This window comes from Oncorhynchus mykiss, chromosome 19 (genome assembly GCF_013265735.2).
Source record: "Oncorhynchus mykiss isolate Arlee chromosome 19, USDA_OmykA_1.1, whole genome shotgun sequence".
NCBI lineage: Eukaryota > Metazoa > Chordata > Actinopteri > Salmoniformes > Salmonidae > Oncorhynchus > Oncorhynchus mykiss.
In genome coordinates, this window is record NC_048583.1 from 6,156,359 (window position 1) to 6,300,537 (window position 144,179).

At 43.5% G+C, this 144,179-nt stretch overlaps 4 protein-coding genes, 2 long non-coding RNA genes and 1 pseudogene across 14 annotated transcripts; 3 read left to right on the plus strand and 4 right to left on the minus strand.

Moving 5' to 3' along the window:
• Window positions 1–9,327: 9,327 nt before the first annotated feature.
• Window positions 9,328–12,574, minus strand: LOC110497335 (annotated as a pseudogene).
• Window positions 12,575–13,700: 1,126 nt separating this feature from the next.
• LOC110497340 (dnaJ homolog subfamily B member 14) lies at window positions 13,701–25,079 on the minus strand. Of its 2 annotated transcripts, XM_036954084.1 has the most exons (9): window positions 24,972–25,069; window positions 24,639–24,870; window positions 21,855–22,038; window positions 17,635–17,780; window positions 16,457–16,645; window positions 16,210–16,295; window positions 15,639–15,748; window positions 15,089–15,261; window positions 13,701–14,656 (listed from the first exon to the last, which is right to left on the minus strand). In XM_036954084.1, exons 2-9 carry the CDS (start codon window positions 24,769–24,771, stop codon window positions 14,532–14,534), a joined length of 1,146 nt encoding a protein of 381 aa, XP_036809979.1. In that variant the 5' UTR covers window positions 24,772–24,870; window positions 24,972–25,069; the 3' UTR covers window positions 13,701–14,531. The 2 variants fall into 2 exon arrangements, with proteins under 2 accessions (XP_036809979.1, XP_036809978.1); XM_036954083.1 differs by having other exon boundaries at window positions 24,639–25,079.
• Window positions 25,080–29,919: 4,840 nt separating this feature from the next.
• Window positions 29,920–49,667, minus strand: LOC110497330 (tetratricopeptide repeat protein 39B). Of its 3 annotated transcripts, XM_036954085.1 has the most exons (19): window positions 49,312–49,667; window positions 49,030–49,047; window positions 42,442–42,482; window positions 41,737–41,841; window positions 41,330–41,461; window positions 40,806–40,882; window positions 38,512–38,641; window positions 37,815–37,920; window positions 37,504–37,569; window positions 37,104–37,212; window positions 36,488–36,555; window positions 36,348–36,407; window positions 35,927–36,088; window positions 31,830–31,921; window positions 31,493–31,613; window positions 31,285–31,396; window positions 30,984–31,101; window positions 30,709–30,825; window positions 29,920–30,613 (listed from the first exon to the last, which is right to left on the minus strand). In XM_036954085.1, exons 3-19 carry the CDS (start codon window positions 42,480–42,482, stop codon window positions 30,499–30,501), a joined length of 1,731 nt encoding a protein of 576 aa, XP_036809980.1. In that variant the 5' UTR covers window positions 49,030–49,047; window positions 49,312–49,667; the 3' UTR covers window positions 29,920–30,498. The 3 variants fall into 3 exon arrangements, with proteins under 3 accessions (XP_036809980.1, XP_021429060.2, XP_036809982.1); XM_021573385.2 differs by lacking the exon at window positions 49,312–49,667 and having other exon boundaries at window positions 49,030–49,276; XM_036954087.1 differs by lacking the exons at window positions 41,330–41,461; window positions 49,312–49,667 and having other exon boundaries at window positions 49,030–49,277.
• A 267-nt stretch (window positions 49,668–49,934) lies between these two features.
• On the plus strand, window positions 49,935–65,944 carry LOC110497332 (snRNA-activating protein complex subunit 3). Its single transcript, XM_036954094.1, has 9 exons — window positions 49,935–50,254; window positions 50,533–50,616; window positions 50,751–50,832; window positions 51,216–51,320; window positions 51,559–51,708; window positions 52,693–52,775; window positions 56,395–56,553; window positions 64,695–64,802; window positions 64,935–65,944. Exons 1-9 carry the CDS (start codon window positions 50,025–50,027, stop codon window positions 65,080–65,082), a joined length of 1,149 nt encoding a protein of 382 aa, XP_036809989.1. The 5' UTR covers window positions 49,935–50,024; the 3' UTR covers window positions 65,083–65,944.
• An 18-nt stretch (window positions 65,945–65,962) lies between these two features.
• LOC110497343 (PC4 and SFRS1-interacting protein) lies at window positions 65,963–87,044 on the minus strand. Of its 6 annotated transcripts, none has more exons than XM_036954089.1 (18): window positions 86,890–87,044; window positions 86,140–86,233; window positions 85,516–85,592; window positions 85,201–85,339; window positions 84,161–84,256; window positions 83,597–83,692; window positions 82,700–82,744; window positions 82,143–82,202; window positions 81,684–81,747; window positions 81,363–81,462; window positions 80,714–80,912; window positions 80,183–80,286; window positions 74,607–74,662; window positions 74,437–74,507; window positions 72,423–72,524; window positions 71,451–71,652; window positions 67,258–67,354; window positions 65,963–66,925 (listed from the first exon to the last, which is right to left on the minus strand). In XM_036954089.1, exons 2-18 carry the CDS (start codon window positions 86,209–86,211, stop codon window positions 66,877–66,879), a joined length of 1,629 nt encoding a protein of 542 aa, XP_036809984.1. In that variant the 5' UTR covers window positions 86,212–86,233; window positions 86,890–87,044; the 3' UTR covers window positions 65,963–66,876. The 6 variants fall into 6 exon arrangements, with proteins under 6 accessions (XP_036809984.1, XP_036809985.1, XP_036809987.1 ...); XM_036954090.1 differs by having other exon boundaries at window positions 65,963–66,930; XM_036954088.1 differs by having other exon boundaries at window positions 66,762–66,975.
• Window positions 87,045–129,822: 42,778 nt separating this feature from the next.
• LOC118941431 lies at window positions 129,823–132,058 on the plus strand. Its single transcript, XR_005037642.1, has 2 exons — window positions 129,823–129,919; window positions 130,664–132,058. It is a non-coding gene; the product is annotated as an uncharacterized LOC118941431 (long non-coding RNA).
• Window positions 132,059–135,710: 3,652 nt separating this feature from the next.
• LOC118941432 lies at window positions 135,711–138,103 on the plus strand. Its single transcript, XR_005037643.1, has 3 exons — window positions 135,711–135,839; window positions 136,512–136,609; window positions 137,949–138,103. It is a non-coding gene; the product is annotated as an uncharacterized LOC118941432 (long non-coding RNA).
• Window positions 138,104–144,179: the final 6,076 nt, after the last annotated feature.

The window sequence follows — 144,179 nt, forward strand, 5'->3', positions numbered from 1 at the left end:
AAGAGATGCTGGTGTGCAAAAGAGCAGAAAAGTAAATAAAATAAAAACAGTATGGGGATGAGGTAGGTAGATTGTGTGGGCTATTGACAGATGGACTATGTACAGCTGCAGTGACCGGTTAGCTGCTCAGATAGTTGATGTTTAAAGTTGGTGAGGGAAATAAAAGTCTCCAACTTCAGCCATTTTTGCAATTCGTTCCAGTCACTGGCAGCAGAGAACTGGAAGGAAAGGCGGCCAAATTAGGTGTTGGCTTTGGGGATGATCAGTGAGATATACCTGCTGGAACGTGTGCTACGTGTTATCGTTATCGTGACCAGTGTACTGGGAAAAGGTGGAGCTTTACCTAGCATTGACTTATAGATGACCTGGAGCCAGTGAGTCTGGTGACGAATATGTAGCAAGGGCCAGCCGACTAGAGCATACAGGTCGCAGTGGTGGGTGGTATAAGGTGATTTGGTAACAAAACGGATGTCACTGTGATAGACTGCATCCAGTTTGCTGGGTAGAGTGTTGGAAGCTATTTTGTAGATGACATCGTCGAGGATCGGTAGGATAGTCAGTTTTACTAGGGTAAGTTTGGCGGCGTGAGTGAAGGAGGCTTTGTTGCAAAATAGAAAGCCGATTCTAGATTTGATTTTGGATTGGAGATGTTTAATATGAGTCTGGAAGGAGAGTTTACAGTCTAGCCAGACACCTAGGTATTTATAGTTGTCCACATAGTCTAGGTCGGAACCGTCCAGGGTGGTGATGCTAGTCGGGCGGGCGGGTACGGGCAGCGAATGGTTGAAAAGCATGCATTATGTTTTACTAGCGTTTAAGAGCAGTTGGAGGCCTCGGAAGGAGTATTGTATGGCATTGAAGCTCATTTGGAGGTTAGTTAGCACAGTGTCCAAGGAAGGGCCAGAAGTATACAGACTGGTGTCGTCTGCGTAGAGGTGGATCAGGGATTCACCCGCAGCAAGAGCAAAATCATTGATATATACAGAGAAAAGAGCAGGCCCGAGAATTGAACCCTGTGGCACCCCCATAGACTGGCCAGAGGTCCGGAAAATATGCCCTCCGATTTGACACACTGAACTCTTTCTGCAAAGTAGTTGGTGAACCAGGCGAGGCAGTCATTAGAAAAACCAAGGCTATTGAGTCTGCCGATAAGAATTCGGTGATTGACAGAGTTGAAAGCCTTGGCCAGGTCGATGAAGACAGCTGCACAGTACTGTCTTTTATCGATGACGGTTTTGATATCAGTTAGTACCTTGAGCGTGGCTGAGGTGCACCCGTGACCGGCTCGGAAGCCGGATTGCACAGCGGAGAAGGTATGGTGGGATTCGAAATGGTCAGTGATCTGTTTATTAACTAGGCTTTCGAAGACTTTAGATAGGCAGGGCAGGATAGATATGGGTCTGTAACAGTTTGGGTCTAGGGTGTCACCTCCTTTGAAGAGGGGGATGACCACGGCAGCTTTCCAATCTTTAGTGATCTTGGACGATACGAAAGAGAGGTTGAACAGGCTGGTAATAGGGGTTGCAACAATGGCGGAAGATAGTTTTGGAAAGAGAGGGTCCAGATTGTCTAGCCCAGCTGATTTGTTCTGGTCCAGGTTTTCCAGCTCTTTCAGAACATCTGCTGTCTGGATATGGGTGAAGGAGAAGCTGGGGAGGCTTGGGAGAGTAGCTGCGGGGGGCGGAGCTGTTGGCCGGGGTTGGAGTAGCCAGGGGGAAGGCATAGCCAGCCGTTGAGAAATGATTATTGAAATTTTTGATTATCATAGATTTATCAGTGGAGACCGTGTTACCTAGCCTCAGTGCAGTGGGCAGCTGGGAGGAGGTGCTCTTGTTCTCCATGGACTTTAGTGTCCCCAAAGTTTTGGGAGTTAGAGCTACAGGATGCAAATTTCTGTTTGAAAAAAACAGCCTTTGCTTTCCTGACTGACTGCGTATATTGGTTCCTGACTTCCCTGAACAGTTGCATATCGTGGGGACTATTCGATGCTATGGCAGTCTGCCACAGGATGTTTTTGTGCTGGTCTAGGGCAGTCAGGTCTGGAGTGAACCAAGGGCTATATCTGTTCTTAGTTCTGCATTTTTTGAAGGGGTATGCTTATCTAAGATGGTGAGGAAATTACTTTTAAAGAATGACCAGGTATCCTCGACTGACGGGATGAGGTCAATATCCTTCCAGGATACCTGGGCCAGGTCGATTAGAAAGGCCTGCTCGCAGAAGTGTTATAGGGAGCGTTTGACCGTGATGAGGAGTGGTCGTTTGACCACGGACCCATAGCAGACACAGGTAATGAGGCAGTGATCTCTGAGATCCTGATTGAAAACAGCGGAGGTGTAGGAGACTGCAGGAGTCTCTCTGGCTGTCAATGTAGGGTTTACACCTCATGCACATGACAGAATTAAACAGCAGGGTTGCAGTATTGTCACACTCTGAAAACACGAGCAGATCATGTTACACAGACACACAGAAAATTAATAACAATCAAATGTTATTTGTCATGTATACAGTTTACAGCAGGTATAAAAGGTGCAGTGAAATGCTTGTGTGCTGGTGTACCAGTATAGCTTCCTTCCCTCTCCCATTCCTGGGCTTGAACCAGGGATCCTCTGCACACAACAACAGCCACCCTCGAAGCATCGTTACCCATCGCTCCACAAAAGCCACGGCCCTTGCAGAGCAAGGGGAACAACTGCTTCAAGGTTTCAGAGCGAGTGACGTCTCCCATTGAAACGCTATTAGCGCGTAGTCATTTCACATCGGTTACACTCACCTCCCTTTTGACCTCCTCCTTTTCCGCAGCAACCAGTGACCCGGGTCACGGCACCAATGTAACAGTATAGCTTCCGTCCCTCTCCTCGCCCCACCCTCAAAGCATCATTACCCATCGCTCCACAAAAGCCGCGACCCTTGCAGAGCAACTACTTCAAGGTCTCAGAGCGAGTGACGTCAACGATTGAAACGCAATTAGCACACACCCTGTTAACTAGCCGGCCATTTCACATCGGTTACACTGGCTCCCTCGACATTGCAGTTCTATAATCAATCTTCAATTTATTTTTTTACCTTTATTAAACTAGGCAAGTCAGTTAAGAACAATTTTTTATTTTCAATGACGGCCTAGGAACAGTGGGTTAACTGCCTTGTTCAGGGGCAGAACGACAGATTTTTACCTTGTCAGGTCTGGGAATCGATGTTGCAAGTCCAATGCTCTAACCACTAGACTACCTGCCGCCCCGCCCCGCTACAAGATTGTGGACACATTATTGAATTAACTGTGAGGAATGCTTGACACTGGGAGCATGTCAATACATTAATCAGGGTTGTGTTCATTAGGCACCACACGGAAGAAAACAGACTAACTACCTGGAGTTCTCCATTAAGAAACACTCCTTTTCGTATTCCGTTGTAAAACGTTTTCTGTTGCATGCCCTAATGAACACAATCCAGATGCCATTTTACCTTGGAAACTCTAGACAAGTCCCAACATATTATGTAATCTCCTACAGAAATCTCTCTCCAGGCATTCCTGGAACTCATCGTCACAGTCATCTTTATCACAGTTACAAGTGGCATAGCAACAGTTGTGCTGGTTACAGAACTTGGTCAAGGATGGGTTGTCGATGTCAACTTGTAGAGTAGACAAAAGAGATGAACATTAGATTAATGCTCACGATTGTGCAGCTGTATAACTTTTTGAGGATCTGGGGACCCATGCCAACTCTTCTCAGTCTCCTGAGAGGGAAAAGGCATTGTCGTGCCCTCTTCGCGACTTTCTTGGTGTGTTTGGACCATGATAATTTGTTGGTGATGTGGACACCAAGGAACTTGAAACTCTCGACCGGTTCCACTACAGCCCTGTCGATTTTAATGGGGGTGTGTTCGGCCCTCCTTTTCCTGTAGTCTACGAGGGAGAAGTTGTGGTCCTGGCACCAGACTGCCAGGTCTCTGACTTCCTCCCTATAGGCTGTCTCGTCGTTGTCTGTGATTAGGCCTACCACCGTTGTGTCGTCAGCAAACTTAATGATGTTGTTGAATTCGTGCCTGGCCATGCAGTCGTGGGTGAACAGGGAGTACAGGAGGGGACTAAGCACGCACCCCTGAGGGGACCCCGTGTTGAGGATCAGCATGGCAGATGTGTTGTTGCCTGCCCTTACCACCTGGGGGCGGCCCGTCAGGAAGTCCAGGATCCAGTTGAAGAGGGAGGTGTTTAGTCCCAAGGTCCCCAGATAACATTCCTGTAAAGACTAGTCTTCATTCCCTAAGTTATAGACCTCACCAGAAATGCCATCAGGGGGAATTGTATGATCTTCCCCACCAGCAACATTGTTAGCCTGGTTAAACCAGAATGAATGCTGAACTCACCAGTGAAGTGAAACCATTGACAATGGTGAGCGCAGCATTCAGTATGATTTAACTATGCTACAAGATGGTGGACACACTATTGAATTAACTGTGAGGAATGCTTGAGTCAAGTCCTGCTCTGTGTTCCACACTGGGAGCATGTCAATACATGAATAAGGGTGGTGTTCATTAGGCATCACATGGAAGAAAACAGACTGAAACAGGCAGAAACTACAATAAGAAACACTCATTGTCGTGTTCCGCTGTAAAAAGTTTTCTGTTGCATGCCCTAATAAACACAACCCATGTGCCATCTTACCTTGGACACTCTGGGCCAGTCCCAACATCTTCTGTAATCTCCTACAGATGGTCTCCAAGCATCCCTGGAACTCATCGTCACAGTCGTGTTTATCACGGTTACAGGTGTCATAGCAACGGTGGTGCTGGTTACAGCACTTGGTCAAGGACGGGATGCCGATGTCAAACTGTAGAGTAGACAAAAGAGTTGACCATTAGATCAATGCAATATATAATATGACAGCTCTTACAACATTCCTATAAACAGTAGTCTTCATTCTCTACGTTCTTGACCTCATCTGAATCTGGTAATGAATGGTGTGGCTGTTGAACAAGTAGAGGACACTAAATTACTTATACCTTATATTTAAACTGTCATGGTCAAAACATATAGATTCAATGGTTGTAAAGATGGGGAGAGATCTGTCTGTAATAAAGAGATGCTCTGCTTTTTTGACACCACATTCCACAAAGCAAATCCTGCAGGGTCTAGTTTTATCTTGATTATTGTCCAGTCATATGGTCAAGTGCTGCAAATAAATTCCTAGTTAAGCTGCAGCTGGCCCAGAACAGAGAAGTACTTCTTGCTCTTCATTGCATTACTATGCATGCCAGTCTCTCTTGGTTAAGAGTTGAGGAAAGACTGACTGCGTCACTTCTCATTTTTATCAGAAACATTATTGTGTTGGAAATTCCAACTTGTTTGCATAATCAACTTACACACAGCACTGACAAACACACACTTACCCCACCAGACATGCCACCAGGGGTCTTTTCACAGTAACCAGGTCCAGAACAAATTCAAGAAAACGTACAGTATTATACACAGCCTTGAGTGCATGGAACTCCGTTCCATCTTGTATAGAGCATGTGAACAGAAAACCTGGTTTCAAAAAACAAATAAAGCAACACCTCATGGCACAACACCTCTCCCCCATGTGACCTACTTGTTGTGTGTATGCACCGACATGTATGTGTAACTGACAGATGCACACACACTTTACATGTTAATGTTCTTAAATGTATGTAAATTGTAAAGTATTTTGTCTGTAATGTATTTTTCGTTTTGCGTCGGAACCCAGTAAGACTAGATGTCGCCATTGGTGTCAGCTAAAGGGGATCCTAATAAATGTAAAAAGCTCATAAAAATGTCTGGTCCTGAAGAGCCGCAGCTGTAGCTACCTATACACTATAGTGTGTGCAGGCTGGGACAACAGTCTGCACACACTGCGCCCCCCACAGGACTAATAGGGAAGACCACTGCTATAGATCAAAGTCATACATGACATTAGCTCACCTGGAATCCTAACAGGGGCGTCCCACATCCATTGGTAGGGGATGGTCTGTAACCAGGCCGGGCTTGTTACTAGTTTATAACGTTACTAGTTTATAACGTGCAAGGCAACAGCAAAGGTCTTCTGAGTTCTCCCACCTTCTTTTATCTTGTTCAAAGAGTTAACCTGTTCAGAGAGACTACGGACAGTGTTGGGGGTCACCCTGTGCCAGTTTAATGATTACAATCCAAGATACAGTAGAGTGGTGCTTGTCTTTTTTTTGTCTGTGGATCCTAATCACTTTCAACTGTGCTTTTGAGTAAATGGATTATCCACATAGCATAAGCAAAGTAGTTATTACCATGTTTTTTCCCACTACAAACAAGTATTGGTGTGTGTGTGTGTGTGTGTGTGTGTGTGTGTGTGTGTGTGTGTGTGTGTGTGCAGCCTGAGGGAGGGACTTTACCATCAATGCATTCGTAGTGACACATTCCATCATGTCCTCCAAGTAAGTCCAGAACCACGTTGAGATCTTTTTTAATGGTATAGATCTTATTGAGGTACTTGTCAATGTTATGGATTCCATTGCGAATGGCTTTTAAAGTCATTCTTCGGTCCCGTGTTTCAGGTTCAAGTTCCTTACTATATGAAAATACACAGCTCAGAAATCCACAGGAACACAGTAAGCCCACGAGAAAAAACGAAATGCAACTATGAACGTGCACGATGACTGACCGTCCACCTGATGCAAGTGCTAGAAAATAGTTTGCAATTGGTCGACATGTGAATCCCAAAAGTTAAATTATCCTAACATGTAAACCGCTGTGATATATATTTTCAACAGCCAAAAACAATGCATTTTCAGCTGTTCGAAGTTGGTGTACCAAACCGATAGTAAAAGACGCTAAAACTACATTTAAGAACAAGAAGCATAGAAATAGTGCACATAGAATATAGGCTACCGCTTCTTAGATTTGCCTTCAACGAGAATGACAGATATATAACTCACATTTCTATGTGGATTTGATGTGGTCGCCCAAAAAGTTACATATTGTAGCCAACCTCGCCTAGTTGGGCATGCGAAATCAAGTGAGTCTAGTATCAGCGCTTAGTTGTGGTCGAGTTGTCTGGTACGCGGTACCAGAACCAACATTTTGGAGTTGAATTGCGTACCAGCTCCTATATAAAACAAGTAGAATATCACCGGCCCAGATTCATACAGTGAGCCCCAAACAAGTTTGATCAAAGCGGAATGAAAGCGGGTTCGGCATTTATCGATTCTGCTATGTTCAAGTTTATTTGCCACTAGTCTGTGATTCTATGCTTGACAGTAGGCTAGTAGTGTTCGAGAATGTGTGGATTGAAAATGCATCAGTGTGAATGGCATGATGCGTTGTTCCAAATGGCCAAATTAGGGGTTGTAAGGTCATAAAAAGTAATGGAAATGTTTGTTAACATAGTTAATGAAGGCACACTTAAATATTGTTACTCACTTATCAGCCATCATAGGAATGACCCTTCAGTGCATGTCTATGTGTACTGCTTATGTGCCAGTGGGCCGTTGTCCAAGAAGAGAGAGCGCGACATTTCAGCAGCGGATATAAAATAATAACTATTCCAATTCAAAACATAACTTGTAGCAGTTCTCGCTAGTTAACTATAGCCTTTCCAAAGGCACTGCAATTAACTTCCTGTGCGAATTGAGGTTATTCTGAGGGCAAAAATGTTTTTTTTTACACTCAGTGTATATAGATGTCTAATTAGATAGCATTCTGAAGTTACCTTATCCATATTGTCCCTAATTCATTGAATGAATCTCGCAAATGGAAAATCGGCCAAAACCCTCCTTCCGCTAATTTCGTTGTGTCTATGTACTGACGTGTGTAACTGATAGATTCGCACACACACACATATTAATGTTTTTAACTTTATGTAAATAGTGTCTGTCTTTTTCGTTATGGGTCTTGGCCAAAACCCTCCCTCTGCTAACTTAGCCAGTGTTTATCATGGCCAAAAAGCTTATTTTTTAAAAGATTACAAACTATTTCTATTTTGTGGCTGTTGAATCTAGTGGAAACCGTTTATCATCCACACAGGGGCTTGAAAACCACTGCACCTGTCAGGGGTGCGTACTGGCAGCAGAGAAGTCAGACGCAGGAGAGCAAACTGTGCTTCCAACGGCTCAGTTTAATAATCAAAACCCACCGGATAAAAAAAACATTTATTTAACTAGGCAAGTCAGTTAAGAACAAATTCTTATTTACAATGATGGCCTAGGAACAGTGAGTTAATTGCCTTGTTCAGGGCCAGAACGACAGATTTTTACATTGTCAGTTTGAGGATTCAATCTAGCAACCTTTCTGTTACTGGCACACACCTCTAACCACTAGGCTACCTACATAAAGTCCTCAGGACATTTGCACTATTAAGCAAGACTGCCTTCTTGTCTTGTGCACCGGAGGTATGGTGTAGTGTACAATCCATACTTCATCTAGATATGTTAGTGCCACTGAATGAATTGAAATGTTCATGGGAGACTGTTACAGAGTAGTGTAAATGCTTTTTTGGGGCTGGATCATATTGTTGTATGTTTTATTTCTGTAATGTATTGATTGTTGCGGCATTTTCGGCCATGTATCCCTTGAAAAAGCGACTCTGGGTCTCAATGTTTTTTTCCTGGTTAAAAAACAGTTAAATAAAATGGTGAACCGCGGGGCATCGGTATGTCCTTTGACGTGAATTGGCAAAAGCACTAAGGGAGGAGGAGTGCCCTTTTCAAGTCAAACAGTAGTCTGTGCCGCTCTGTCAACAAGGTCCGTCATCCAGAAACATACATAGGCCTACATCTCTTTTCCATTCAAAATATGTTTGCATTTTCAAACTAGTTTTCATTGGGAAAGCAGATGCTTTTTTTGTCAAAAGCAATCACTTTTACATGTGAAAACACAGAACCGTACTCTTTACTCCACGTGCTAATTACGTTTTGAGCGGATTTCTCCGTGGGCTTGGAACCGGGCACCTGTCTCACACCCCGGAGGCAGGCCGGTTCCAAAACAAACGCAATCAACTTTCACCCGGTAAAAAAACACGCATTGTCGGGCGCCCGGGCATATTAATTGAACCCCTCAATGTTGCTCATCAACCACAAAATCCTACATGTGCATTGACAGATTCTCGCCGTTTCATCTGTCCACATAAATTAGTCCCCGAGAGATTATAGTCTGGTCTCAATGAAATAGAGTAGGCTGCCTATGCGTGGGAGGAGAATCAAGTGGTAGTCGTCTTTTCAAGAAAATTACATTAAATATGATTAGACTACAGTTTACTAGTGTCTGTAAATAAATGATAATGGAAAGAAGTGGAGGCCGCTCAACCAACGTTAGTCAAGGTGCAATAATACAAATTATTGAAAAGGCGTAACGCGCGGATAGGCTATGGTGAGCGAACCTTTCATTTGCAATAAATATTAATTACCCATTTATTTGTCTCTGCCTGCAAATTATCCTCCTAAAATGTAGGCTATATCCTATATGCAAAACGTAGTTCAAGAGAATGTACAAGTGTCCGCTCTCGCTGCTCATATTCAGTAGCCACACATGCGAAATAAAGCAGTCTACATAGCCAATGCATGGGCGGAGAAGTGTAACAGTATAACTTTAGTCCGTATCCTCGCCGGGCTCGAACCAGGGACCCTCTGCACACATTGACAATTGACACCCACGAAGCATCGTTAAACATCGCTCCACAAAATCCTCGGCCCTTGCGAGTGACGTCACCGATTGAAACGCTATTAGCGCGCACCACCGCTAACTAGCTAGCCATTTCACATCGGTTACAGAAGTGTAACCAAAACAATACACTTACTGGGCAGTATAATGTAGCCATTACCCTCATCACTGTATCATTATGTGCATACATTTGTATTCAATGTCTTCTTACCTTTTATAAACATTTATATTCTCTCTTAATTTATACTTCATATAAATGTGTGGCAGAACAAACAAATGACATACATGACAACAACCACTAAACAACCTTTGCATAGGAGAACAATTCTACAAAATTATCAAATAGCAATTTAAAAACTCAGATCACCCAACGTTCATTCATTGAGAGCACATCCAGGCCCCTTCACAAGGCTTAGCACATTGTTATCAATGGAAACTTCCACAGCTCTATCCCAAGATACAGTATTGATTTCAATGTTTCTCTGGTGGCTTGACTATTCCAGAATCCCCTCTGGGTGGCAACTCATAGATCCCTCTTGACTTCAAATTTGCATATGCAGGAGTCTCTCTGGCTGTCCATGTAAGGTTTACACCCCATGTGCATGACAGCCTCAAACAGCAGGGTCACAGTATTCTCACACGCTGTATAGAGAGAGACATGGAAACACGACTTGATCATTATATACAGACATATGAAACACACAGAAAAATGAATCAATATCAAATGTTATTTGTCACGTGCACAGTTTACAGTAGGTATAAAAGGTGCAGTGAAATGCTTGTGCTAGCTCCCCCAACATTGCAGTACTATAATTAAGCAATATGGCCTGAGGGGGTGTGGTATATGGCCAATATTCCATGGCTAAGGGCTGTTCTTATGCACGACACAACACAGCCGTGGTATATTGGCCATACACCAACAAAAAAACAAGGTGACTTATTGCTATTATAAACTGGTTACCAACTTAATAGGTGCAGTAAAAATACACATTTTTTCATACCCATTGTATGGGGTTCTGGTTTGTATGATATACCACGGCTTTCAGCCAATCAGCATTCAGGACTTGAACCACCCGTTTTCTGTTGCATGCCCTAATATGGATATAGACCTCACCCTAAGTTATAGACCTCACCAGAAATGCCATCAGGGGGAGTTGTATGATCTTCCGCACCAGCAAGATTGTTAGACTGGTTAAACCTGACTGAATGCTGAACTCACCAGTGAAGTGAAACAATTGACAATGGTGAGCGCAGCATTCAGTATGATTTAACCAGGCTACAAGATGGTGGACACATTATTGAATTAACTGTGAGAAATGCTTGAGTCAAGTCCTGCTCTGTGTTCAACACTGGGAGCATATCAATACATGAATCAGCATGGTGTTCAATAGGCAACACATGGGAGAAAACAGAAAGAAACAGGATGGAAGAAAACAGACTGAAACAGGCAGAAACTACAATAAGAAACACATTGTCGTGTTCCGTTGTAAAACGGTTTCTGTTGCATGCCCTAATAAACACAACCCATGTGCCATCTTACCTTGGACACTCTGGGCCAGTCCCAACATCTTCTGTAATCTCCTACAGATGGTCTCCAGGCATTCCTGGAACTCATCGTCACAGTCGTGTTTATCACGGTTACAGGTGTCATAGCAACGGTCGTGCTGGTTACAGCACTTGGTCAAGGACGGGATGCCGATGTCAAACTGTAGAGTAGACAAAAGAGATGACCATTAGATCAATGCAATATATAATATGACAGGTGTAATAACATTCCTATAAACAATGGTCGCCGTACAGGGGAGCCGCCCTACTATGGCTGACCCTGTAAAACAACACATTCCACTGCACATATGTGTGACAATAAAATAAAATACATTTTGTGTGTGTGTGTGTGGGGGGGGGGTCTTCATTTATAGTCCTGAAGAGCCGCAGCTATAGCAATACACTATAGTGTGTGCAGGCGTCACTGTCTGAAACACAGGTCTCTGCTAATCATAAAAAAACATGAGTTGCTAAACCAGGTGGGTTAGTGCTGGACTGGGAAAACAGTCTGCACACACTGCACCCCCCCACAGGACTAATAGGGAAGACCACTGCTATAGATCAAAGTCATACATGACACTAGCTCACCTGGAATCCGAACAGGGGTGACCCACATCCATTGGGTGGGTTTGGTTTGTAACCAGGCCGGGGTTCTGGTTTGTAACCTGCAAGGAAAGAGCAAAGGTAGAGAGGTGTTCAGTGTTCTTCTTTAATCTTGTTGAGAGAGACGACCTGTTCAGAGAAACTACAGTGTGTGTTGGGGGTGGCACTGTACCAGTTTAATGGTTTACAACTCAAGATAGCTACAGTGGTGCTTATCTGCTTTGTTTGTGAAACATAATCACTTTCAACTGAGCTTTTTAATAAATGGCCTGTCTGCATAATAAGCAAAGTAGTTATGGCCATGTTTTTATTTCCATTACCAACAAGTACTGACTGTGTGTGTGGCCTGAGAGACCTTACCATCGCTGCATTCATAGTGACACAGTCCATCTTGTCCTCCAAATAAGTCCAGAGCAACGTTGAGGTATTTGTCAATGTTATGGATCCCATTGCGAATGGTTTTTAAAGTCATCCGCCAGTCCGGTGTTTCAGGTTCCTTACTACATGACACACAGCTCAGAAATCCATAGAAAGATAGTAAGCCAACGAGAAAACCCGGGATACAACTGTTATGATGCATGATGACAGCACCGGTGCTAGAAAATAGTTGCAATTGGTCGGCATGTGAATCCAAAGTTAAATGACTGCACCAAACGTCGGTAAAACAAATAATTTCACACTTTCCCAAATGTTACACTATTGGTCCTATTCGATGTCAACAAATCGCCTGTCATGCAATTCTCTTTCCGGATGTGGGATTAGTCACGTGACAGCAATAAGCCTATCAGTGCCAATATACATGGCACTTACAGTACACGTGGTCACTCAACGCCCACAGATGTTCGAAGTTCATGCATGCCACGAACAAACGTATATTCATGACCGATTTGATGATTTTTACTGAGACATTGTCTTGCTTTCTGTTTTAAGGCAATATTAATCAGTGTAGTACTTCAGTATTTTTTATTTAAGTAGTGTTTTTTTTGTGGGGGGGGGGGGGGGTATCTGTACTTTACCATTCATATTTTTGCCAACATTTACTTTACTTTTCTAAAGAAAATAATGTACTTTTTACTCCATACATTTTCCGTGACACCCAAAAGTACTTACATTTTGACAGGAAACTGGTCTAATTCACACAAATCAAGAGAACATCCCTACTGCTTCTGTTCTGGCAGACTCACTAAACACAAATGCTTCCTTTGAAAATGGTCTGTGTGCCCAGTTATGTCAATTTAAAAAAGGCAAGAAAAGTCTGTCTGGTTTGCTTAATACACAGCATTTGAAGTGGTTTATACTATTACTACCCAAGTACATTTTAGCAGTTCCATTTAGTTTTGATACATTTAAAACCATTTAACACCAAATACTTAGTATTTTACTGGGTGACTTACCTTAATAGAAAATTACAAAAGTATCTTTCCTTTTACTCAAGTATGACAATAGAGTACTTTTCCCACCACTGATATTAATCAATACAAGTGATAATCACTGTAGGCCTATAACCAATGTATTTTTCAGAAACACCACCACAATTCTCATGGACTTCCAGGAGAAACAGCAAAGTCTCCTTTCTAGTAGACTTGTTCAGTTGCATTTCAGTTTTAAGAATCACACTACCAACCTGTTTGGGTACCAAGCTGGAGCATGTAGCCATACAAATCCACATCAACACATCTTTTACAAGCCTCATGAATATGGTGAGGCCATATTAGGTTGAGAACAAGGCTTCCTGCAAAACGAAAGTGAGACTGTATACAAACTACTAGAGTAACGGATCTGTATGCCAGGGAGAATAGGCCTACAGTCTGAGTAGTATGAACACATTTTAAAAGGGTGTTTAACCTGCCCTTCCATCTGCTTCATACACACAATTGCACATGCTCTTGTGCTGGAAACAAATCAAAACTGCTTCTGGTAATAATTTATTGTTTATTCAAATGATTAATCGAGCAATGAAGAAAAACCTTGTTTTTCTACTTAAATAACTCCATAAATTTTCAAACATTCAAAATGAAAAATATACAATTGATGAAGATTATGGTTCCAACTTCACATTTTTTCCCAGGCCAAAAAAAGTTCAAGTGAGACAGTGGTCATTTCTTCATCTGCGGAATGAACTTCAAGGTCCATGTAACTCCACACAAGGTTCCACTGTGGGTTCCACTGTGGTAGCTAGGAAGCATTCTCTGGGTTCCTCACAATACTAGCACTGCTAATGTATGGACTGGAAGGAGGGCAGCATCTCCAGATGAGCCTAAAAATCTTGTTTAAGTCAAGCAGGTGAAGTAGTTATCTAGAGTGAAGAAGATTGTGATTTGCTTGTTACAGCAGAATGCTTGGCGCTTCAATACTCGAGGCACCAGCACAATGCCTTCTGCTTTTCCAGTCAGTGTTCATTTCCAGAGTGGGTTCTTATTTCCAGAAAACACAAAAAGACAAGCAAAGATAGAAGAGAAAGAAGTTGTGGTTCTCAAGTGTTTTGGGAGGTTGGTCTATTCTTCAGTTGGTTCATTGAGATGCAGCAAGGCAGTTCCCAGGAAGGAGGGGGTGGTGAGGAGGATGGAAAGATGGGTACTGGGGGAGGGATGGGGACAACTTATAACGTCAACGGTAAGGCTAATTATTTTTATTTTCCTCCTTTCAATCTCCATGGTTTTTCCTTAAAAAAACACATTTACATATATCTATTCATATATCTCTTCTAAAAGCGTCCTGTGGGAGCCTGCGGCGTCAGGCGGGCTCAGCCCCCCCTGAACAGGTCATTTAGTCTGTCCAGCTCCTTGCAGTTATCCATGGTCATCAGCTCAGCCTTCTTACGCAGGCGGTCGTCCCTGTAGACCTTAGCAGCATACAGCAAGTCTGTTTCTGAGAGAGAAGGGGGAGATGTCAATATCAACCATGTCACACTAAGCTACGTCGAGGGAATGCTTTCGTCACAAAATAGAAGGAAATGAATGCGTGTTTTGTACGAGTAACTTGTATTGCTTTACATGGGGCTAATTTGATTGAAGTCCTCACTGTAATTATACCCTGCAGGGGCTGCGTGCTACACCACTGCTTATAACTATAAGAAATCTGTGTCAAATCAATTATATCCAGGTCAGAGCTTCAGCTAGGCATTTGGTCTTCTAACTTGCTAGGTACGTGGCTAGATTACAGCAGAGACATTTAATCTCCTCCTGGATCAAGATCCCTGTTGCCTAAATTGTTTTAATACTTATGGTAGTACCTGGTATGGTACAGAAACAGTATGAACATCTGGATACCGCCCAACTAAGAGGCATGATGGACACCTACTCGTCTGCCTCTCCTTCCAGCAGTTGTTTCTGACATTAGACACGTAGTCCTCCTCCACGTTCTTCTCAATCTTCTGCAGATTGGAGCCCTTGTACTCTGTCTTGAAGTCTCTGTTGACGTAGTAATCCACATGCAGGTTCTCCGTCTGCCGTTTCACCGTCTGCCCCGTGGACCTGGAGAGGACAGAGGACAGGCATCAGGTTACAGACGGCTGTTCTGAGAACAGCGAGATGTATAGCTTTTTATACCAGGTGAAGAGATGAGGCAATGGGAATGATCAAACGCACACAATAAATGCATCAGTACTTTACTGGTAGGTGTGTCCGTTACTTACACCAACCATGTCACCATTTGACAGTATTTTTCAGCACCGAGCATGTGGAGCAGGGGTACAGAATAAAAGGCCTGGGCCGTGTTCAGGTGGGAGAAAACGTTTGGAAACGGAGTGGTACCACTTAAATACATGTGTCCAATATGAACACAACCTTTTAAGTACTGTGATCCACACTGAGCACGACCCCAGCGTGAGTGTGTGTGTGTGTACACGTACGGTCTGGAGTAGAGGCTGTAGGGGGGGGTAGACACCATCAGTTGGCTCAAGATGGACACCAGGATCAGTACAACGATGGGTATCAGCTGGATAAACATGGAGAACCCTCCCTGGAAAACAGATTACAGAAATCACTAAGCAGACACTATTTTGTCCTGCAGCTCAGTTGGTAGAGCATGGCACTTGTGACGGCAGGATAGTGGGTTTGATTCCCAGGATCACCCATAACGTAAAATGTATGCACGCATGACTAAGCCGCTTGGGATAAGAGTCAGCTAAATGGCATATTACTATTTAATATTTTAAGACGTGTACTGTCCTGTTCGTGACTTTGCATGTTTCCCTGCTTTACTATGTAGCACACGGAAATTAACTAGAGCTCATCCCAGTCAAGGCTGGAACGGTTGTGTCCTTCACTAAAACAGAGCCTGCAATATGCTGCCGAGACTCCCATAGCTTGTAGAGGGGGGTCTGCTATGGAAGTCTGACCTGAAGTTACCCCAGACTCACTAGGTATTATATTGACAGTCACAGTATACATCTGGCAGTGTAGATGCCAGACATTACATACCTCTCCCCTCTCCTCTGCTCTCTCCCGTCTTTGGTCCGTCTGCTGGCTGTATCGCGCCCGGCCGTTGGTGAACGTGTGGGCAGCCGCTGCGGAGAGGAGGTACCCTGTTAGTGACTCGGCAAAGACTTGCAATACAATACTCATTTAATAAACATTCATGTTTGAGCAAGACAATTGTATTTAATTGATGTAATGAATTAAGACTTGTTTATTAAACATTGAGACAAACTCTGCAAGTGTCTCTTACAAGAGGGGAATCCTCCTCCGAAGAACATGTTGAAGAGGTCCTCGGGAGTGATGTCGGCCTCGAAGCCCCGGTGGAAGTCAAACCCTTGGCTGTGGGCGTGGCCAGGACTGGTCGGCTCCTCCGCCCCCGTGAGGTCATACTGCTTTCTCTTGTCTGGGTTGCTAAGCACGGCGTACGCGTTGCCGATCTCTGTTAGAACCACAACACACGTGGTCAATAAGTGCCACATTAAGTCAGCGAAAAAGTAGACATTGGCTCGGATCCGATGCCCCATTTAACACTGATCTGCAAACTTCACGTCGGGGGGTGCAGACGTAGATACTCTGCCAGTACTCAAGCTATTCCAATTCAATTAATGTCAGGTCAAATTTAGGCTGCTAACAATGCTGTAGGAGCTCACTTGTTCCAGACCCGGTCCGATCAGTGAGGGAAGCAGAAGAAGTCATTTTTGAAAGCTACTTTATTAACCAGAGCTGAGTGAGAGAGACCCTTCTAGCAGGCGGGAGGGAGAGACAGCAACCAACCAAGCTGACTGGCACTATAGTAGACTAATAGCTGCCATAGCATGATTACTTATCATCAATATGATTGCGTAGTGCCCGTCTTAACTGCATCAAACCGGGAAAAGCTAGTTAAGGTAGGCTGAGGCTGCAGTGCAGCATACGCTTCCTGATCCTACAGTTACAAACAATTCTATTCAGATAAGTAGCAGCCTGCCTACCTATTGGTTCTTGTAGACTATTCTTCTCCTTTAACTCCGTCATTTTAATTCCATCTTCCATTGATTAGATCTCTCCTAACTTTTGCCACACACGGAGTAAGGCAAAATGGCTGTAGCCCATTGCCACTTTGATGACTAATGATTGGCCAACAACCTACACCCGCCACTCGTGAAAACAAGAGCAGCAGCATAAATTATACAATTTCTCTCCCTCTACTGCAGCAGTTGCGTTCGGATTTGTACCTTCCGGACAAGTCGGTTAAATTTACACATACCCGAGACCTGTGTCAATCATAACAGATCCAACCCAGACCTGTGACATTAGAATTCTGGTTCCGGACTCGCCCGGGTCCCGAAATCGGGTACAGGTGGATCCGTGAAGACCTGTAGCCTACATTACAGCCAAATAAATGTGATTGGCACCGAACACAAAAACAATGCATGAGAAACTTCTTACTTTTGAAGGCCTCTGTAGCTCCGGGGGCTTGGTTTTTGTCTGGGTGGAACTTGAGTGCTAGTTTCCTGTAGGCTTTCTTCAGCTCCTCCTCATTGGCCTCCTTGCTGGTGCCCAGGACTTCATAGTAGTCCTTACACCGCTTTATCCTTTAAGAAGAGAGATGACAGTGAGTGATTCATCAGGGCTATGTTACACATGTCCAGGAAACAGATATAGACCAAGTTTATTACAATGCAGTGGATCTGATTAATCAAGAGGGCTGTAGCACAGATCACATTTGGCCCAAAAGCAATACAAAAAACCTCTAATGGATATTTCTTGCTTCAAGAACTAGTATTTGGAAAGTATCTAGGTTGTGCCTTTACATTTAGAGAAAATCAACATCCAAGTAAAGAATTTTCACTTCTGATCTGTTTCGCAAGTGTTCCTGGAAGTTTCGCAATGTTGCGCCTCTGGGTTTAGAAAACTGTGCTCCTGGAGTACCATTTGAAACCACAAGAGGGCAAATCAACATTGGTGGCAGAACAGAGCAGGAGAGTTCAAACGCAATACACAGTCGATTGCATGACCTGCAGAAGAGAGATTGCCTCCAGTCTCCAAGGAGAACCACCTGAGATACTTGCCAGACTGTTACATTAACATTCAATTAGAATAATCAAATATATGCTGATGTCACTGTGTACCTTTCAATTGGAGGTTAAACCCTACACTGCATGTAGGCCTGTTTTAACAAAACATACAGGTTAGTCTCTAAACAAACACAGCATCTTTAGTAAAACATACCGTCTTACGCTCTTTACAATGGGACTAGATGTTGGTCAGGCCTACCAAGCACTATGTGAGTGTTGCCATAACGAGATGTGTCACAGCTCTCTTTTGTCTCACTCTCTCAGTCCCTCTCCCTTCCCCTCTCACTGGCCTTATGGGCACCTTGCCGAGTCTGAGGTTCCCATAGGGGTAGTATGGTGTGTAGAACACTGCAGTGTCCTCATTGAGCAGTTGATTAACGGCCCACACACACACCAATGGCACAAAGCCGACCACAACAAGCCACCCAAACAGCTCTGCCATGAGACTCGCATACAAATACACAGACAACCCGTCTGCTGTCATTAGCTCAGCAAACACTGCAAATATTCCACAGGCTTCAACTTCAAACCCAACTCCAAAATGTTGAGCTGAGTAAGTGTTTCAACAGCAGCCTTCTCTACATAAAAAGTGTGTTATTGGCTGGCTCATAGTACAGTAGAGAAGTTTAACCCCTCTGAGTACACCACACTGGACTGGGGGATTATGAGTGATCCTGTAGGTCAACTGCAGGGTTAATTAACGAACCATAAAGATGCTAGAGAAAACAAAACATGGAGCCCAATAGAACCATCTAACTACCGTCAGACGACCTCGCTAGGGGAAGGTGGAGGCCTAGGCTACACTCGGCCCATTATTAGCAACACTTCTGTTCACCAGGGACATCAGTCGCTCAGAGCTCCCAGTCCCAGCCACCTACCCTGGCCTATGGGGACAGCAATGATGAAACAGTGACACAGAAAGAGAGGTGTTTAACAAGAACTATCAAGGGAGATCATTCTAGAACACCCCTCCCTCCACGGTTGGTATGATTCAGGGTCCAACAACAATCAGTGGCCAAAGACCCATACTAGCTAACATACTATTTAGCACGTACCGTTCAGTAAAAAGTGTGCAGTGTGATACAACACAGTAGCAGCTACTGATTGGCCGAGTGGGTGGGGCTGCATGCGGGTCGATTTTTCCCCCCAAATTCAACAGAAAATAATCGCATTAACCAACCTGATAATAGCCAATTTGATTCATTTCTCTAATCAGGAATGGAGTTATAGTCTCTCTATAACCAGCCTCAGTAGGCCTATCACATTCAACCTATACTGCAGCAGACCATATAGCCCAGTGGTGTATAACTCATTCCATTTATAGCCTAGTGTCTGCTGTTTTTTCTTCTTCTGGTGAATTAAGACCTGGACAACCAGGTGAGGGGAGTTCCTTACTAATCAGTGACAATTAATCAAGTACAAGGGAGAAGAGAAAACCCAGTCACTCGGCCCTCCATGGAATGAGTTTGACATATGTTATCGCCATCTCTCATTTAAAAAGGACTGAAGACAGAAACCGATCATTTAGTTCAATTTCAAAATATATATTAGTGAAATCAAAGTGCTGTAGCATATATAAATTAAATCAAATGGTGTAGTACACACAAGAACTCGAAATGTTCAAATCAAAAGACTATTGAACAGAAGAAAAAAGTCAGGTGAATGGCAAATTCAGAACCGCTGGACAGTAGCATAAAGCACTGATCATTGGGAACAAGATCAGAATGACTGCTAAGGCTTGATCCCTAAATGAAATAGTTTGTTTTGTAGGCTACCTATCTATATGTTCAAATCAAAAGACCTGATTAACATGACATCAATAATGCAACCACATCCCGAGTCCCTAGTGCAGACACACTGACAAAAGATGGTTTATTATTTAGGTTAAAAGCTCTGATGGCCAAGAGAACAAGAAACTGAGAAGCCAGAAATTCCACTAAGCCTGGAGAGCTGCAGTGTATGGTGTTGCGGAGTGCATAAAGGATTGGGCCAGCCTGTATGCACTGGGAAACCGTAAATGATCCATTAGTACTTGGTATTTGTAGCGTTCTGACAGTTGACTGTGAATACCCAGTAGGCTCTCCAATGCCATTTCCAAAAGGACAAATTCACTCTCCTTTCCGCTCTCAAAGTATGGCAGTTTGGGTGTGGGAATTCCATAGGCTGAGGCTACTAGAAGTTTCATAATGTTGTGGAGGGGTGGTCAGGTCAACTCCCTGTTTGTTCCTCTCCAGGAAGGATGAGACCATCCATGCCTCCTCCAATTCCCTTCTGGCTTGACGGTGCCGTCGCTGTTGTGCCAGGTCCTTGGCAATGAATTCCCGTTCCTGTAGAGCTCTACGGGCCTGCACATCCAATTGGTGACATCGTTCATCAGCCTGTCGTTCCTCCTCAAACTGACGCTCAATTTCCTCCAAAGCTAATAGTTTCATCCTGTCTTGTAGGGCAGCGGTCTGTGAATCGCTGAGGGCTAGTGAATGGCGGCTGCCACGGCCACTTCCAAAGGGGTATCCACTGGTCAAACTCCCACTCCGTCTAGAGTGCTTCACGATTTCCCATTAGTTAAGGGGTGAGTGGAGCCTGCCTCAGGAAGCTGGTCGACCTGTGCTGTGGGAGTCACCACTCCAAAGCAGTTTCCAGTACTTGGCTCAAAGTGGATGGTTGAGGGCTGAAACGTACAGTTGATCCATCACCACTTTGAGCTCTGGTGGGCTTGCCCTTTGTCGGAAACTCGACCACATAATCCTTAAGATAACCAGGTGCTGGCCTGGTTCTTCTGGTGCTGCTGGTGGTTGAGGATGAAGCCTTTGTTGCTTTAGGCTTAGCGCCTGGATATTTCCTTTGTTCCAAGACCTTTCCCTCAGCTGCTCTCTCCTCCCCTCTTCTTCCTTCCAGTGGAGACAATTCTTCCCTCTCCGCCTCCATTTCACCAGTCTTTGGTTCAGTCATCATCCGGTTCGAAGGACCGGTTACTGTCAGAATGTCAAGCATAAAGCACTGACTAATGGTCCCTCGATTGAGACAGAATGACACGGAGTACATGGGTTCATTATTTTGGGTGTGAAGGATATACTTCCAGTTTCATCTAAAATACATCTGATTAGTGTGAGAGCATGCTCACGTGACGTGTGACAAATCCTTATCAATTTCCTGTTGTGGCAAGAACCACCATCAGGTTATTAAAAAATGTAAAATAGATCATAATACACACACATGCAACAGGAAATTCAGGTGAGTAAGGGAATTTACAATCCACCATTTCCTCATCTTAACAGGTAGCCAAATGAAAAAAGAACACCCAAAAGTGTCAGTCTCCTAAATTCACATTGATTACAAAAACTCAGGGTCAACAACCCCAACCAGGCTGAAAGTGGCCCTCCCGCCCTAATCGCCACATGAGAATGCACCAGAGTGAAGCAACAACTACACACACAGGCCTGCCTGCTGCACACATGAGAAGTGGGACAGAGGATCGTACCATACGGCCATCAGGGAGGGCGGAACAGAGATTTTACAAACAGATATGTAATCTGTTTGGGATTGGCTGAGTGAGCAATCAAGTGGAAAATAAGTCAAAAGCCTCCTGCTCACCTCTGCACTCCTTCCACCTGGTCCTTGGTGAAGCCCTTGGTGCTGGGCTCGCCCCCTCCGGCCTCCTGGTCCTGCCCACCAGCCCGGGCCTTGGTGCTCTCCGAGGAGCTGTCTGTAGTACGCTGTCTGCAGTGCGTGCCATTCCCTGCAGAGCTGCCGTTCCTCGTCAAGGTGTCCAACAAGGCTAGGAGGGAAAAGAGAGATGAAGAGAAAGAGAAGACAGAACAAAGCATGACGTGGCACATTCAGAAAGAAACAAAGCTAAGCACTTCAAAGGCAAATTTCACAGAACCAGATTAAGACGGGTCCTCGACTAAAAAGCGTTCTCATTTTCAATCGAAAGTGTTTTTTTAGTCAAGGACTAGTCTTAATCTGGTTCTGGAAAACTGCCACTCAATCTTACTGGGCAAAACACTAGGCTCTTGAAAGTCAGACCACCATGCAAGGGAACATCAGCGGTTCACACAGAAACTAAGGTTACATTGTTCCCAGCATCCAGTTGGCTTCCATAGACGAGCTGTAGTGGAGATCTGGTCATGCTTCCATGAGAGCCGCAGGCGAATATATCCAGCTCTGGTTGCTCAATGAGAATGTGCTAAGCTTTTCCAGTGACACAAAGCAGCTCTCTGTGTCAGTCTACCCATGACCACTGCAGCAGCAGCCTAAGCAACAGCCTGAGTATACTGCCTAGTGCATCGCTGTTCTCTCTGGCAGCACCCAGACTGTGCAATACAGCTCTGCAATTCATGTGAAAGTTTACACAGGTAACTGAACACTATGTTGGATAGACACGCCAGAGTGACAATACTGGCATGTCGGGAAAGATACTCATCTTAATGGTTGTAGTAGTAAATGTATTATTGCATGACACTGAACTTAAGATGGTGGCTGTTTTTCTTCAATCAAGATGCAATCTTCCTGAATCCTCAGAATCCTCCTTGAATTCACTATTCTTTCTTGTTGTGAGTTAATGAAATAAATAAAAATTAAAAGGTGAATAGGATGATTTGGTTTTCCCTGGCCAACTGCCCTATCATTCCTTACCATGGCCCCAGCTTAGCCCTGGCTAATGCGCTACCATTGTTCCCTCAGCTCTGGGTCAATCATTCAATTAAGGGATTGAGGTGGACAAGCCTGTTCATCTCGCTAACCTCATCCTGCACGAGCCACGTTACCTCCTCTGCGCTCAATGGAATCCCTACAAAACACCTTCTCGTCCTGCACGAGCCACGTTACCTCATCTGCTCTGACAGTGGAATCCCTACAAACCCCCTTGCCTCATCCTGCAAGAGCCACATTACCTCCATTTCCAAAAAAAGATTCTCAGCAGAAGTTGAGACAGCCACTTTTCTACTTCCTTCCATTTTTTATATTGAATAAGGCATTGGTGAGGAAGAGCTCGCAAGTAAGCATTTCACTGTACTGTTTGCACCTGCTGTATCCCATGAACATTACCAAATAAACATTGATTTGAGTGAGGTGAATAGGCTGCTATAGCCATCTCCTTGGTGACCATTATAAACACTATTTAACCAAACCTCGAGTATTCACAACAAACACTATTTAACCAAACCTTGAGTATTCACTACAACTAAATGTTCCTTGTGAACATAAACGGTCATGTATAACTGCATGATGTGAGAGTTAAGCCAACATGAGGAATAATTGCTGTCAACTGTCACATAGCCAACCGTTCAGCTAATATGTGTTCTATTATATATGGCTGCTGTGGAAATTGCAATTTACCTTCATAACAAGGTAAATATGTATCCTGCCTGACATACTAGTATTGACAATTTCAGAAGCTTTTAAATATGATTGGTAGGTGGCAGGCTGCACAATTGACCATAATGCAAGCAGCCTCTTGCAAGAACACGATTCACTCACAAAACATAAGTGTTTGATTACAGACAAGCACTTTTCAACAGACAAAGCAATGAATTACAAAACATCACGGCAGCTGAGAGCAATAAGCAGATAAATTGCTTATGGCCCGAGGTAGCTGCTGGATCATCATCATGTATCAATACAACCACAGCCAGGCTTGGCATGTGTCCGGCTAGTTAGCCAAGTCCCTTACTAAGCTAGTATCAGGCCTACATTGATACCCATTTTAAAATTACATTTCTGTCATGAGGACACTGGAAACAACCCCTAGCTGGCTAACTTACTGGTGCATAGGCATTACTTGCTTAGTCAGTTGACCTTGTTATTGCGAAAGACCATACATGTGGGGAGATAACATCCCAGATTGGGAACTTCGCTCCACTGACCACATAATGAAAAACTGAATTTGTTGGCAATCCAACATTTAGCTAGCTCATATAGGCTAGCTAAAGTTTGTAAATGATAGTTAGCAATAGCTTTGCCAATTGGCTAGTTAGCATAGCCAGTCCACATTCGTCACTGAGCTAAAACATAACTATAAAATGAAACATAGCTTGTCAAGTGAGACATTTAACCGTGGATGATGTCGACCTTATCAAATCAACAAAATAGGCTAAGAAATGGCTAACGTCAAGTAGTTAACGTTAGCGACATAGTACACACTGATAGCATGCTAACGTTAGTTAGCAATTTAAAGAAACGTCACTTCTTCCTTTGCCCTGAGCAGTTAAAGCGTTAATGACGTTAATTAACCATTTCATCATGTATTCGTTTACGTATTATCCGTGCATTGCAAGTGACAATATTCCAAGGCAAGTTGCCAAATCTTATTTTAAATCGGTGTTGTTTAATGTGTAACGGGCTAATGAACTGAAATATGGTAACGTAGATATTTACCTTTCGCTTTGTAGGTTGGATAGAGCTTCTCTGCTTTGTTTAAGAATTTCACCGCCTTGTCTTTGTCTCCTGCTTCAAGAGCTTTAGTGGCTATATTTATACATTTTTCTGCTTCGTCTCTGTTCCCTTCCATCTTTCTTCCTCCCCCCCGGCTCTCAGCTGACAGTAGTGATGGGTAGTTCGCGAACGAACGGATCTTTTTGGTGAACGTCGGGAACCGAATCAGTGAAATCTGGTCCATGCAACAAAAACAATTCAGCGCCATCTAATAATCCAGCCAGGTAAACATTTATTTGGAGGTGCATTTCCTGATTTGACATAATGGGAGCCTACCTTTTGGGCTTTAAATCGGAAATGTGTTATTTTTTCACTGGTTCTAGTTTTACATTTCTAAAATGTTCAACTTCATATTCATCATCTCCAGCACCACACTAACATATGTGAAAACAGAGTGTTTATATGTTTTGCAGTCAAAAGGATTGGAAACACATCTTCTCATGACGTTCACCAATTAGACAATTAGTAGGCACTAATAATTGGTTAAAATCATGACGCACATCAATGATGTCACTGGAAACACTTACCTTCCTTTCTTTATCTATTAAACATAGACACCTGCTGCCATTTTCACATATGTTGATGTTGGGGTGGTGCTGAAGATGAATCTGAAGTAAAATAAAATACAAAAAAAGTTTAACTTCCCTTCAAGCATTTTTAATTAACAGAGCCGTTTTGGGGGCCAAATGAGCCGGCTCTTTTACGTGACGGAGCCAAATGATTCGGCTCACCGAAAACACATCTGAACGTTCGGAGCAGCACTTTCGTCAGTGATCCTCAGACGCTGCAATTATTCTGATCTCATATAGTGGGGTTGTTCTGCATTTCTCAATATTAGAGCATGACTTCCAACCCACTGAAATATACACTACATGACAATGTGGACACCTGCTCCTCAAACCTCTCATTCCAAAATCATGGACATTAATATGGCGTTGGTCCCGTTGCTGCTATAACAGCCTCTACTCTTCTGGGAAGGCTTTCTATTAGATGTTGGAGCATTGCTGCGGGGACTTGTTTCCATTCAGCCAAGAGCATTAGTGAGTTCGGGCACTGATTTTGGGCAATTAGGCCTGGCTCGCAGTCCGCGTTCCAATTCATCCCATAGGTGTTCGGTGGGATTGAGGTCAGTGCAGGCCAGTCCAGTTCTTCCACACCCATTTCGTTATGGACCTCGCTTTGAGCACAGTGGCACTGTCATGCTGAAACAGGAAAGGGCCTTCCCCAAATTGTTGCCACAAAGTTGGACGCACATATTTATTTATTTATTTGTAACCTTTTTTTTTTAACCTTTTTAACCTTTTTTTTTTTGCCTTTGAGAAGGCATTTTTATTTATTTTTTTATTTATTTTTGTATTTAAAAAAAAAACATTTTTTATTAATAACAAATCAATACATAAAGCACATGAGGGAACACAAGCATACATAGATTACAAACAATAGACAATCGAGCTAGGGGGTACAATATCACATTACAATTACATAAGGACCTTAAGGGACATGCATATACTTACAATTCTAACCGCTTTTTTTGTTAGTAGAGCATTTAACCGTCTTAAAATACAGTTCCATTTATTTTTGTAGGGTACGAAAATGTGGTTTTCTGTTTGTAAATTTACATTTGTGTATATGAAATTTGGCCAAAAGAATAATGAAATTAATTACGTAAAAATGATTCCGCTTATTTCTATTGTATGTAAAGAATCCAAACAGTACATCTCTCCACAATAGTGTAAAATCTTCATAAATGTGTTCAATTATAAACCTACTGATGTCTTGCCACAGTTTTCTTACATGCATACAATGCCAGAAAAGATGCACAACTGTTTCTGGGTGGTCATTACAAAAGGAGCCATTTGAGTTTATGTTTTCCTTAAACTTCTTCATATAGTGGTTGGCAGGATAATATTTATGAATAATTTTAAAGGAAACTTCCTTAATTTTGTTAACAAGTAGGTATGTGTGTGGCAACATCCAAACTTTTTTCCAACAGATATTATCAATAAATCCATTCCAATAAGGCATGACATACGGTATAGATACAATATCCTGCTGAAACAAGGATCGTATCGCTCTGTTGTTGAATGGACCAAAAGAGAAACAAATCTTTCCTACTGATGAGTCAACAGGGTCAACAGAAGGTACTGTAGGCTCTGAGGGTCAGGTCTTGACATGTTCCTGAATAACATAGCAACACCTGAGGGAATGGCATCTAAAACAATTGCAAAATCTTTAGGTGTTACAGGGACCTTGTAAAGTGATAAGAATTCTTTATAACTGAGTAAAAGACCCTCTGCATTTACCAGTTGGCTCACCAATAGGATATTATTTCGGAACCAATATTCTAAAAACAGAGAGGTATTTTTATACAATATATCCCGATTATTCCATATATAATATCTGTGTGGAGAAAAATTGTGTTTATATATTAAGGACCATGACAAGAAAACCTGCCGATGAAAAGCAGAAAGTTTCACTGGAACTTTGTCAATGTTATAATTGCAAAACAACATGAAGTTAAGGCCACCAAAAGTAGAGAAGACATGATGAGGAATAAAATTCCAGATAGAAGTGGGTCTTCTTAGGAATTGTTTTATCCAATTGATCATTAAAAGTATTATTTAAAGTAGTAAAGTCCAGAAAATTCAGTCCACCATTCTCATAAGTGTTCATTACAACAGTTTTCCTAATGTAATGGGTACGGTTTCTCCAAAGAAAGTTGAAAAGCATCTGGCCTATCTCCTTGCTTATTTTACTGTCAAGATATAAAGACAGAGCACCATATGTTAGTCTAGAGATACCTTCAGCCTTGGTTATTAGGACTCTACCTTTTAAAGATAAGTCCCTCTGTAGCCATTGATTTAGTTTCTTCTGGGTTTTTTTAAATAAGAGGGTTAAAATTTAGTAAGCCTCTAGACTTCTGATCCTTTGTAATGGTTATGCCTAAATATGTAAGTTCTTCTTTTACTGGAATACCATAATATGAATGTGTCACACAATCTTTGACAGCCATGAGTTCACATTTCTTAATGTTAAGATATAGACCAGACGCTTTGGAAAAGGATTGTATCACATTGATCGATATGGGAATTTGGTTAGCGTCTTTCTGAAAAAGTGTAGTATCGTCAGCCAGCTGGCTTATAATAATTTCTTTACCAGCTATGGAAATACCTTGTACAGGACTATTATTTAAAGAATTTGCAAGAAGTTGGGTGATTAATAAAAACAGGTACGGAGAGATAGGACAACCTTGCCTAATTCCTCTCTTTAACTCAAATCTAGGTGAGGTGCCATATTTCAATTTGATAGAGCTGTTACCATTTGCATAGTCTTAATAGCCTTACAGAAAAAATACCCCAAGCCAAGTCTCTCAAGGGAGTGGAAGAGGAACTGATGCTCTACTGTGTCAAATGCTTTATAAAAATCTAAAAATAATATGAAGCCATCCTCGGTTATTAGGTCTGAGTAGTCAAGTACGTCTAATACTAGTCTGACATTGTTAGAAATATGTCTGTTCCTCATGAAGCCAGACTGTGTTTCATCAATGATTGCATCCAGGACTTCTTTAATTATTTTTGCAAGTAGTAAGGCTAATATCTTATAGTCATTATTAAGAAGACAAATTGGACGCCAGTTATCGATGAGCAGCACTTCTTTTTTGGGTTTAGGTATCAGTGTTATTAACCCCTGACTCATTGTAGGAGGGAGAACATTGTTTTTTATACTCTCTAAAAAGACTTCAAATAGGAAGGGAGCTACTTGTTCAGAAAATAATTTGTAAAATTCTGATGTAATTCCATCAACACCTGGTGATTTATTGTTCTTTAGATGTTTGATAGACTCTATAATCTCTTCAACTTTGATGGGTTCATCACACTGTTTAGATTCTATATCACTGATAGAGTGAACATTATTCAGCGAGTTAAAAAACATATCTGTGGATTCCTGACAGTACGTAGAGCTATACAATTTTCTGTAAAAATTGCTGCAGTATTTAGCGATTAATTTTTGGTCATCTGTAATAACACCATCAATGTTTAACTTATGGATAGTGTTATTTTTAGAGTGAAATTTCTCAAGTCTAAAGAAATAGGATGAATTCTGTTCTCCCTCCTCAATCCATTTTTTCCTAGATCTAATAAAGGCTCCTTCTGCTTTTAATCTATATATATTATCCAGTTTATTTTGTAAGTCAATTAGTTCCATCTTCTCCTCCCCCAAGAGGTCGGCTGGGGGGCCTTCCCCAAATTGTTGCCACAAAGTTGGACGCACAGAATCGTCTAGCATGTCATTGTATGCTGTAGCGTAAAGATTTCCCTTCACTGGAGCTAAGGAGCCTAGCCCGAACCATGAAAAACAGGCCCGAACCATTATTCTACCACAACTTCAGGTTAATTTTCCTTGTATCCGCCAAACCCAAATTAGCCCGTCAGACTGCCAGATGGTTTAACTGCAACCTTTACAACACTCCAGTTGACACTTGGCATTGAACATTAATCTTAAACTTGTGTGCAGCTGCTCAGCCATGGAAACCAATTTCATGAAGCTCCTGGCGAACAGTTATTGTGCTGATCTTGCTTCCAGAGGCATTTTGGAACTCTGTAGTTTGTTGCTACTGAGGACAGACGATTTGTACGCGCTACATGCTTCAACTCTCGGCGTCCCGTTGTGTGAGCTTGTGTGGCCTACTACTTCACAGCTGAGCAGTTGTTGCTCCTAGACATTTCCACTTCACAATAACGGCACTTAGTTGACCAGGGCAGACATTTTACAAACTTGTTGGAAAGGTGCCACGTTGAAAGTCACTGAGCTCTTCAGTAAGGCCATTCTACTGTCAATGTTTGTGAATGGAGCTTGCATGGCGGTGTGCTCGATTTTATACACCTGTCACCAACGGATGGCTGAAATAGCCGAATCCACTAATTTGAAGATGTGTCCACATACTTTTGTTTGTATATATACACAAACCACCTGAAACATATCGGTTGGAGTTTGATTGTACAGTAAACGCACTATAACAACCTCTGATTTGGATACAGTACTGAATAGTAACAAAAAGCATCCTCTGAAAACTGACTGAACAGTTATAGTTTGCTGCGCAGACAGCAGTAATGTGCAGTTTTGTAGGTGTGATGCGTTGTTATTGAGATCTGATAGTGACAAGTGGGCTCATTTGTCGGATCTAATTGTCAGTGAATGAATGGCAGACAATTCATGCAAAAAATTAAAATCTCATTCATCCATTCCAACAGTTTTATTTTTCAAAATCTTTTGAGTAAATACTTCGTACAATGACAGGTAAAACGTGGCATTTCCAGTGCACCTTCATACGTGGATAATAAAGAGCCATGTGTTCAAATGTAAATTGGTTAAATGAGCAGAAAATTAAACAGAGCAGAATGTATAACATAATGTGTATAGAACAGAAGTATAAGAGAACAGAAACCGTACAGGTACATGTCTTTACAGACTCAAATCCAAAGGCTAAACCCAAAACATTTAGGCCATATCCTAACTTAAGATCCAAGTGTGCAGCTCACACGTTTCTTGTAAATCATGCATCGATTACAATGGAAGATTTGTGCTTAAAATGAGTTATGCGCTCAAATCTCTAGTCATGAGTCGGCCCTACAGAAAAGACTCAAATTGTCATATTGCAACGTTTACATTTTAAGTGCAGGCTTTTTCTAAGTGTACTATAATCAAGACTCTTTCAAGTCTGTACACCTCCATATCAAGGTAGAATGGAACCAAGATATTCAGCAATTCCTCGTTGGCAGTGGTGCCTTTAACCTTCACGTCCTCAAGCTGACGTGCGGTGGGGTGGAAGTTTGGCCACCGATGTCCCCATTGTGTTAAGGGCAGCATGGATACGGAAGTGTAGCCTCGACTCCATGCTATAACCCTTGTAGTTCAGCCTGTAAACATCCAGATACGTCTTAATAACATTCACTCTTCATCCTAGGCAGTAAACAATGCATCTAAAGTAGTGCTGGTTTCAATTGACACTTACTTGGCATTTTCTATGGTGGTGGTAGCCTTCCCCAAGTCTCCTTGCTGCTTGTAGAGAAGACCCAGTTCATACATGCTGTATGGCACCAGGTAGCAGTCATGCTTGATCCGGTTTTCACTGTCAAAACAAATCACCACAACAATCAGATTGTAAGAAAGCCAACAGATCTATTACATTTGGGTGCATCAATAGTCTTAGTAGATGGTGGGCTGCCCCCTGAGGAGCCACACAAACCACATTCCTCAATGATCAGTGAATGGCGATAATAGCCTTACCTGGAGATGACGTGTGTGAAGCAGAGTTGGGCCTGGTCCAGGAGGCCCAGGTGTCGCAGACACAGCCCCTTCAGCATCTGGACCATGCACTGGTTATCCACGTGGTACTCTGATGGATCTGGGAGAGGAAAGAAAGAAAAACAACTTGATTATTCTGTATTAGACAGGGGCTGACGGACCAGAAATCAGCCCTGGCATTTCTACCACTCCTGACCATTTCCCCCCCCCCCCCCCCCCCCCCCCTTGAGACCCCCACACCGTCCCATAAATTAGACCTAGAGCATTGTGAAGGTAAACTCACTTGGGTCATTCTTCAGTTGCTCCTCTGCTTTCTCGATAGTGACCAGAATGCTCTCTGTCAGTTCAGGCCTTTTGCCAATGATGGTGAAGCCATTCCAAACGTATATCATTTCCTGTCATGAGGAAAATGCATTTTAGACCTAAATACCACATTTTAAAAGTTCACATATATTGCTTTGACTAAATAAATAAAAAAGAAGAGTTCTCACCACGGCAGGAATCACCAGCGTCACTGGGGTTGCGGCGCTGTATCGCTGAGCCTTCTTTGCGGCAAACTTCTCTGTTGGGATAGACTTCCCTGCAATCCGCAGCCGCAGGCTCTCCACTTGCCTATAAGACACACGAAAGTAGCCATAGCTATAAACCTTAACAACCCACCTTCCCTTTGTAATAGTGCCTTCTGTTCAGTTTATGATTCATGGAAATATTACATTTATGCCATCCTGAAAATAGTCATCTTTTTTTTGGTGTGGTCCTACTTTCTTTCAAGTTGTATAGTATCTTTGGGTGCCATACAAATAAAATGTCTTTATTGACAACACATACCTGAACAACTGTTCCACATTCTCCCCAGTTTTCTTCACCTCCTCCTCTGGCATCATGCTGAGGATGGAAGCTTTCTGGAACACGTATACAGCCTGCCAGGAGAGAACAAAAGTCAATGAATATGAGCCATCTGAGCCACCCAGACCTCCAGGGACTATGCCAGTTTTAGAACATGGGGGAGCTGTAAAGAGCAAGGAGGAAAGACCGTAAGGATAAAAACATTTTTGAAAGTGTAGAAGGAGAGTTACTGGAAAAGGACCTTAATCTGTTGACCGGGAAGTAAAATGGTTTTAGTTAGGCTGCTAGGGCAGCAGGTAGCCTAGCGGTTAGTGTTGGGCCAGTAACCAAAATGTCACTGGTTCATGTACACAAGGTGAAAAATCTATCGATGTCCACTTGATCCTAATCTGCACCAGAGGGCATCGTACCACTATGGCAGACCCTGTAAAATAACACATTTTACTGCACCTTTCCAGTGTATGCAACAACAAAAAGTGTGTGTACTATACCTGGGAACTCCATCCTAAATGTTTTAGTCAGGCTGCTACAGGGGTACTATACCTGGGAACTCCATCCTAAATGTTTTAGTCAGGCTGCTACAGGTGTACTATACCTGGGAACTTCATCCTAAATGTTTTAGTCAGGCTGCTACAGGGGTACTATACCTGGGAACTCCATCCTAAATGTTTTAGTCAGGCTGCTACAGGTGTACTATACCTGGGAACTCCATCCTAAATGTTTTAGTCAGGCTGCTACAGGTGTACTATACCTGGGAACTCCATCCTAAATGTTTTAGTCAGGCTGCTACAGGGGTACTATACCTGGGAACTCCATCCTAAATGTTTTAGTCAGGCTGCTACAGGTGTACTATACCTGGGAACTCCATCCTAAATGTTTTAGTCAGGCTGCTACAGGGGTACTATACCTGGGAACTCCATCCTAAATGTTTTAGTCAGGCTGCTACAGGGGTACTATACCTGGGAACTCCATCCTAAATGTTTTAGTCAGGCTGCTACAGGGGTACTATACCTGGGAACTCCATCCTAAATGTTTTAGTCAGGCTGCTACAGGTGTACTATACCTGGGAACTCCATCCTAAATGTTTTAGTCAGGCTGCTACAGGGGTACTATACCTGGGAACTCCATCCTAAATGTTTTAGTCAGGCTGCTACAGGGGTACTATACCTGGGAACTCCATCCTAAATGTTTTAGTCAGGCTGCTACAGGGGTACTATACCTGGGAACTCCATCCTAAATGTTTTAGTCAGGCTGCTACAGGTGTACTATACCTGGGAACTCCATCCTAAATGTTTTAGTCAGGCTGCTACAGGGGTACTATACCTGGGAACTCCATCCTAAATGTTTTAGTCAGGCTGCTACAGGTGTACTATACCTGGGAACTCCATCCTCAATGTTTTAGTCAGGCTGCTACAGGGGTACTATACCTGGGAACTCCATCCTAAATGTTTTAGTCAGGCTGCTACAGGTGTACTATACCTGGGAACTCCATCCTAAATGTTTTAGTCAGGCTGCTACAGGTGTACTATACCTGGGAACTTCATCCTAAATGTTTTAGTCAGGCTGCTACAGGGGTACTATACCTGGGAACTCCATCCTAAATGTTTTAGTCAGGCTGCTACAGGTGTACTATACCTGGGAACTCCATCCTAAATGTTTTAGTCAGGCTGCTACAGGTGTACTATACCTGGGAACTTCATCCTAAATGTTTTAGTCAGGCTGCTACAGGGGTACTATACCTGGGAACTCCATCCTAAATGTTTTAGTCAGGCTGCTACAGGTGTACTATACCTGGGAACTCCATCCTAAATGTTTTAGTCAGGCTGCTACAGGTGTACTATACCTGGGAACTCCATCCTAAATGTTTTAGTCAGGCTGCTACAGGTGTACTATACCTGGGAACTCCATCCTAAATGTTTTAGTCAGGCTGCTACAGGGGTACTATACCTGGGAACTCCATCCTAAATGTTTTAGTCAGGCTGCTACAGGGGTACTATACCTGGGAACTCCATCCTAAATGTTTTAGTCAGGCTGCTACAGGGGTACTATACCTGGGAACTCCATCCTAAATGTTTTAGTCAGGCTGCTACAGGTGTACTATACCTGGGAACTCCATCCTAAATGTTTTAGTCAGGCTGCTACAGGGGTACTATACCTGGGAACTCCATCCTAAATGTTTTAGTCAGGCTGCTACAGGTGTACTATACCTGGGAACTCCATCCTAAATGTTTTAGTCAGGCTGCTACAGGGGTACTATACCTGGGAACTCCATCCTAAATGTTTTAGTCAGGCTGCTACAGGGGTACTATACCTGGGAACTCCATCCTAAATGTTTTAGTCAGGCTGCTACAGGGGTACTATACCTGGGAACTCCATCCTAAATGTTTTAGTCAGGCTGCTACAGGTGTACTATACCTGGGAACTCCATCCTAAATGTTTTAGTCAGGCTGCTACAGGGGTACTATACCTGGGAACTCCATCCTAAATGTTTTAGTCAGGCTGCTACAGGTGTACTATACCTGGGAACTCCATCCTAAATGTTTTAGTCAGGCTGCTACAGGGGTACTATACCTGGGAACTCCATCCTAAATGTTTTAGTCAGGCTGCTACAGGTGTACTATACCTGGGAACTCCATCCTAAATGTTTTAGTCAGGCTGCTACAGGGGTACTATACCTGGGAACTCCATCCTAAATGTTTTAGTCAGGCTGCTACAGGTGTACTATACCTGGGAACTCCATCCTAAATGTTTTAGTCAGGCTGCTACAGGGGTACTATACCTGGGAACTCCATCCTAAATGTTTTAGTCAGGCTGCTACAGGTGTACTATACCTGGGAACTCCATCCTAAATGTTTTAGTCAGGCTGCTACAGGGGTACTATACCTGGGAACTCCATCCTAAATGTTTTAGTCAGGCTGCTACAGGTGTACTATACCTGGGAACTCCATCCTAAATGTTTTAGTCAGGCTGCTACAGGGGTACTATACCTGGGAACTCCATCCTAAATGTTTTAGTCAGGCTGCTACAGGGGTACTATACCTGGGAACTCCATCCTCAATGTTTTAGTCAGGCTGCTACAGGTGTACTATACCTGGGAACTCCATCCTAAATGTTTTAGTCAGGCTGCTACAGGGGTACTATACCTGGGAACTCCATCCTAAATGTTTTAGTCAGGCTGCTACAGGTGTACTATACCTGGGAACTTCATCCTAAATGTTTTAGTCAGGCTGCTACAGGGGTACTATACCTGGGAACTCCATCCTAAATGTTTTAGTCAGGCTGCTACAGGTGTACTATACCTGGGAACTCCATCCTAAATGTTTTAGTCAGGCTGCTACAGGGGTACTATACCTGGGAACTCCATCCTAAATGTTTTAGTCAGGCTGCTACAGGTGTACTATACCTGGGAACTCCATCCTAAATGTTTTAGTCAGGCTGCTACAGGTGTACTATACCTGGGAACTCCATCCTAAATGTTTTAGTCAGGCTGCTACAGGTGTACTATACCTGGGAACTCCATCCTAAATGTTTTAGTCAGGCTGCTACAGGTGTACTATACCTGGGAACTCCATCCTAAATGTTTTAGTCAGGCTGCTACAGGTGTACTATACCTGGGAACTCCATCCTAAATGTTTTAGTCAGGCTGCTACAGGTGTACTATACCTGGGAACTCCATCCTAAATGTTTTAGTCAGGCTGCTACAGGGGTACTATACCTGGGAACTCCATCCTAAATGTTTTAGTCAGGCTGCTACAGGGGTACTATACCTGGGAACTCCATCCTAAATGTTTTAGTCAGGCTGCTACAGGTGTACTATACCTGGGAACTCCATCCTAAATGTTTTAGTCAGGCTGCTACAGGGGTACTATACCTGGGAACTCCATCCTAAATGTTTTAGTCAGGCTGCTACAGGTGTACTATACCTGGGAACTCCATCCTAAATGTTTTAGTCAGGCTGCTACAGGTGTACTATACCTGGGACCTCCATCCTCAATGTTTTAGTCAGGCTGCTACAGGTGTACTATACCTGGGAACTCCATCCTAAATGTTTTAGTCAGGCTGCTACAGGTGTACTATACCTGGGACCACTTGCTCTCTTTGCAGAGAAGGTCTGCATACTGGTATGCCTCCAGCCAGTCCTGCTGGAAGGAGTAGGACCACATAAGCTCCCAGTAACACAGATGGTGGATCTGACGCCACTCCTGCTGCGCCGCTATGCACTCCAGGAACTTCTTCTGGGCCTGGCGGACAGATACACAAAACAAGGAGATATGGTTCTTGTTAGACAGAGGGGTCAATTTTATAACTTGTAACATAGCAGACAGGGTCATATTCATTAGGGCACAGCATAGCAAAATGCTTTGTAACAGAACACAAGCGTTTCTCATTGGACAAGTTTAGGAAGTTGCTCCCAATGATGTTTTCTTCCATTTGGTACCTAATGAATACTACCCAGGAAAATGTATGAAGATGCCATTCTTAAAAAGGGAGATTACTCACAAATTCAAAGTTACCCTTGAGCACAGCAATCCTGGCCTGGTAGAAGAGAATGAGGGCCCCCTAGAGAACAACCACAGTCAATGTTAACGGAGGAGATGGGCAAGTGGGAAGACCTTGCAGGAGGGGGACTGTTCACTTACATTGGGGAACTTTTCAATGTAGGGGTCCAGAAGAACATCAGACTCTTCCAGGTTTGCCTCACCAGTACCTATAGAGAAGGAAAGACAAGGCATCAATCAACCCTAATGGCTGTTGTAAATTAAAACCCATTATCTAAGGATACATTTAAACAGGCAGTCCAATTCTGCCTGTCTTTTTCAATAATTCGTCTTTTGTCCAATCAGATCAGTTCTGAAAAAGATTTGATGTGAAAAGACCTGATTGGTCAAAAGATAAATGAGTGGAAAAGAGATCACAAATGGGCTGCCTGTGTAAACACAGCCTAATAGGCCATACAAATGGATTAAATGCTATTCACATAAGAAACCAACTGAAGACAAAGTGACTTTGTAAAGCGTGACAGCGACAGTTGATGATCACAGTACTGTAGTAACAATGGAACAGTTTAGCATCACCACCACCAGAGGGCATCCTTTATCCTCAAAACTCCAGTGGCCTGTGTGGCATTTAAGGAGTAGGTCAAATGTTGCCCTTAGACACAGGTCTTGGGTCCTTTTTGGGTTTTCCCCAATTTAGGGTTCCGAGGTTATGGTAAGGTTTCGGGGAAGGAAAGCTGATCCTAGATCTGTACCTTACCCAGTATGACGCTGATGTAGAGGTGGTACATCAGGAGGCACAAAGTGCTGAGGATGGAGCGCAGGCTGTTGCTGGCTGCCCCCTCCCTCAGCTGGGACAGACCCACTTCCTGCACAACAAGCCTCTATCAACAACATCCACTTCATTGCATCGTAATTGGCTTAATTATGAGACATAATGGGAAGTAAACTTAAGAAATGTATCATTTCAAACATTTACAAACATTATTTTTTTACTTATGCAAGCACTCAGTTTTTGGGGGACAATAATTACTTTGAAGAAAAATAGACTCCCCACTCGGACTATCCAAGAGAAAATGAGTATTTTGCAAGGCGACTGGTGTGTGATGCTGAATAGTCTGTCAGAGAGAGAAGTGGTGAGACTGCTCCTCGTCACCTACCCGATCTCCAGAGAAACCCATCCACTCCAGTAGTCTGAGGACCTTGCTCGGCAAGAGAGACAAATACTGAAAGAGGAAAACCAAATGGTGAAGATAGTGACCTCAGCATCTGAGGACCACAAAACAAAAATCCCCCTTTCATGTCAAAGAAAAAACAGCCAATAGAAAATAAAAACATTCATCATTTTTGAGTTGAGAAAAAACATTTGTAATCTTACATTTGACCGCTTTAGCAACTCTTATTAATCTGCCTGTCCTACCATCTTCTACCTCACCCATAACGCTGAAGCACTAAACACCAACGCTCTTACCAAGTTAAATGAACCAATGCCCATGTTCACACCGCTCCTGAAGTGAGTTTGTGTGCTCATCTGGTCAGACTGGTTCTTTGCCATGGTTGACATAACATCACATTCCCTTGTAGAGAGGAGCCAAACAGGCATTTGGTTATTTTATAAGGATCCACATTAGACATTGCTAATGAAGCAGCTACTCTTCCTGGGGTCCACACAAAACATGACATAATACAGAACATTCATAGACAACAGCAGCTCATGGACAGAATTACATATTGAACTATGAACTTGAGTACACTAGCAACCATGCAAGATTTCCCAAAATACTTGACTCTCAAATGTGACCCTGCTAAAAACAATCACTGCTTGATAACATCTGATTCATTTATTTCTAGTGCATCAATTCTGAGAACAGTCATTCATATACTGAAAGCACAGGAGGCTGGTGAGAGGATGGTAGAGGCGGCTAATAATAAACTGGAATGGAGTGAATGGCATCAAACATATGGAACCACGTTTGATGTGCTTGATACCATTCCAGCCATTACTTTGAGCCTGTCCTCCCCAATTAAGGTGTCACCAGCCACCTGTGGCTGGACTACCCAAACACGAAACATAATATCCTTTTCACATTATATCATCAACCAGTTCATGTGAAACCAGGGTAAGTCGTGTGAAGAAAAAAATATATATATATTTTTAAACTGCCCACTTGTAGATCAGAAAGCTGTTGCGGATCTTCATGCCTCCTTTGATGAAGCTGATCATGCTCTCGTCCAGAAAAGTGAGTGCAGCCTTCTGCAATAGCGCCTCAGCATAGCACAACTCCGCATGCATCTCCTCTGTAGCGGGAAAGGGGAGAAAAAAGAGAGATGCCTGTCAGTCAAAAGTCCAGAACAGACCCACACATTTAAACCAATGTGGATGTAGTACATGGAAACAGTGCATTCAGAAAGTATTCAGGACCTCTTCCCTTTTTCCACATTGTTACGTTACAGCCTTATTCTGAAATTGATTAAATACATTTGTCAATCTACACACAATAACAGGTTTAGACATTTTTGCAGAACATAGAAATGTATCTACAGAAGTATTCAGAGCCTTTGCTATTGACCCTTTGAAATTGAGCTCAGGTTCATCCTGTTTCCATTGATCATCCTTGAGCTGTTTCTACAACTTGATTGGGGTCCACCTGTGGTAAATTCAATAGATTGGACATGATTTGGAAAGGCACACACCTGTCTATATAAGGTCCCACAGTTGACAGTGCACGTCAGAGCAAAAACCAAGCCATGAGGTCAAACGAATTGTCCGTAGAGCACCAAAACAGGATTGTGTGGAGGCACATACCCAAGAAGAATCAAGGCTGTAATCGCTGCCAAAGGTGCTTCAACAAAGTCCTGAGTAAAGGGTCTGAACATGTACGTAAACATGATCAGTTTTTCTTTTAAATTAGCTAACATTTCTAAAAACCTATTTTTGCTTTGTCATTATGGGGTATTGTGTGTGTAGATTGAAAAACAATTTAATACATTTTAGAATAACTTAACAAAATGGAAAAAGTAATAGGGTCTGAACTTTCCAAATAAACTATACTGTGCAGACAGTGGGGCAAGAAAGTATTTAGTCAGCCACCAATTGTGCAAGTTCTCCCACTTAAAGATGAGGCCTATAATTTTCATCCTAAGGTACACTTCAACTATGACAGACAAAATTAGAATTTATTTCCAGAAAATCACATTGTAGGATTTTTAATGAATTTATTTGCAAATTATGGTGGAAAATAAGTTTTTGGTCAATAACAAAAGTGTATCTCAATACTTTGTTATATACCTTTGTTGGCAATGACAGAGGTCAAACATTTTCTGTAAGTCTTCACACACTGTTGCTGGTATTTTGGCCCATTCCTCCATGCAGATCTCCTCTAGAGCAGTGATGTTTTGGGGCTGTTGCTGGGCAACATGGACTTTCAACTCCCTCCAAAGATTTTCTATGGGGTTGAGATCTGGAGACTGGCTAGGCCACTCCAGAACCTTGAAATGCTTCTTACGAAGCCACTCCTCCATTGCCCGGGCGGTGTGTTTGGGATCATTGTCATGCTGAAAGACCCAGCCACGTTTCATCATCAATGCCCTTGCTGATGGTAGGCTTTGTTACTTTGGTCCCAGCTCTCTGCAGGTCATTCACTAGGTCCCCCCGTGTGGTTCTGGGATTTTTGCTCACCGTTCTTGTGACCATTTTGACCCCACGGGGTGAGATTTGTCTTGTATGTCTTCCATTTCCTAATAATTGCTCCCACAGTTGATTTCTTCAAACCAAGCTGCTTACCTATTGCAGATTCAGTCTTCCCAGCCTGGTGCAGGTCTACAATTTTGTTTCTGGTGTCCTTTGACAGCTCCTTGGTCTTGGCCATAGTGGAGTTTGGAGTGTGACTGTTTGAGGTTGTGGACAGGTGTCTTTTATACTGATAACAAGTTCAAACAGGTGCCATTAATACGGGTAACGAGTGGAGGACAGAGGAGCCTCTTAAAGAAGAAGTTACAGGTCTGTGAGAGACAGAAATCTTGCTTGTTTGTAGGTGAACAAATACTTATTTTCCACCATAATTTGCAAATAAATTCATTAAAAATCCTACAATGTGATTTTCTGGATTTTTTTTCTCATTTTGTCTGTCATAGTTGAAGTGTACCTTATGATGAAAATTACAGGCCTCATCTTTTTAAGTGGGAGAACTTGCACAATTGGTGGCTGACTAAATACTTTTTTTGCCCCACTGTATGTTATAATTTTGCTACAGAAAATAGTATTTTAACCCCATGTGTGCTGGGCATCCTGAAGTATGACAACCCAAACAATAAACACATGAAATCAATCAAAAGGCCAGTCATGAAACATGCATATTTCAGTATGGATGACTCATACTACATGTATGGATGTATAGATGTCGACATATTGAGATCATCCTTTATAACCTACAACCATCACGGAGATGGTAGCCAATCACACCTTCAGTTAAGTCGTCAGCTGGCTGCTTGTAAAACATCTCAGTGATGGCCTCCACCATGGTAGTCTTCTTCCGGAACCTGTGATGAGATAACGTACTGTGTTAAAGTTAGAATCCTTAGTTGCAACATCCACCTAAGGACAAAAATGTATAATATGTATACTACGATTGATTCTTGAAGAATATAACACAGATAAATGCCTCAAGAGCTTAGTTCAACTGTCATAACCAAATGTACATTTTGGGTTCTGATGGGGTAACTCCAATGTTTGCAAACTAACAGTCCTTGCATCATCCATTGTTAGATTACTCCAGGTCCATCCTTCAGCTTTTTACCAAAACAGAGGCGGGGTGTCCGCTTAGCTATTGTTTCGATTCAATCCTCTAGCTCTAAGTCCTGCCACTGCCCAACAATGTCTGAATCTGACGTGTGAGATAAAGCTTCTTCAATGCATTGGCAATTGAAACTCTATAGAACGAGATGCCCTACATTCATGTCATTTCTATGAGAGAAGCAAAACCATACATCTGGCACGTCTGCAGAGACTCCTTCAGAGCAGTCATGGCCTTTTCAACATCCTTGGGTTCAAAGGTCATGCCCGCCTGCATGGCCAGCATGCTGCTGTAGCCCACAGCGTGGTACATACTCTGGCTCCTCCTGAGAGAACATGACAAAGCCCTTCAGAAAACATAAGAAACTCGAGAAGCACTTTTATTGAGAAATGGATCCAATGTGACCAACCAATGAATATACACAGAAAAAGTGGACAGTTTCTGGTAGCCAATTAGGACAATTTGTGTTGGCAATATTGCAGTAGAATACACTTTACCGAACAGGTCACCACCAATCACTATTAGAGACAGACATGAGCAGTTCATCTTAAAGCATGTAAAGCCTCAAGGCAAGCTATGATGAAGTTGACTGGGACATACCAGGGTCTGAGGAGATCCAAGGCGTCTGAGAACCGGTTGTTGAGGAAGAGGTCAAGGGCTTTGGCACTATCCTGCAACGCAGTCTCTAAATCCATCTGGGATTTCCTGGGAAGGGAAACAGAAGTGCAGATCAGGTGTAGTATTTCTCCAGTAATGTTCCACACATGGATGTCATTTCTAGAGTCCTGTCAAAATCAGCCAAAGGGTTACTCAAGTACTATTTGAGAAGGTTGGGTAACAAAATGTCCTAGGCGGCAAAGGTCATTTATTGGCGTAATAAAATAAAACTCACAACCCATGCCATTCCAAACGGTTCAAACCCCTCTTGCTGGCGTTGAGAATTTAGAAACTTTAAAGCTACTTTCCTGTAATTCGACACTCTTCCATGTCTTGTGTGTTTATATGATACCAGGGGTCGAATCCCAACAGAGTTCCTAAAAAAAACTTGAGTCCATATTGACCCTGTTCTGGGTCCGGATTGCAGTCCACCAGTTGAGTATGGGGGCTATAGTAATCACAGCATGTGGCAGACCGTATTAAATGTCTGTTTAGACACAGAACACAACATTGAATGTGTCTGCATCGGCTGAGATTTGTGCTGTAGGCATTAATACTGTAACTATGGTTACATAGCTCTTTTCACATAAGAGGGAAGATCTAAATCAGTGTGTATCTTAGCATAGACTTGTGAAGTAGGAGACTTACATCTTATCAGGTACCAGGAGAAAGGGATCCTCTGGGTCCATCTGAAAGTCAAGGAAATCAAGTTGATCAACTGCACAATGAGCCATCATCAGTGCCTAGCCAAACTGCAAGCCCTTTGGCTGTGTTCATACAGGCAGACCAATTTTCATATTTCTCTCCACTAACTGGTCTTTTGGCCAATCCCATTGGAGCTTTTCACATCAGTTCTTTCTCAGAGCTCTTTTTCAGAGCTGATCTGATTGGTCAATAGGCCAATTAGTGGCTAAATATGAGACATGGGATAAGTGTAAACGTAACCTCCTGAGAATCAATCGAAATACCAAAGAAGAAAAATAAATTCACTGCGATGGTATAGCAGTGCATTTGTCACAGGATTCCCATTGGATAATTGACAATGTTGGGGTCGTTCAAGTTCCTTAAGTGTATCCTTCCTTACCCTCTTCCCTGAGGTGTTTCTAATCAGTTATTACTTCAAAGGGAAGGCAATAACAAAGAAGTCCCTTACAGTGAGGGGTTTATTAATCCTTGTTCACACTGCAGGCCTTTACGCTCAAATCAGTTTTGCTTTTCAAATCCGCTTTGGAATACTGACTGTCCAAACCGCAAGTTACAAGTGACCAAATCGGATGGGTGTGTGTTCAGACTGCAGTCATTTGCTGACATGGCTATGCTAGTTGTCATAGTAATGACGGGTGTGTGCGCAGTGGTGTAGGCTGATTGGTGGTGGTGCTCGTGGTTCCTATCACTCAGAAGTTTTATAACAAGCTAAGGTGACAACAATGCCAGGTGCTTGGAATACTCAGTGTCAAGAAATGTTTAGAGCTTCAAAGAATAAGACAGCCCAACTTTTCAAAACCACTTCAGGACAAATAAATCAGATTTGACCGTTAAGACAAGTCACAGCACCAGGAATCAGATTTGTACCGGACTTCAAACGACCTACAAAGGGGGTTTGAAGCGGGTCTTGAAATAACCGATTCCATGTGCTTTTTGGCTGTTCAGAATGCAGGAAAAAGAAAAGACTCGTATCAGAAATGCAAAAAAAAAAAAAATGGATTTGAGTCATTTCAAACTGCCAATGTGAACAAGGCTTTAATACCCCAGGCATGCCCCAGGTGAACCAGGTTACTGTTGATTGCATTCGTTTTGGAACCGTGCTGCTTCCTAGGCGTGAGCCAGGTGCCCCGTTTTGGCCGATGACGAAGTTTTAAAACAAGTGACGTAGGTTAGCTCTTTACACTCATACCCATATACTGGTTCCGAAAAGCCAATTTTGATAAGTGTCGCTGATAACTGAACTAAATGACTACCACCCCATAGCACTCACTTCTGTCATCATGAAGTGCACTGAGAGACTACTCAAGGATCATATCACCGCCACCTTACCAGCCACCCTAGACCCACTTCAGTTTGCATACCGCCCCAACAGGGCCACAGACGCAATCGCCATCCCACTGCCCTATCTCATCGGGACAAAAATAATACCTATGTAAGAATGCTGTTCATTGACTACAGCTCAGCATTCAACACCATAGTACCCTCCAAACTCGAGCTAGAGGCCCTGGGTCTCAACCCCACCCTGTGCAATTGGGTCCTGGACTTTGACGGGCCGCCCCCAGGTGATGACGATAGGAAACATCGCCACTTGGCTGACCCTCAACACTGGGGTCACACAAGGGTGCATGCTCAGCCCCCTCCTGTACTCCCTTGTTCACCCACGACTGCGTGGCCATGCACGCCTCCAACTCAATCATCAAGTTTGCGGACGACACAACAGTGGTAGGCTTGATTACCAACAACGACGAGACGGCCTACAGGGAGGAGGTTAGGGCCCTCGGAGTGTGGTGTCAGGAAAACAACCTCTCACTCAACGTCAACAAAACAAAAGGAGATGATCGTGGACTTCAGGAAACAGCAGAGGGAGCACCCCCCTATCCACATCGAAGGGACAGCAGGGGAGAAGGTGGAAACTTAAGTTCCTGGGCATACACATCACAGACACTGAAAAGGTCCACACACACAGAATTTGGTGAAGGATCAACAGCGCCTCTTCAACCTCAGGAGGCTGAAGAAATGTGGCTTGTCACCCAAACCCTGACAAACTTTTACAGAAGCACAATTGAGAGCATCCTGTTGGGCTGCATAACAGCCTGGTACGTCAACTGCACCACCCTCAACTGCAAGGCTCTCCAGAGGGTGGTGCGGTCTGCACAATGCATCACCAGGGGGCAAACTACCTGACCTCCATGACACCTACAGCACCCGGTGTCACAGGAAGGCCAAAAAGATCATCAAGGACAACAACCATCGAGCCACTGCCTGTTAATACCGCTATCATCCAGAAGGCGAGATTAGTCCAGGTGCATCAAAGCAGGGACCGAGAGACTGAAAAACAGCTTCTAAAACAGCCATCACTAACTCAGAGGCTGCTGCCTACATTGAGACCCAATCACTGGCCACTTTAATAGATGGATCACTAGTCACTTTAAATAATGTATACATATCTTACATTACTCATATCATACACTGCTCAAAAAAATAAAGGGAACACTAAAATAACACATCCTAGATCTGAATGAATGAAATATTCTTAAATACTTTTTTCTTTACATAGTTGAATGTGCTGACAACAAAATCACACAAATTATCAATGGAAATCAAATTTATCAACACATGGAGGTCTGGATTTGGAGTCACACTCAAAATTAAAGTGGAAAACCACACTACAGGCTGATCCAACTTTGATGTAATGTCCTTAAAACAAGTCAAAATGAGGCTCAGTAGTGTGTGTGGCCTCCACGTGCGCCTGTATGACCTCCCTACAACGCCTGGGCATGCTCCTGATGAGGTGGCGGATGGTCTCCTGAGGGATCTCCTCCCAGACCTGGACTAAAGCATCTGCCAACTCCTGGACAGTCTGTGGTGCAACGTGGCGTTGGTGGATGGAGCGAGACATGATGTCCCAGATGTGCTCAATTGGATTCAGGTCTGGGGAACGGGCGGGCCAGTCCATAGCATCAATGCCTTCCTCTTGCAGGAACTGCTGACACACTCCAGCCACATGAGGTCTAGCATTGTCTTGCATTAGGAGGAACCCAGGGCCAACCGCACCAGCATATGGTCTCACAAGGGGTCTGAGGATCTCATCTCGGTACCTAATGGCAGTCAGACTACCTCTGGCGAGCACATCGAGGGCTGTGCAGCCCGCCAAAGAAATGCCACCCCACGACTGACCCACCGCCAAACCGGTCATTCTGGAGGATGTTGCAGGCAGCAGAACGTTCTCCACGGCGTCTCCAGACTGTCACGTCTGTCACATGTGCTCAGTGTGAACCTGCTTTCATCTGTGAAGAGCACAGGGCGCCAGTGGCGAATTTGCCAATCTTGGTGTTCTCTGGCAAATGCCAAACGTCCTGCATGGTGTTGGGCTGTTAGCACAACCCCCACCTGTGGACGTCGGGCCCTCATACCACCCTCATGGAGTCTGTTCCTGACCGTTTGAGCAGACACATGCACATTTGTGGCCTGCTGGAGGTCATTTTGCAGGGCTCTGGCAGTGCTCCTCCTGCTCCTCCTTGCACAAAGGCGGAGGTAGCGGTCCTGCTGCTGGGTTGTTGCCCTCCTACGGCCTCCTCCACGTCTCCTGATGTACTGGCCTGTCTCCTGGTAGCACCTCCATGCTCTGGACACTACGCTGACAGACACAGCAAACCTTCTTGCCACAGCTCGCATTGATGTGCCATCCTGGATGAGCTGCACTACCTGAGCCACTTGTGTGGGTTGTAGACTCCGTCTCATGCTACCACTAGAGTGAAAGCACCGCCAGCATTCAAAAGTGACCAAAACATCAGCCAGGAAGCATAGGAACGGAGAAGTGGTCTGTGGTCACCACCTGCAGAACCATTCCTTTATTGTGGGTGTCTTGCTAATTGCCTATAATTTCCACCTGTTGTCTATTCCATTTGCTAAACAGCATGTGAAATTTATTGTCAATCAGTGTTGCTTCCTAAGTGTACAGTTTGATTTCACAGAAGTGTGATTGACTTGGAGTTATATTGTGTTGTTTAAGTGTCCCCTTTATTTTTTTGAGCAGTGTATGTATATACTGTACTTTATACCATCTACTGCACCTTGCCTATGCCGATCGGACATCGCTCATCGATATACTTACATGTACATACTGTATTCTCACTCACCCCTTTAGATGTGTGTATTAGGTAGTTGTTGGGGAATTGTTAGATTACTTAGATATTACTGCACTGTCGGAACTAGAAGAACAAGCATTTCGCTACACTCGCATTAACATCTGCCAACCATGTGTATGTGACCAATAAGATGTAATTTGACATTGGGACACAGGGGCTGTACAGTAACATGCTCATATAATTAGAATATCAGAATGGCCATCAATCTTCTTATGATGGGATAAATGTCAGTAATTTTGGTCAGGGAGTTGGTCAACCATCTTTGCCAGCGCTGTGATAATATACTGATTAAAAATATAAACTCAACATGTAAAGTGTTGGTCCCATGTTTCATGAGCTGAAATAAAAGATACCATCAATGTTCCATATACACAAAAACCTTCTCAAATTTTGAGCACAAATGTGTTTACATCCCAGTTAGTGAGCATTTCTCCCATTTGCCCAGATAAATCGATCCATCTGACAGGTGTGGCATTTCAAGAAGCTGATTAAAGAGCTTGATCATTACACAGGTGCACCTTGTGCTGGGGACACCAAAAGGCCACTAACATGTGCATTTTTGTCACACAACTCAATGCCACAGATGTCTCAAGACTCGAGGGAGTGTGCAATCGGCATTCTAAGTGCAGGAGTGTCCACCAGAGCCTTTGCCAGAGAATTTAATGTTAATTTCTCTACCATAAGCCACCGCCAATGTCAAAACTCATTCTGATTGGATGGGCATGGCTCCCAAGTGGGTGGCCCCTGCCCAGTCATGTGAAATCCATAGATTATGGCCTAATGCATTTACTGATGTCCTTATATGAACTGTAACTCAGTAAAATCATTAATTGTTGCATGTTGCCTTTATATTTTTGTTCAGTATATATGCACACCAAAATTACAATCTGCTTCTCTGAATTGCCTTGCAAAAGTCTAACACTAAGACTGTATTTTGTAACTTATGTTGGCAATAGAACACACTTTCAAATGCCCACCTGACCAGTTTGCAATTTAGTATGGACCTTTTTAGAATGCGTAAACAGTAATTGTGTGATGGTGGGGATGCAGGGTTGTGTTCCATAGAAAACAACTCAGCTTGCTCTAGTAGTTCCTCAACAGCACAGCTAGGAGAGCCCTATTGGTATGAAAATAACTGAACAACTTGCTATTTAGAGCATTTACCCAAAATGCATGTCTTGTTTTTGGCTTCAAAGACAATAACAATTACACAAAATGCATGTCTTGTTTTGGCTTCAAAGACAATAACAATTGTAGGCTATAACAAATGTGCATTGTCACGCAGTGAGAACGATAATTGAGATAATCCAAATAATGAATGATTACCTAGTTGGGCTAACTTTTTTACTTCTTGCTGTAGGCCCACATCATCCTCTTCCTGTATCCCTACTTGTAGCCTACCTGACTCTGGTATAATGCACTTTCACCTCTCACTATCAGTCTTGCATGTGCATCTTCCTGAATTAATATTAGATATTTTAACAGATCAATCTCGCTGGTTTAACGCAAAATCATTTGGCTATAGTGTGGATGTAGGGCTGTTATTGTAATAATGAGTTTATGAATGCATTTAATCTGTAGCCTATAAACTGCATGGTTTCCCGACTTTTAGTGGGAGGACAACACACCATATCTAGAAAATATTAACTTATTTTAGAAATTGACTCCAATTTTACGTGGATATGGTGTTTATTATATCAATAGATGCGCTTACAACCCTTTCCAATGCCATCTCTCGCATAACGAATTTTACGACACAAAAATATCCTACCATGTCCAACGAACAAATTAGGCCTGTCTGCATGCATAAAATTGTACCGAAACCTATTTCCATCACAGCTGTCTTTGTTGATTTGTTTAGAAAGTAGCATATGACTTTAATAGCATAACAACTGGGTATGGAAACGTGGTTAGTAAAGCAGCCCACTTAATTGTTACCCAGAAATGATTTGATATTGAGATAAAAAAAAAGACAACATTGGACCTTTAAACAACAAAACAATGACGCTATTAGGCAGCTTCGACCAAGTGACACTTTCCAACTCTAAAGTCATGTGTATGATGCTATACAACAATTATATTGAACGCTTCTATAGAAAGTAGGATTAGGCCAACAAAATAAATGTTGGTCAGTCCCATGATAGCAGATTATTTTAGTGGACATACAAAATACCCCCCAAAAATTATATCACAATTTTATCCATAGAAGGGTCCTTTGGAATATAACATTGTTATTGAAATGTAACCACTTTCAAATTCATGAACAGATCGACAAGGACTGATCAATGATATCAACATTACAGATTTAACCTTTAAATAAAATGTAGGCCTATTGAACATTGAAATAAAAACAAGTAAAAAAAAAAGGCTAAAAACGTCTTACCTTTTGGATGTTCCCATTCTTCACGTGAGCCATGTTCGATACGTCAGGAATGATTATCAAATAAAGAAACGTATTAATAAATACATAGGGGGGGAAATAGGTCTAAAAGATACCAGCTGTTGAAAGAAAGAATAGTTCTCTCTGAATTTAGACGAAAAAATAGCTATTGGGCTTTGGAGTTAATCTTTCACCAGAAGGAAGAGAACTTGCCCATTTGACACCTTTATAAAATAGCCTACTAAATTATGCATGGTGGGGTTACATAATTAAGGACACACCCACCTAAATTGCAGGGCTCCGGAGTGGCGCAGCGGTCTAAGGCACTGCATTTCATTGCAAGAGGCGTCACTGTAGTACCTGAGTCGAAACCAGGCTGTATCAAATCCGGCCGTGAATGGTAGTCCGATAGGACGGCGCACAATTGGCCCAGAATTAGTTCTTAACTGACTTGCCTGGTTAAATAAAGGTTAAATACAAATAAAAAATGCATAACGCAGCCCCACAATTAGCCTGTATTAGAGAAGGGGTTTGATTAATCTCGCCCGGGCACCCGTTTAGGCGTGTTTTTGCCCGGCTGAAAGTTGATTGCATTCGATTTGGAACCTGGCTGCCCCACTCTGTTTTATGGCGAAGTCGGCGCAATGCAAAAGTGACGTAATTAAGCACGTGTATAAATGTATTAGGATTCTGTGATTGCTTTGGATAAAAACGCTTAATCTGCCCTCCCAATGAAAACTAGTCATGGAAAGAGATGTATGTTTCTGGACGGTGCACTATGTTGACAAAATTACCGAGCAGCGCAGATTACTCTTCCATTTGAGATGGGCACTCCTCTCTCCCAGCTTTCGCTGGATGACGTGCCGGGTTTCACCCGGTTCAACCCGGGCCAGTGTAAAATAACTCTATCAATCGGTAATTTCTCTTGTATTTTCCCATCTCGAGACACTTCATTACCCAGCGTTACCTGGGAGTTTTGACGTCATTTAGATGAAAAAATGGCGGCGGGCAGTAGCTCAAACGTGAACGAAAATATTCCAGTTTTTGAGTATAAAGACATAAACACCAAACCATTCCACGTTGGCTCATTCAGAACCGCATGGCTTGAGAAATTGAAACCAATTGACTATTCCTACGAGGATAAATACGAAGAGAATGAAGATGCCGACTTTGCAAAGGAAATGGGAATCGCACCAGAAACGTTGGATGAACTGAAAGCTATCTGCAGGTTTGTACAGTAAGGGGTAGTTATAAATGTATTTGCTACTCTAGCTAGGTAGCTGAAAATCCATTGTCTGTCTAGTTGACAAGCAGTAACTTCTCAATGTGCTAGTTATCGTTTGTCAATAATAATGTGTTTGTTGTTGAACTTCAGCGTCTGTAGTAGTGGACCAGGGATATAACTTCCCTTTGTTTTTGTTTTATGACGCATTTTAGAATATTGGTCAAAACTAGTGGTATCAGAGATGTTCTGTGAACTTCACATTGTTGATTTTTTTTCTCCAGCGTTGACACTCTTCGGGGTCAAGCTGAAGATGAGCCTCTTGACACCAACGTTGTGCCACCTGACCCCACTCTTCAAACACTAATGTAAAACATTACAACGTTTTTACTATACAAATGATATCCTAGACCATTTCCACATGACAAATGCGCCAATTCCATGTTCTGCAGACAGTTACTCATGAACTGCATTAAAAAAGTGTTGCCTTGTTGATGTTCAGACAGAGGAAGAAGAAGCAGGACTACAAAGGCACCCTGAGGATCGATAAGATAAGCAGAGTTGACCACTACCAAGACGAACTGGTTAGTTATACCCTGTGAAAGTAACCACCCCTTCCGTTTTAAGTCATTTAAGATATATAAACGTATATTTGTTTGAGGATGAATTTACTTCTACCAGGTGTTTGCGTTGCAGACCATTGCACACATTTTTTTTGCCCATTGAATATCATAAAAAAAAAGCCTACAAAAGTTCAAAAACTTCAAGGCTACTTCTTGGAAAACAATGCATCCCTTGAATAGAGTATAACCTGTTGATGTAACCTGTAGCGTGACTGACACCCAGAAGTCTACACACCCAGACCCCTGGGTCATATTCTTCAGTTTGGTGCCAGATGAACACGACCGACAAGAGCTAAGACCCTGTTTTTAGAAATTTGATTGACTTGTGTGTTTGATTTTTCTAGGAGAGCCTAGCGGTGGGGAAAAGGCCTGAGGACCCTGCTGACTTGGTGCCAGAAGGGGAGATAATTTTGAGCATCAACGTTCTCTACCCAGCCATATTTGAGAGAGTACGTGCAGTTTCACTTCTTCGATTCCAAGTCTTTGTGAGAATCACCAAAAGTTGAAAAGCCTAATTCCAACAATCTCCATCATTAAACACAACAATAATGTGCTTTTGTAAGACATGTACATTCTTTGCCTATTAATCTCATTTATACCATGGAATTGTTGAATACCCATTTCTGATTGGCTTAAAGGGCATTCTAGAGCGTGCATTATTTTCCTATAACGTACATTCTCTTCCAGTTTAGGTATGTGAGGCCCCACATGACCCTTCAGATGCTGGGCTCCCATAGTCTGGTGGACCTGAGGGACGCTATCTGCTGTATCAGCGACCTGCAGGTCTTTGGAGAGTTCAGCAACACGCCCGACATGGCACCGGACTTCATCAGCAAGGTGACACGCACACAAAGAGATCGAGCTCAAACCATACTATTGTAATGGTAGGTGGGTGCTTATATTTCCCTGTTTCACACATGTACACGTGTGTATTATACACGTGTGAAATGGAAATGTGTTTTTTGCGTATCCCAACTCCCCCTGAGACGCCCTCAGAGATTGGGGTCACTGCCAGGGGTCAGCCATTATCAGCGGCGACCCTGGAGCAATTAGGGTCGAAGTCTTTGCTCAAGGGCACATAGGCAGGTTTTTCACGTTGTTGGCTCGGGGGGTTCGAACTAGCAGCTGACGCTAGGCTTCCGTCGGAATGTGTATCCATAGTCGGTAGACAGTTCGTCTTAAGAAGTCGTCCCTTACATCACAGAGCAGTGCACAACAAACTAATGAATCCAAATGTTAGATGCTACCACCCCACTTCCAAAACCCAACATTCAGTAGATGTGTAACGGATGTGAAACGGCTAGCTAGTTAGCGGTGGTGCGCGCTAATAGCGTTTCAATCGGTGACGTCACTTGCTCTGAGACCTTGAAGTAGTAGTTCCCTTTGCTCTGCAAGGGCCGCGGCTTTTGTGGAGCGATGGGTAACGATGCTTCGTGGGTGACTGTTGTTGATGTGTGCAGAGGGTCCCTGGTTCGAGCCCGGGCAGGGGCGAGGGGACGGACTAAAGTTATACTGTTACAGATGCCAGTAGATTTCTTGTGCACGGCTCGGTGACGTAAAGGACGACTTCTCAAGAAGAACCGTCTAGTCATCATGGATATACAGTACGTTCCAACGTGGAACACGTGCTGCTACACAGGTAGTCATTGATTGTGAGTCTTGGAGCACATTGACTATGGAATACAATTAGTAACAAATGAGATAATAAGGATGTCTAAGTTGGGAGCTACTCAGCCACACACTCACAGAGAGTATAAGCCTACATAATAGGACTTGATCATCATGTCGGTGTTGGGTGAACCTTTTCACTGTCTGTTTCAGGATCATTTCAAATCCGCCTTCTTCTACTTTGAAGGGGTCTTCTACAATGACATGCGTCACCCTGAGTGTCAGGACATGAGCGAGTAAGTGGCTCTCTCTCTTCTTTCTCGCTTTCTGACATCCAACTGTCATCTGGCTACATTGACTGGACTGACTGAACACTTCAGACTAGGCTTACTTGAACTCACCTTAGCTGATCCTGTGAGAGAACATCTGTGGAAATGGGCCTGTAGAAGCCAGGGAGTAACCCGAAAAAGACAAAAGCCAGGCCTGTATATTGCAGAGACGATACTGTAGAGAGTGAGAGGTAGGGGCAGATCCACAAAGAATTAAGACGATACTGTAGAGAGTGAGAGGTAGGGGCAGATCCACAAAGAAATAAGACAATACTGTAGAGAGTGAGAGGTAGGGGCAGATCCACAAAGAATTAAGACAATACTGTAGAGAGTGAGAGGTAGGGGCAGATCCACAAAGAAATAAGACAATACTGTAGAGAGTGAGAGGTAGGGGCAGATCCACAAAGAATTAAGACAAGTAGAGAGTGAGAGGTAGGGGCAGATCCACAAAGAAATAAGACAATACTGTAGAGAGTGAGAGGTAGGGGCAGATCCACAAAGAATTAAGACAAGTAGAGAGTGAGAGGTAGGGGCAGATCCACAAAGAATTAAGACAAGTAGAGAGTGAGAGGTAGGGGCAGATCCACAAAGAATTAAGACAATACTGTAGAGAGTGAGAGGTAGGGGCAGATCCACAAAGAATTAAGACAATACTGTAGAGAGTGAGAGGTAGGGGCAGATCCACAAAGAATTAAGACAATACTGTAGAGAGTGAGAGGTAGGGGCAGATCCACAAAGAATTAAGACAATACTGTAGAGAGTGAGAGGTAGGGGCAGATCCACAGAGAATTAAGACAAAACTGTAGAGAGTGAGAGGTAGAGGTAGATCCACAAAGAATTAAGACAATACTTTTTTCAGCCATAGAACTCTATATTGGATCGGAGATGGAGGTTTTAGGTGCAGAATATTGCATTCGGTTTGCCTAACTATGACCCAGACTAAACTATATGCCTGGGTTAACCTTGGGGATGTGTCAGCGGAATCAACAGATGTTAGATTGTAATGTGCCACAATCCAGTAATTAAAAATGTCAAACCAGGCCACAAGACCCATTGGAAATAGGAAAAAATGTTCTTCATGCACTTAGCCATTTGCTCAGTATCTGCTATATCTAATGGATATTCATATGCATTTTATTGATGAACTGGAAACAACCTTTTGAGTTTATTTAAGTTTATTTTATTTTTACAGGGACAGTGCACATTAATCAACGTTTCAGTAAAAGTGTCGGTTTTAGCCAGCCGGCTAATTTTCAACCGCAGTCCTAGGGCAGGTTATTAAAAACAATTACAATATAGACAATCATTGAGCAGTGAGCACACGCAGAGCAACATAGAACAAGCAAGACGTAGCACACAGACAGAGCAACATAGAACAAAAAGCAACAAGACAAAATCCATAAAAGCAACAGTGTTTCCACACCTCATAAGCTACAGACAACATGGAAAGCGGCAATACACAGCTAGGGATTATGTTCACATTTCTGATTGGCCTTTAGCCATGTATTCATACATTTTGTGAAAGTGTGATAGGTGGTGCAGTTATGTGTGTCTGATGGCAGTGTATTCCAGACATGGGAAGCTCTCACAGAGAAAGCAGATTTACTAAAGGTGCTTTTCCTTAAGGGAACTATACAGTCACCTCTCATGGCAGACCTTGTGGATCTGCTGCCATATGTCTGGGTTTTCTGTTTAACAAAAATACTGAGTGGAGGGGGAGCCAGGCCATTTAGGATCTTGAATACAAGACGTGTCGGTGTATTGCACAAGATTTTCCCAACTCAGGAGCTCATGCTTTCTGAGGCTGTAACAGTGATGATGGCTATTGGGCTTCCTATCAAGCACTTTGAGAGCCTGTTTGTAGACAGACTGAATGGGTTTTAATATTGTACAGCAAGCTTGGGCCCAACTAGTCAAGCAGTATGACAAGTGGGGGAGTATCATAGATTTATAGTACAGTTTTGCTACCTCCTGTAGTCAAACAATTTCGTATAAATCGGATATCAGCTAGGTTGAATTTAGTTATTTGAATTACCTTTTTCACCTGCTCTTTAAAAGAGAGGTTGGAATCAAGTATGATGCCAAGGTACTTAATCAGATACCACCTGGAGCTTCTCACCTGACACAGACATCTGGCTCAGTAGCATCTGTTACCCTCTTTGTGAAGAACATGCAGACAATTGTTTTCACATTGAGATGCAAACACGAGTCACTGAGCCACTTTGTAACTTGGACCATTACAGTAGTGAGTTCTTGTGCAGCTTGTTGTCTGCTCTTTGCATGCACATATATCACTATCATCTGCATACATTTGAACTTCAGACCCAGTACAGACAGAAGACAGATCATTACACAGGCTGAACAGGAGGGGCCCCAGTATTGACCCTTGTGGCACACCCACATCATGGCTTAGAGTGGGCGACAGCTCATTGCTCACTCCGACACACTGAGTTCTGTCTTCAAGGTATGATTTCATCCATCTCAAGGCATTGGGGGGAAAAATTGAACTTGGACAATTTTGTGATGAGAATCTCATGGTTAACAGTATCAAAAGCCTTCCTCAGGTCTAGAAACACGGCCCTAACAACGCCCCCTTTGTCCATCTTGAACTTCACAATTTCCAAAAGAAAGCAGTTGGCCTTTTCTGTGGAGTGTTTCGCTCTGAAGCCAAACAGCATGGAGTGTAATGTGAAGGGGCTGTTGAGGTGAGCAATCAGTTGTTCTGCTACACACTTTTCAACGACCTTCGACACCACAGGTAGTATACTGATGGGCCTGTAGTTACTCACGTTAGCAGAGTCGCCCGATTTAAAGATGGCCGTTATTATGGCCGACTTCCATACCCTTGGAAACACCCCCAGACCAATAGATGTGTTGGTGACCTTAGTAATTGGGCCAATGAGTGACTCTTTGTAGTTTCTAAGGTAGAGTCCAGCGTTCTTTAGTGAGCTAATCACCTTTAAGCCCAAGTATAATCAAATCATTTCTCAGACAATGCTAGTAAGTATACTGTACAAAAGTATGAACACAACATGTAAAGTGTTGGTCTCTCATGAAACATGAGCTGAAATAAAAGATCCCAGAAATGTTTCATACACACACAGCCTATTTCTCTAAAATGTTGTGCACACATTTGTTTACATCCCTGTTAGTGAGCATTTCTCCCATTTGCCAAGATAATCCATCCACCCACCTAACAGGTGTGTCATATCAAGAAGCTGATTAAACAGCATGATCGTTACACAGGTGCACATTGTGCTGGGAACAATAAAAGGCCACTCTAAAATGTGCAGTTTTGTCACTCAACACAATGCCACAGATATCTCAAATTTTGAGGGAGTGTGCAATTGGCATGCTGACTGTAATAATGTCCACCAGAGCTGTTTAGGGCCGAATTCATTTATTTCAATATGAACTGTAACTCAGCAAAATCTTAAATTGTTGCGCTTTTAGATTTTTGTTCTGTGTAAATTTAAGATGAATTTCCAAAGCGTATTTTCTGGGTGTTGGAGTTCATTTCTCTTCCTCTACTTTCTACTGTACTTTTCAAATTGGACAATAAAGTTGCATTGTACTATATTTCCAGGACCACCATTGAATGGGCAAAGACCAGAGACTTCCCCACATTCCACAAGGCCAAGATGGAGGACACCAGGTTCTACGACCTGAAGGTGAAGGTGGGATACCCCTACCTCTTCTGTCACCAGGGAGACTGCGAGCACGTTGTCATCATCACCGATATCAGGTCAGAGGTCATTTTGTCATCCATATTGATACCTGGATTTTGAGCTTTGACTTGGTATGTCATTTCCCCCTACACTGAGCTCCAAAAGTATTGGGACAGTGACACGTTTGCTGTTTTGGCTCTGTACTCCAGCACTTTGGATTATAAATGATACAACTATGAGGTTAAAGTGCAGACTGTCAGCTTTAATTTGAGGGTACTTTTATCCTTATCGGGTGAACCATTCAGAAATTACTGCACTTTTTGTACGTAGTCCCTCCATTTTAGGGGACCAAACGTATTGTGACAAATTCACGTAAAATGTTTATTTGGTCCCATGTTCATAGCACGCAATGACTATATCAAACTTGTGACTCGACACATTTTTGGGATGCATTTGCTGTTTTTTGTTGTGTTTCAGATTTATTTTGTGCCCAATAGAAATTCATGGTAAATAATGTAAATAGTGTCATTTACAATAAAAGTGACTCAAATGACACACTACATTATTTACCATGAATTTCTATCGGGCACAAAATAATCTGAAACACAACCAAAACAATCAGCATATGCAAGAGCGAATATAGTAGACAGTTGCTGTCAAAAACGGATATGTGCTTTGCTGTGTCCTTTTGGTGGACCTGTTAATGACATCCTCTCTGGATGTTCTCACTTTATTTAGTGTGTCATTAGATAACTTGACAGTACACCTGTTTCTTTGAAGTAAAAAACGCGGAGTGACATCCTCTCAGGTGATGTGCAGTGAACTTGTTGAACTTAAAAAAATGTGTTTAAAGTCAAAATATGTAAAAAAAAAAAAAAAAACTTTTCGGGGAGGCTTGAGTTTGAACTTTTGACAGTTCAAACAGTTAAGTTTTGTAGTGAACTTGTGGAAGTGTTGTGAGCGTGTGACCCCCCCCTTGTAGAAGGAACATAAAAGCAATTTCAAATCACACTTGAAATGCTTGTGTTTCTAGTTCTGACAGTGCAGCAATATCTAACATGTAATCTAACAATTCCACAACGACTACCTAATACACACACATCTAAGTAAAGGCATGGGATAAGAATATATACATATAAATATATGGATGCGCAATGGCCCCGGAGCGACCATAGGCAAGATGTAATAGATGGTATAAAATACAGTTTATACATATGAAGTTAGTAATGCAAGATCTGTAAACATTATTAAAGTGACTAGTGATCCGTTTATTAAAGTGGCCAATGATTTCAAGTCTGTGTAGGCAGCAGCCACTCTGGTTTAGTGATGGCTGTTTAGCAGTCTGATGGCCTTGAGATAGACGCTGTCTCTCGGTCCCAGCTTTGATGCACCTGTACTGACCTCGCCTTCTGGATGATAGCGGGGTGAACAGGCAGTGGCTCGGTGGTTGTTGTCCTTGATGATCTTTTTGGCCTTCCTGTGACATCGGGTGGTGTAGGTGTCCTGGAGGGCAGGTAGTTTGGCCCTGGTGATGCGCTGTGCAGACCGCACCACCCTCGAGAGCCTTGCGGTTGAGGGCGGTGCAGTTGCCGTACCAGGCTGTGATACAGCCCGACAGGATGCTCTCAATTGTGAATCTGTAAAAGTTTGTCAGGGTTTTAGGTGACCTGTTGTTGCGCCGTCTTCACCACACTGTTTGTGTGGGTGGACCATTTAATTTTGTCTGTGATGTGTATGCCCAGGAACTTAAGTTTCCACCTTCTCCACTGCTGTCCCTTCAATGTGGATAGGGGGGGTGCTCCCTCTGCTGTTTCCTGAAGTCCATGATCATCTCCTTTGTTTTGTTGACGTTGAGTGAGAGGTTGTTTTCCTGACACCACACTCCGAGTGCCCTCACCACCTCCCTGTAGGCTGTCTTGTGGTTGTTGGTAATCAAGCCTATTACTGTTGTGTCGTCTGCAAACTTGATGATTGAGTTGGAGGCGTGCGTGGTCACGCAGTCATGGGTGAACGGAGTACAGAAGGGGGGTGAGCACGCACTTTTGTGTTGAGGATCAGCGAAGTGGACAGTTGTTTCTGACATTCACCACCTGGGGGGCGGCCCGTCAGGAAGTCCAGGACCCGGTTGCTCAGGGCGCGGTTGAGACCCAGTGCCTCAAGCTTAACGATAAGCTTGGAGAGTACTATGACGTTGAATGCTGAGCTATAGTCAATGAACAGCATTCTTACATAGGTATTCCTCTTGTCCAGATGGGATAGGGAAGTGTGCAGCGTGACGGCGATTGCATCGTCTGTGGACCTATTGGGGCGGTAAGCAAATTGAAGTGGGTCTAGGGTGACCGGTAAGGTGGCGGTGATATGATCCTTGCCTAGTCTCTCAAAGCACTTTGATGACAGAAATGAGTGCTACAGTGCGGTAGTAATTTAGTTCAGTGCCTTCTTGGGTACAGGAACATTGGTGGCTATCTTGAAGCATATGGGGACAGCAGACTGGGATAGAGAGAGATTGAATAGCCAGCTGGTCTGAGTACGCGGTCTGGGCCGGCGGCCTTGCAAGGGTTAACACGTTTAAATGTCTTACTCACGTCGTCTATGGAGAAGGAGAGCCCACAGTCCTTGGTAGCGGGCAGCATCGTTGGCACTGTATTATCCTCAATATTATCCTAGTTTGTATTATCCTAGTTTGAATGATCCTAGTTTGAATTATCCTAGTTTGTATTATCCTAGTTTGTTTGGAAGCAAGATGTCAGTGTCTGTGACGTGGCTGGTTTTCCTTTTGTAGTCTGTGATTGTCTGTAGACCCTGCCACATACGTCTCGTGTCTGAGCCGTTGAATTGCGACTCCACTTTGTCTCTATACTGACATTTCACTTGTTTGATTGCCTTGCGGAGGGAATAACTACACTGTTTGTATTCGGCCATATTCCCAGTCACCTTTCCATGGTTAAATGTGGTGGTTTGCACTGTCTGTTTGCGTGAATGCTGCCATCTGTCCACGGTTTCTGTTTAGGGTAGGTTCTAATAGTCCCAGTAGGTACAACATCTCCTATACGCTTCCTTATAAGCTCACTCAGACTCGGCATATACTTCAATATTATTCTCTGAGGCTACCCGGAACATGTCCCAGTCTGCGTGATCAAAACAATCTTGAAGCGTGGATTCTGATTGGTCAGACCAGCGTTGAATAGTCCTTAGCACGGGTACATCCTGTTAGAGTTTCTGCCTGTAGGAAGGGAGGAGCAAAATGGAGTCCATCACATTTGCCGAAAGGAGGGTTGGGGAGGGCGTTGTATGCATCGCGGAAGTTAGAGTAGCAGTGACCCAATGTTTTTCCAGCGTGATCAATATGCTGATAGAATTTAGGTAGCCATGTTCTCAAATGAGCTTTTTTTTAAAATCCCCAGCTACAAAAAAAATGCAGCCTCCGGATATATGGTTTCCAGTCTAGTGAAGTTCCTTGAGGGCCGTCGTGGTATCGGCTTGAGGGGGGATATACACGGCTGTGACAATAACCGAGTAGAACTCGGTCAGCAACTGAGAGTCATTATAGGTCGGGTGAGCAGAAGGACTTGAGTTCCTGTCTGTTGTTACAATTACACCATGAGTTGTTAATCATGAAACACAAGCCCTTCTTCCCGGAGAGATGTTTATTCCTGTCGGCGCGACGCACAAAGAATCGACTCTGACAGCATATCCCGAGAGAGCCATGTTTCCGTGAAACTGTATGTTAGAATCCCTGATATCTCTCTGGAAAGCAACCCTTGCCCTAATATCATCTACCTTGTTGTCTAGAGACTGGACATTAGCAAGTAATATACTCAGAAGCGGTGGGTGGTGTGCGCGCCTCCCAAGTCTAACCTGAAGACCGCTCCATCTACCTCTTCTCCGGCGGCGTTGTTTTGGGTCAGCCTTTGGAATCAGTTCAAATGCCCTGGGTGGTTCAGACAAAGGATCCGCCTCGGGAAGGTCGTATTCCTGGTCGTAGTGCTGGGAAGTTGATGTCGCTCTGATATCCAATAATTCTTCCTGGCTGTATGTATGATTTTCTGGGCTAACAATGTAAGGAATGATGCATAAAAAAAACAAAATACTGCAAAGTTTCCTAAGGCCTAGAAGCGAGGCAGCCCTCTCTGACAGCCATTTTGGTCAACCCGGGTAGGTTTGCCTGTGTATAAGTAAGTCTTAGGCTTGTCCTGTGAACACTACGAGTGAGAAGAAACCTCGAGAAAGAGGAACAGAACTCTAAAGAAGAAGAAAAACATGGAGTTGTCACTTACTGACACACACGTGATGACCGTAACATCGAAAGTAGGATGATGCCGGCTTCAACAGAAAAAGGGCTTAGTGTAAATCAGCACTACACAAAATTGTTTTCTACATTTGTGCAGAACCCAAATACTATCCATAAAGGTGCTGGGAGATCAAGTGGTTATGTCTAATGGACAGCTATGGGGTTTGATTACCCAGCCTGTAGAGCGAAGCTCTATACCTTAGCCGAAGAAGAAGAATATACAGACCAAACCTTGAGTGGAATACAGGCTTGAGGACTAGGATGTGTTTCACAAGGTGGTGTGTTATGAGCTGAGAGTTAGCTAAAAAGGTTATTTATACCTTGTACAAGGGGTAGGAGGGTAAGGGTTATTTATACCTTGTAGGAGGGTAAGGGTTACTTATATATTGTACAAGGGGTAGGAGGGCAAGTGGGGGTGTTCGGTTACAGTCAGTCCCAGGTCAAAGACAGACATGCTCTTCTCTAAGAACAGTAATTAGAACAGTCTTTTCATATTGCATAGAAAACTTTAATTGTAATATGTATGCTTACATTTCTGTACCAAAGATTTAAGAAAATGTTATTTACCTTTTAATAAAATCTTTCTCTAGATCTGTCTCTCCCCGCTCTGTTTCTGTCTCTACACAAGAGCCAATGGGTTCTTGGGATGTGTGTCAAATCAAAATCCAATTATATTTGTCACATGCGCTGACTACAAAAGGTGTAGTTCTTACTGTGAAATGCTTACTTATACAAGCCCTTAACCAACAACGCAGTTAAGAAAAATTGGATTTTAGAAAATATTTTTTAAATTAAAATTTAAAAAAAAAAACAAATGTAACCATAACGAGGCTATATACAGGGGGTACTGGTGCGGGGGGGGGGGGGGGGGGGGCGTGTCAGGTTTCAAGCAGGGGTATTTACAAGCAGCGACGTGTCTGCAAGCTCGGAACTCTAGGCGTCTAACAGATAACGCCTTAATGAGTTCAATATTATGAACTTAGGGTGACCCTAGGTTCACAACATGCCTAATGACCTGGGCAGCCACAATGTTTCTGCTTATGAAGCAATAAATGATTGACAGGCTTAAAACCACCTAAAAAATATAATTATACTCTTTAACGATGTGTTCTTTACTAATGACTTAAACAGAATTTTACTCCCTTAATAACCTTTTACTGCAGTGGGCTAAATCAGGGTCACAGGGTGATTTCTTGGGAGTCTTAAACAAATCTACTTTGAAACAGAAGTATACACATGACACACACATTGTTATGGGCTTAAAAAAAAGACAGTTTACTAGCAAATGTATTAAAATGAAACACCTCATTTACTTATAGCAAAAGGGTCTAAATGCTTGAGACTCAATTGAGCTCAGGTGCATCCTGTTTCCATTGATCATCCTTGATGTTTCTACAACTTGATTGGAGGCCACCTGTGGTAAATTCAATTGATTGGACATGATTTGGAAAGGCACACGCCTGTCTGTATAAGGTCCCACAGTTGACAGTGCATGCCAGAACAAAAACAATGCCATGAGGTCGACAGAATTGTCCGTAGAGCTCCGAGAATTGTTGAGGCACAGATATGGGGAAGGGTACCAAAAAATGTCTGCAGCATTGAAGGTCCCCAAGAACTCAGTGGCCTCCATTCTTAAATGGAATACGTTTGGAACCACCAAGACCCTTCCTAGAACTGGCTGCCTGACCAAAATGAGCAATCGGGGGAGAAGGGCCTTGGTCAGGGAGGTGACCAATGGTTGATGGTTACTCTGACAGAGCTCCAGAGTTCCTCTGTGGAGATGGTTGTCCTTCTGGAAGGTTCTCCCATCTCTGCAGCACTCTATCAATCAGGTCTTTATTGTAGAGTGGCAAGACGGAAGCCACTCCTCAGTAAAAGGCACATGACAGCCCGCTTTGAGTTTGCCAAAAGGCACCTGACCATAAGAAACAAGATTCTCTGGTCTGATGAAACCAAGATGGAATTCAGGACAAAGAGTTCAGTGTCACATCTGGAGAAGCATGGTGGTGGTAGCATCATGCTGTGGGGATATTTTTCAGCGGAAAGGACTGGGAGACTAGTCAGGATCGAGGGAAAGATGAATGGCGCAAAGTACAGAGATCCTTGATGAAAACCTGCTCCAGAGCGCTCAGGACCTCAGACTGGGGCGAAGGTTCACCTTCCAACAGGACAACGACCCTAAGCACACAGCCAAGACAACCCAGGAGTGGCTTCGGGACATGTCCTTGAGTGGCCCAGCCAGAGCCTGGACTTGAACCCGATCGACCATCTCTGGAGAGACCTGAAAATAGCTGTGCAGCGACGCTCCCCATCCAACCTGACAGAGCTTGAGAGGCTCTGCAGAGAAGAATGGGAGAAACTCCCTAAATACAGGTGTGCCAAGCTTGTAGCGTCATACCCAAGAATAATTGAGGCCGTAATCGCTGCCGAAGGTGCTTCAACAAAGTACTGTGTAAAGGGTCTGAATACTTATACAAAAAAAAATATTACATTTACATATTTTGCAAACATTTCTAAAAACCATTTTGGGGTATTGTGTGTAGATTGAGTGGGGGGAAAAAACATTTGATCAATTTTAGAATAAGGCTGTAACGTAACAAAATATGAAAAAAGTCAAGGGGTCTGAATACTTTCCGAATGTACAAAAAGTGTTAATTTCTAAACGGGTCACCCGATATGAATGAAATTAAGCTCAAATTTAAGTTGACAGTCTACACTTTAACCTTAGTCATTTAAATCATTTAAAAATCAAAGTGCCGACTACAGAGCCAAAATATGTTGCTGTATCTATGCGAAATCAATGTGTCAGAAATCGGTTCACCTTACTCATATCGGTACTGTGAAGAAGGCCAGATTTCTGGTAAGACAGCAGGTCAGGGGAAAGTGCTGCCCTTTCTAGATGAATAGGATAAAGTCATATCTTTGATCAATTCACTCACATGATAAAGAGCCTTGAGGCTTTCCAATTGATCTATATTGTAGGTCAGCCTTTTCAGCTTTCTGAGACTGATTTGATTTAAGTTTTAGCCTTCTTCTGACTGGTTTTCTTTGCTGGAGGCACTAACTGTGCATGAAGGCTGGTTTTGTGGCGTGATGTTTCCAAGAAGGCCTCAGCCTCAGTGCTGCCAGTAAAACTGTTACAAAACTGTGCTGGCTCAGATATTTTCCCATCACTTTGTCCTTTTCAACACAGTTTTTATTTATTTAACCTTTATTTTGACAAGGAGTCAAGGCTGAGATCAAGGTCTCTTTTCCAGATGAGCCGTTTTAATACAGTACAGAATACACATTCATTCAAAAAGAATTGTGATAGTGTTTTGCTTTTCATGTATTGTTGGGTTGTTTTAAAATACACTGTTCACTAAAAGATCCCCTAAGAGCCATCACATGCCCTAGACCAGTGTTTTCCAAACTCTGTCCTCTGGACCCCAACGGGTGCACGTTTTGGTTTTTGCCCTAGAACTACACAACTGATTCATCAACCTTTTGATCATTTGAATCAGCTGTGTAGTATTAGGGCAAAAAACAAAATGTGCACCCCTTGGGATCCAGAGGACCGCGTTTTGGGGGAAAAAGTGCCCCAGGCCTACAGCACAGGGGTCAAGCTCATTCCACGGAGGACCGAGTGTTCGCTCCTCCCTTGTACTTGATTGATTAAGGTTAGCAATTAGTAAATAACTCTCCTCACCTGGTTGTTCAGGTCTTCATTAATAGGAAAAACAAAAACCAGCAGACACTAGGCCCTCCATGGAATGAGTTTGACACCCCTGCACTGAGGCACCAATTCATCATATTTGTGCATTGGAGATCATTCCACGCTAAAGGTGAAAGGTTCCAGCCACTGTGGTAGATGTGTAACAAGGCTTGGTTTGGTTTCATTAGTGTGGACATGGTATGTTTTATTTTATCCCTGCTCAATGTTTCCAGACTGGCTCATAAGGATGACTGCCTGGATAGGAAGTTGTACCCTCTCCTTACCCACAAGCACAGGGTCATGACCAGAAAGTGCGCTGTGTGTCACGTCTACATCGGCAGGTGTGTAGAAAAAATATCACCATTCTCTTTTTACATGACCTGGCCAAAAAAACATATCCCTAACAATTGACTGTACATTAGTTTAAATTCATTACAAGTTGTCAGTGTACTAATTTGACTTTTTTTTCCCAGATGGTTAACCACAAATGATCCATTTGCCCCAAATGACCCGTGTCTCTTCTGTGAGCGATGCTTCCACATGCTTCACTATGACGAGAAAGGAAACAAACTAGGACAGTTCCTGGCCTACCCTTATGTGGACCCTGGGGCCTTCAACTGAGACCGTCCTGTTTCTCCCTCCTACTGCTGTGCAGTATTAGTAATGGCACATAGGGCACATTTCTGTTGGCATTAAAGCACTTTATTTACTGTTCTATTTGTCTTGGGATTCATGATCACATGGAAATGTTTTTGTTGTAGTCATAGAATTGTAAAGCTCATAGACTGTTCATTTCGGATAGATGAACCTTCAGTGGTGAGCTGGTGGTGTCACCAGCTCATGCTACTCATGAGAAGTTCACTTGAATGATTATAGCTCGTACGAAGAATTGGTTTCACTAATTAAAGTGGAAATCAGTGGGACAACACCCTTCTGTCTTCTACCTCTGGATAGGGATATCACGCCCTGCAAAAGCTCGAGTGGTGACTTGGAAGGGCACTCTAGCAACATCTTGATTCAAAACACATCAATGGAATAATCTTAACCGATCTGTTAAGCTACTGATGGCCATTTTAGACCGGAAAGCTCAGATCTGAGGCTAATAGTTTTCCGTGTGACCTGTTGACTTGACACAGTACTATTGATAGAAGCAATTTATTTGAATGCGTACAGATGAGGTCAATTATATTGGCGCCACTTGTACTTTGCAGTAGAGCAGAATGTTCTGCTTTCTCTTACCCTGTAGGCACCTGCAACTTACTACAGGTGACAAATGACTTAATGAGACTCATTGCCTCCAAATGAATGAATTTTGAATAAGCTAGTCTAGGCCATTTGACTTAAGTGAAAAATATTAATTTTGATTTGGTCCTGTGAAGTGTAAACAAGTTATTAATTTAAATGTATTTTGAAGTGAATCATGCAAGGGTGCCAATATTTAACCACATCTAACATGAGTACTCATGTTTCAATAAACAAAATAACTGAATATCAATTTATGTAGTTACCGACCCAATGCTTTATTACAAAGGAGGCTAAACAGGCTTTCAGACAGGCACAAAAATACTCTTATTTACATCAATGTCAGCAAATTGGAGGACTTACAACAGACAGACATTTAAACTTGGGTGTGCGAGTGGAAGGAAAAAAAAACCTTTGGCACAAGTAGTATTTCCTTTCTGTGCAAGAACAAAATGTGCACCTACTCGGAGTAATATTGGTCAGTATTAAGTACATTTTACTAAACTAACTAGTAATACAAAGACTCCTACCAGTAACTACCGTATATTTGATCTATCTTGTATAATTGAGTTGAACTGCAAGATCTTGCGATGTCAAACGTTAAGTGATTTTAAAACAGACTATAAAGCTTCCTTGACCCACTACATTTTTGCCATGACATTCTCAAACATGATACTGTACATTTTTCACCACATAGCAGAATAGTTCAAACAAAGTAAGGTCGCCCCAAGTAGTATTGGGGCGGCAGGGTAGCCTAGTGGTTAGAGCGTTGGACTAGTAACCGGAAGGTTGCAAGTTCAAACCCCCTGAACAGGCAACCCACTGTTGCTAGGCCGTCATTGAAAATAAGAATTTGTTCTTAACTGACTTGCCTAGTTAAATTAAACATATTTTCCTTGTGGAACCACTTTTTACTACCATCAGTTTAAAAAACAGCCACAGTGGATGCATTCATCATAAAAAATGAAATCTAAAATAGGACTTTGGAAGACACTGCTCTGTAGGATTTAAGACGTGGGTGTTCAGACCAGAGAAGAGCCTGGATTTGTACGACATGATGTCAAAGCAACAGGACCTCTTATTGGTGGTGTTTGGACTAGTGTGTGCAGGTGGGATCAGCACAGATCAGTCAGGACTCAGGAGAAGGTCAGCAGCACCAACATCCCCTTCCGTTTAGTCAGTCAGATGGTTCTTCATCAGTTGGTTTCCTCTTGGGCCTTCACTACACTGCCGGCAAAGGGATTAGAAAATGGGACGGCAACTAGCACAGCGCTGTTAAGAAAGTGTATAGAAGTTATACAAACACAAAATGGGGATGTAACTAGCAAATTGACAAAATACGGATACTTTGAAAATTTGCTTGGTTTAGGATTCTTGTTCATGAAACCTACTCAGGCCCAAAGAGCAGTGAACAGAGTGAGATTCGAGTGACATTCGCCAACGGCCTAAGGAACATGCAGGATTGGTCTTGTGAGCAAGCACAGACCTCCAAACACCCAGAACCTATTGGCCCCTGTCGGTCTGTCCGTCCAACAGTCCATCTGTCTGTCTTACCTGCTGTTATCACCTGTAGAGGCCTCTTCAGCAGGCTTCTCCTTGTCCGACTCCTGCTTCTTATCATCAGGACTGGAGTCGCCATTCATATTGTTATCTAGAGCAAGCGTCACACACACACACGTCAGGAACAGACGCACACGCAGACACACACACACTTTCAGCCTGCATTAATAATCCAAACAGACAACCATCTTCTTGCCCAGACATACATTTTTTTCCCAGCTCTCCTTTTACGACCCCAAATCTGAAATCTCCTGTAGGAGTTAGGAGGGGGATGACATGTGATACGCTCATGCCTATATCTGGGCCAGGCGGAGACTAATCTGATTTTCTATCCATTGGAAATGCCTGTTTCATAGAGATACTTATCTGAGGTATGGCTAAGTGGTACGGATGTGGTCCCGACTAGAACACAACCCTCCTGATCATGTTAATACTTACAGAGCCCATCGTAAAAAAGGGCATAATGCCTACAGACCGGTCATAGTCTGAAGAGTTATAGGATCACAGAAATTGAATTCTATGGTGGTAAGGCTGCTGGGGCATTTTACTCTTAAGCCTTGTTCACATTGGCAGTTTGAAATGACTCAAATCCAATTTTTTTTGCATACCTGATTATAATCTGGTATTTTTCCTGCAGTCTGAACAACCAAAAAAAATAAAATCACATGAATCTGATATTTCAAGTCACATTTCAAATCACCTTTGTATGTGGTTTGAAATCAAGATTCAAATCGGATGTATTTTCTCTCAAGTGTTTTTTTTTAAGACTGTTTTTAGGCATATCTTGTTGCTTGCTGATTCTCTTGACAGTTTTGACAAGAACAAGTGGTAGCTAACTATTTTGTTAATTGTTTACAAACAAATTAGTGAATGCTAGAGAGCTAAACAGCTAGCTAGTTGACTGCTGTGGCTAGCCAAAAAGGGCTCCTTTTCAAAGTTGGATCATATACTTTGAAACTTTAAAAAGGGTGTTTTTACCAGGGGTCACTCATATTACCGCCAGTCACGAGTCATGACCGCAGTAAGATTCCACGTAACCGTTCATGGTAATCTCCTTTTATGCACTCTGGACATTCTTTGGTAGTACCCAACTTGCTAACTACCATCAGATCCTAATGGCCTGCTACTCAGGGCTCTATTGTCCCGCTAACCACTCTGATGTCAATGCAAATACAATTGAAAATCACATCAAGCACTTGTCAAAACAGTAGCCCTATCTTACTTTTAAAACGCACCTCACGGTGATGATTCATTTGAACAGAGTAAAACATAGTTGAACAGCTCTTTCTAAGGGGATGATTCATTCAAAACTCCCATAAGCATATTGGAGCTGATGCAAGAGCCCAGATCCCCCAAAAAGAAAATGGAATTAAGATGTTATAAAATACATACGCCTACTGCATATTACACATGGTAGAAAAACAAAACTGATTTAAGATATATTTGGTACATAATTGGTCTACTCTATACAAATGATAGTAATTGCTTTTCAGTGTGGACTGTATTATTATGCATAATGGATGGACTGGACCTTCTGCTCCGCTCCAAAATGTATACCATGAGTCTGGGAGAGAACGTACAGGCCTAGGCCATGCTGTTGGTTCACTGATTATGCAGGTCGGCTCACAGTTAGCCTGCAATTAGTGAATTTGATTTCATTTTGAATAGCCTTGTAATAGGGAATGTTCATAATTAATTGGGTGACATGCTTGGAGTGAAATCAATATTCTTATATTTATTTCTCAGCTGCTCATATTAAGCACATGCTGGCTATAAACCCCAAGTAGCTTACAAAACGGGTTGGTGGGAAAGCGCGGCCTCCACTCACTATTTGAGTGCAGACAGATTACATCTTTTTCCCCCCTGCCCCTGTTCCTGCCCATTTGATAAATGGGCCATTCTAAATCGAAACAAATGTTAAATTTTTGGTAAAGACCAGACTAAATTGAGAATAGTTTTATGGTTGAAAATGTGATCAGTTGATGAGAGAACAGCTGTGCAGCCTGAGGCAAGGAACAGAGTGCAAGCTTTTTTAAAATACTTTTTCAAATCATCAACAGCTTATAGTCAGTTGGATCATGCAGACCATATACGTTCTGATTTCTAAGACATTCTAATGTTTGCATCATTCACAACTAAAGTTCCCAAATAACTCTAAATCTAGCATATAAGACTAGTTTCAAATGGTCACTTATATGCTCAACATACATACTTCATATGTGCACTCGCTCCGTAATGGGAAAAATATCCTTTCTATTTGATGCAGATAAGTTCAATTATATTCTTCTTACTATAAAATCATAGAACATAGAATAATGTGATGGGACTTCTATATTATCAGCTAGATGAACAAGCCCATGGCATGGAGCATAGCCAGATAGGCCTACAGTAACCTGACTCATGTTCTGTTCTTCTGAAATACCTTTTCTTCATATCATAATGTTTCTTTAGACCTGACGAAAATACATGGACTTATTGCGATGGTGTACATTAAATTGATTTAGACTTTTTTAAAATGTAGATGTTCCAAAGCTGTGAATCAGTGGCTTGTATGCGAGGAGGCATGGAGATGCTGAAGGTGTTTGTTAATTAACGGTCATTTACCGTGAGACCGGCAGTCTTTGCATGACAATAACCTGCTGACCAGATTTCATGACCCTAAAACTGATTTTGAACCTTGAAAGCAACTGGGAAATGTCCATGGCAGGCATTGTTGTCACCTTAGCTTGCTACACTTGGGGCGGCAGCGTAGCCCCTGAGCTGACAAGGTACAAATCTGTCGTTCTGCCCCTGAACAAGGCAGTTAACCCACTGTTCCTAGGCCGTCATTGAAAATAAGATTTTTTTCTTAACTGACTTGCCTAGTTAAATAAAGGTAAAATAAATGGAGTGCTAGGAAGCACGTCACGAGCACCACCACCAATCAACACCACCCGCCGTTACTATGACAACTAGCGTAGCCAAGTCAGAAAATGACTTGTCTGAACATACACAAATCCAAATTTGGTCACATGTAACTTGCCATTTGGACAGTCAGTATTCCAAAACCGATTTGTGCATTAAGGCCTGCAGTGTGAACAGGGCTTTAGTCTACACGAGTGGCCTAACCGGTCATAAAGGGTGGCCAATGACGTGGCCAGAACACCAAGGCCTATATGATCAGTAGACAACACTCTTTTCATACAGGGATGAATGCACAATGCTCACGCCAATTTTCATTCCAATGAATCTCCCATTGACAACATGACGATTTATGAAAAAGTTGCGCGTATTTCCAGTTTGGATCCAGCCCACCATAACTGATTAAATACAGTATCAAATCATAATACGATATGTGGGCATAACTAGAATTTGAGATAATTCTCCTAATGTTAACACTGCCTGACTTATGCAAAAAATCAGATGTGTGTGTGCATATCACAGCGGATACGTAACTACCTATACTAAGTGAGTGTTTATCTTTCATCACAATATGTTCCCACAGTAATTGTTTATGTAAAAACTGTAATTACTAAAAAACATTCTAAACAAAAGGGCACAGATCTGTTAAGTCTCAGAGTCGGTTTGGCCTTTCTCTATACCGGCTGGTGAGGAGTTTCTCCCAAACAATTAGTCTTTTGGACAGAAATTCACAGGATATGTCACAGGCCACACAATGAGCATTGCAGAACACTGAGGAAGACACACATCCTTCTGAATCTGTAATGTTTGATGAGTTGACGCTCATCACATCTAGGATTTCTATCAGATTCCCAAGGAGGAATATGTAGGGCATTGACCCTAACCACAGATACTGGGTAATATTTCTTAATCTTTCTGAAGGATTCTGTAGGCTAATCTGATCTGAGACAAGTACTTTTGGACAACTTCTAAACCCAGCTATTGTTGAGTGATCAGGTATCAACCACACAACTCCAAATTACATTAGCCCACTTAGCTAAAGCCTTGGGTTTAGGTCCAGACATACAGTCAGTAGTGTGTCACCAAACCACCTCCCTTACATGTATCACAAATCTCCCACTCCACAAGACCCCGGTCCCACTCCTACACTCCCACTGTTGAGTTGTTCTCCCTGACTTGCTCAGCCTTCTTCAAAGCACCACTCTTGGCTTTACTAAGTTCACTAGTGTGCAGCTTGCCAGTGTGTATATAGGAACAGAGCCCCAGTCCCTCACTCCTCACAGTACCTGTGTTGTTCTCCCTGGCCCGCTCAGCCTTCTTCTGGGCTCCCTTCCTGGCCTCCTCCTGCTGCTTCTGCTCTGCTATGGACTTGTTGAGCACCTGGCTGAGCAGCTGGTCCCCCTCCCCCAGCAGGAACATGCTCTTAAACTTGTTGTACAGCATGGTGGACTTGTCCATGATGTCCTGGCTGGCCTTGAACCTCCGGATCTGCTCACCCATGGAGAACAGACAGTAAATACAGGAGATATAGCTGGTCCTCTGTAGCTCAGGTTGGTAGAGCATAGCGCTTGTAACGCCAGGATAGTGGGTTTGATTCCCGGGACCAACCCGTATGTAAAATGTATGCACAAATGAATAAGTTGCTTTGGGTAAAAGAGTCTGCTAAAGGACATATATTATCATTAGAATATCAATAGCATTTCACTTATTAAATCCCCAGATCTGGCAACAAAGAGCAGCATGTACATGGGGTATGCATGAACATATAAACATGCACCTACAGTTGCATACAATTAGCAGATGTTCTTATGTACTCTTATAATGTGATGACCTAAGCAGAAGGAGAGGGCCAAGTGGCAGCAGGTGTGAGTCTATGACCTAAGCAGAAGGAGAGGGCCAAGTGGCAGCAGGTGTGAGTCTATGACCTAAGCAGAAGGAGAGGGCCAAGTGGCAGCAGGTGTGAGTCTATGACCTAAGCAGAAGGAGAGGGCCAACTGGCAGCAGGTGTGAGTCTATGACCTAAGCAGAAGGATGTAGGGGAAGCTCTACCCTCAACCCCAGCAGGGTGGGTCAGCACATGCATTCTGGGACACTTTTGGTGACATTCACACTTCAACATTAACTCAGGACACAGCAGCTGTGTGGAGGGACTAGCATAATGATTGGTCACTTGGTTTATGGTGAAACAAAAGGCATTGAGAACTAAGTGTGTGTGTGTGTGTGTGTATGTAGGGGGGCAGCTCTGACAGAGACGTTACCTTTTTGAGTGTTGCAATGAGCTCTGAGTGTTTCTGCAGGTGCTGGGTGGTGACCTGCAGCATGCCCAGCTCATCCAACGCCACCAGACACTTCTTCACATCCTACACACACACGAGACAAAACTATTTATCTTCTTCGACCAGGTGAGTAACAGCCTATTAGACAAAAATACAAAAGGTCACCCCCCCAAACAATAATAACAGTATAGTGCAAGGCTGGGGGTCAATTCCATTTCAATTCAGTACGTTAACTGAAATTGGCCATAACTTTTGCTGGTATTGTCACCAATACAGCTGCTGGTTTTGTCACCAATACAGCTGCCCAATACAGCTGCTGGTTTTGTCACCAATACAGCTGCTGGTTTTGTCACCAATACAGCTGCTGGTTTTAACACCAATACAGCTGCTGGTTTTGTCACCGATACAGCTGCTGGTTTTGTCACCAATACAGCTGCTGGTTTTGTCACCGATACAGCTGCTGGTTTTGTCACCGATACAGCTGCTGGTTTTGTCACCGATACAGCTGCTGGTTTTGTCACCGATACAGCTGCTGGTTTTGTCACCGATACAGCTGCTGGTTTTGTCACCGATACAGCTGCTGGTTTTGTCACCGATACAGCTGCTGGTTTTGTCACCGATACAGCTGCTGGTTTTGTCACCGATACAGCTGCTGGTTTTGTCACCGATACAGCTGCTGGTTTTGTCACCGATACAGCTGCTGGTTTTGTCACCGATACAGCTGCTGGTTTTGTCACCGATACAGCTGCTGGTTTTGTCACCGATACAGCTGCTGGTTTTGTCACCGATACAGCTGCTGGTTTTGTCACCGATACAGCTGCTGGTTTTGTCACCGATACAGCTGCTGGTTTTGTCACCAATACAGCTGCTGGTTTTGTCACTAATACAGCTGCTGGTTTTGTCACCAATACAGCTGCTGGTTTTGTCACCAATACAGCTGCTGGTTTTGTCACTAATATAGCTGCTGGTATTGTCACCGATACAGCTGCTGGTTTTGTCACCAATACAGCTGCTGGTTTTGTCACTAATATAGCTGCTGGTTTTATAGCTGCTGGTTTTGTCACTAATATAGCTGCTGGTTTTATAGCTGCTGGTTTTGTCACTAATATAGCTGCTGGTTTTGTCACTAATATAGCCGTTTTGCCCATTTGAGAAGGTATGTGTTGACTGGGCATAATGGACATGACTAAGTCACCCAGGATAAAAGCATCTGCTAAATGGCATATTATATGTCACCCAGAAATACGTCTGGTAACAGTCAGGAAGGTGTCAAGAGGTCAAGTGAACTCAATGACAACTAGTGTTCCCCTTGTCCACACGGGTACTCCTTGTATATAAACTCCTTATTTGTTTTGTGTTACCATTTTATTTTGCAAATATTGGTCTAACTTTTTAACTCTGCAGTGTTGGGAATGGGCTCGTAAGCATTTCACTGTTGTATTCGGCGCATGTGACCAATACAAAATGGGATTAGATGTTTCCCCTCCCATAAATATGGTATTGTTGGTGTTGTTTGGGTGGGGTTGAAGGTTAAGAGTAGCAGAAGAGCCATCCGTTACAATAGACGGACACACAAAACGTTCAACTTGAAATGTACTTATACCATTGCATAATAACTCCACCCTCGGTCTAACCAAAAAGAGCAGCTTCTTTTTCTTTCAGCCTCATGTAAACCCAGACAAAAACCTGATGCTTTACTCAGTCAACTTGTCTGCTCTGAAGACCTGAATCCATCACAGGTCAAGATAAGGTTCAACTAGACTCTGGCTTCAGTGTGACAGCCACAAATGTCAAACAAAGCCAAAACCACCCAATGGCTAGGAGGATCCATTAAACTGTCTCCCAACTAAAACCTAGAATGATTTGAAAGCTTCTTCTTCTGCAAAAAGTGAGTGTGTAAAATGACCCTGGTGAAGTAAATAATTGATTGTCTCTTGGGTAAGGGCTCTGTAGAAGGCAAGGTCTAGATTTAGGGCAGTCTTTTAGGGCAACTTACTGGGTTGTCAATCTTGAGGGAGATTTTGATTTCTCCATGCAACCTCTGCAGCCTCGATTCTATCGATATCTCTGCCATGAAGGAAACAAAAACCGACATCGGTCATGACTTGTTCATGAAAGCCAGAGTTGATCCATCTTGACAGAGGACAAGTAGCACCAAGTAGTCACCTTTCTTCTTGTCTCCTTTCCTTTCATCCACTTTGTTTCCATCATCTTTGTTTTGCCTGAAACACAGAAGACCATTAACGCACCAAATCAACTCAGGTCATGTGTCCATTTCAATTTGAAGTTCACAAGTTCGGTAAATAGCCCAACCATTTTTACCTACCTCATCCCCATACTGTTTTTATTTATTTTATGCTCTTTTGCACACCAATATCTCTACCTGTACATGACCATCTGATCATTTATCACTCCAGTGTTAATCTGCTAAATTGTAATTATTCGCCTACCTCCTCATGCCTTTTGCACACAATGTATATAGACTCTCCTTTTTTCTACTGTATTATTGACTTGTTAATTGTTTACTCCATGTGTAACTCTGTGTTGTCTGTTCACACTGCTATGCTTTATCTTGGCCAGGTCGCAGTTGCAAATGAGAACTTGTTCTCATCTAGCCTACCTGGTAAAATAAAGGTGAAATAAAAAAAATTGAAAAAATAAACATGCAAATGACTTACCAAAAACCTCACAAGTACACACACACAACCAAACTGAACTGCCAGTCATTTTAAGAGTAGCACCACTGGAAATTCCCTCATCAACATATCAACTGGAGATAATTTGAGATGGATGTACAGAACAGGGAACCCAATTCCCACCCCATCCAGACCCCTATGGAGTGTTTCTATGGAGACTTCTGCCCAGCGCCAGCAGGGCCCTTGTGACCTGTGCACATGGAATGAGCCTCATGTCTGACATCCAATTATGTCACTCCCCTGTCCTCCCGCTGCGGCTGCCATTCAACATAAACCCTGACCCTGTCATCTTGTCACATTGACCTCTGACACACGGCTTTCTACACACCCGACTGTCGGGAGCCATTTTTAGATGGAGCAGTAAAAAATAAAATCACTAGCCATTGAAAATGTATATCCCCGTGGGGGGGGGGGGATGTGGAGCCCCCGCGTGGGGGGGGGGGGGGGGGGGGATGTGGAGCCCCCGCGTGGGGGGGGGGTGTGGAGCCCCCGCGTGGGGATGGGATGTGGAGCCCCCATTGTCAATTCACTACCAGAACAAACCTCGTCATAATTTCCAACATGAACAGCTTGGCTTTTTTTTTTCTTCTCAGGTAACAACAACACATTTTGATATCCTCTTCACTTTTATCTCTGTCAACAATGTCTGATGGGAAACCTACAGATTAAGTCTTTTTGGTGGCTGGGACAGACACCCGCAGCGTGAAAAGACAGGGGGCTTGTCCGCGAGGACTGCGCGTCCCCGCACAGGCGTGTCACCTGACTGTCTAACGGGAGTATTGATGGGCGAGGGAGCGGCCGACCTGTGATCCCCTGGCTCTTCGCCCAGTGCCTCAGGCCCCATGTGACTTGCTGGGGTTCAGTCTTTTGTCATGCGACCTCTTTGACCATCAGGGTTCTGAGTAGGTGCTGGCTCAGCAATCCGAAGGTCAACCCTGTTACGACAGTACAGTGATCCATTCACTTCAACTAAGTAGGAGCGTGGTGCCACTTTCTGTACACAGGATCCGAGTCTCCAGAGGCCTGTCCGGTCCCCTGGCAGTGGCTTCATTCGCACCGTTTCACCCACCCTGAGCTCAGGTAAGTATTTTGCTGATTTGTCGTAGATGAACTTGGAGACCTGTCTTCTGTGACGTAGCTTCACCAGCACGTCTGTCACCACACATGGCTCCAGGAGAGTGCTGGCTACTGGCAGAGCTGCTTTTAAGCGCCGTGCCGTGAGGTGCTGGGCCGGGCTGCTATCCATGCCCTCTGTTGGGGTATTGCGCCACTGCAGGATTGCTTTCCAGGCATCTTTGCCCTCTCGCAATCTGGCTGGCCATAGCGGGCAAACTGAGCCTTGCAGCGTTTGATCATTGTCTCTGCTGAGAGGTCGGGGAGGAGGTCGATCTCCCAAAAGTCTGAGTAATGATCGACTACCAGCAGAAAGTCTTTGCCACTGTGCTGGAAGAGATCTAGACTTACTATCTGCCAGGGGCGCATCGGTAGCTCGTGGGACATCATCGTCTCTCTCTGTTGCTCAATGGCATATTCATTGCAGATTGTGCATTTACTGACATAGTCTTTGATTTCACTCTGCATTCCTGGCCAATACAGTGTGTCACGTGCTTGTCTGTAACAGGCCTCACCTCCTATGTGACTTGAGTGCACGTGAGCCAACATCTCAGGGCGCAGAGACCAGGGAATAACGACTCTCTGACTCTTGAATATTACTCAGTTTTGAACACTGAGCTCCTCTTTGACTGGCCAATATTCTCTGACGCCTAAAGCAGTTTCTTCCCTGCAGTCGGGCCAGCCCATCAGAATCACAGACCTCAATGCCTGGAGTTGCTCATCCCTGTCTGTGTGCTGTCTGATTTGTATAAGGCGCTGGTCCGTAACATTAAGGTAGTCAGCCTGGTTGATGTGTTCAACATCCACTTGCTCTGTTTGTAAGCTGCACACTGCGTGTTGTTCATGCATGGAGCGTGTGTGAGTGCCTGATGCAGTAGCCCTGCTGAGCGTGTCACTCACATACATCTCTGGCCCTGGCTTATACACCACCTTGAGGTTGTAGTTTTGTAGGGCCAGTAGCATGCTCTGCAGTCGTTTTGGGGCATTCAGAAGAGGCTTGCTGAATATAGCAATATGGGGCTTGTGATCGGTCTCTGCGGTAATATTGTCGCGCCCGTACAGGTAGTGGTGGAAGCGTTGGCATGCAAACACAATGCTGAGGCACTCCTTCTCTATCTGGGCATAGTTCTGCTCTGTTGGGGTGAGTGCCCTAGAGGCGAATGCCACAGGCTGGCCCTCCTGCATGAGGCAACAGCCAAGTCCATACTGGCTTGAGTCACTCTGAATCGTGACAGGTTGACACATTGTAGTATCGCAGTACAGGTGTCTGGGTGACCAGTTGTTTTATTTCCCTCACCGCTGCGTCATGTTTTGGGAGCCAATGCCAGATGGTGTCCTTGTCCATGAGCCTCCTTAGTGGCTCACACACTTCAGAGAGCCGCGGTAAGAACTTGGCCAGGTAGGTGACGAATCCAACGAAGCGCTGCACCACCTTCACGTCAGATGGCCTTCACTTTTTCAAGATCCACCTTCAATCCGGTGGAGGACAAGATGTGCCCATGAAAGCAGACCTCTGGCACTTTAAACTGAAGCTTTTTTATGCTTAGCCTTAGCTTGACCTGTCTGCATCTGACCATCAGGGCCAGCAGCTTGGCATCATGGTCACATTCTGCCTTCTCATCACTGTCACCAACAGCCCACTACGAGGATGTCATCTGCTATGGGTTCCACGCCACTGAGTCCCATCAACAGCTCATGCTGATTCCGCTGATACACCTCTGGAGCCACCAAACGGAAACTTCAACCACCTCTTCCTGCCCCAGGGTGTCCAAAAGGTGGTCATGTAGCTGCTGGGCTCGTCGAGCTTGCACTGCAGGAAGGCATCTCTGGCATCCACGAGCGTGAAGACTCTGGCCTTTGGGAGCTTGTAAAGACCATCCTCCAACGTGGGCATAATGTAATGTGAACGTCGCAGAGCCCGGTTGAGGTGTTTAGGATCAATGCATATCCGTAGCTTGTCTGGTTTCTAGACGATAACCATATTACTTATCCAGTCTGTAGGCTCGGTGACGGATATGATGTGGCCATCTGCTTCGTATTTGTCAAGCTGAGCCTTCGTAGCTGCTTTCATGGCCACTGGGACATTGCACACTGGACAGGCTGGATTGCTGCGTCCAACTCAAAGTGGACTAACCCGGGAACTGACTCGACCGGTGCGTTGAAGACATCATGGTACTTGCTTAGGAGTGTCTCATTGCTCAGGGGCCCAGCCTGGACTTTGTCTATAATGTTAAGATCAGCTGGGATGGTGAAGTTAATAAGCCCAAGGCGCTCGCATGTAGAACCTGACAGTAATGGCTGTTGACTAGCCTCAACTATTTAAAACTCTAGGGTGTGTTTCTGGCCACGTAAAACACACTCTGTCACAAACAGGCCTAAAGAGGTCATGAACTGGCCTGAATACAGTTTCAGCTTGGTGCTACTCTGTGTGAGTTTGTCTCTGGGCGCGAGCCTCCTTTTGTCTTTAAGGCTCATAACGTTGCATGTGGCCCCTGAATCTAGCTGGCATTGCTGTGGTTCATTATTAAGTAGCAGAGTGACAAACCACTTTGTCCTTTTGCCCTCACTGCCCCTATGCACTCGCTAGCATGTACATCCTCTGTGCTGTCATTCCCTTCATCTGTGTTTGTTTCCATGGAGTGCACTTTACCCTCCTTTCTCTTGCTTTTCATGCAGACCCTTGCGAAGTGATTAGCTGTACCACAGGAATTGCATATTTTTCCATAGGCTGGGCAGTGTTCTTTTCCTCGTCCATGACAAATGCCACAATATCGGCATGTATTGGGGTTGTCTACTGCAGAGTTGGCTGTAGTATTAGCTGTGGCAAAGGGGAATTTCTTTACTGGCTGCCTGAATGTAGCATTGACATTGTCCGTATGTTGCCTTTCTAGCCCATGGACATTAACGGTATATCAGTAAGCTCTGTTGCACGGCATGTCTCCACTGCCAAGGACAGCGTCAGGTCACATTCTCTCAGCAAACGTCTGCGGGTGCCCTCATCAGTTATGCCAAGCACAATCTCATCTCTGATCAGTTCATCTCTTAAAGCACCATAGTCACATGTAGCTGCCTTTTCCCTTAACCTAATGACAAAGCTGTCAATGGACTCCCCGTCCTCTTTTTTGCAACAACAGAAAACATAACGCTCGTAGATGACGTTCTTTGCTGGCTTAAAGTAATGTTCAAGAGCATCAAGAATAGCTGTAGCGTTACCTTGCTGAGCTGCTGTTAGGTTCAGGTTGTGTTTGTATACGTGTCGGCATTCAGTTCCCATTATAGTCCTCAAAGTGGCAGCCACTACCTCATCGTCCTTTTCCAGAAGTCCCGTGGCTAGCGCAGAGTCCTCCCATTCACCTCTAAACGTATCCCAGTTCGTGCTCCAATCCCCACTGAGCTTCATAACGGTGGGAGGGGGAATGTTCGCTGCCATGTCTAACCGGCTAAGGCCAATTCCGGCGAAATATTACTCAAATAAGCATTTGTTTGGTAAACCAGAACAGGTGACTCTAATTTGCAGAAAGCATGGTTAGTTATCCGACTCCATGTTTGAATGTTAAATGATGAGACAGAGGCATTGATGCGAGTAACCAGTCTTGTTCAGTACATCACAATCCATCCGGGTATCTCAAGCACACCGGTAAAACACATGAGTTGCAGTAATGAACATTTACCAAGAGATGTCATCACTGTGCCATCTTACACCCATAACAGGGATGTGGAGCCCCTGTGGGGGGATGTGGAGCCCCCGTGGGGGGGGGGTGTGGAGCCCCCATGGGAGGGGGTGTGGAGCCCCCGTGGGGGGATGTGGAGCCCCCGTGGGGGGGGTGTGGAGCCCCCGTGGGCCACACCCCCATGGGGGGGTGTGGAGCCCCCGTGGGGTACTAACTAGAAAGGTGAGTGTTGGGAGATAGATAAGACGGATGGTTGCCTTACTCTTTCTGCTCGTCTGGTTTGCGTCGTTGACGATCGTCTTTGTCCCCCGTCTCGGTCAGAGTGGGCTGCTGCCGCTTGCGGTCTCCCGCAACCCCCTTGCTCTTCTAATGGTTAACGGGGTGGAGAAAGAGATGCTGATTGGATGTACATACATGTAGACATGCTTGGCTGGCACCGTTTGTCATGACATGGTTTCACTGTGTAACTGTCTGCTTCACTAGGCTATTTAGGGCACACTCTGTAATAGTGGAAACAGTAACTAAATTAGAATAACTAGTTCACTACTTTTGGCCAGAGCCCCAGGCACCCTAATCCCTATTTAGGGCACATAGGGAATAGGGTGCCATTTGGAATTTTGCCAATCCCTGTTGGTGAGGTGATTTGTTGTGGTTCACCTCTGCGAGTCCCAAATGGCACCCTATTACCTGTTTAGTGCACTACTCCCTATGGGCCCTGGTCAATAGTAGTGTACCACATAGGCATTAGGGTTCCATTTGGGACACTTCCCTTGTCTGGTTGTGGAACACCCACCTCCTGGTTCTCTGAGTCAGAGGAGCTCTCCTCTTTGGTCTGTCTCCTCCGTTTAGCATCAGGGTCCTTCTTCCCCTCCAACTCTCTCCCTTTGTTGTCTTCCTTCTTTCTCCTCCCGTCCAGCCTCTTCTCTTCCTCTCCTCTCTTGGACTTGTCTTCCGGCGTCCTTTTTCTCTTTCTCTCCGACTCAGCAGTGTCCCTGAATGGAGAGAAACGTCTTTTAGGAGTTATTTTACCCAGGAAAGTCAAAGCAATGTTGCTCAATGGTAGCTACAGTAGTGGTGAGCCACTGTTGTTTTTCTGACAATTAAATAGTCCATTAATGATGGATTACTAGTGGATCCTTTAAAATCAGCAGATGGGTCTCATATAGAGATTCTATTAGATACATAGAACTGAAATTGTATAGAACTGAAATTCTTAAAATACACATTTATTGTTCTTGTAAATGCACATTTGCTCTTATTGTATGTATTTCTGTGTGTTTCTTGTCTGTCTGTATGTCTCTTGCTCTAGATAACAATATGAATGGCGACCCCAGTCCTGATGATAAGAAGCAGGAGTCGGACAAGGAGAAGCCTGCTGAAGAGGCCTCTACAGGTGATAACAGCAGGTAAGACAGACAGATGAACCATAATCACAACCGTACAGGTCACTGCCTGAGCCCTGGGGGTCCTGCTGCTGGAGTAGGAGCATCTTCTCAGCTTTGGTCTTCCTGCCTCGCCGCTTAGGAGTGGGGCCCTCTCCATCTGGACACACACAGGTCATAGAGTTTGTAGTTATGAGTCGTCATCAGCTATCATAATGAGGGGGGACACTACTGTCCCAATACAGAGGAGTGCTATGCAAGCTGTTTTCCATTACTTTGGTTGTTGTTTTACCCTTTGACAACACAATAGAGTGCCTGGGGTAGGTCTGCTGTCTTGCACACAGTGGGAAAGGTAGAGGGTTGCATTGACAGACACTGTACCTTGAGGGCTGGATGTGGGACTGTTGGCAGCGTCCTCTTTCTCAGAGTCGGCCTCTACATCACTCTGACAAATGACACAAGACAGTGAGTTTAGGTTCAAAGTAATTCACAAGTTGCACTATGTCTAGATTAGGTGAATTCATGATATACTTCAGCAATAATGCCCGGGGGGGGGGGGGGGGGGGGGGGGGGTATATGGTCAATATACCACGGCTATGGGCTGTTCTCATCCACGACGCAACACAGAGTGCCTGGACACAGCCCTTAACCGTGATATATTGGCCATATACCACAAACCCCAGAGGTGCCTTATTGCTATTATAAAAACTGGTTACCAACATAATTAGAGCAGGAAAAATAAAATATTTTGTCATACCCGTGGTATACGGTCTGATATACCACGGCTGACAGCCAATCAGCATTCAGGGCACCCAGTTTATAAATGAGGATATGGGATACCTTTTTCTTCCTTCTTCTCTTGGGTTTGGGAGTGTCTGTAGATTCATTTGGTGTGGGGTCCTAGAAAAAACAGACATACAGATGCTGTCAAATAGATTGGCACACTTTGCTCTTCACAATGCAGTGCAGTGCAATGGAGTAGAATGTTCTGCTTTTCTATAAAATTGCTATTTTTACCCTGTAGGCACATGAAACTTATCACAGGTGAGAAATTACACAGTAAACAAGAATCATTGGCTCCAAACAAATTAATTTGATCAATTTAATCCAAGCCATTATTTTACTTTGAAGTTAGAAATCTTCATGTATTTATTTTTTGTCATGTACAGTTGTAAATCAAACAAATACACGTGTAAACACCAACATCTTTTTCAATTTTAACTTATTTTAGAATAAATAGTCAATCATACAAAGGTGCCAATATAAACCATGCAAGGGTGCCAATATATTTGACTGCATCTGTATTGTAATAATTCCCTCCCAACTGTCCTTGCATTAAAATAAGGGGAAGTTGTGTTTCAGCCACATCTAGTGGATTACTGTGGTATTACACCTACCAAGTCAGCAGGCAAGAGTCTAGTTTCCAAGTCCCAGAACAGTTCCTATCAAATGAAGGATCAGTCATTGGCGCAAGAGAGCAACTTACCTTTCTCCAGAGCGACATAGAATGCCATGCAAAAATAAAACATAAATACGTTGCTTTAACTGATAAGAATTGCTGTAGTTCAGCCCACCAATTAAAAGCTTGATAAAAACACCACAAGGAGTAAGGGAGCAACACGTGTCACTGATCAACAATCAGGCCTCAGTGCCTGAGTCAGTAAAACAGTCTAGTACATCAAACCTTTAGGAGGTGGGAAGGAAAGGGAGGGAACATGCTTTCAGGTCATGCAAATGACATTTAACATACCACATCTAATTCACAAAAACATTTACCCATTTATTTACATTTTTATGGTGAATGACCACTCTCACTAAACACAACATTTGCGTCATCCCCCATAGTGAGAGCCCAGGTTTGTTCAAAATGAATGACAGTGGTTATTTTAAGGGCACAATCACACCAATATCCATGGTATATTAAACTTACAGGCTGTAACACAGGTACTGAAAACTCCTCTCTCTTTGCCCTGCCCTCTCACCATTCACTATAGGGAAATAACCCTCCATACCCCTATCCTCGCCTGTAGTTCAGTGGTACAGTTGTAAAACACTCAAAATACCATTGTTACCAACAGAAAAACCAGGCTAGCTAAGAAACAGAGGGAGGATACGGCACCAAACCATCACCTTAAGGCTTTGCAACGGTAGTCGTGCAAGCCAATGGTAACACGGTTGCCTAGCAATAGGAACAAAATAACACCACCTATAAAAGGAAAGTCACCAGGTGCCACATCATGCTTTCCCTAAGTGGGGTGCAAGGGTCACCTATCCCATCATGCAACAGTACGTACATCCTGGCCCTGGGGCTGTCCCTGTTCAGAGACCTGCATGCCCCCATCCTCCTCATCATCCTCCTCCTGTCCAGCCTCACTCTCAGCCCCCGACACCTGTGTAACCATATCAAAACACACAGGGCCCAGGGTATGGGGGGGTTAGGTTAGTTATTTAGTGGGGCCAATTGACAGCTAGACAGAGAGAGAAGTTGGGCCCCGTCTCTCCCTTGACTTCAGTCCTTCGCTCCCAGACAATTCCACACGTAATTGGGATTCAGCTCGGACAAACAACTCTGGTCAAGTACTAGTAATATACCCCACAAATAACATTTGCCAATTCAAGATTTGCCTCCTGGGGTATTACGACACAAAGCACGGTACCATTGGCAAAAGGAGACAACATCAACAGCAGACAGACACATTGGTACAAGAGCGCACGGCATTTAATGTTACGTAGGCGTGGTGCTTGTCAAGAAAGTGAGGTTAGTCAGTATTCTATGGTGTTCACGTGAATAACACAGTAAAGTCCATATAAAAATAATGACCTATGAATTAAGGTAGATGGTAGAGTAGTTAGCCTACTTTGGGTTTCTTCCTCTTCTCATAACCTCCCTCCTCGTCCCCTTCCGGGTTACTGTCAGAGTCCTTCTCCGTTACGTTATCCGACAGCATCATTTGCTAATGAAAGAAAACCAAACATGTTACTAGAAAGAAGAAAACATTCCTAAATCACAGACCGAGGAACAGACTACTTTCACCCCAAAACCCAACCTTAAAAGGGGAAATCCACATTTGAAACAATAACAAAAAGGGGTCACTTGTTTTGGTAAACAGCTGAGGGATGGGCCTTGAGAAATAGAATATTACTGCTCTTGCATTCATAGGCAGAACTATGGATGCAAGGACTGACCATCCATGATGTCCAAATTATAGATTTAACCACATATTTTGAAGCTATACAGTGTTTGTTTACATTGACTTTGTTTTTTTTAAATGTTGAGTTAAACAAGCTTATATTCTGGGTTCTGATGGGCTATGACACTTGAACTAAGCTCATGAGGCATTTATAAGTTATATTCTTCAAGAATCAATGGCTATATATCATTAATTTAACAGCCCCAAAATTGATGTAGCAATAGTAGATTGCCCCTTTAACCATTAGGGCACCCCCCCCCCCCACATAGAGAACTCCAGGGTCATGTTAATTTGGCACTAAATGGAAGTAAATGGATGAATGTACTGATTGTTGGGGGAGCTAGCACGTAAGTATTTCATTGCACCGTTTATACCTGCTGTAAACTGTGTACGTGACAAATAAAATAAGATTTGATGGGCTAAAATGCTACAGTTGTCCCTGACCCGACTCTCAATGTGCAACGTAGACGGTCGCGGATTAGGCCCCTCATCCTCCCCACTTTTGTTTCTGTCTAAAGTAACTAGACCATTAACAGGCATCATACAGTACGTCTTAGAGGTGCTTATAAATACGTAAAGTACTTTTCATTTGGCTGAGACCAGGCTGAACGCTCACATTCAGTTTCTGTTGCATAAAGTCTTCCGTTTGTGTGCCCTAATGAACATGAACCAGAGCAACATGACAAAAGAGAGGAGATAAAACAAACCTTCTCTCCATTCAGCTCCACCTTTGGGTTGTTCTCAACCTCCCACAGGCCTTCATTGAAACCCTTTCTCTTGTTAGGCTTGGCATACTTCTCTTTATTGGGCAGGTAGGGATATATATCTTTGGGGCCTAAGAATGCACTGCAATAGAGGAGGAAAGTCAATGCATAGATGCTTTTCTGGTGCTCAAACTGATGTTTGTATATTGTACACAATGCCAATATCAAGTACTGGTGTATTGTTCAGATAGAGGGTGTAGTGTATTGTAGTATAGTGTATGGGTGAGACAAAGGGAACTACTGTAGATAACTTCTTACGTTTCATGGGTACCAAAGAAAAAGATGGGAAACTTCATGTTGGCCGGCTTCACAGCTCCATCAGAGTAGTCATTAATCTGGTAGAAAGGGAAAGAGCAGTGAATTGATTAGCCTAGTGTGTACATGTCATGTAATTGGCAGACAATTCCAAAAATCCATCTTTAATAAATGCCCTATGTGACAAATTAACTGTGTAACAAGTGCATTAAGTGTTTAGAATGGAAGTAACAACTCTATAATACCATGAAATAAGACTAATGACTATACGTTAGAGCTGGGACGATAAACCAAAAATAATCGACAGACCATACCCATCACAGGCATTTTGCTGATATCGTTCATTAAGATAAGTAGCCTATACTAGAGAAATATGAAGTTTGAAATGAAATATTTGTGCTAATATGAGTGATTGTTAATGGGACAATTGATGGCTACAATCAGCAAACTAGTAGTAGTTTAAAAGAATAATACATGAAAAAATGTGGTGTAATTGTAAATGTATCGTTATTGCATAATTTCAGACAATTTATCGCGATATGGATTTTTGTCGATCTCGCCCAGCTCTACATACGTCGTTAAGGTAAATGGAAGTAACTTGTCTTGTGTGATTGTGTATTGGCTTACCCTGGCAGGCCAGTGAGGGTAGCCCTTCATCTTCGCAAAGATCAGGTCACCCGGTTTGTAATCCCGAGCCATTCTTCTTGCGACGTACGGCACTCTGTTGACACATGTGACCAATCACATTTGATGTGATTTGATATAATAATAATAATACGTAGAACACAGTGCAAACAGAATGCAACTTTAGCCTACATACACAGAAAGAACAGCTTGATGAAATGCATCAAGTCCTACGAAAAAGCCAATTGGGAAAATGTTACAGGACCATGCACCTACCTATTGCACACCTGAATTGAGTTTCAGTTGCGAATCCATTCTACAAGTGTACGACTTATAGAATGCATGATTCGTGCATAACAGTGTGGGTATGTAGCAAGGACACTAACCCTTACCCCCATGCATTAGCGCATCGGGTCGTGCACACAAACAGAAACGTGGACGAATCCAGTTTCATTCCAAATACCGATTCTCCCGCGACCCATGAACATGGCATTACATATGTTTACATGTAGATACATTTTCGTGCTTGTCAAAATCTAGCTACCTAGTGTTTAGATACAATGTTTCCTTTTCGCGACATTCTAGTATTTTCCGGTGACAACATGAACATGCGGGCTGTCTTTCTAGCTTTGACCTCAGTTCAAAACGAACTAATACATATCGTTAAGAAAGGAATACTAGTATGTGTATGTTAGTATCATATTCACAAACATTCTGAATGGTGTTACCTAGAAGAAAATGAAAAATGCTTACCAAAGTAGTACTATATTCGTAGCTAGCTAAGCAGCCTACACAACTTGTCCTGCTCCCGCGCAACACGGTAATGGATTTTACCATAATAGCTCTAAAATAGGGTGAGCTAAAATCCTAAACACAAAAATGATAGTCTTTGCAATGTGTATCTTGGTCTTTTTACGTGAAGAAAGTAATTGAAGTGACGTTATTTGTGCTTCTGGTGTGCACATGGTTGTATTTGTAGATGTAATCAATGCAAGACAATTCAAGTGGATGAGGTACACCCCTCTTATAAGATGCAAGTTTAGGAGAACTGCGCAAGTACATTTCCTTGGTACTGATGCTGCATTCTGTTATTATGGTTGACCAAGTCCACATGTGATCATTTTGACAGCTAGTACAGTTGACTTGAGGAACTATACTTTCCGTTTTTCTCAAGTTGCCTCAAACTGAAATATGAGTTTGTCTAATACTCCAAAATTCGACTATGTTATCACATACTAATGCATATCACTCATTTGCAGGTAAGAGCATTTTTTTAAAGCGTTAGCCGACTCTTGCGTGAAATAACTTAATATTGAAATTGTTGGCTACTTTGTATGTCGACGTGGTCATTATAGCTGTCTTCATATCTTACAGAATGCTGACATGTAGTGGAGTATTCTAGTCTTGCACCAGTACAGGAAATCACATTCCTTACTGCTTGCGATTCATTGCCCTCCAGTGGTGAAGATCTGTACTTAGCCCTACTAACATACCACTACAGGAACTGAGTATTGTTCCCTCACTTCTCTTTCATTGTATTATAGTACACTGCTCAAAAAAATAAAAGGAACACTTAAATAACACAATGTAACTCCAAGTCAATCACACTTCTGTGAAATCAAACTGTCCACTTAGGAAGCAACACTGATTGACAATAAATGTCACATGCTGTTGTGCAAATGGAATAGACAACAGGTGGAAATTATAGGCAATTAGCAAGACACCCCCAATAAAGGAGTGGTTATGCAGGTGGTGACCACAGACCACTTCTCAGTTCCTATGCTTCCTGGCTGATGTTTTGGTCACTTTTGAATGCTGGCGGTGCTTTCACTCTAGTGGTAGCATGAGACGTAGTCTACAACCCACACAAGTGGCTCAGGTAGTGCAGCTCATCCAGGATGGCACATCAATGCGAGCTGTGGCAAGAAGGTTTGCTGTGTCTGTCAGCGTAGTGTCCAGAGCATGGAGGCGCTACCAGGAGACAGACCAGGACATAAGGAGATGTGGAGGAGGCCGTAGGAGGGCAACAACCCAGCAGCAGGACCGCTACCTCCGCCTTTGTGCAAGGAGGAGCACTGCCAGAGCCCTGCAAAATGACCTCCAGCAGGCCACAAATGTGCATGTGTCTGCTCAAACGGTCAGGAACAGACTCCATGAGGGTGGTATGAGTGCCCGACATCCACAGGTGGGGGTTGTGCTTACAGCCCAACACCGTGCAGGACGTTTGGCATTTGCCAGAGAACACCAAGATTGGCAAATTCGCTACTGGCGCACTGTGCTCTTCACAGATGAAAGCAGGTTCACACTGAGCACATGTGACAGACGTGACAGTCTGGAGACGCCGTGGAGAACGTTCTGCTGCCTGCAACATCCTCCAGCATGACCGGTTTGGCGGTGGGTCAGTCATGGTGTGGGGTGGCATTTCTTTGGTGGGCGGCACAGCCCTCCATGTGCTCGCCAGAGGTAGCCTGACTGTCATTAGGTACCGAGATGAGATCCTCAGACCCCTTGTGAGACCATATGCTGGTGCGGTTGGCCCTGGGTTCCTCCTAATGCAAGACCATGCTAGACCTCATGTGGCTGGAGTGTGTCAGCAGTTCCTGCAAGAGGAAGGCATTGATGCTATGGACTGGCCCGCCCGTTCCCCAGACCTGAATCCAATTGAGCACATCTGGGACATCATGTCTCGCTCCATCCACCAACGCCACGTTGCACCACAGACTGTTCAGGAGTTGGCGGATGCTTTAGTCCAGGTCTGGGAGGAGATCCCTCAGGAGACCATCCGCCACCTCATCAGGAGCATGCCCAGGCGTTGTATGGAGGTCATACAGGCACGTGGAGGCCACACACACTACTGAGCCTCATTTTGACTTGTTTTAAGGACATTACATCAAAGTTGGATCAGCCTGTAGTGTGGTTTTCCACTTTAATTTTGAGTGTGACTCAAAATCCAGACCTCCATGGGTTGATACATTTGATTTCAATTTATCATTTTTGTGTGATTTTGTTGTCAGCACATTCAACTATGTAAAGAAAAAAGTATTTAATAAGAATATTTCATTCATTCAGATCTAGGATGTGTTATTTTAATGTTCCCTTTATTTTTTTGAGCAGTGTATTTAGTTACATTCTCTTTTGCATCTTCTTAATGTCTCATTCATTCAGGAACATACATGTTTGGTTATGTGTATGTTGTAGTGCAGGGATGTAGTGGTAAAAAGGGTAGATAGACCCTATTCACACAATTAAAAAGGTTTTAGTTTGAGTTTATCTTCCACTACATCACTGAGTTGGAATTATCAGAGGTCTCGTCTAGAAAGGTGAATCTCTGTGCAGCAATGACATCCCATCAATAATACTAGGCCTGCGACTGCTTCCTCTGACACCACCAAAACTGTCACGACTACTTGAACCTTTCTACTGTTGAATGAACACATCAGGAAGGACTGAATGAAGGTGACCTAGGTGTGTGTGACCACCAAACACAGGACAGAACAGTTGTGTGTGTGTGCGTATGTGCGTGAGGAAGACAATAGGAGTAAAGGAGATACTGATGAATGTGAAGGACAGGCCCGTCACCCCAGAGAGGGGGATTGGGGAGGAGAGAGAGAGGAGCAAAGCAGGTCGGGCAGGCCCCAGGAATAGCACTGAAGAGCAACCAGGAGGAGGAGGAGGACCCCTGCCCAGCCTGTAGGGTGAGAGACCTTGGTGTTGGACCTGAGCCAGCTCAGTGGGGTTCAGACACCAGGCCTAGTGGGGATGGAGGTAGGTAGGGAAGGAAGGAAGGAAGGAGGGGGATGGACGGATGGAGAGAGGGAGGGAGGGATGGACGGTGGTAGTGTGTCTATCTACCCTTCACCCTGGCAGACGAGGTGTTGGCACCACGTTCCATCCCTCTTTCTCTCTGGAGCCCCATGATGTCCTGCTATTCTCACTGCTGATGCTCCATATCACCTAGTAACATTCAGAGTGTGTACATTTACTTGGCGAATAAAGGTGATTCTAATATACCCTTAACATAATAACATACCATTAACATAATAACATACCATTAACATAATAACATACCATTAAAATAATAGCATACCCTTAACATTATAACACACCCTTAACATGATAACACACCCTTAACATGATAACACACCCTTAACATAATAACACACCCATAACATAATAACACACCCATAACATAATAACATACCCGTAACATAATGACATACCATTAACATAATAACATACCCTTAACATAATATCATACCATTAACATAATAACATACCCTTAACATAATAGCATACCATTAACATAATAACATACCCTTAACATAATAACACACCCTTAACATAATAACACACCCTTAACATAATAACATAACCTTAACATAATAACATACCCTTAACATAATAACATACCCTTAACATAATAACACACCCTTAACATAATAACACACCCTTAACATAATAACACACCCATAACATAATAACACACCCTTAACATAATAACACACCCTTAACATAATAACACACCCTTAACATAATAACACACCCATAACATAATAACACACCCATAACATAATAACACACCCTTAACATAATAACACACCCTTAACATAATAACATACCCTTAACATAATAACACACCCATAACATAATAACACACACTTAACATAATAACCCACCCTTAACATGATAACACACCCATAACATAATAACACACCCTTAACATAATAACACACCCTTAACATAATAACATACCCTTAACATAATAACATACCCTTAACATAATAACATACCCTTAACATAATAACATACCCTTAACATGATAACACACCCTTAACATAATAACATACCCTTAACATAATAACATACCCTTAACATGATAACACACCCTTAACATGATAACACACCCTTAACATAATAACACACCCTTAACATAATAACACACCCTTAACATAATAACATACCCTTAACATAATAACACACCCTTAACATAATAACACACCCTTAACATAATAACAAACCCTTAACATAATAACATACCATTAACATAATAACATGCCATTAACATAATAACACACCCTTAACATAATAACACACCATTAACATAATAACACACCCTTAAACCTGTTCAGGTTTTGGCATATTTTAGGACAAGGTGTGCAAGGTTTAGGGTACTCCAGGCCTGTGTATGCAGTGTGTAGGGTTTAGGGTACTCCAGGCCTGTGTATGTAGTGTGTAGGGTTTAGGGTACTCCGGGCCTGTGTATGTAGTGTGTAGGGTTTAGGGTACTCCAGGCCTGTGTGTGTAGTGTGTAGGGTTTAGGGTACTCCAGGCCTGTGTATGTAGTGTGTAGGGTTTAGGGTACTCCAGGCCTGTGTATGTAGTGTGTAGGGTTTACGGTACTCCAGGCCTGTGTATGTAGTGTGTAGGGTTTAGGGTACTCCTTGCCTGTGTATGTAGTGTGTAGGGTACTCCAGGCCTGTGTGTGTAGAGTTTAGGGTACACCAGACATGTGTGTAGGGTTTACGGTACTCCAGGCCTGTGTATGTAGGGTTTAGGGTACTCCTTGCCAGTGTATGTAGTGTGTAGGGTACTCCAGGCCTGTGTGTGTAGGGTTTAGGGTACACTAAACATGTGTGTAGGGTTTAAGGTATTCCAGGACTGAGTATGTAGGATTTAGGGTACTCCATGCCTGGACTGTGTGGCTTCTTCTGAAGGGCACCTTGCCAGAGTTTAGTGAACGATGGTGTCCTTGAGTGTGTGTGTGTGTGTCGTGCCCGTGGATTGGCATCCTTCCCCTCGCCGCGGCTGGCAACTCTTCAGCTCGTTGGGGGGTGGGCAGGGGTGCCATTGGTGAATGATAAAGTAATTGCCATGCAGGTCAGTATCTTCATTAACACCACAGCCATGATCAGGGGGCATATTATTTGTTTATGAAGTGTTACTCGACCTGGTGATGAACTATGGAACTCTATTAAATGACCTAGTATGAAAGTAAAAGAACCAATCAAACTTCATATGATTGAGTAGGTATTTTGAATAGTGTTTTCAATACTATAGGTGAGATGTTGTCCAAAATAATGGATTTAATTAAATGTCTGAAACAATATTTGGTACCGAGTGGCACAGGTCGTGTATTAGCAGTAATACAAAATGGCTATTGTTGAAACACTGGATGTCTGGTGGTGACTAATCTGAAGTAGAATTACTTTGTAAATGGATAGTGACGGCATTTGTGTTTTTAACCCCCAAGTCCAAAAATGAATGTACCTTTTCCAGATTAAACAAGAACGAGAGATGGCAGAGTTTTTCTGGAGGAGGCGTAAGAGAGCTTCCTATCAGCTCTGCAGCAAGAAAGAGAGAGAGAGGGGTGGACGAGAAAGGGAGAGAGGGAGGGACGAGAAAGCGAGAGAGAGGGAATGAGAGTCAGGCCCTCGGACAGCAGGTGAGTGTGTGAAGGCAGGGGATGACAGATGCTTCTGTCAGCGTTCCAACAGTCGCCGGTTAGTGGGAGCGCCACAGATGCCTCCTCCTCCCTCCCTTCTTCCCTCCCTCCATCCCTCCCACCTCTACTCTCGACAGGCTGCGATGGGGGATGACAAGACAGGATCAGTCCTCTCAGTGGTGGAGTGACCACACTGACACGCGGGCTGGCGTTGGCAGAGGAGGAGTAAGGTGATGGAACAGGCCAGAGCTGTGCCGGGGGCTTGGGTCTAGGGGGCATGTGTGGGGCTGCTGGCGGGGTTATAAATGCGGGGGTCAGCGAGCGAGGACAGGAGAAGGGCTCTCTTGCTGGGCTAGAGGAGCCAGCTGAGACGCAGGGTCCGCCGCGCTGGTCCACCCTGCGAGGGGAGCAGATGTTTTCGCTCAGGGGCGAGCCAAGTTCCGGAGCAACCTTCAGCTGCTTGGAGGTCAGGTCTTCAATAAGGGGAGCGGTGCACGGGACATTTTGGAGGCAAACGCTTCAACTTTGATACAACAACATATTAATTATGGTGCTAGATCCGGTGCCGAGGGTTATAGTGGAACATCCCACCCCACTGGGTTGAGCCTCGATCAGGTTGACATTAGCCAAGGTTTCCTGGCAGTTCCCGCGCCGTCCCAGAGCTAGCCTACTTTTACACACACACACACAGACACACACACAGCAGACCTCTATGGCCACATCTCTGTGGAAGAGTAGTTAAACCGTGATAGATGGACCAGGATACATTTAGATAGTAGCACCTCTGTCATGAAGAATAAGAGTTTAGGACAACAGCTAAACTACTGAACTTTTACCCCAGTGGTGCATGAGGTAGGTTTACACATGTTTATGGATATATCTGACCGACCACTTCTATTCAGTCTTGTGTTGCAAAATTTAAAATAGTGTTTTTTACATTGGATAAATATAGAGATTCAGAGCTACACAATTATATATCTTACACTGAAGTTGAGGAACAATGGGAAAGTAATTCTGCATTGAATGTTGATAAGCTTGTAACCACACAGAAAATGGCCCTTGAATGTTTTGGTACACCTACTGGAGAGCTCTTCTTTGTCTACACCTATTCAGCATTGTTCACACCCTCTTAAGCCTTAGCTCCACCCATCTCTTTAAGGAGTCACATGTGAGGCCATGTGCTAAACAGAGTGAGTAAAGTAGTGTAGTAAATAACCCAAGACTAAAAGTGGTGACAGTAGTAGCCTACGATAATGAAAAACTCCAGGTAACTTTATACAGTCCTTGGCCTATATCCTAATCTATCTTTGGTATAGGTCATGTTGTTCTTCACATTACCGTATCTGGTAAACACACACTATATCAAATCAAATCTAAGTTTATTTGTCACATGCACAGGATACAGAAGGTGTAAACAGTACAGTGAAATGGTTACTTGCATAGTAGCAATATCAAAAACAGGAAGTGTCTGGATAAAAATATTGTAGAAATATTTTATCATTATTAGATGATGCTCACCCAGACACACTTGTCTAAATTCATGGGCCAATAATCATCTGGAGAAGTGTAGACTTTTGTTCAGACATGTAGCTAGCTAGCAATGAACCAAAATCCCAAACCATATAGTACTACTAGTAATACAAATGGATTGTCATAGCTAGCCACCATACATGAAATGCTGTGGTATGAATCTGCAGGTAGCTAAAGCTAACTGATGAGGTTCAGTGTTAGCTAGCTAGCTAACATTAGGCTATAACTAGCAATGCAAATATATTTCTGAGATACAAATACAATTACTACACAGATCATACACGTATCATTAGCTAGCAAGCCAACAAGCCAACAAGCTAGCAATGAAAATGACTTTCTGACAAAATTTAGAAATGCATAATATCTGAAAATGTAGCTAGACTTACCGTATACATGGATGAACCCCTTTAAATAAGTAAGATGTCCTGTGTCGTCCTGTGGCATTTCTACCAAAAAACACATTTTGATAAAAAAAAAAGGTTTTACGTACATTACCAGTCAAAAGTTTAAGAACACCTACTCATTCAAGGGTTTTTCTTGATTTTCTACATTGTGGAATAATAGTTAAGACATTAAAACTATGAAATAACACATATGGAATGATGTAGTAACCAAAAATGTTTTAAACAAATCAAATCAAAATATATTTTATATTTGAGATTCTTCAAGTAGCCACCCTTTGCCTCGATGACAGCTTTGCACACTCTTGGCATTCTCTCAACCAACTTCATGAGGTAGTCACCTGGAATGCATTTCAATTAAAAGGTGTGCCTTCTTAAAAGTTAATTTGTGCACTTTCTTTCCTTCTTAATGCGTTTGAGCCAATCAGTTGTGTTGTGTCAAGGTTGGGGGGTATTCAGAAGATAGCCCTATTTGGTAAAAGACCAAGCATATATTATGGCAAGAACAGCTCAAATAAGCAAAGATAAACGACAGTCCATCATTACTTTAAGACATGAAGCTCAGTCAATACAGAAAATGTTGAGAATGTTGAGTTTCTTCAAATGTAGTTGCAAAAACCATCAAGTGCTATGATGAAACTGGCTCTCATGAGGACCGCCACATGAATGGAAGACTCTGCTGCAGAGGATCAGTTCATTAGAGTCACCAGCCTCAGAAATTGCAGCCCAAATAAATGCTTCACAGAGTTCAAGTAACAGACACATCTCAACATCAACTGTTCAGAGCAGATTGTGTGAATCAGATTGTATGAATCACCAATAATAAGAAGAGACTTGCTTGGGCCAAGAAACACGAGCAATGGAAATTAGACCGGTGGAAATTTGTCCTTTGGTCTGGAGTCCAAATTTGCGATTTTTGGTTCCAACCTCCATGTCTTTGTGAGACGCGGTGTGGGTGAAAGGATGATCTCCGCATGTATATTACCCACCGTAAAGCATGGAGGAGGAGGTGTTATGGTGTGGAGGTGCTTTGCTGGTGACACTGTCTGTGATTTATTTAGAATTCAAGGCACACTTGACCAGGATGGCTACCACAGCATTCTGCAGTGATACGCCACCCCATCTGGCTTGGACTTGGAACTATCATTTGTTTTCAACAGGACAATGACCCAACACATCTCCAGGCTGTGTAAGGGCTTTTTTTTACCAAGAAGGAGAGTGATGGAGTGCCCACAATCCTCCAACCTCAACCAAATTGAGATGGTTTGGGATGAGTCGGACCACATAGTGAAGGAAAATCAGCCAACAAGTGCTCAGCATATGTGGGAACTCCTTCAAGACAGTTGGAAAAGCATTCCATGTGAAGCTGGTTGAGAGAATGCCAAGAGTGTGCAAAGCTGTCATCAAGGAAAAGGGTGGCTATTTGAAGAAAAACAAATATAAAATGCATTTTGATTTGTTTAACACTTTTTTGGTTACTACATGATTCTCTATGGGTTATTTCATAGTGTTGACGTCTTCACTATTATTCTACAATGTAGAAAATAGTACAAATAAAGAAAAAACCTTGAATGAGTAGGTGTTCTAAAACATTTTACCGGTAGTGTATATGTTCAAATGCCTCTCCTGTGAAGTGACGTGACATACACCTAGCTTCTTGAAACGGGTCACATATTGACACACTGTTGTTACCAAATGTACAATGTTGAATGATGTGGGCAGTTAATTGCATCATGTAGACCAATGCCCATACTAACAAAAAAGGGTGATCCCTTAAATTTTACTACTTTCCAACCCCAATGAGTGAATAATTGCAAGTTAACCTCCTCTCAACCTTTACATTGATTTCTGAGAGAGAGTCAGAGCTGAGGATTACTTGGAGAGCAACGATGAAGACCTAGCTTATTGGCCCTTTTGAGTATTTGGCAAACGGGCTTGACAAAGATGGGCGAGACAAAATCTAGGGCTTACATCTACGGCACACTATCGAGGGGCACTTGAAACTTGAAAGCAGTGCTGGTGATGGGAAACTCGTAGAAAGGGGTTCCTCTTCGTTTAAGAGCTGTGAATTTGGACAGGGGTGCGGTGATGGGGAAACGCTCTTTAACTGAACCGCCGAGGCCCAACATCGTCAAGGAATTGAGACGTTTTAAACCGTTAACCGGGGACTGCCTGTATGCGATCAAAGGCGGCGCCGCGGCAGCGGATCCTCGCTCGGGAATGTGAACGGGGGAACGGAGGGAACAGAGGGGATTGTGGGGGATCACGGCGGGTTGAAAACCTAAAGTCAGCACATTAGCTTTATAAGTGCGTCAGAGAAGAAGATGATCAGGGGGGAATCATTGAACCCAGGGGGAGACAGACTGAGGAGGAAAAAGCCTAACTGTCGAGTAGAAACCAGGCTACTATAGCAGAGAACAGAGAGCACTGCAGCATCATCAAAGCAGCTATCTGATTAGAAACGATTCTGTATGTCTACTATTCTAAATGGTAGCTACACTACATATTTTTGGTCTCGTCTTGGTCCGACTTTTTCTTATGACACAGACGCAGTGTCAGATGAAAGGTCACATAAAGAGCCTACTGTGTGTGCAGTAGATTACAATAACTATTAGTGTTGTCACTACAGTCCTCCTATGAAGTCCTCATATGAGGTCCTCTTCCTTCCTGTAGTTTGAGGGATGGGGGGTCTCTCAGTCCCTACCAACCTATCCCTTCATCCCTTTCATCTGGCTAGATATCAGAGAGAGAGACCCTTCTTTCTTCCCATCATCCATACCTCCCTGACCCTCCTCTACTATGTTCCGCCTCTTCCTGTGATCTGATGCCTGATGCCTGCCAGGTGGATGGTTGAGAGAGACAGGGCCAGGTATGGACCTCACGTCTCTCGCCCTCTTTAAACCCACCTTAAACAGAGCACAAATTACCCACCATGTTGGGTTGGCTGGCCCCTCTCCTCTCCCAGTCGCATGCAGGTCTAGCTAATTCAGTAGAGCATTAGCCTTGGGTTAGCAGGAGCGCTGCGCTACTGAATTATAAATCAAAGAGCTGCTCACATGAAACCCTTTCGCTAATTACACTTTTTCGCTCCCTCGTTTCTTCCCCACTTTTTTTTACACTGCTGTGTCACTTTAAACTGCCTGTGAGCGCTGCAAAGTAATTGCAAGGTACAAAACCGCCGAAAATGGCTTTGGAGGATTCCTCCACCTTAACCGGAACTCTAGTGAAGATGATGCCAATTATTTTCCTGTCATTACCAGACTTTCAATTCATGTTAATGCCTACCACTTGTTCGCACTTTGGGGCCTGTCCTTGATGTGCAGACCAGTGGTCTCTTGCTAATACAACCCCAGAATAGGGTTGTTATTTAAGGAGCCAGAATGGACAGAGACTGCAGCTGGAAGTGTACTTCTCCTGTCTCTCTCTTTGCTCTCTCTTTGAACTAGATATTTTTTATCTGCTGCCGATTCCCTCACCTCCTTTAATGTTGTTTGTGACTTCTTCTTCTTCTTTGTGTTCTTCCCCCCTTCATGTCCTCTGCGTGTCATTCTACCCCCCTCCCTCCCTCCCTCCACCTACCTCCAGCCTGCAAGGCGAACCAATTTATCACCGGCCAAAAGAGGGGCCTTCACTCTGTCCGGCTGCCTCCTGCCTCTTGCCTCCGTTAGCTGCTACTTTCCTAATGAAAGAAATAAAAGAGGGCCGCGTCCTGGACACTCCTGAGGGAGCTGGCGGGGGCAAGGAGACAAGTCCCAGACCCAACCAACCCGGGGAAATAATTACCTCCACTGCTGGGCCACGGAGAGGAGACCGCAACCCATCCCCCCCACCCCCGGCTGGGCCGGAGGAACTCACTAGACTACTGGACTAAACTTTATACATCGAGAGCACACAGCTCTGGATCTGCCATCACCATCATTAGGTGGTCACATGACCCTACGGGGCGGGGGATGGGCGTAATGGGGCTACCGGAGGGGGGCTGTTGGGGGCTGGATGGGGGCGGCGTGGAGGGGTGGACTCAGCAGGCATTGGCCCAGGGAGCTGGCACTTGGCTGTAGTTCCAGGGAGCGGAGAGTGGAGGACGAGTGCCAGACACAGCTGAGCGGAGAGGAAGAGAGGGAATGGGGGATGAGGAAGGAGAGAGAGATGACAGGAAGAGGAATGGACTGTCCGACAGGGATAAATAACGAGGAATAGAGACGGCGCCAGGTGACCCGTGGCGGGGCACCCTCGTAGGGACAGTGGGTCCCACTGGGCCACCCACCAGTCACCTACATCTAGACTATCACCAGCCCCACCAACCACAGGGCAGATGGGTCAGAGGTGGATCTGTCCTGGCTGATGGACTGAACTGGACTGGAGGGAAGCAGAGAGGACATACAGTGGATGTTCTTAGTCTGGGCTGACCACAAGAGGAGCTTTAGCTCCAATTAGATTACTGCTCTCTCTGCACTAGATTCTCCTTCTTGGTCTGTATCAAACCAAACATGTTCACTCCAAATATAGTGGTCATGTGTGGCTCAGTTGGTAGTGCATGGTGCTTGCAATGCCAGGGTTGTGAGTTTGATTCCCGGGACCACCCATACTTAAATTGTATGCACGCATGACTGTAAGTTGCTTTGGATAAAAGCCTCTGCTAAATAACATATTATTATTATTGACACAGAGTTCATCTGTTATAATGAAACATGTTAATGTCAAAGCAATTCATTCAGAAAATATTGTCATAATCAATTAGTTGGTTGACATGTGGAGGCAACATGTGAATATGGATCTATTCAGATACATTCATATCAGTCACTGCTGACAGGTTTGGCATACAGTATCCAGATGAATCGTTTGGGAAACGCTGATCTTGATGAATCGTTTGGGAAACGGTGATCTACAGTATCCAGATGAATCATCTGCCATCACAGGGATGATGGTGATTAATAAACTTACATTTCAATTGAACAAATTGATTCAATACAAGAGTCAAATCTGTAATTGATAGTGAGGCAGAATTGTAGTGTATTGGCCAGTCAACCAAGTCATAGACTGTTCTCTCTGCTACCGCACGGCAAGCGGTACCAAAACGCCAAGTCTAGGTCCAAAAGGTTCCTTAACAGCTTCTACCCCCAACCCATAAGACTGCTGAACAATTCATCAAATGGCCACCCAGACTATTTACATTAACCCCCCTTTGTTTTTACACTGCTGCTACTTGACTAACCTGTTCCCCCGAACATTAACTCAGTACCGGTACCCCCTGTATATAGCCTCCTTATTGTGTTACCTTTTTAAAAAGCATTTTTTTACTTTAGTTTATTTAGTACATTTTTTCTTAACTCAATTTCTTGAACTGTGTTGTTGGTTAAGGGCTTAAGTAAGTAAGCATTTCACGGTTGTACACAGCGCACGTGACAAATAAAATTTGATTTGATTTGATTTGGACCCTTGTTTAGAGCCGAGATCTGCTTTCAAATGAGACAACTAGTGTTCTGTAACTACCTAGAGAGCACAGGTTAACTCCATCTCAGTCACTACTGATCTAGATGGGGGCTGCCTTTCTCTCTGTTAGATACAGCCCACCTGTGTCTATCTGAAATACACAGACCAAGTTGAACAAACTTAGGGATTCACAGCTATACCCTCCAAACAAAAAATTGTCTTCTTGTTTTTTTGTTTGTTATTATTTTCTCTGTGTTTCGTCATGAGCTGGCCTTCCTAATGTAATATACCACTGTGTGTGTGATGCTGCATGGAGTACCCATCACTCCCTCTGCATCTGCCTCAGGTCTTATCGATCTACTTCCTATGCCCATTCTAGCTCTCTCCACTCAACGAGATGTTGCTTCAGAAACTGCACTGCAGCACAACTCGCTCCCCCCTCAAGTCCTAATGACACCCTTCACTCATTGATGAATGATTAAATGCTCACCTATGCAGTATTGTCCATTATGGCTTATTTTGGAGATGCGTTGTCCAAGCGTTGACCAAGCATTGTATTATTCTGATTGGTCAGAACAAATAATTGACAAGTGGCTTATCCAATCATATTCAACTATCTCCCGCTTATTGAACATCATGATCCACCTCGTTTGACTGTGGCGTTTGGTTGTGGTCTGGAGGTGATTCGTCAAAAACAATAACTGACAAGTGGTTCATCCAATCATATTCAACCGTTTCCCGCTTTTTAAATATGACCCGGCCCATTTGACTGGTTGTGGTCTGGAGAGTAGAAGCCTGTTCATGACCATCATCATCAGGTTGTCTGGCTCGGTCACCATTCTAACTCCACAATCAGTCTGTTATTCCTTACCAGGAGACAGGATGCCACTTTTAATTTAGGGCTGCGTCCTACCTTTTAAATACCCTTGTAAATATTTTATCACCTCGGAAGGGTTCTGACAAGCCCATTTTGTAAAAAGGCCGGGCCTTGCAATTAAGCAATATCGGAGAATGGACTAATTACACTTGATAGGCTGGAGTGAGTTAATCTGATTTCCCATTGGGTCGATGCAGAGAGGGGCTATGAGGGGCCTGGGGAAATGTAGCTTGGGGTTTGGCAGGAATCCGTTGGCCAGTCCTTGTCTTGATTAGAAACTTGTTTTGTGTTCGGACTGGGTCGAGGGAACTCAATTTGTCCCTGCTGGTAAGACAAGAGGGCCCCGTAGAGAGGTGTGTGTGTGGGTGGGTGGTTGTATACGTGTGTGGGTGGGTGTTTGTGTGTGTGTGTGTGTTCTTAGCCTCCACTCCCAACACAAGGCCATCAGATGAACTCTATCCCATAATAATCCAGGCTCTGCCCCTAAGAGAGGCAGGTGACAGCGGGCCAGAATCGGCATGGTGATGGCCCATGCAGAAAGTCGATACTCACAGAGAAGAGGGAAAAAGAGGAAGGGAGGGAGGAAAAGAGGGGAGGGGGGGTTGAGGGAAGAGCCGATCAATGTTGCTGTTTGATCTCAGCCCGGTCTGAATAAATGTATATTTAAACGTGTCTCTCTCTCCCTGAGACCAAACATTGACATTCTCCTTGTTGATTTTGTGGATAAAGTAGTTTTTCTTTTTTTTTTCTTTCCAACATCTTGAGGCTTGTTTTTGCTACAGTGGTTTTTCTGTGCCTCGCTGCCGCTGGGATGGGCTGGCTGTCTGGCTGGGAGGCTGGGCATGCTGAGACGCCGGGCCGCCCTCCTTTTGGCCCGTGTGTCCAAAGCTCGGCATTCAACCAGACAATAACCATTCCACCCACCCTCCTCTCTCCACACCATCACAACCCAGAAAAACTCACCCAGGAGTCCAGTCTCAGACAAACCCTCTCCACACATTAAGGTCTCTCTGTCGTCCTTCTCTGTGAGCCTTTCATCTTTAAACTTAAGGACATAACCTCCCTCGTGTCCCATTCTCTAACTGCCAGCCATAACACAGAGTCAGAGTGTAGACAAACTTAAGGACATACCCTCCCTCATGTCCCGTTCTCTAACTGCCAGCCATAACATAGAGTCAGAGTGTAGACAAACTTAAGGACATAACCTCCCTCATGTCCCCTTCTCTAACTGCCAGCCATAACATAGAGTCAGAGTGTAGACAAACTTAAGGACATAACCTCCCTCATGTCCCCTTCTCTAACTGCCAGCCATAACATAGAGTCAGAGTGTAGACAAACTTAAGGACATAACCTCCCTCATGTCCCCTTCTCTAACTGCCAGCCATAACACAGAGTCAGAGTGTAGACAAGCTTAAGGACATAACCTCCCTCATGTCCCCTTCTCTAACTGCCAGCCATAACACAGAGTCAGAGTGTAGACAAACTTAAGGACATAACCTCCCTCATGTCCCCTTCTCTAACTGCCAGCCATAACACAGAGTCAGAGTGTAGACAAACATAAGGACATAACCTCCCTCATGTCCCCTTCTCTAACTGCCAGCCATAACACAGAGTCAGAGTGTAGACAAACTTGCCTTTTATTTTTTGATTCGTGTCATTCTGATGCAACAAGAGCAGAGAAAAACATCTCCAACGGGTTGGCAAGTAGCCAAATAATGCACCAAAAACATGGTTGTGACTGTGGCATTGAGTTCTGTTCAACTCCAGCTGTGTCATTATGTTCCTCAGAAAGACTGTGTGTGGGTGTGTGTGTGTGTGTGTGTGGGGGGGGGGTGGCATCTGTACAGGTATGTGTTTATGGAGGTTGGGGGTTCATAGGGGCTTTGGCCCATTTACACTGAGTGCCTCACCCCTCTCCCTCGTCTCACCCCTCACACACCCATCCTACAGCCATCCAAGTAACACCCCTCACACCACCCCCATACTACAGCCACCCAGGGTATCCACTTCCCCCCCTCAGGTTCCCCTGTCCTTGATCTGGGTTTAAATAATGAGCACTGTAATTACCATTTCATCTGGTTTAAACATCACTGGATTACCGTGATACATTTTCAATGTTGGACAGACTGAGAAAAATACATCTGTAATTATACAGGCTGGACATACGTCTAAATCATTTATTGTCTGTGTGATGTTAAAGCTATGCTGTGATTAGCAATTTAAATGTCCAGGGGAGATATTATTGCTTTCTGTATGTATGGGTAAAAAGAAGAGAGAGCAACATGCTACTTGTCAGTGAGTACCTCTGTGGTGTGTGTGTGTGTGTGTGTGTGTGTGTGTGTGTGTGTGTGTGTGTGTGTGTGTGTGTGTGTGTGTGTGTGTGTGTGTGTGTGCGTGTGTGTGTGTGTGTGTGAGTGTGTGTGTGTGTGTGTGTGTATATATGTGTGTGTGTGTGTGTGTGTTTGTGCGTGTGTGTGTTTGTGCGTGTGCGTGTGTGTGTGTGTGTGTGTGTTAAAAAGGCTTATTTATTCCTTCAACACCACAGATACATAAATAATGGACTCTACCTTTTTTATATCCTAGTTCTTAAATGTCGGGACAATCCTTGTCCGGCAGGGAAACGTTATTTTTATAGTTTAAAAAAATATTTATTTTGTTGCCTTATTTTAGCTTAAAAATACATTTAGGGGAATTTTATAAGGGAAATAATTTATTTTGGAATTGTCCAAATATTTTCAAAATTATTCATTTCCTGATAGAATGGTCATGTTTTTATTAATGTTTTATCTTTAGAGGCAAAAATATTTGTGTTTTGAGTATTTGTCGTCAACTCAATCAGTGGCTTGTCAACTAACCCCCTGAAGATCGATTTTCTTTGTTTATATTCAGAAAAAAAACTTTCCCTGTTCTGCAACAAATGCTTAAACCATTGAAGTATTTACTGTTCTATATCTAAGGGATCATGTTTGCTTTATACATGTTATTTTATGTTCTGAACCTAGAAAAACATGCCAAAATGCTAATGAAATTAGCCCTGGAGCATTTATTAAAATATACAAAATAAAACCAAAATACATTTGGAGATTTGTATCACATATTTGAATAATCTAATGTTAGAATTGAACAGTCAAGGTGTCATGCCCTGACCTTAGAGATCCCTGTTTATTCTCTATATTTTGATTAGGTCAGGGTGTGATTATGTATATCTATGTTTTCTTTTTCTTTGTTGGCCCAGTATGATTCCCAATCAGAGGCAGCTGTCTATCGTTGTCTCTGATTGGGGATCATACTTAGGCAGCCCTTTTTCCCACCTTCTGTTGTGGCATCTTGTCTTTGTTTGTTTGCATGTATTTTGCACGAAGAAGCTTTTCGTTCTTCGTAATGTTTTTGTTTTTTTTGCTGGTTCACATTTTAATAAAATATGATTCTGTCACGGTTTTCTAGGTGAGAAGGAGAGTCGGACCAAAATGCAGCGTGTAGATTGCGATCCATGTTTAATAACACAACGTAAACACGAATCAATACAAAAACTACAAAACAATAAACGTAACGAAAACCGAGACAGCCTCATTCTGGTGCTCATTAACACGGACACTAAGGACAATCACCCACGACAAACTCAAAGAATATGGCTGCCTAAATATGGTTCCCAATCAGAGACAACGATAAACACCTGCCTCTGATTGAGAACCACTCCAGACAGCCATAGACTTTGCTAGATAACCCCACTAGCTACAATCCCAATACATACACACCAAAACCCCAAGACAAAACACACCACAATACAAAAACCCCATGCCACACCCTGGCCTGACCCAATACATGAAGATAAACACAAAATACTTAGACCAGGGCGTGACAGATGAACCCAAATCACGCTGCGTCTTGGTCTACCCTTAACGACGGACGTTACACAAGGCCTTTAAAAACCCTTGTCAGACAATACATGTACAAATGAAATGCCTTTACGGTGTTTGAGGGAGTTGACATGAATCCAGTTAGTTGCATTTTATGAAAACATTTAAGAATTAGGTTGTTCCTTTACACGGTGTGATAGCTGGTACTTTGGTCTATCAAAATTTATATTTCAAATGTTGTTAATATTAAGAAGATTGTCCCATCTTTCAAGAATCCCTGATCTACAGTTGATGTCGGAGGTTTACACACACTTAGGTTGGAGTCATTAAAACTAGTTTTTCAACCACTCCACAAATTTCTTGTTAACAAGCAATAGTTTTGGTAAGTCGTTTAGGATATCTACTTTGTACATGACACAAGTAATTTTTCCAATAATTGTTTACAGACAGATTTTTTTCACCTATCATTCACTGTATCACAATTCCAGTGGGTCAGACGTTTACATGCACTAAGTTGACTGTGCCTTTAAACAGCTTGGAAAATTCCAGAAAATTATGTCATGGCTTTCGAAGCTTCTGATAAGCTAATTGACATAATTTGAGTCATTTGGAGGTGTACCTGTGGATGTACACTGCTCAAAAAATAAAGGGAACACTAAAATAACACATCCTAGATCTGAATGAATGAAATATTCTTATTAAATACTTTTTTCTTTACATAGTTGAATGTGCTGACAACAAAATCACACAAAAATTATCAATGGTAATCAAATTTATCAACCCATGGAGGTCTGGATTTGGAGTCACACACTACAGGCTGATCCAACTTTGATGTAATGTCCTTAAAACAAGTCAAAATGAGGCTCAGTAGTGTGTGTGGCCTCCACGTGCCTGTATGACCTCCCTACAATGCCTGGGCATGCTCCTGATGAGGTGGAGGATGGTCTCCTGAGGGATCTCCTCCCAGACCTGGACTAAAGCATCCGCCAACTCCTGGACAGTCTGTGGTGCAACGTGGCGTTGGTGGATGGAGCGAGACATGATGTCCCAGATGTGCAGATCAATGCCTTCCTCTTGCAGGAACTGCTGACACACTCCAGCCACATGAGGTCTAGCATTGTCTTGCATTAGGAGGAACCCAGGGCCAACCGCACCAGCATATGGTCTCACAAGGGGTCTGAGGATCTCATCTCGGTACCTAATGGCACATTTGTGGCCTGCTGGAGGTCATTTTGCAGGGCTCTGGCAGTGCTCCGCCTGCTCCTCCTTGCACAAAGGCGGAGGTAGCGGTCCTGCTGCTGGGTTGTTGCCCTCCTACGGCCTCCTCCACGTCTCCTGATGTACTGGCCTGTCTCCTGGTTGCGCCTCCATGCTCTGGACACTACCTTCAAACTCAGTGCCTCTTTGCTTGCCATCATAGGGGGAAAAAATCAGCTAAGACCTCAGATAAATAATTGTAGACCACAAGTCTGGTTGGGAGCAATTTGCAAACGCCTGAATGTACCACATTCATCTGTACAAACAATAGTACGCAAGTATAAACACCATGGGACAACGCAGCCATCATACCGCTCAGGAAGGAGACGCGTTCTGTCTCCTAGAGATGAACGTACTTTGGTGCGAAAGTGCAAATCAATCCCAGAACAACAGCAAAGGACCTTGTGAAGATGCTGGAGGAAACGGGTAATAAAGTATCTATATTCACAGTAAAACAAGTCCTATATCGACATAACCTGAAAAGCTGCTCAGCAAGGAAGAAGCCACTGCTCCAAACCCACCATATAAAAGCCAGACTACGGTTTGCAACTGCACCTGGGGACAAAGATCATACTTTTTGGAGAAAGGTTCTCTGGTCTGATGAAACAAAAATAGAACTGTTTGGCCATATTGACCATCGTTATGTTTGGAGGAAAGGGAGGGAGGCTTACAAGCCGAAGAACATCATCCCAACTGTGAAGCACGGGGGTGGCAGCATCATGTTGTGGGGGTGCTTTGCTGCAGGAGGGACTGGTGCACTTCACAAAATTGATGGCTTCATGAGGATGGAAAATTACGTGGATATGTTGAAGCAACATCTCAAGAAATCAGTCAGGAAGTTAAAGCTTGGTCGCGAATGGGTCTTCCAAATGGACAATGACCCCAAGCATACATCCAAAATGGCTTAAGGACAACAACGTCAAGGTATTGGAGTGGCCATCACAAAGCCCTGACCTCAATCCCATAGAAAATTTGTGGGCAGAACTGAAAAAAGTGTGTGCGAGCAAGGAGGCCTACAAACCTGACTCAGTTACACCAGCTCTGCCAGGAGGAATGGGCCAAAATTAATTATTGTGGGAAGCCTGTGGAAGGCTACCCGAGACGTTTGATCCAAGTTAAACAATTTAAAGGCAATGCTACAAAATACTAATTGAATGTATGTAAACTTCTGACCCACTGGAAATGTGATGAAAGAAATAAAAGCTGAAATAAATCATTCTCTCTACTATTATCCTGACATTTCACATTCTTAAACTAAAGTGGTGATCCTAACTGACCTAAGACAGGGAATTTTTATGAGTATTAAATGTCAGGAATTGTGAAAAACTGAGTTTAAATGTGTTTGGCTAAGGTGTATGTAAACTTCCGACTTCAACTGTATATGCCACTAGAATACAGTACCATAACAAATATGTTTGGCTTTGTCTCATGCTGTATTGGTTTAGATATTTCCTAAATCAGACATTTTTCAGTAAGGTTCTGAATCGGGTTTTGACTGGGTCAAATCCCTAAAATTTCATTTGCAAAATGTGTGGATATGTTTTGTTACAATGTATTTCTTGCTGTATCAATAAATAAAATCAGCTCTATACATTTCTAGTGGCCTATCCCGTTTGGATTCGACTTAAAGCCTGAATTCCCTCGTGGAATTGCATTATAAATCAAGGCTATAAAACAGACCACACAATAATAATTTCTTACACAATGTGTACTGGTCTGGTGTGACTATGTATTACCATATGTGTCAACTTTGCCTGGGTCAGTATTTTGCATTGAATCCCACACACATAATATTTTTGAGTTCACATACTGTAGGCATACCTTCAGCTACTGTTTACCTTTGTGTGCACTGTCTAGCTGTCTGTCTGTCTGTCTGTCTGTCTGTCTGTCTGTCTGTCTCTGTTCGTTCATGAGCGCTGAGTTTATGTGTGTACTTCTGTGTGTGTGTGTACATCTGAGGTGTGTGGGTGTGTACTTGTGTTTAAATCTGTGTCTACATCTCTCTCTCCCAGGACATCCTCCAGTCCTCCCAGACCTGTGTGATGTTGACCTGTACCAGCCCCTGGCAGCAGGCAGTGTCTTAATAACTCAGCCCCTGGTCCTGCTGCTCCTGCTGGGATAGCTGTGTGTCTGTGGCCCCTGCTCCACCAAGCTCCACTGGGCTCCACGGTGCAGTGTTGACCTCTGACACTGACTATGGCTAATGAGCCAGGTAGGGCCATGGTGGAGCGGAGCTGGGGCCCCGGCAGCTGCAGCTGAGCTTTATACCCCAGTTCCAGGTGATGTCATTCGTCCTAATCAGCGAAGGTGTGTGTGTGTGAAAAGAGACTTGTCCTGCAACAACTGAAGCACTGAGAAGGTATGGACACATGCATGCACACACATACACACACAATGAGGACTCATGCGCCATTAATAATTCACCAGCATTAATTATGACTTGTCTATATCTCAGTTTGATGCCAATGCTGAGGGCATGTTAATGCGACTGATGTCTGCAAGGAGCCTCTCTCTCTTTTTACTCTCTTTATCTCTTTCCCCCTCTAACTTTTGCTCTCTCTCTCTCTCTCCCTCTCTCTCTCTCTCGCTCTCTCTCTCTCTCTCTCTCTCTCTCCCTCTCTCTCTCTCTCTCTCTCTCTCTCTCTCTCTCTCTCTCTCTCTCCCTCTCTCTCTCTCTCTCTCTCTCGCTCTCGCTCTCTCTCTCTCTCTCTCTCTCTCTCTCTCTCCCTCTCTCTCTCTCTCTTTTTACTCTCTTTATCTCTTTCCCCCTCTAACTTTTGCTCTCTCTCTCTCTCTCTTTCTCTCTCTCTCTCTGTGTCACACACACACCCACACCTCCCTTGGTGTGAGCATGAAGTCACCGCTAGCAGCCAGGCCCAGCCACAGGGACCTAATTAACACAACATAAATTATGGGATGCTGATGAAGCAGTCACTGGAGCCATCTCAGGGCAGACCACCGATGCGCTTGCTTTGCATTGTCCACACAATAGGCCAGTGTGGGGGAGTGCCTTTAGTGTGTGTGGATGTATATTTGTTTTCTTCCCTTGCAGGGAGGGGGGTGTGTGTGTATGTCTATATATGTGTGTGTGTGTGTGTGTACACAGAGCCAATGCCACCACACCAGGTGTGTAATTAACTGTAGCCTGGTGGAGCAGTGAGCCCATGCTAATTAGCCTAGTGGCGGCTGCTTCTCCGCCACTCCTCTTTCCTCTTCTCTGTCCACAGTTGATCCTTAAGTGCCCGGTGCAGTCAAAAAGTTGAGTTTCCAGGGTGGCAGGCAATGTGCAACATCTGTGTGTTTACTGTGAACACTGGGGCTGTACGTGCTGTAAGTTACAATTTTAAGTGGCTATTTGACCATAATGTAAGCCTACCAGAATGGTCAACCATCATAAACAATGGAAAAAATGCATCCCATAACATTTTAACATGGAAATAGCTGTTCTATCATTCAGGTTCGATCCCGGGCTGTATCACAACTTGGTCGTGATCGGGAGTCCCATAGGGCGGCACATCATTGACCCAGCGTCGTCCGGGTTAGGGGAGGGTTTGGCTGGGGTAGGCCGTCATTGTAAATAAGAATTTGTTATTTTGCCACGTTAAATAAAAACATTCCGTGAGACTTTTGAAAAAAACATACAGGGCTTTACATTAACCCGTTAACCTACTTTTCCTACAAACTGAAAATGGTTGGTTGATGCAAGAAACCACTTTACAAAATAAAATGAATTATTATACCCATATCATTATTACAGTGAATCAGACAAATTATGCTACCCTCTGCCTATTGGCTACTGAGCTTATTCAAGCATGTCTCAAAATACAACACTTCCCTTTTAAGACAAAAAAAAGCTCTTCACCTGACTCTCTTTTCAAAGATGTCTAGAAATGTACATGTTTTGTGCTCTTGTAGGAAGCATTCACTCCTTCATTGCTGTCTACAAATTATCTATAACTGGGCTAATAACTCACTAACTGGCAAAGAATATGAACAAATGTGTGCGTGTGGCTGATGCAGCTCTCGCTTTGATCTCAAAACAAACTCATCTACTCAAGACCGCTCATGCTGTAAACAGCAGTTCAAAGTGAATGGCACAGATCCATGTATGGCAGCGGTGTATTTGCACATAGGCCTACTGCAGCTCTGATTGGTTATGGCGCACCAGTCTATGTAGACTAGAGTATGGGCCTGAGTCGTGCCTGTCAGTCAACGCAATAGAATCCTACTCCGATGAGTTCTGCCTACAAAACAGTCTCTTGCATAGTTTGTTTTGCATACTACGTTTGCATAGTTCGTTTCGGTATGTTGCACTGAAATGGGCTAATATTGCATTGATTCGATCACAATTCCCACAGTAAAGGGAAACGTTGAATGTTAACAATCGGGGAAAACTCTAGAAAGCTGAGTGAACGGACTGATATTTCTTCTGCTCGGCAGTCCCTGTGCAGCTTAAAGGGAACATTGGTGGCAGGTAGCCTGGCAGTGAGTTTCCTGGGGTGGCAGGTAGGCTAGCGGTTAAAAGTTACGGGCCAGTAATTTAAAGGTCGCTGGTTTGAATCCCTGAGCCGACTAAGTGAAAAATCTGGTGATGTGCCCTTGAGCAAAGCAGTTAAGCAAAGCACCATAATTGCTCCTGTAAATTTCTACATATTTCCACAATATGAAGTTGGAATAATACTGTGAATTTGTGAAAATGAGGATACTGCCCTTTTAGTGTAAGAGCTGTTTGAATAGACCGCCTGACATTTCAGCCTGTTTTGACTAGATGAACCTTTGGCCTTTCCATGGTGACATCACCATGTGGTAAATAAGTTAATAGACCGTTAAGACAGAGGGTTCCAAAGCTAGTTTTTAATTTTCCCCTCAACACTCCCAGACCAAACCTAGCAAAATTCTTGCTTGGGAAATTGCTCTTTGCTAAGAAGCCATTTTTGTTTATTTTTGCCCATTTGAATTCAAAACAATCACAGTAAGGTATTTTATTGTTACCCAGAAATGATTTGATATTGAGATAAAAACAGCTGCAGTGGACATTTTATAAATGTAACTAAATTAAATCTAAAATGTAATCTACATCATCCCCCAAGTATGGCACTATCATGAGAGTACCATAAACAATAACTAGTAATGCTATTTTATATGATGTATTTCCTATTCAACAAAACTGCATGAATAAGACTTGAAATTACTTATAAGAGTTCTAAATCTAGTATAATCAAATTACTAACTACAAGGTGTTTAGGTAGAGAAAATGTTCATATTTTCTAAAGGTCTCTCTTGATCAAAACTTCTTTCCCCATCGCTGTGAACGTCTCACAGACCTCTAGCTTGGCATCCGGAACTCGTTAGGAACTTGCTTTACATGTCATATTATCTATGCATGGTGATGTCACCATGGAATGCCGAAACCCCCGCCCATGCAAACCTGCTGATTAGAAGGACCCGTGTCGATTATAACAACACTGATCACATTTTTTCACACTTTTACAGTGTTAGTTTCATCAGCTGTTGTACAATATGACACAAAACACTGGAAAAACTGAATTTTGACTGCGCTGGGCCAAGATTTTAAGTGGATAGAGGGTTATGTAATTGTGAAATAATTCTAATTTGATACACTCTTGATCCGGAGATCAGTCATTCAATGTAACAACAGACGGACATTAAAAACTAAAAGTAAACATGTAGTATTTATTTCAGTTCAGCTCCTCCGGTTCCAGGGGAAATATGTGGCGGAAGACGAAGAACGCCACTGATCTTTGGGTAAAGGAAAACAGCTGATGTGGCGTCTTATTAAATGAGTTATTATTACCGTCTTCACTGAGGGAAGAAAGGAGGGATTTCTGTCCTCCTTTTCTCTAGAGCCTTGTCATCCATCAGGAGAGAGAAAGAGAGAGGGATCCGTTTTGGCGGAGAGGAGACGAGTAACTGGGGCAGCAGCAGTGTGTGTATGTCAGAGGTACTGGCAATGGTATTAGACCGATACTGCTAATACTTCTGTACACACACACCTTTCCTGTTAACCGCCTTGAATAACACTCGGCAGATGTTTGACTGGTTATTTCATTAAACCATGGCATCAAGCTTCAGATTGGTGGGAGGCTGCATTGCACTTTGCAGACATTGCACACAAAGGCACGGTCTCCACTTGGTGTTGTTTGTAAGATTCCATCCTGTGTGTAAAGGACAGCATTTGTATCAAATAGACACAAGACATGTAATATCTAAGGCAAATTGTCCCATATGGTTGTCAGGGGTTCACCAGCATCCTTACAGGGTCTCGTCAACTGTCCTTTTGCAGCTTGACAGTCTAACAGTCTACCCTTTAATACAAAAGCCTATTCCACCCCGCAGAATGTAATACATATTACATGTGGCAGCAAACAGAGAGGGGAATTGGAGTGAACTCCCTGAGAGAGTAGAGTGGACAACACTAACCCTACCCTGTGCACATTCCTTTAAATTGATGTTGAGGAGTTCAGGTCCAAGAGAAACATGTTACATTTCTGAGAGAGAGAGAGAGAGAGAGAGAGATTCATTGACCGATAACATGACCAACGCCTCTAAAAAAGTGATTTTTTTTCTTCCTAGGGACATAATGCTATGCTTCTGCTCGACTTGACCACATCAGAAGACCTATTAAACCCGTACACATTTCATGTCTGTCGGTTGGGCCGGGGAAAATACAGTTTAGAATACAAGGGCCAGGGGATTGGCCAATGATGTATTGTCAAGTGGTGTTGAGAGCCGCACCTCCTGAGGACTACTCGACACAGAGGAGTTCTTTCTCTCTCCTTTCTTTCTCTCTCTCCTTTCTTTCTCCCTTTCTCTCTCTCGCTCTCTTTTCTCTCTCTCTCTCTCTCTTTTCTCTCACTCTCTCTCAGGGTGTCTGTGAAAGCTGATATTTTCCAGCTAACAAATACTCAGAAGAACAAGTCACTGCTCATGGAAGTGCAAAAACCCAGAGGAAAATAAACAATGCTATATATCAAACAGATCTACTGTATGAAAACACACCAGGAAGAAACCCCCAAAATCATCCTTGAAAAGTGCCTTATATCTGTACCGTGTCTCGGTGTATCTGATATCTGTACAGAATAGCCTGGAGGTGTAAAAGGACTGCCCCTATTGTGACTGCCCACTCATGCTGCCAAACATACCCTCGTAAAACTGACTATCCTTCCGATCCTTGACTTTGGAGATGTCATTTACAAAATAGTCCCCAACACTATACTCAGCAAATTGGATGCAGTCTATCACAGTGCCATCCGTTTTGTCACCAATGCCCCATAAACTACCCACCACTGCGACCTGTATGCTCTCGTCGGCTGGCCCTCACTACATATTCGTCGCCAAACCCACTGGCTCCAGGTCATCTATAAGTCTATGCTAGGTAAAGCCCCGCCTTATCTCAGCTCATTGGTCACCATAGCAACACCCACCCGTAGCACGCGCTCCAGCAGGTATATTTCATTGGTCATCCCCAAAGCCAACACTTTCTTTGGCTGCCTTTCCTTCCAGTTCTCTGCTGCCAATGACTGGAACGAATTGCAAAAATCACTGAAGCTGGAGTCTTATATCTCCCTCACTAACTTTAAGCATCAGCTGTCAGAGCAGCTTACCGATCGCTGCAGCTGTACACAGCCAATCTGTAAATAGCCCACCCAACTACCTCATCCCCATATTGTTACTTATCCTCTTACTACTTTGCACCTCAGTATCTCTACGTGCACATCATCATCTGCACATCTATCACTCCAGTGTTAATGCTAAATTGTAATTATTTTGCCTCCATGGCCTATTTATTGCCTTACCTCCCTACTCTTCTACATTTGCACACACTGTACATAGATTTTTCATTTTTTTTTCTATTGTGTTATTGACTGTACGTTTGTTTATGTGTAACTCTGTGTTGTTGTTTTTGTTGCACTGCTTTGCTTTATCTTGGCCAGGTCACAGTTGTAAAAGAGAATTTGTTCTGAACTGGCCTACCTGGTTAAATAAAGGTTTGATAAAAAAAAAAAATGTAAATAGACCATTTTGATACTTCCATTTGAAAATCAGCTCAACATATCCTAGAAAACTTTTCTTGGAAATAGTTTTACCCGGAAGAGAGCATCAACCCAAAACTGGGGTGAATTTATGCTGTAAACAATGGCAAATTCACAAAATCGTGATTTAAATGTACTGTGTATTCATTTCTCCCCGTATTTGGCCTCACCAACCTCACAGTCCTGATTCTCTGCTAAAATACAGCACAGGGTCAGCCAGTGACGAGCTCTCTGATTGGTTCCCCGCTGTCACTGACAGGGAGCACGGAGAGGTCACCCCAGGCATGCACTGGGCTCAGAAGATTCTGGAATGGCTGCCCATAGCCCTGGGTGGCCCACGGTCGCCATAGTGCCAACAGTCCATAATTCTACCACCTCTGAGTGGAATAGAAATTGTTAATTGACAGGTGTTGAGCAATGGCCAAGTGTAAAAGGCTCTTTTGGCAACTAGAACAATAATACATCCATGGAATTCTAACAGCTTTGAGAAACGTTTTATTTTATTTTATTTCACCTTTGTGCGCCGCTCTGTGGGACTCCCAATCACGGCTGGTTGTGATACAGCCTGGATGGTCTACCGACAATAGATGAGGAAGGTGCAAGAACAGGGAATAAAGAAAGTGAGAAGAGAGTCAGTCAGCGGTCGACAGTAAAATAAAGACAAGATGAGATTCCTGAACCATCACCATCCAGTCCCTCTGTGGCCACCTGGGGAAACCATTCACAACCCAAGCTAATGTAGACATTTTGGGGACATGCGCACACACTCACAGAAAGTGGAACCACAGAGGAGATATAGGATAGTCTAAGATTGAAGTGGTTGAAAAAGTAATGAGCCGTGAGCAGATGGAACCCAACAACAACAGCAGGCCAGCAGCTCCTGGCTCCAGAGGAGAAGCAGGAGAGTCAGCCGGTGCTCAGGTAGCCTTGTTCTCTGTTTATCCAGAGAACAGTAGAGATAGGCCGTGGTGAGGCGTGCTGCTGCTCTGCTCCAGGTGCATTGTGGGCCTGGTTTGCCCGTGGACGCGGCCGTTTGATTCGCTCGCCGTTCGGGCTCGGCCTTGCTCTTGTGCTTGTCTGGCGGCCTCCTGACATGTGCACTGCACCATGAATAATTGAGGCTTCGCTGCAACGCAGCCAGGGTCCAGCAAGCACAGCTCTACCCTTCTCTCTCTCTCTCTATCTCTCTTGCTATCTCTCCCTCCCTCGTTCTCTCTTTCTCCTTTCTCTTTGTCCGGCTGGACACATCTAATCCTTGACAATAAGAGAAGTCTGGGAGACGTGGCACCATCCACTTTGGTGAAATGATCCCTGAGTTGAGTTGGGCTGCCATCGTCCCTCCTGTCTCTCCACAGCCCCCCTCCCTTTCCCTCCTTCTCCATCCTACACCCCTCTGCCAAAGAACTCCCCCCCCCCCCCCCCCCCCCCCCCCCCCCCGCCCTCATACTGTCCTGGGACTTGAGCAGAATATAATTCATAGCGTTTGTATTGATTAAAAAAAGCCTAGACTCTCCTATTAAAAATGGATACCGTTTATAAAAAATAAAACCAAAAGGTTGAACCATAGTGCGCCCCACCAAGTCCCACAGCGGACATCAGGAGAGTAACTTTGAGGGCTGGACTTTAACTGAAATAAACAAACACACAAACAAACAGTGATTACCCGGTAGTAAAACCCATCAAGTCACCCAGAATAACTGTCTTCCCTGTCTTGGGCAGAGAAAGCCCACCTTGATCACCAGACTCTTGCCCAGCTAGCCTTAGGGGTCTGAGGGTCCTGGGGAGTCCACCCTGGGTCCAATCTGGAGCTTGAGATAACAAGTGGCTGGAAAGGGTTGCCAATGAACTCTGGCTAAATCAATGAGTCAAACAGAGAGATTGAGTTCAAGTCTCTTTCTCTCTCTACACCCCCCCCCCCCCTCCCCCCACCCGTTCGGACCTAGACCAGTACAGTTATCAAGCCCAGCAGATAAACAAGACGTGTTGCCAGATATAACTCCAATATGTGAAACTTAATCATACCTCTGGAAACCGGGGGGAATAGTGATGGAGGCAGAGGAAAATGAAAGCTGCCATGCCCACAGGGCAAAACCCAAGGTCCCTTTTGGCAAGTGAAGCTCCCTTTCTCTCATCCCTCTTTCCTCCCTCTCTATTTATCCTAGAAAGTAAAAAAAAAACATCACGAGCAGAGTAGCAGGCAGACCATTTTTATATCCCTTGCCCCCTTTCAAATTTTTTCATGAAACTCAAACTGCAAGTAGTTTCTGAAGTACAGGGAAATGTATGCACTCTGTGTCATCTTTAAGGTTCAGGACAACTGATCGCTGTAGGGTAGTCGGCACTCAGAAGTCTTCTTCGCTCAGCGAGGAGCTAGGATCTATGTGATTTCCACTTGTCAGATAGGGCCAGCCATGCAGAGGGGAAGAGACTGGAGCATCAGAGAGAGAGAGAGAGAGCGGGGTAGCTGACTTTGACTGGACTCAGTCAGGCTTTGACATTGACAGGCCTGAGAGGAGGAGAGGAGGACCAGCCACCCCAAAGGACTGGAGAGAGAGAAAGTGAGGGAGAGAGGGAAAGAGAGTGAGAGAGGGAACTGCCAGAGGCTCCTCTTGGCTTTGAAGCAGGGACTAGAAAGGGCTAGGGGCACAGTGAAGTCCATTGAAGTGGTTTCAGCACTTGTCACTCTTCCGGGCATGGCCTAGAGGCTAGAGATGTGGACGTTGTCTTCCCTTTCAGGATGGTCCCGCCGTGGTACTCTTCACGGGCTCTGGCGTCCACGCTACACCTTGATGTCGTGACTTGGATCGATAGTCGGACTAGGAGCCCGGTGGCACCGACATGCTATGATGTTAAAAACAGATGAAGTGTTTGTGTGAAGCTGGTGCACTGGGTTTACCCGAGGAAGAGGGCTTCAGTCAGAGGGCTTTTTCACATTTTATGTTAGAAGAATCTCTCAAACCACTACGGGTCGCTTTATACAGACCTTAACCCGTACTCTACCTCAAATAAGGGAGAGAAAACCCAAAAGAGGAAATGGTTAGGATTCAATTAGACAAATGCTCAATAGATGTGACACCTAATCTCACACTATACTATTTTCTGTGTGTTGATTGTGAGATAGGTATCTTATTTAAATGCTAGTTAGCCTGTGATGCTCCGTTTTTCTACAAATTGTCATATTTTGTGTGTTAGTCCTTCATTCTAGCATCTTTACTTTAGAAGCCCAGTTAGCTCAATAAATCGCCTGAAATACTTCAAGTCTCAAAGTACCCACTAAGTACTATTAGTATTTACTGCCTGTGTTCGTCCAAGCTCCCCTCTCGGCCCCTCTCCTCTCCCAAAAGATAGATTACTTACAAGGCAGCATATGACCGATGGATAGGGGGCATACGGCCTAAGTCTTTGGAGAAATATGTGCTTATGAAATCATAAATTTGATCTCTAACGCTAATTAGCATAAGAGCAAACAGCTGATTTTATTTATCAACTTTAGCCACAATTAATAAACGCAGGTCCGTAGCCTTGAGAGAAGCCCCGGCCGAGCTGGGCGATAGGCATCACATGTTTGTGCCACGGCGTCAAGGCCATAAACCCATTACACACACACACACACACACAAACACTCTCTGATTGTGGCTGCCCCAGTGGGGAAATAAGTAATTGTGCCTGTAAAATTTTAATTGCTCTGAAACGCATTCTAAATTACAGTACCTTGTTTCTAGACATAAATGGTGTGGGTTGTTGCTAAACGACACCCTTAGACAATATACCCCCACCACCTCTGCCCCCTCCTGATGCCCAGACTGAGGCTTGACGTTGGGGCCAGAGATAGAATGGGAGGCTGGTGCTCTCCTATTTCCCTGCTCTCCCACATGTGAACTAACCCACACATTTTATTCCGTGGATGGAGGGATGGATGGATGCACTGGTGTACCACACACCCCAGCAGCCCTGGCAAGGCATGTGAACATGTCATAAACCATGGCAAAAATGTTTACAATTACAGGAAATTAGCTGTAAAACTGCAATATTTTCTCTCAGCCTCATGGCAACATTTGTGTAGAATAGCAGGAAATGTGCTTTAAAAATGCAAAACTCTCTCAGCCTCATTGTAAAATTTGTGTAGAAATGTGCTTTAAAAATGCAAAACTCTCTCAGCCTCATTGTAAAATTTGTAGAATAACTTGAGATTAGTTATAAAACTGCACAGTTTTCTCTCAGTTTTCACTCTGCCACAACATGTGGTACGCCACTGGATGGATGGATGAGAGTAGTAGAGTAAATGAAAAGAAGGGCCGGGGGTTTAGCTATCCAGGGGAGCGCGTAGCCGAGAACTGCTAACGCTGCTAGGTCTCTGTGCTAATTAGGCCTCATTGTGCTTCCCAGCCAGTTTTCCTGTCTGTCTGTCTGTCTGTCGTGGCATTAGCGTGGGCAGCTCTCCAAAGCCTCCTTCCCCAGAGGGCCCCGGGCTAATAACACAGTGAAGGCGTCGCTGTGGAGGTCGCCGGGGTTGACTCGGCACTGTTTACCCCCTGTCGGTGTGGTTTTATAGACCCCCCCCCCCAACCCCTGACAGAGTCCTTAAACAGGGACCTACACTCTGCTTTTTATTTGGTTTGTTATTCATCCAGGAGCAAATTCTTACTTACAATGACGGCCTGGCAAGTGTTGAGGGGCTTTAGAGCTGCAATGGTTAAAGAAACAACATTACTTACACACACAATTATCCCTCATGAGCCCCTGCCATTTGGTTGGCGCATGGGAAATGGTTGCTTGTTTGGGGGGCTGGAGGCTGGTTGGGGGTTTGTTGGGGGCTGGAGGCTGGTTGGGGGTCTGTTCGGGGCTGGAGGTTGACGGTTGACTATGGACCAGATTCATCTTCCACCCAGACAGACGGGCCCAGGAGCGGTGGAAGCCGAGCCCCAGACCGGAGCCCCATCCCCGGTGAAGACACTCAGACCAGCCAGACCCCCCCAGGGTGGATTGTGAATGGGCCTCTATCTCTCTCTCTCTCTCTCTCTTTTTCTTTCTCTGTAGACTAGACAATCCCTCCTCTTGGTATTTGGTACTTTATTAGGATCCCCATTAGCTGTTGCAAAAGCAGCAGCTCCTCATCCTGGGGTCCACACAAAACATGAAACATGATACAGAATGACAAAATACAGAACATCAACAGACAAGAACAGCTCAAAGACAGAACTACGTAAAAAAAGAATTAAAAGGCACACGTAGCCTTGGAAGAGAGAAGTGATCACGGAGTAAAAGCAAACAGGCTTTGATAGTTCTTCCCGTCGAGGGATGCACCAACCAAACTATGATTTGTTATTGTTTGGCATCCATGACATGTAAGCTGTTGTGTTGTATTACTGTCCATTCCAATACTGACACGCACGCTCTTTATCTAATCCTCAACCCACAGTGGAGCACAGGGAGTGGTATCGGTGATACGTGGGTTACTTCACAGTGATCCCACAACCCCATGCTGACCACCCCTCTCACAGTTGCAATGGCTTGCATCACCTCCAAATAAATATTTGCAAGACAAATTCAAGAAGGGAAACCTTCCGGACGGACGGAGATTGGACTGATGTGTGAGCAGGAAACAAGTAAACAAAATGAATGTTGCATTAATCAATAAAACGAAAAAGATGCAATCCTTGCTGTTTTTTTTGGGCTATCAAGTGATTTTCTATCAAGTTGAGATAAAAACATGTTTTAAATATTAGATTATCAAAGGTCTTCCATCAAAGTGCCAATGATATAGATCATGACAGAACTATTCACATGTGGCCTGGAAGTACTGCTGTTTTTTAAAATAAATTCATGTCATTGATTGTCCATAGAGTTCCCTCTCACCTGGCGTGTCCCAGGTCTGAATCAGTCCCTAATCATGACAACCAGACCATTGCATTGCATGACCATTCAGACCATTGCATTACAGCACCTGTCTTCACGTTGTCAATGACACCTTTAAAACCCCTAGCAGCACTAACAGACCAACAGATGTCAGCTGATACCTGCTTCTCTGTAGCATCCACCTCTCTGGTGTTCCTTCACTTCTGAACAATTACAGCCTGGTCCAGTTGATCTTTGTGGCTCGGGGGGAAAGAGACGAAAGGGTGAGATGTGGTTTGAAGGTAAGCCTATTCCTAGATGATACACTTTCTGTAGCAATCAAAAGTGTCCACATAGATATTCTTAATGGGCTTAAAGGGAATACATGATTAAACATCTCTGCTAATGCCTCTCTCTGGTCAAGATATTTCACTACGCGAATGGACGACCGTGGCCGAGTGTAATCACTCGCAGTGTTCTTTTACGTTTTTGAATCCTTAATCACTTTTTTTTCAGCTCAATCATCCCAGTGAATGTTCATTCAAATTAGATTTCAATTAATTGGACTGTTGAGAAATGAGGGAATAACAAAACACTGATATTCTCTGGCTTCACTAAACTGAAATTATGAGATAAAATCAACAACAAACAAATTCCCATGCTAGCAATGATAAACCAATGATACATTTGCCATCTCAAAATGTGAAAGGATATTTGTCTTAACACTTGCTTCCACTGCAGGGATACAAATTAAATCGTTTTAGTCAATTCCCCAGAAAAATAATGCAATTTTGGACTTGCCATGATGCAACTGTAAAAAGTTGCCCTCAGATTCAAGAGTGTGAAGCTATGTCTTCTCTCCACTGATGAGGGTCCATTTCAAATTCTCTTTATCACTTTAACATCACACACTTTCTCCGCTTATACTAACTTTTGACTTTGCTAGCGACGCATTACTACGTCATTAATATTTCCGTCTCGCAGGCTAATTCAATTTGAAGCCGAGGGTTTTCCAAATCGGTCGAGAATCGGTCTCCCCAATGAAGCAACAAGCTCCCCTCCACTGCCGAGAGTTGTAAAATCGCCCAGATTATTTGACTTTTTTAAGATCCTGCCACATGCGATCTTCTTTCCTACGTTCTCTCTCTCTCTCTCTCTCTCTTTCTCTCTCTGTCTCTCTCTCTCTCTCTGTCTCTCTCTCTCTCTCTCTCTCTCTCTCTCTCTGTCTCTCTCTCTCTCTCTCTCTCTCTCCCTCTCTCTCTCTCTCTCTCTCTACGCTCGGTGGGGCACCTGCTTTGATTCCCGGGAAACAGGGCTTACTGTGACAACGCGTCGCAGGGGGTCTCTGTGAGCCTAATCTCTAATAAGGGATGAAACGGTTCTTGATGAGGCTTTAGAGCCAACCAGGTTGATCTTTAGCAGGGGGAAAAAACTCCCTTTTAAGACGGAGGAGTGTTGGAGTAAATAGCGGGTAGCCTAATGATAAGGAGTACTTTTCACTTTGGATCTATGTGCTTCACTTTCTGATCCGAGGAGGTACTTGCTACCGTGGGGGGAATTACCCCACTGATGATCAACCTACGAGGGCTCGCTACTTCAACTAGTTCCACACTCACTCTCACTCCTTTTCAACTCTCTTTGAACACAATGACTCCGAGTTGAGATTCAAGAGGCCTATGCCCAAACTCCTTGATCATCTTCGCTGTTGCTTAGCTGGAGTTGGAGCTAGAAACACACCGCCACGTCTACCAGACCAGGACAACTTCATCTCCTTGTGTTTTAAACACAAATAACAGAGAATTCTAGGCCTACCCATAGGGCTGGTTTTCACGGACAAAGATATTATGCGTAGTGATGGACTAAATAGCTGTTTCAACATAGATTCTCTATTGAACATGCTTTTTAGTTCAGGACTAGGCCTGAACTCTGGCCCTCAGTGTATTGGTAGTGCTGACTTCCACTATGCCTAAGCATGATCTATTGTCTGTATTCATTAAAGAGCTTTGTGAATAGGAGACCATTGACCACTCAGTGCTTTAATGGTCACGCCTTTTAAGGTGATTACACGTGTACTGGCACGCTCGCTACTAATTATGATTAATAACACCACGTCTCTTCAATGAATCAGCTTTAGGGTTCATTTCACTAATAGGGGACAGCCACAAGTTCACATCCATTGTCTTGAGATTCCCGCTCCTTCATTCACACCGCCAGGTAAAAATAAACCTTCCGTGTGATCTCACACTTTCCTTTTTGTCTCCTCTCTCCCACACTCACTAACAAGGACCAAATAGACAATAAACACAGTCGATGATCCCGCTGTCAAAGCTCTAGCAATTTCATAAGGGCCTGGATCAAATTATGAGAGACCTTGCAGTGCAACACCGGGGCTCTAGCACGGGATTAGGGGCAACTATCTCAAGGCTGTGCTTCTCAGATAACAGCACCTAAAGCAACCTTTTCTCCGAGACACAATTACCGGCTGCTCGCTCCTCTCCTCCACCTCACCCCCCCCCCCCCTTTTGAATTTCATCAGGGTCTTAATTAGTATACAAATAAAACTTCCCCTTATCTCCCACTCGGCCTAATTGGCCTGTCTTTACTTATGCCGGTGGTATGTGTGAATGTGTGTGTGTGTGTCTTTGAAAGAATGTGTGTGTGAGTGGCCTGTAATTAGAGTGACCGTGTTCACCTTTCCCTCTCAGACGCACCAGCGCTTGGTGGGCCCCTGGGAGCCTCGACGGGGCCCGGGAGCTCACGCTCCGGATTGTTGCTCGGCAATCATTCCCGGGCAGTCCCACCGGCGTTCTCATGGACGCAGGAGGGCTTTAGGTGCTGCTGGTTCCCACTGTTACGGCAGGAGGGAGGGGCCGGCTCTTCTTCTTCTTCATTCTCTCTCTTCCGTCTCCCCCCCCCTCCGCAAAAGTAAAGTGTTTATCGATGATCTCGGCTCCCCGCTCTTCAACAACTTAATATCGCGTGACAGTGTGGAGAGCTTGGCCCGTAATTAGAGTTCAATGGGGATGGGGATGGGGGTGGAGGAGGGAGTGGAGAGAGGGTGGAGGGGGACAATTAGAGCACTTTGTCATTAAACTTGATTCATCCATCCCTGCTCTGCTCCTCTCTCTCCCCTGGACCCTTGCGGAGGGTAACGGGGCATCTCGCCTTCCCGAAATTGGCTAACCTGCAAGTGATCATGTTAGCAGTTGCTACCTGTCTGGTAAAAAGCAGCCAACCCATCTCCCAACTCTCTTCCTTCCTTTGTTTTTAACAACACATCTCTGTTACTTTTCTCTTTCAGGAGTTACAGACATTTGTTTTGATTCATCTCTTGCTCAGTTGCTTCTTTTTTCCTTTTTGTTCAACAAATAGAATATCTTTATTCCATATTTAATAGACTAGGCCTATATATATATATATATAATTTTTTGGTGTTGGTGGTTATATTTCGCTAGTTGTTTGGGATCAAAAAGAGGTGATTAACATAGATACAATAGATTACATCACCCTCTCCTCCCAATGCCAGTAACACACAATAATAACGGTAAAGATCAACAGTCCGCTCCACCAAGGCTTCTGTAGGAGAGAGCTGGCTACTTCTTCCCCACGTGGGCCACCTAGACTGAACATACTGAACACAGGTTAAATATGTTGAAAGCATCTACTAAATGACCCTCTTACGTCCAGAAGTACATTATTTCACTGTACCCAGGATTGAAGATGAACTACATGTAATCTGATTAGAAACAAATGTAACTGTAATAAATTACGTTACCAGTTAACATATTTTAATCCCATTATAGATACTTTCAAAAAACTTCATGATTACTTATTGGTTTTCTTTTGAATTCAGAAAGGATGTTCTCAATTACATTCAATTCAACATTGAAAAAAAGCACAAGTTTAAGTTTGTTTCCCCTGAGCGAATCTGACCACAAGTCAGAAACCACTATGATGACACACCAAATGCATTTGATGGATTATTTTTGTCTTCTTCTAATGCCTCTTAAGGGGAAAGTAATCAGATTATGTCACTGAGTTTAGGTAATCCAAAAGTAAATGACCCATTACAATAACTGTAACAGATTACATCTAGAAAGTAACCTACCCAAACCTGACTGTACCATAAAGTAAGCTAGCATATTTTACATCTTCAAATAATCCCCCTCCTCCCCTCGACCCCCCCCAAAATAAATATATATATATATATATATATATATATATATATATATATATATATATATATATATATATATAAGAAAATAAGATTTAAAAATAAATAAATAAATAAACAAACTTCCCTGAACCAACACTTGCACTTGACCCCGCCCTTCTAACTGTGACTCTGCTGCATTATAGAGGAAAAGTGTACTTCCTATGCCTGTGATACTGTATGTGGTTGTCCCACCTAGCTATCTTAAAATGAATGCACTAACTGTATTGTAACTCGCTCTGGATAAGAGCACCTGCTAAGTGACTAAACTGTACATGTAAATAGGACCACATTGTATTCTCAAGCACACAACTTCGCGCCTGCCTGAAGTAAGCTAACATAGACAGCTTATTCCCCTGCATGGCAAGGTGAGTGTTGTCAGCAGCAGCAGATGGATCCCCTTTTGAAGCGGGTAAACTGCACTGAGACGTTACCACCGTATCTCCCTAAGTCTGGCTATACGACATGACATGATCCTGCTAATTATGCACTTTGGATGGCTTACAGCCCTGTCAACGGCACTCTGCTGGCAGTCAGATATAGCTGTCACTTTAATATGTGCCCAAATACCTCCAACAAACTACCCCCTGAGTATGTGGCTATACTAGTTTGTACTGTATTAGTGCAATACACCATAAGCTATTTTCTCACTTTTGCCCCATTATGTTCATTTGAAAGGACATTTTACCACACTATTTTCAGCTATTTTGGTCAAGGTTTGCAAATATAATCCAGCTACTGTGTGAGGAACTAAATGTAGAACCTCATATGTGACAAAGTCTTACACCCTGCGCTCTGACGATACGTCAATACACAAGTGTGAGCAAAAATTAATATTCCTCCCCCTAGATTTTTTTTTATAAATTAGCATTTTTTTATGAACTGTTGGTTTTAAGAAACACATTTTGTGATTAACTAGCCTACATAATTCACTCAGAATTGGACGAGGGCCAGAATTAGGTTTTCCCTTTTTTCAAGAATTCTTTTGGAGTTGCTATATACTGTAGTATATTAGTTACTATAGCAACTAATATACCCTAGGCACAGAATAAACTCTGAACAAGGTATGTTGGGGGAGAGAGGGCTACAGTACATGTCAGAGTTGGCTTAGTGTACTTTTCTTCTGATCTACCCTGACAAGTATGTTCCATGTCATTAATCATATGTAAAAACACGTGAGAGTGTTTGAATCAAAGACAAGAAACTCACCCCAAAAGTAGGAAGAAACACAAGGACAATAATAAGAGTGGATAGGAGGCTGCCCTAACGTTCACTCCAACTCTGCAACCCTCCAACATTATCTGGTGTTTAGAGGGGGTTTTCCCACCCTTCTCCTTGGTGTTTTCTGTTCCATCAGAAAATATTATGTTGATTCCAGTACAAATCCATAGAAAAATAAAGTTTTATCAGATGAATACAGTTTACTTGTGCTGTGTTTTCTGGCCTGGAGTGAAGTCTTGATTTCTCTCTCTGTGTGTGTGTGTGTGTGTGTGTGTGTGTGTGTGTGTGTGTGTGTGTGTGTGTGTGTGTGTGTGTGTGTGTGTGTGTGTGTGTGCGTGTGCATGTGTGCGTGTGAGTGTGCGTGCGTGCATGCGTGTGTGTGTGTGCGTGTGTGTGCGTGCGTGTGTGCGTGCATGCGTGTGTGTGTGTGTGTGTGGGCTCAAACATTTAGTGGGCTTCGGTAAAACATTCTCACTCCCACCAACATCTGGCCAGCACACTGTAGCTTGGAGTTTTTCTCCCGATGGAAGAAATACATAGCTGGTATCCTTGCCCAGGCAAGAACATGTCTGGGATTTGTTATTCACTGTGGGTAGGCATGGCTTTTACAGAAACACAGGACTCATTGGTTTTTACATTCTCACTTCACCTCAATAAAATAACATTTGACATACCATTCTTAGTTCACTTCAATAAAAGAGGTCAGAGGTTCACTCACAGTACTTGTTGGGAGAAGTGAAATATACTTTCTGGATGGATGCAGGGAACGATTAAGACAGAGGTGCCAAGCCACTGGTATAAAGTGATGTTTAGGATTTCATAATAATCATCCACTTGGATTGTCTGAATGTCACGCCCATCTCTTGCAACCCAGTCTCATGAGCTTTGTGTTGCAACCCCTCTCCTGTCATTAACTTCCGTGTGTTCTGGAATCCTCACTCTGTGCCCACAGTACATTTCTAATTTGACACGCTAGGATAAGGGTTGACAATAGCCTCTCCTCTCTCCTCCATCACTGCTCTCCTCCGGAGTCTCTGGGAGTGAGGGATGAGATGGAGCTTATGGGGAGACAGCGAGATCAGATCAATCCTGGTGTCAGGCGCTCAGCGCACATCTCTCCTCTCAGCAACGGCAGGACAAGTGTCAGCTGGAGGAGAGGTAGCCGCCATGCAGAGACAGAGAGATGGAGGGTTGGAGAGGGAGAGAGAGACAGAGAGAGAGGGATAGAAAACGAGAGAAAGGAAGAGGGAGTGAGAGAAAAAGAGGGAGAGGGAGGGATGGAGAGAACAACAGAGAGGGAGGGAGACAGAGAGGAAGGAAGAGAGAGCTGGTCCGGCCCAGGGGAGTGCACCTCCAGCAGACAAAAGATCAATTCTCTCCATCTCTCTCCCAGCTCCTGATAACAAGCAAAAGTTCAGCAAGCCCAGGAGCTGTCTCGCATTTGAAACACACACACACACTCACCAGCGGGTACACACACACACTGCCTTTCTCTCACACACAGACACAGTCACAAAGATAGTGAAAAAATGGCTACAGAAGAAGGGATTTTTTAGACATGACAAACCTAAAACTGGACGTACTTTTTGTTTTTCAGAAGGTGGTAACCCACTGGGCAAAAACTGTGTGTATCAACGTTGTTTCCATGTCATTTCAACCCCGACAAATCTATGTGATGATGTGGAATCGACGCGGAAAACTGATTGGATTTGCAAAAAGTCATCAACCTAAAAGGCATTTAGTCATTTAAAAAAAAAAAACTTTTAACCTAAATCCAATGACCTTGTGACATTTCTTGTTGATTTCACGTTGAATTCATGGTTAGCTGACAACTCAACCAAATGTAAATCAAAACTAGACGGTGAATTAACGTCTGTGCCCAGTGGTAAATACGTAAGTGATGTAAATTGTTACAATTGTTTAAGTGGTGTTCGGGTCAATGGGCCATCATACACCAGCACGCACGTCATCAGATATGATAATGACTTGATTCACATGCCCTGTTAAGTCAACATAAAAAGATATGTAGACCTATATTTCACATTTGTCATTGCGCCAACTGTTTCCATGTGCATTTCCTTCCCTGCTAAAGTGAAAAAGCCTGCCTTTGGCTGAGGCTCATAACAAAGACGGTAAGAGAAAACAGAACGAGACAGGAAGCTGTAGCATTCGGTCAGAACCAAAACATAATTTGTGACAGACGACGGTGCCAAGGCAGTGCGGTTTGGATAGTGATTGCGGGTAACATGGTTATTGGCAAAGGCTCCGGCAGTCAAACCTAAAACACACGTTGTGAAACGCGGCTACATTTACTCTCTCCCTCAGACACAAGTGTTATTGATAACATACTCATTTGGGGAGAGTTTATGGAGTGTGTTGTTTCCTTCCTGTTTGCGCTCTGCGCTCGCGTCACAGCACTTGTTTTTGTTAAGTCCTAAAAATTCCCCCTCTCCCGAACCACATGTTTGAGCGTTAGCCTCATGTGTTCCTCGTTTGGCCTAATGTCTTTTCAAACCTCATGAATTATTGAAATAAAACCAGAATGAAATGTCACCGTCGATGGGTTATGTCTTTAATTTACATAGTTTCGACTGTGTTGTCCTGAAACCATATTTTTTCAGAGACTCGTATTCAGAAATATTGAACCTTTTTGCAGCGAATCCAACTCCCAAGAAACCTTGCCTTTCAACCCGAGCGAAATAAAGAACCTATTGAAACATACTGTCAGAATTCCAATATTTTTCAAAGTGCACGTCCAAATTTCGAACAGACCGCAAAGTGGGCTTGAATCAAATGTTTACCTCAAATCACCGAACTTGGTGTTCCTGAATGATTCCTGATAGCCTGTTTGGATCCTCCCGCACCCAGTGAAGTTCCAGGCGTCTCCAGACTGTCTCTCCTGACATGTGGAGAAGCTGATAGTGTCTGACAGGTCCACTGCTGGTTCTGTTTAAAAGAACCATGAACACAGAAAGGCCCTGGGGGGGGGGGGGGGGGGTTAGAACCCAGAACCCTGCCACTCCTCATCAGAGAGAGACCCGGACCCAAAGGTCACTCTGACTGACGAAAGCATTCAGGACAGTTAGGTGATGGCTGGCCTGGTCCACACTACACTGTACTAGCTTGGACAGGGTTACTGTTGTATTGGTCTGGCGTTGGCCTCCATTTTATAATCACCTGAGACCGTTATCATTTCCAGGCCCCCTCGCATGCAGTCATCCTCCACCCGGAGACCCAATGTCATAACAACGTCTCAGTAATGTACCCAATGATTAGGGCTTTCTTTGGGACCCCGTAACCATGGCCTCCAACAGATGGGCTGCACCTACTCGACTATGCAGATTTATGCCGCGCAGAATATTTACAGATATTCTCATTACATGGCCATTATGGTATATGGTCGTCCATATTTAATGGGCAGTAATTGAGGCAAAAGCTGTCATGCATTGAGCTTGATGGAGAGCGTTATTCTTGTCATGTTTTCTCTAGAAGGATACGACCAGAGAGGGACAGCTGAGCGCTCGCTGAACACAATTGACCTCTTACATGATTTTCAATTACAGGCGGGAGGAGAGAACCGGAGAGGGGTCCCTGTAGTGCGTCTGTCTCTGTCTCTTTCTCTCTGACCCAACATCTGCCCGTCCAACGTGGCACGGCAGCTCACGAGGTTGCCTGCCCTGCCTGGGATGGGCAGGTGTGTGCCGGGGAGGGCCCCTCTGTCATTAAGCCACCAGCTGTGCCGTCACGTCTGGCAAGCGAACCGCTCTGTGTCATCTATGACCCTGTCTCAGCCCCCTCGGGGGGGAGCGTTGGGCGGAGACCTTGACAGGGCAACCGGGGGTAAAGCCGCGTACAGAATATCTATGAAGGACGGACGTGGTGCCGTGGCGGTGTGGTGTCGTCCCACCTCACTCCTGGCCAGGCACCACCTCAGCGGCTCAGCTCACTCTCCCCCTCTCCTGCCAGAGACCTGGACGGGCTCTCTCATCAGCCATGTCAGTCAATAAAAGAATAACAGAACACGACTCACCTCCCGCTGTGTCTATTCAAAGGAGAGGTGAATGCAGGCAGAAAGACGGCTCCTGCAAAAAGGACAATATTGAGAGCAGGGATACAGTTACTGTCCCTCATTGAAAGAACTGACATTGAAAACTCACATTATATCATTATATTACATTATCAATTATGTAAATGTCAGTTAAAGAAAGTTCAAGTGTGAACTAAAAATGTGAATACATTAAACTATTTCATATAGAGAGGCATACACTGAAATACACAGCAATGCAAAAAATCTATACCTTTTCTAGATAGGTCTACAGTACTTCGGTCAGTGCTATCCGGGATCCTTGGGACGTCCCTACCCTAAACCCTAAACCCTAACCTTAGCCCCTACCCTAATCCTAACCGTAACCCTTACCTAACCCTAATTTTAAAGCTAACCTTAACCATTTTAAATGTATACTTCAATGGGGTAAGGACGTACCAAGGATCCCGGATATTTTTTTCTCTCTATTGCGGCAAATTAGTCTTGATTAGCGCCACCTAGCTGCCAGTGACTGACAGCGGCACTGCTAATGCTGGTGATGCACAGGCACAGTGCAGCAGTTATCAGAAACAGCTCCCTGGCAAGTAATGTCGAATTCCAGCCTCCTCTGGTGGAGTTAAGGTAACAGTGAACCATATATTGTTGTTCGGTTATTGTTTTTAGCCGCCGTTACTTAACATGTTACAAAGTATCATCACATTGAAGCTAGCTAGCTAGCCAATACCTACTACCGCTATCGTACTTGCTCAGTCAATTAGCTAGCTATCCACGTTAGCTTGAAAACATATTATTTTAACTAACGGGGAGAGGTCATCATCTGTAGTTTGACTGGTCAGCCAGATACATGTAGCCTAGCTAGATAGTCCAAACATGTTATACATACTCAATGAAACTTTTTGATAAGAGTCTTACATTGTATTATAAAATGTTAGAAATGATGGCTTAGCCATAAGTAGAATAAAATATTGCACATTGAATTTGCTCTGACCTGCTCCAACCAGAGGAAATGTCATGAACTAAACATTGCATGCATGAACCATATGATTCAGGAAGAAGGCTTGACTTGATTTTTCCCAGCATTGTTCATGTGTAGCCTTCTCTTCCACATCATCCTGTCCTGACCCACTCCAAACCTCTAGCCACTTCATATGATAGGTCATCCTTTTGTGAATCAACACCATATTTCATGTAGTTTGCCTTGCACTGTACAAATGTGCTGCTAACCAGAGAGGTGTTCAGTCAGTCTCTTCTGAACAGACTAGTATGACATGACCCAGGGTGCACTACACTACAACACACTACCACATTACGTGTCCTGGATCCACACACATACCCTCTTTAATTCAACCCCTCTGTTCTCTCCAGACCTGCCATGGTGAACTGACAGTAAGAGAGGAGCTGAAAGAAACCAGCCAGCACTACTCTGCCCTGGGTGAGAGGTTTGATTTGGGCCGGGGGAATTGGTGGCCCAGCAGGTCTGCCTGGTCTGCTTGCCTGCCTGCGTATCCATCGATGGAAGTGTCTCTCACCTCAGGCCAGCTAGCGGTTCCTCCTGCCTCCTCCTTTTCGACCTACCGACCGTCAGTCCGCTGAATGGTAATTCCCCCTGATAACCTTGTGGGAGCTGGGAAGGCAGAGAAGGGGGAGAGGGGAGGAAGAGCGAGAAAGGCTCCCGCTCCGTTGGTCTGAGCTTGGTGAGGTGATCGGTGTGTGGACAGGAGCCAGGCCAATCTAGCCATCAAGTGGGCCGTCAGCCGCCCAGCCAACGGGAGACACACTGCTAATGCACGGCATCGGTCACCAAGCTGCTGAAACAGCCATGGGTTGTAATTATATCTCAGAGCAGTGGCCAGGGCAGGGGGCACAGAGGGCAGGGAGCGAAGAGTGGAGAGGCCTCTGGACAGGGGTATTGGACTGGAAGGAGAGTCAGTGATTTTGCCTCTTTGCTGCCATTTTGGTCAACACAATCGCAAGAGCCTAAAAAATGAAATGCCCCATCAATATCTCAGTCTGTTTTTTAAAACTAAATAAAGGTAAAATAATACAAAACACGAGATCAGTTTTCCAGGTTTAAACAGTGTATATTTTTTTTACACTATTTATGTAGGTTAATATTTCAAATATGAAAAGACAGGCATTTGTCAGTGAGTAAAAAGAACAATGCAAAGAACATCTGGAGACGTTGAAACAAACAGCATGTCTGGAGTCCAGCCACTGAATTAGCCTTCTCTCTAATATTACTAGAAACAAATCTGGTGAGTTGGTTGTTGATTCATGAATATGGAATGGCAATCATTACATTTCATGGTCATTACAAAAGTATGTCAGAAGACGAAGTCCTACAAATAAACAAACTTTGGGCATTTTGTTTTGAGGATTGTAACTCCTTCCCAGGGCTCTAGGTTCATGCCCACCAGCCGCACACAACATTATTGTTGAAGAGGGAAACATTTAAGAGCCATTGTTTTCTTTGTGTTGGAGTTTTTGATGCCTGGCTGGTGAGGAATGTGTTCTGAAAGTAGCTTTCCCCCCTTCTGCTACACATCTCTAGTCATCAACTTTAACTGTCAATTCACTATAATAGGAAATTAAAAGAGCTTTGTAATGTACGAGGTTGTTGTTTGAATTATTAATGTCTTACATTGAAAAAGTCTTCATAGAAATGTGTTAGAAACTATATATTTGTAAAATAACTGTAAAATGTATACCGTAATATAAAGTAAAGCATTTTAAAACCTCCAAAATAAAATTGAATCACTCGATCAGTCAAATGTGTCATTCTTGCTATAGAAGCGTCCAAAACCGATCTAATGAGTTCCTAGGAAACCTAACTCTTTCCTCCGTGCTGTATTTCAAACGTTAACCCCCAAGAGTCCTTTATTGCATCCAAGGTAGTACATGTACTTGATCTTCATTTGACCACACAACAAAGAGTCAAGTATGTGTTGCTGTGTGTTTGGTCAGTCATTCTCCCCGGGCCTCTCCCAGAGTATTGGCTTCCGTGGAGCTTTTGGCGTCAGCGGTGGGATCAGTTATTCCCAGTCTCACCTACAACACGGTGTGTACATTGTTGTCTGGCGGTTATTGGCAGCTCTGCCTTCATCCTCCGACACCGGCGGCCTCCCTGGTGGCCTTTGTCACAGAAGAAAGAGAATGATCAATATCCCAGTTAAACTCGACTTTCAAAGCTGATCGCATACGGCCTCGTTCAGGGGCCCCCTCCGCTTTAATGAATTTTCTTTCATTCCACGCGAGTTTTTAAAACATCAAATAATAAATTGGCCGGGGCACAGTAAAATATTTAGATCTATTGACTGTGGTTGAAAAATGGAGAGGGCAAAAACTCTGGTGGTTTGATGTTGGTACAGTCTGAGCACTTTAATCCACCCGAGTGATTCCTTTTATCTGCCTGGGCTTCTCCGACAGAGAGAAAAGGGGCCTCAAGAATATTCTCAAACACGCAGCAACTCTTTTTAAACCCCCCTGCTTTACCTTAGCTGCTGCGCATTCTCAAGCCGTCTTCCCGAGAAGAGTGTATTCTTCCGATTGTAAAGGCAGTGGCAATGCAGAAGACAACAACTCCACACAGCAGCAGCGAACGCGAGCGAGGTGATGAAAATTACATCACACGGGCAAGGGGGCTACAGAAGTTTGTTGGCCATAGGTATTGACAAAAATATCATTACACTGCCTCTGACATGAAACGTCCCAGAATGGAAAAGAAGACCAGAAAGGAGAAGACACAAGATGGTGAAGAGTGTTGGTGTGAGGTTATCAAAGAGACTCATATCTTTGAATATTGACTGCTTGTTTTTGAAAGAGGATGACACATGGTACAAGCAGAAGATGAAGAGGACTTTTCTCTTTGTGATTACATTGTTGCTCGGCTCAAGGCATGTTTGTTAATAATAAGCCCTTTGAATGGTTCTGCAGTCCAAGACTTACATGTTTGTTTTTAAGGGTAGCTGCGTTATCTCTTCTTTTCCTTTACCAGAAGCTCTTTTATCTAGTGGGATATGGTTTGAGTTAGTTTGGGCGTCCCCAGTCAAAGTCACATAGAGGTGAAGTGCCCGGGCCTAACCTGTCCCCTCGCGGAGCCACTCTCCCTATCGTACTGGTAAATTGTGCTGCGTGTGTGAATACTGCTGCATGGATACTTGTGGCTTGGCCATGTGTGTGTTTGGCTGGCGTGACAGCCCGGCCTTGACGTTAAACATCTGTTGGGTGATTCATTCGGCTCAGGATGCGGAGTGACACTGAGACACATCTGCCGTCGCTGGCGCTCCCCTCTACTCCCTCCCTCCTCTCCCAACCTGCCCCTCATTAGTCCGGATTGCTTCGCCACGCAAACCACTTCTGATGATGCCGTCATTTTCCCTTCTCTCCCTCCGCGGTTAGTTCACCAAAGTGACATCCTGTCCCTCCCCCCCCCCTACCGCCCCAGATGCATAGCCTTGGGGAGATTTAGAGATGGCAAACACAATGAAACTCAAGAACCTGGCAACCAACGCCTGGTCTCTCCCAGAACTAGGTTTATTTAGTCCTTCCTTCCCCCCAACGCCTGGTCTCTCCCAGAACTAGGTTTATTTAGTCCTTCCTTCCCCCCAACGCCTGGTCTCTCCCAGAACTAGGTTTATTTAGTCCTTCCCCCCAACGCCTGGTCTCTCCCAGAACTAGGTTTATTTAGTCCTTCCCCCCAACGCCTGGTCTCTCCCAGAACTAGGTTTATTTAGTCCTTCCTTCCCCCCAACGCCTGGTCTCTCCCAGAACTAGGTTTATTTAGTCCTACCTTCCCCCCAACGCCTGGCCTCTCCCAGAACTAGGTTTATTTTGTCCTTCCTTCCCCCCCAACGCCTGGTCTCTCCCAGATCTAGGTTTATTTAGTCCTTCCTTCCCCCCAACGCCTGGTCTCTCCCAGAACTAGGTTTATTTAGTCCTTCCTTCCCCCCCAACGCCTGGTCTCTCCCAGATCTAGGTTTATTTAGTCCTTCCTTCCCCCCAACGCCTGGTCTCTCCCAGAACTAGGTTTATTTAGTCCTTCCTTCCCCCCAACGCCTGCTAAATTGCAGTAATTCAAAATACTTTTTCTGTGAAAAGATGATTTAAGCCCAATTCATACTACACCATGTTTATGTTTGATCTGAAAGACTGTTTGAAAGATGATGTGTTGCTTTAGTTGACACACAAGACAGATTAAACACATTTCTGTAGTAAAACGTGTCATTCAGTAAATATTTAGATTTAAGTGTGGTATGGAGCTTTGAAATGGTGACTTTATTTGTTATCTGTTGGGAAATTCTTTATGTAATACTGCATCCCAGTAAAAACCTACAGATAGGTACGTAGACTACATCTATTTGGTTTGAAAATCATTTCAACCCCAGTGACAGATGCTGTTGCTCACCACTTTACAAGGCCCTGTAATCACTTGAGTGATTACAGCTTGACTGATTAAGGTTTAGAGCATTTGTCCAACTTGTTCTACACCAACCCAGAGTACAGATGTCAGATTGTAATTTGATCACCCTGCAATGCAGGACATTTTAAAATGTGTCGTGTATTTGAGGTTTAAAAAGGCTTCTGAAGTTTTTAATTTCCACGTTGAAATTTCAGACTTGATTTTCCCTTACGGAAAATGTATCGGCCCCTACAAAAATGTCCATGAATTATAATCCACAAAATCATTCAAATTTCCTGTTGCTACAGGTTTCTTTTCCTGCTGTAGCAAACTGGCTCAAATTAAGATCCTACATCTGTAATGTGTGGTGTAGTACTGTGGCCCACATTGTAACAGTACAGAAGAACATCGGCTTGCTATTTGGTGAGATTTGTCAGTTGGAAAGTGCTGGTGAGGACAACACTCAGTATGTGCTGTTGCTGTATTATACGTATCTAAGCATTTTACTGTGTTGGCTACAGCAACATAATGGTGTGTATTTCTCAGTTGAAAAGTTGTCATTGTTTCCTCTTCTGTCCACTTTTCCTTCATTTGTAAGCTGCCTGTATGTTGTCATTGCATCGGTCATAAATTCGGCAGCATTCGTTTTTCTTCTTGGATCCTTGCAGCCATTTTCTGTCAGGATTAAAGGAGAATAAATAGGCCCATGTCAAACCTCTGGCCTCTCTGTGCAGCACAGTGTGTCCCCTATCCACCCCACACTAAGGGAACCTGTCCTCAAGTGTTGGAATGTTGAACTCAACTCATAGTTTGACCAGTATGGTGTATATCAGCACCACTTCAACCCAGCTGCTACAACATCACTAAACAGTCTGACAACCAATATGAACAAATTGCGATCCAAAAAAACAAGACATTGATGACTAACAAACTAGCATGAAGTCGATGATGACATACTTGTAAGTTAGATAGGAAAACACTGCAGCTGCTTGTTGAAGGGAATGATGTCACCATATATGTTCGGTACAGTCAGACCCGGGGAGGACGCTAGATTCTACAAGCCCTTTGATCCTGTCTCCATGGTGCCCCCAGATGTTCTGCTTGTCGGGGGATTGTGATGTGGAAGCCTGTTTATTTACAGAGGTAATGTCCAGTCATTATATGCACAACTCATCCATCAAACATAGAGGAACGATCAGGGAGATTTCTTTCTTTGCGCTTGATGATTTTTTTTATTTTTTTTATTTTTTTATTTATTTATTTTTTTTTTACCTTTATTTAACCAGGCAAGTCAGTTAAGAACAAATTCTTATTTTCAATGACGGCCTGGGAACAGTGGGTTAACTGCCTGTTCAGGGGCAGAACGACAGATTTGTACCATGTCAGCTCGGGGGTTTGAACTCGCAACCTTCCGGTTACTAGTCCAACGCTCTAACCACTAGGCTACCCTGCCGCCCCGGCTACCCACATGTCTGCGTCCACAATGGCACCCTATTCCATATGTAGTGCACTACCTTTGTCCTGGGTCCATGCACTATACATGGAATAAGGTACCATTGTCAGAAGCACGTGTTTCATTCAGTGGGGCTTGGGACCCAGGGATCTCAGTTTACCTACGGGGTGAAGATATATTTCCGCTGTAAATTAGTATAGTAGTCTCCTGCAATTCAAAGTCTTTTACCAGCTATTTATGATAAGCACAGTTGTTGTATCCTAATGTTATTAGGCATTCTGTACTGTAGGTAGTTATTTCCTTCAATTTCAAAATTCCCAAATAATAATTTTTCTCCTGTTGTTCTGCCTTGTCACCAACAGGTGGCAGTATGATACCTGAATCTGGTCAGTATTGCAGCTCAACTCCATGAGTCCTACAGTCTTAGAAGAAGCAGTCTCTTTGATTTGGTGATTGCCAGGTATATACCACAGCAAAGTACAAACTCACCATCAGAATACCTAAATGGGTAAAAATGAAGATCAGAATAAAATGTGAGGATATATTTTCATTCACACATGCGCAATCTCTTTATGTGTCCTGTCTTTATTTAGTGTAGTAATTTACATTCAGAACATCAATCCATGTTTGAATGTTTATTTGTAGGTCTTGGGAGAAGGCTGGAATGGGTATTATGTTCTGCTAGTTTTATAGCACTATACAAATTAATTTATTATCAATTTATTCTCAATATAAGGCTTGGGTACTACATATGTAGACAGTATGTCACACTGAGGTGCTGCAATGATGTCCAAAGTTGATTTACTGTACACTTGTATTTTTCTGATATTGGTCAACTGTCTTCAGAAATTAGTATTCTTTTCTGGGACTCCAATTGTCAGTTGTGTGCTGCATTTCAACAACCATTTGAATGTTTGTATTTTTGTTAATGTAATATGAAATCACAGGAGAGAGAGTATTTGAGACCAGGGATTTTTGTTTGCCAAGGTAATTTTCAGGAAAAAAATATTGCTCTCTCAATCAATCGCTTCTTTATCAAGTTGAAATATACTATTTCTAAAGATTCTGAACATTATTTAAAAAACAATTCTCTCTCTTTGGTGCCAGAATGTACAACCGTACACTTGAGCTTTTTGATCTTTTTAAAATGTTTCTCTTCCAATATTGACAATATCAGTCCTCCAACTCGCGGGTGAAAGGGGATGGAAAACCCTTGTAATGCAGATGTGACACCGTTTCCCCTCTAACCAGCAGGCTTCTCCAATCCCCATTGAAAGCAATTAAAAGGTAGCTGAATCCTAAGACCCTAATGGGTTAATTTCTGGGGTTGTTGCCACGGCAGCCGATACAATGAATTCTCTTTGTTTGTTTACTTGGCAACAGAAGCTCAAGGTGGACTTTCTATTGACTCTTGTCAAGTCTCAATATAATAAAACTACTAGCTCTAGTAAAAAATAAACCGGTCTAGGGGACTGGCCATTGGGCCACTACTATTCAGAATTTGGTAGGATTTATTGTTGCTCGTAGATTGTATTTCCCTCTTCATTTTAAGTAAAGAAAAGGCAGTTTTCCCATATTTGACATTCATGGCTTCCATTCAGAGAATTAGTAGATTTATTTTCTGTTGAGAAAATAAAAAATTGAGAAAAAAAATCAATTAGTGCTAAATTTATTCATAGATTTCTGGAGTCTGGGCGATCAATGCGAGTCCACTCAGAGGGGCTCGGTGGGACTCGGTTCTTCCCAGTTAATGTGTTTGAAGGGGAATTACCATTGATGTTGTTTTGCCTTCCTTGCAGGTCAAAGAGCGCGTCGAGCTGTCACGCCCCAGCGCCACCAGGGAGGGGCTCTCCTCGCCCACCTGGCCTAGCTCGCCTAGCTGGCCGTTACCCACAAGGCACCTGGACAGGAGAGGGACCCGCAGGCAGGAGGGCCAGAGGGGGAAGAGTGAAGGAGTGTCAGCTTGACTGTAAGTCATTATCCACACACACCACCCACCCACAGACACTCAGGGATTCACTGTGCTGGGGCTAATTGTGAATCCCATCATCCATTGCAATACGGCACATTGATTTATCTCACTAAACACACAAAGAAAGAAATACACCTGACTCTGAGGTAGCTTACTGGTATTTCAGTGGGGACTAATGTGTTTGTGTACGCTATCATAAATGACATGTATAGTATGTACACAGTACTGAACACTGAATAGGCAACTCGAGTAGCAGTAGGTAACTCCCTGTCTGATTGGTGGGGGAAAAGGAATCGCAATTCATTCAGCACAAGATATTGAGACTTCTCCAGTCCTCCATTATGAGAGGTAGTTATAGGCTTCTTCATCATCAGGTCCTCAGTGACTTAATGATATGTTGTTGTGCTTTTGCTGTATGACCCTCTTCCTTTGAGCAGCAACAGGACTTTTTCTTCAGGAAAAAGCGCATTAACGCACTCGCTATCGATTTCAAACAGTTCCTGCACACAGGCCATAGTCCAGGTCAATTAGAGATATTTGGACATTTGCAAATAATTTTTTCCCCTTCAGATCCTGAGGCTCTTAAAATGCACTTTTGCCCCTCACAGCACTGGGAAGATTCTCTGTGGAGCCTGACATCTTGATCCGCAACAGAGACTAAATGATAACCGTTTCCTTGTAAATACTCTACCCTGCGGGGGAAGAGTTTAAATAGACCAACTAGTTTTCTCTCTCTCTGTCTCTCTCTCATTTATCTACAGTACTTGCTGAACATCCATATTATTGTCTTTACTGTACATTAACAACATCCTGTATGCACTTTGACCTCGTCTTCTCCATCACACATTTTTACTGTAGATGGGGTAGAGATCCAAACCACACAAACACAATGCATAGTGTTGTTACTGTACATTACAAACATTTTACTGTAGATGGGGTTGATCAAAACCACACAAACACAATGCATAGTGTTACTGTACATTACAAACATTTTACTGTAGATGGGGTTGATCAAAACCACACAAACACAATGCATAGTGTTGTTACTGTACATTACAAACATTTTTACTGTAGATGGGGTAGAGATCAAAACCACACAAACACAATGCATAGTGTTGTTACTGTACATTACAAACATTTTTACTGTAGATGGGGTAGAGATCCAAACCACACAAACACAATGCATAGTGTTGTTACTGTACATTACAAACATTTTTACTGTAGATGGGGTAGAGATCCAAACCACACAAACACAATGCATAGTGTTGTTACTGTACATTACAAACATTTTTACTGTAGATGGGGTAGAGATCCAAACCACACAAACACAATGCATAGTGTTGTTACTGTACATTACAAACATTTTTACTGTAGATGGGGTAGAGATCCAAACCACACAAACACAATGCATAGTGTTGTTACTGTACATTACAAACAGTATAAGCATTCAGTAAAATGTGCAGTGGTCTCAATATAATGCAACCAATTCATAGCTGAATGGTGAATTAGTCGCAGTACTAGTAGTTTAGGGTGTTTCTACATTTAAAGGAAATATAATTCCATCATTATTCTTAACTGTCACCCTTTGTGTTTTTTCCTTTCTTTAAAGATAATATTCTTTAAAGGCTCCTCTATTTCAGTGGGAGAGAACAAGCTCCTCTCTGTTTCAGACTGTTTGGTCTCTCAGCATCTGTGATCACTCTCATTAGTCTCTCACAGAGCAACTCACTTCACTACACAGACAAGCGCGCATGAACGCAATGCCACACACACACACACACACACACACACACACACACACACACACAGATCAACTCTCTTCAGTCCATTTATTTTAATTTCAAACATATCATTGACTGCTGTCTGAGTGCACAGCAGCCTCAACCAAGATCTAAGAGAAAGTGTTTATTTTAAAGTAACTAATGCCCTCACTCTTATACAACAGAAATATACATGGGGAGAATCGATTAGCTGCAAAGCCAATATTAGTAATATATATATATATCTTTTTTTAATGTTGAAAAAAAAACAATTTCTAAATAATTCCCTTTACTAACAAGGAAGTATGCAGCCTCTGTACTGCTGAAAATATACATCTATATCTGTTTATTTATTTATTTTTTTACAGAAAATGGGAATGTGAAGAGTGACCCTAGCATTATCATTCTGTGTCCCCATGCTTCCTGAAACCTTCATGTTTATAGTAGATGACAACCTCCTCCCACTGACGTGTCCACAGTCAACTACTGCTACAAACACAAACACAAGATTGACATAAACACCATTTGATTGAGGTACAAATGTTTTCACAACATATTCAGCATTTGATCATCCAGAAGGGGATAATGTGTCCGCGAAGAAAAATAAATACATGCCTAAATACAAAAGAAAAGGCCAATCTACAATGAATCAAAATGTTACATGGTACTCTGTTCATAAATTAGTATATATTACTTACTATAAACATCTTTACAGTTCAATGGCTGATATGATACACTATATTCTAATGTTCTGGGGAGATATTGTCCCCATGTCACATCCTTATCAAACAGGTGTTTTGTCCCCTTCAATGCAGAGTTATTATTTCCGTATGAGTGCCTGTGATCTATTACTTGTAAATGTATAGATCGTTCCTCTCTGCAAGCCTCCCCTCTCTCAGAGCATGCTGCTAGAAGATCAATTGTGTTGGTACTGTATGTATGTGTATGAAAGAGTCCCCACAGTCAGTTCCGCCACTTATACGGTAATGTACTGACATAGGAGATTCCACGGGGAATGCACACACAGAATAGTGAGCTACATCGGCACCAGCGTGCTTGTATTGTGTTGTTGGTACTGTAGAGGGTTGGAGCAGCAGAGCGATGCGCTGGCCTGTGTACAGTGCCTCCAGAAAGTATTCAGACCCTTGACTTATTCCATATTTTGTTGTCACTGCCTCAATTCAAAATGGATTTAAAACAAAATCTCACCCATCTACACACAATACATCATAATGACAAAGGGGAAAACATGTTTTTAAAATTGTTGCTAATTTATTGAAAATTAAATACGGAAATATCTCATTGACTTAAGTATTCACATTCAATAGTTTGTAGAAGCACCTTTGGCAGAGATTACAGCTGTGTGTCTTTCTGGGTAAACCTCTAAGAGCTTTACACACCTGGATTGTGCAACATTTCCCCAATATTATTTTGAAAATTCTTCAAGTTCTGTTCTGGTTGTTGGTCATTGCTAGACAACTGTTTTCAAGTAGATTTAAGTCAAAACGGTAACTCGGCCACACAGGAACATTCACTGTCCTCGCTGTAAGCTACTCCGGTGTTGATTTGGCCTGGAGTTTTAGGTTATTGTCCTGCTGAAAGGTGAATTCATCTCCCAGAGTCTGGTGGAAAGCAGACTGAACCAGGCTTTCCTCTAGGATTTGGCCTGTGCTTACCTCCATTCCGTTTCTTTTTTTTAACCTTAAAAAACTCCCCAGTCATTAACGATTATAAGCATACCATAACATGATGCAGCCACCACTGTGCTTGGACATATGGAGAGTGGTACTCAGTAATGTGTTGTATTGGATTTGCCTCAAACATAACTTTTTGTCCTGAATACAAAGTGCTTTCCCACTTTTTTTGCAGTTTTACTTTAGGGCCTTGTTGCAAACATGTTTTTGAATATTTTAATTCTGTACTGGCTTCCTTCTTTTCACTCTGTCATTTAGGTTCGTATTGTGGAGTAAGTACAACGTTGTTGATCCATCCTCAGTTTTCTCCTATCACAGCCATTAAACTGTTTTAAAGTTACCATTGGCCTCATGGTGAAATCCCTGAGCGGTTTCCTTCCTCTCCGGCAACTGAAGGATGCCTGTTTTTATTTACCCTTTATTTAACTAGGCAAGTCAGTTAAGGACAAATTCTTATTTACAATGACGGCCTAGGAACAGTGGGTTAACTGCCTTGTTCAGGGGCAGAACGACAGATTTTTACCTTGTCAGCTCTGGGATTCCATCTAGCTAACTTTGGGTTACTGGCCCAACTCTCTGACCACTAGGCTACCTGTCGCTCCTGTATCTCTGTAGTGACTGGATGTATTGTGTCATTAATAACCTTACCATGCTCAAAGGGATATTTAATGTTAGTTTTTATTTTATTTTTACCCAACTACCAATAGGTGCCCTTCTTTGTGAGGCTTTGGAAAACCTCTCTGGTCTTTGTGGTTGAATCTGTGTATGAAATTCACTGCTCGACTGAGGGACCTTACAGATAATTCTATGTGTGGTGTACAGAGATGAGGTAGTCATTAAAAAAATCCATGCAATTTAATGAGTCCATGCGACTTGTTAAGCACATTTTTACTCCTGAACTTATTTAGGCTTGCCGTCACAAAGGGGTTGAATACTTATTGACTCAAGACATTTCAGTATTTCATTTTGGATTCAATTTATTTCTATATTTTTTTTATTCCACTTTTTTTCCCATTTTGGGGTATTGTGTGTAGGCCAGTGACACAACATTTACATTTAATACATATTAAATTCAGGCTGTAACATTTTTTGGGGGGAAAAAGTCAAGGGGCGGGAATAGTTTCTGAAGGCAGTGAATGCGCACACACACACACACCTTTACAACGGCCCTCGCAGTGTCTAAACCCACCACTGTACTGTATGCATGTTGAGGTCACGACCTTCCTGTACGTATTGGCCTTGCTGATGAATCAATCACTGAGCTCCTGTTCTGTTTCACTGAGCTACAGGGGGATACAGGCTCAATGAGAACTTTCATCACAGCAAAATACTGCTAGCTGTTTTATTAATCCTTCAGACTGACCCAGCTACCTGTCCACAGCAAAAGGGAATTATTCCCATGCATTTCAATATTATATCGACCTTATAACTACCCAAGTTTAAGTCCTAAATCCATACTTGCTCTCTGTCTGAGAAGCTATAGGGCTCCCACCGCCCCGGCTGTCTCTTCCCTTTTACTGCTGAGGTGGGAGGCAGGTCACACGCCAGGCTGTGGGGGTTTGATGTATTTAACCCAGCCAAAGTCAGGAAGTGAGAAGATGTGTACGCCGGTCTGTGTGTGTGTGCGTACATTTCCTTGTGCTTGTGTGTGTTTGTTGCTCCCACCCAGCGACAGAGGCTCTCCCAGAAGGTGATGGTGACCTCTGAGTCAGTGGTTTATCATGTCCCGTTGATTCACCGGGAGCGGCGGGGCCGACTCCATCTGCCGTCAGTTCAAGCGCTCCGTTATGTCAGTTGGGTTGTGTTAAGTGTGAGGCAGAGAGCGTTTCGCCGCGGTGCTGACGGCGTCCTGAGCGCTAGGCAGGCAGGATCGGAGACGGCAATCACAGTGACAAGCCCTCAAAACAGGCAGGCCATGAATATGCAAGATAGCTTCCTCCATACTACATCAGAACAAAGGAAAACCGGTTGATGTTGCTGAAAGTTAAAATAAGCAATTTTGCCATCTTAGGTTGGTGGTGTTGACAATTTTAGCATATTTCATTATGACTCTCAGGTCGTTTCATTTTTATTTCAACAGTTTTTAGAATGCTCCAGTAGAAAAGGAAAAGTTCCTTGTCGGTTACATCACTAGATATTAAATCAGTACAGCTTTGTCACAAAATAATGACGTGACAATTAAAGTACGAATGCTTTTTTTTAAAGCATCTAATTGGACTGACTCCTTTTCATCTAGGTAGTATGTATGATATAATATTTAAACATTTATAAATTATATGATATTTTTTCTACATTGTGTCAATATTTTGATTGAGCCCGATGGGGACTGCCCCCCCCCCCCCGGTATAATGCAAATTAACAAACACATGTCTTTTGATATTGAAATTAGCTCAATACACTTTGAATCTAATTCAATTACTGAGAGGTCTTTTACCGTTTACAAATGGATTGGGATGTGTTGTGACTTGTCTTTTGTGTGTTTTTTTGTTCATTTGAGAAAAGCTTAAGTTACAATGACAAAGCTGTGTTCCCCCCCAGAATGAACCTTCATTCTGTCTTTGCCATTGAACACCCCTGTAGATACAGTAGATCTAGGCCTGTGTC

Excerpts from the sequence above, each read along its gene's own strand:
- LOC110497340 (XM_036954083.1), bottom strand. The coding sequence starts at position 24,903 with ATGGCGCTGAATTGTTTTTGTTGCATGGACCAGATTTCACTGATTCGG. Across the intron at positions 15,749-16,209 it reads GAGCAGAGGAGAGGGGAGAG|GGAGGGTTCTCCATGTTTAT; the intron begins GTATGTAATGTC and ends TCTGTTTTCCAG. Across the intron at positions 15,262-15,638 it reads TACAGCCTCTACTCCAGACC|GTCCACGGGGCAGACGGTGA; the intron begins GTACGTGTACAC and ends TGTCCTCTCCAG.
- LOC110497330 (XM_021573385.2), bottom strand. The coding sequence starts at position 49,062 with ATGGCTCACGTGAAGAATGGGAACATCCAAAAG. Across the intron at positions 40,883-41,329 it reads TCTCTGCAGACGTGCCAGAT|GTTCCGGAAGAAGACTACCA; the intron begins GTATGGTTTTGC and ends ATCTCATCACAG. Across the intron at positions 30,826-30,983 it reads TTCACACACGTCATCTCCAG|TGAAAACCGGATCAAGCATG; the intron begins GTAAGGCTATTA and ends TTGTTTTGACAG.
- LOC110497332 (XM_036954094.1), top strand. The coding sequence starts at position 50,025 with ATGGCGGCGGGCAGTAGCTCAAACGTGAACGAAAATATTCCAGTTTTT. Across the intron at positions 50,255-50,532 it reads GAACTGAAAGCTATCTGCAG|CGTTGACACTCTTCGGGGTC; the intron begins GTTTGTACAGTA and ends TTTTTTCTCCAG. Across the intron at positions 52,776-56,394 it reads GAGTGTCAGGACATGAGCGA|GACCACCATTGAATGGGCAA; the intron begins GTAAGTGGCTCT and ends CTATATTTCCAG.
- LOC110497343 (XM_036954088.1), bottom strand. The coding sequence starts at position 86,211 with ATGGCTCGGGATTACAAACCGGGTGACCTGATCTTTGCGAAGATGAAG. Across the intron at positions 83,693-84,160 it reads AGAAGAGGAAGAAACCCAAA|GTGTCGGGGGCTGAGAGTGA; the intron begins GTAGGCTAACTA and ends ATGGTTACACAG. Across the intron at positions 66,976-67,257 it reads TCTACAGGTGATAACAGCAG|CGCTGTGCTAGTTGCCGTCC; the intron begins GTAAGACAGACA and ends CTTTCTTAACAG.